This window comes from Rhizophagus irregularis, chromosome 20 (assembly GCF_026210795.1).
Source record: "Rhizophagus irregularis chromosome 20, complete sequence".
Lineage (NCBI taxonomy): Eukaryota > Fungi > Glomeromycota > Glomeromycetes > Glomerales > Glomeraceae > Rhizophagus > Rhizophagus irregularis.
In genome coordinates, this window is record NC_089448.1 from 1,034,952 (window position 1) to 1,179,130 (window position 144,179).

Below are 144,179 nucleotides of genomic sequence, written 5' to 3' on the forward strand. Positions count from 1 at the left end.
ACACCTTTAGGAGTTTCGTACACTTCAAGTCTTCGATCAAATTATGGTTAAAATGATTTGCCATATTTTTTATTAAGATATTTGTTCACATGAATAGCTTCAAATGATGCTACCGTTATTAATCAAATTCAATAGGGTAATTAATTTGGATTCGCACCTAGTTTCACTCCATTATTTTCCTCGTTCCTCGAAAAATTATGGAGATTTTTTGCCTACATTGGCCTATTTATTCATCTACGTAATTGATAATGTATGAGAATTGTAAAAAACGAATACAGAGCGTGGTTGAGCGGCAAGACGGTCATGGCGGAGCTCAACGTTCAATGCCTTTGGCACTGAATTCTCTTCGGTAGTAAAACAGAACGTTAATACATTGGTTTTCGGTTGTTATAGTAACATTCTTTAGTCAGCGAGGGGACAGTCTATTTCTAGTTCATAATCATCCCAGGTTCCGTCTCTATTCATATGATACACTTTTATCAACCTATTATTGTACAAATTTCTACTTTGTACCCTCTGGGTAGGTCATCTCAAAATAAAATTGAACCGGGTTCACAGTATCATGTAATCCGTAACTGTTGTTACAATAAAAAGTTCATGATAGTTAAATCCATGTATTCGAAACTATGAACTTCGAAATCAAAACTTTTTACTTCTTAATTTGCTCTTCGAGCAGTCTCCGACTGAAAAACATAAACATTCTCGGAATAAAAAGTTACCCTTCTTTGTAAAATAAAAACAGTCTTTTTGTCTACAGTAATAATTGCTTTGGTCGAACTCTTCACTTCATCTAAAATGAGCAGTCTAACAACAAATTAATTTGCGGTAACGAAGTGGTTCATATATGAAAGTAAACAATTAAGATACGATATATTGATCTAAAAATATCTTGTGAATAATGCCTTAAAACTTTATTTCGCATTGTAAAATTCTTGATAATGAAAATACAATCAGCAGTATACAGTACATATATCAATTAATGAACATAATTATCACATTGTTGTTGACATGCCACCTAACTATGCTATCGGTACACGTATTTTTTTAGGGGATGAATTTGACTTTCGACAATATGAATGGTGGTTTGATGAAGATCTAGTTGGTAATTGGGATGAGATTATGGTATTAATCGTGGATTTTACCCGTTCCTACGTAAAAAAATAAAAGATGGGATTAAACTGCGAAGTAACAGGTTTAAAGATTTATGAAGTAAAGTTCTTACCAATAATGAATATAGGGTCGATACTACGGTGATGATGTTCAAAAAATTCGCATTTTCAGTCGGGAGCAATACTTTCGATATTAGATTGCAACGGTATAGGCCATCATATGTCAAATCGGTGCTAAAAATTTTAATTTCACTCCCTATTGGTTTTACATCTGATTAGTTCGATAAACAAACACTAGCAAACCCATATAGTTATTCTTACCACAAATTAATATGCCATATGTTTCCAGACCAGCCACGTAACCGTAAACGTTAATAAGATAGTCTAAAGACCCTTTCATAAATTCTGCTAACTTTATAATGCGTTGATTTACAGCGATAGTGCAATGAGGTGGCTTTATCTCGCCAAATATGAGTTCCCTGTCTGCTTCTTCAATATTTACGAGAATCCGAAAGTCCGGCTTCCTACCATGGTTGTGACCATCTAATAAACGTCTCTCTTTAGAACTTTTGGATTCACCATTTGCCCTGTTTCAATAATAAGATGTGAGCATATATTTATATACTGTAGTTAACATTTATGGTGATCATAAAGAATCTTACCAAACTAATGAAAATTCGGCTTTATTAAAAATTTCCTCAAGTATTTGATGACAGTACCGATGGACAAACATATCTTCATCCATTTTTTTATTCTTATTGTAACTCACCGAGGATAAATAGGTAATGCTGCAGGGAAAAAATGAGTATCAATGATAAATTGGTGAAATAGGTTTATTAAACTAAGAACGTACAAATTCCTTGCAACTATCTGCACACAATCAAAAATGTCTTTGTCTTCGCTTGTTAATAATGTATTCCCTTTTACCCAATTATTACGCCACTTTGTATCAAGTTGTTCTTTGTCGCTCAAAAGCTAAAAAAGAAATAAACAATTAATGTGGTTACTGATTGCTAATAATGATTGCAAGGAAGGTACTTACCCTGTTGTATTCAATTATTACTAGGTCAGCGACGGTTGGCAACTCTTTCGGGACCAATAATCTCAGACGAGCCTCTTTCCATATCTTTTCGGAACACTTGACATATTCTGGTTTAAGTTCATTGCAATATATAATCGACGACAGGCACCTGTAAGTAATTACGGAGTAAGGATTATGGCAAATTTCTGTATTTTTTAGACGCACCCTACGGGTGGTTTCACTAGCCCAGTCCCCAACAGCATAAAAAACTTACAATATCATATCGATTTCTTTCGCATATGATAAAATTGGATTGGTTTTCAACTTTTCGATTGATTCCACTTGTAATTTACGAAAATCAGTAGAGATGTTGTACCCATCCTGTGTTATCCACTATATAAAAAAGAACGGGATTAGACTATACCAGGACAAAAATGCCACAAATCGATATTACAATACTTACATCATTCTTGGAGACATTATTTATGACAACATTATCAATCGCATGACTCCACGATAAAATGACCTTAGATAATACGGACTAAATTAACTATTGTTTATTTTGAAAGGCTGTACACCAAAACTTACACTAACCTTATATTTCGTTGAACCTTCCCCTGTTTGTGCTATAAAGGGATTATTGTCGTTCCCATGTGTCATCCCTACATCAGAATCGTTGTGGCCATTTGGCTTTGAGAGGAATGCAAATTAGAAACATAATACAGAAAGTAAAACAAAAACCGTCAAAATTCATGTCAGAATTTACCGAAAAGAGAGAACCGTCATCTCCCCTTTCCTCAGGAGAACTATGTGTTTCATCTTCTACATTTCTTTGTCGTACTGGAGTTTGACTTTCGCCATCTTCGATAGTAGTTTTGGCCTACGTTCAAGTTATTTTGTTTATAACAAATTTAAGGAGGACCTTTAATCTCAAATTGTTGGTTAAAAAATATCCTTACGGGCTTTTGTTTTTTTCCCCTTCTGATTGCTATCATTTCGTCAATGGGTTGTTTACCATTCTCATAGGAACGTTTATGTCCTTGAATAATATTCCCAGCTCCACCGATTTGTAAACTACCACGAGATAAATCACAAGATAAAAATACATTTTCAGCGTTTATCTCATTATTCTCCGCCGCATTATGTTGTTTCACTCTAGGTAAGGACTTCAACCAAAAATTATCGATGCGTCCCATCTTTTTGGAATCGACCTTATACAAAAAATATACCCAGTTAATGTATCAAGGATATCAAAAACTAAAAAAATAAGAGGACTAGTAGCTGACTAGCTGGACTACAGCGGAGACGAAGTCCATAACTATGTGAAGACGAAGTTCCATAGGTAGCTGTATCCAACAGCGGAGACGAAGTCCATAACCATGCAAAGGCGAAGTTCCATGGGTAGCTATAGTAGCGGAGACGAAGTCCATAACCATGCGAAGACGAAGTTCCATGGGTAGCTACTGCTAGCAAATAAGTGGACACATAAAATTACGGAGAACGCTAACCTGAAATTGTTTTTCGAGACGTATTGCATTATTCTTCTCTTCTTCTGTGCCTTTTTCTTTTATCTTCTGCAACTGTGTGTTAAATCTTCTTGTTACGCTCGCTTTATCTAAACCAAAGTTGCTTTTTTTCCAAAACTCGTGGTACTGAACCACGTCCCAGTTGTTGCACAGAGTATTTAGGAAATAATCGAAACCTGGTCCAGGTTCTTTAATTTCAGATAACATTTTATGGTGAGAGAGGTCAGTTTCAACTCATTCGCTCATTTTTTACTCCACATTTTTACACTCATCGGGAATACCAAACCACATCTTGTATTTCCATAGAGAGTAAAGTATAACAGATAACCCGATATGGTAAATGCGTTTGATGAACTTAAAAAATTTCTGATAATTATGTGTTGTCCACTAGTATTCTCCCAGTCCCACAGCAGGAAATATTGGAAACAACGAGATCGTGACCCAAGGTCACAGTTGTCTTATATCACAGTTATTTTCTTCTCCGCAGATTAGTCTACTGCTAAAGAACATATAGCAGCCAAGTATTTCTAGTGGCAGTAAAATACAGGACATAGCTAAAAGTAACAAAACTTAAACACATAACAAAGATGATTTCACAATATGGGAATACCAACAGCGAAGTTTTCCGTTTTTATTCTTCGACTTATGAGTTAATCCAGAATAGGTAAATCATAGCATGTTGTACAAGCCCGCAGTTTCACTAAATAATTCAGGGGATGTACTCCGTGTCATAAAATTTCACTGTAATACAGGCTGGATCTGTGAATTGTATTATTGGTCGACTATGTGATTCGCAGAATATGGATTACATCATTGTGTAATTTACGTGAAGATGAAAAAAAAATGCAGTAGAGTTCTATTACTAGCCCCTACTAAATTTGTCGTCAGCTAGCCATAGGTTTTTTCTTATAAATAGCTTGTAACTGATTTTTTCAAGGCAAATAGGTTGTATATATGTCCCGGCTTAGAGCATAATATGAGCGGTTAAAATTTTCATTGCGTGATCGCACAGATCCAGAATTTGATCTTTCAGCATTTCAATTCTTTCTCTTCGTTACCATCATTACCAACAATATCAATATACCTATTCGCAATTCGTAGACGAGTTTATACTAATGGACAAATGAAATGGCTGCAGTACATTATGAATTAATGTGTCATGATGCGAACAAAGCATTTCACAAACAACCTGCAGAAATAATTTTAAATAAGTAAGTAAGTAAGTACAGTATATCGTAACTCGTAAGACCAGCTACGACAGAGTTTATGGCAATATTCAGTTAACTTTGGCTACGAGGTATGTAATTAAAAAAATATGTATACATATATGAGTTATTTATTGCCTTGCTTACATTCCTGTTATTTGTCTGGTCGCTCAAACTTCATAATTTCATGGAATGGGCCATTTCTTCGAAAGGCTACGCCAAGGCCTCTTTGTCCCTCGTTCCTCGAAAAATCATGAAGATTTTTTTGTATTTATCTTTTCATGTAATCGTCTACATAATTGAATGACCGTCTTGCCGCTCAACCACGCCGTTAACAGAGGAGGTTCTAGGAACCTACGTTCATAGGGCAAGACGCTCAGGGGACACTGTAAGGACCAGTTAATTTCGGGACATGTTATAACAAGAAAGTTATTGTAACTCAGTCTACAAACGGGGATTCAAGAATGTGTCATGTCTATCACACCGAAGATCAAGTTACAAGTTGCAACATAGTAAAAAAAAGGGAGGTATAGCGATAGTTAATTACTAGGTAGGAGTTGGTCATTAAAATATTGGGAGGTTTTTGTGTCATATAAGAAAGAGCGGTTCCATTTTTTTTTCACATGTTGCCTTGGAATTTTAGAAAAAAGAGTTATCACAAAGTGTTCGACTGCAATCAAGATCACAAATAGGTACGTGTTTTGGTATACTTGCGGAGTTGGATTTGACAAATTAATCGTTGATGGCTGTCATCGAATGATGAAATGACAATATTAACATTGGTATTATCTTGGATTCATTTGTTGCCAATAGCTAGTTAGCATATGATCGTCGAATACCTGATTATGCCACTGTTCGAATTCTTGCTCTTGATGGTATAAGTTATTCTGAAATTTAATGCAACGCTAGTCATGGTGGGCACTAACGTGATGGAGACTTGTACCATAGAACTCTTAGGTTGTGAAGTAAATCTTTCTTTGAAAAAAGTAGAACGTTTGCCCACATTAAAATAACCAAGTGAAAACGCTAACTTGCCCAGACGTCATTGTTACTTTGTAATTACAAAAAAATTATATTTAGGATCTCGTGGAGTAATAGAATTGGAGGTCAATGTAGTTACGAAAGATATATGGACAAATTACTTCTCCTGCGTTGTTCTATTATAATTATGTAGTCAGAATATCGGATTACCAATAGGCAACGATAGAAAGCAATTTTGTCTTGTGATATCAAGTCCATGGAAATGATATATTAATCAAAGAATAGCAACTAGGACAAAAATCAGTAGCAGTGCAAAATATTTCATAGTTTCACGAACTATATTCCAAAGAAATACATGAGGAAGTAGCGACCACAGTTAACATTAACATATCGATGTAAAAAAGAAGATAACAACTGCTTACTTTATTTTTCATCTCGCACATAACATATTACCGTATTTAATTTTTTTACTTAGTCTTCCGCAGTATACATACTACCGCCGAAACTATGAAACGATTACATTACACTAATACACTTTAAGTATTACTCTTTCGGAATAGTTACTATTCCTAACGAGAATGATTTTTAAACTATTAATGCTGCTAGTTCGTATTAATGTGCATTGGTAAAGCTATTTTTATCTACGCCATTACCATGTGACACTCTGAACAATGATTAGAGTATCACGTGTTATCCGCAGGACTATTAATTGTTTTCTGTCGTTGACTACTAACTAGCAAATTGTCGAATGATTTCATCTCTGTTCTTAGAAACATTAAATTACTGTGATTTATCAACAAAGTGAACTACTTCCTCGACTAGACTTTTTCTGGGAATTTCTTGGCAAAAATGATCAACAAAATAATTTTATTAAATTTCGATTCACGTAATTCTTGGAATATTTAGTCAAGTATTCGATGATATAATTATATTGTATTTTTGTTGTCGCTCATTACCCTCTCCATCAACAATGTCATTTACAAAAAGTGGTGTTAATAATAACAGATAGTAGAATAATTGGATATCAGAGATTGTTTCGATTACTAAAAAAACAATTACCGTAATCCCGCTAATGTTTTTTCGGCAGACAACAGGAACAATGATTTACAGGGAAGAGAAGAAGAGAAGCGAATAACAAAAAAATATTTCTCTTTTGATGCACGTCATTTGTAAGAATCATCTTTTGGAAATGATCAACCATATTGCGCTATTTCTAGAATTTTCTAAATTATAACCTCATATCAATAATCAATCACAAGGCTCTAAAGATTAACATATGGATCAACAGTTCGAATAAAATATTTTTCTTTAATGGAGACCGCAATAAACTATTTAAATGAAAATACTAAGACTCAGTTAATTGATACGAAGGTACAGTTAAATGATACAGAGACTCGGGTGGCGCCTTCGAAATCACATAAAGTGGAACGGGAGTTAGGCATGGGTGAATGGTATGAAGCAAAATGCTTTATTCAAGAGAGACGAGTTCTTCAAAACTAGGGCCTTGAACTGGATGAAAGAGATAATCAAAAATTTTATGCGATAATTATAAGCGACAAAAGTAATAAAGTATTTCACGATTAATGAGAAAATTTAGAACAAGCAAAAACACATAAGTAGTTATATTTTTCTGTTTATATTCTAGCAATGAGAATAACTTTGCCTATTAAGGGAACACAGTGATACAAGCTTCGGTGGCTTAGAAATTGTGTATTTAACACGCTCAAAGCTAATACGTTCTTTATTAATGATGAGAAATCGTGGATACAAGATAACAAGACTAGAACATCTATTGCCCATTGCTCGCCAACTTTATTTTACCAGTATATTGCATTGGACAAAATCTATGATATCAATAGCATATGCATTAAGGGCAATGTAGGCAAAAAAATATTTATTATTTTTCTGGAATATAATTATTATGTACGTGACATACTATACTACCATTATGCTCTTTTTATACAAATACCATAAGGACGAATGTCACATTCATTTGGTGAAATCCAATACTCACCAACTCCTGTTATGTCCTTTGAAATCTTTCTTAGAGTTTTCGGGTTAACCCGATTCTGAAATACAAAAATATACCTTTCACCGTTCAACTCAAAACTACGTGAGTAGCTAGCTGCAACATCGATATCTGGTGTTGAGTATATTCCTTTGCCAAAGTTAAAGAGGAGTCCTTTAGAAAGCAGGTATCCGTCTGCTGCAATTGATTTTGCATTCTTATAGTCAGTTCCATGGTATGAGACCTGAAAGCAGATATAAGCAAATAAATTATATCCATCTTTTTAAGGTAACGTTTATAATTGAGAAATCTTAGCATTACATACTGCCCATTCGTTTTGTGGAATTTCGCCTATTTGAAAATCAACACCAAGCCAACCATTTCCTTCTGGATATTTGTTAATTACATTAAGGGCGATTCGATTCCAACCACAAGGCCTATTATAGATTTCACCACCACGTGTAAAATTTAGTCCATCATCCTTAATATTTGTTAAATCAAAGTCGAATTGTGGGCTGAGTAAACTATCTGGTAAAATAGTTTCATAAGGAGTGGGAGTTCTATCTGGCGGACCGCCTCCTCGTAGTCTGAGTACCACAAACAATGTAGAATCATTCATAATCCTATAATCGCTTAATCGCCTGTCATCCTCAAGTTGTTTGCCATCAAAAATTAATCGTTGTTGATCTGGAGGTATTCCTCCAGCATTATAAATTCTCAGTTTGAGTTGTTCAACTGTCTCTGAAAAATCCAGATGATCTATGACGATAAGTTCACCGGTAAGCGTTTTGATGCCCACTTTTGACGAAGATGTTTGAACAAATCCATATTCATATGGACACAACAAGCTCCTGTCAAATTTTTGACGGTTATATACTTTAATTTCATCGTTACTTTTATCGTAACAGAATGTGAATGGGAAATCACCAAAGGAAGTGAGGATAGCTCGAATCAATGTTTTACTATCAATATTCATTATAGAATCGTAAATGGGACTATTTCGTTATTAGCGACTTTTAAATAGTCAAGTAAATTCAGGGGTAAGTTTTTTTAGGTAGCTAACGTGCATGGACTTTGGGATGTTTATATTTATAATTTCAATGTTAACAAGGCGTGCAGACTACATATGTCATATATGATAAATCCTGATATGGGAAAATAATAAAGTCTATTATTAATACTACAAATTTTCAGTCCGATACATTTTCCGGATCTACAAATTTTGGACCAAAGGAACACAATGCACTCGTGGATGCATTGACCAATCCTGACAAAGGCGGATATTGAGGTTTATGAATTCTATTGTGGTGCAGTATTCCGAAAATGGAAAACTTGGGTGAACAGATAGAAACAAAATTCCTTATTATAATGGAGCCAAATAAAGAATAATTCCAAAAGGTAATACATGTTACTCATTTTTTATTACTTAATGCAAAAGATAAACGAAATTAGGCAAGTTATCGGAATTGCACATTAATTATTCCAGCATTTGGTGATACAATTTATTACGTTAAAATACTACTGTGGACTGTCTGTAGAACGTTTGAAGAAACAAAGGACCAGTCCCTGAACATCTACCCTATAGTCATTCTTCAAACTTCTTCTCAACCAGTTCAAAAAATATATTAGTCGTGGTCTATTAACGTAATCGATTGCTCGTCTATAATTTTGTTGATATGGATTGCATAACCTAACATACTGTGTGTGATTATCGTGCATTTTCAGTTGCAACATCATCGTAAATGCCTGGATGACATTCCAAAGGAATATTAAATAACTACTTAGAGCCAAAGTACATTATAATATCCCTTATTACATAAATATTACAAGACATCTTCGACTTTTTTGTATATTACGTAATATATAATCTAGCTCTTTGCATAGAAAAGAATGATACAGTACATATAATCCGGATAAATCAAACATCAGCCAGGTGATAACTAAATTGTTATCGCAAAAGATGTTGACATATATGGATTGAGATGATATCTATTGTTAGTGCTGTATCACATTCTATCGATTAAAATATCTGGTGATACATATTTCATTACGAAAAATTCACCACATACCATTTTTGCCTGAAGAGATGATCAATGGTATGATGATGCAATGCATAGTAGTGAAACTGGCTAAAGCAACTTGAATAAGCATAACCGATCACTGATTAGGGATTATGTCAACGAACAAGAAACTTACTGGAGCATGAGATCTGAATACGAATAATTGCCTTGCTTTCGGCTAAAAATTTCAACGACCAGAAGTCGCCAAAGTAACGTGATTTTGCCAAGAGATTTCCGAGACGGCCCGTCCCGGAAATTACAGAACGGAGTGAACTGAAAAAATTTCACTGGTGAGATACCTCTGAGGAGTGTGGCGTATTACCACGTGAATTGTTTGTGAACTGAGTTCACTGCTAGGAATTGGCATTTTCTGCTTTTTTACTCCAAAAGATTTTCTGAAACAGTAAGTTACCATTGAGCGTTGAATTTTCTGAAGGGGAAGTATAATAGGATACTCTACTTTGTAGAAACTATTCTTGACCAAAAGTCTCCAACACGCTAATATAAATCTACTTCTACATTATCGTCTAACGACCATCAGTACTATAGTGTTGGTATTCAATAAGGAAAGAATATTGATTTACTGAGTGAGCTTTTCCTTCAATTGTATCTTGACCTCAGTATTCGAAACTGTTGGAACTGAATTATTGACGAATCTATTGTGAAGTTTGAGGAAAAAAAGAAATAATCGTTATTTCGTAATCCATAAAGGAAGTAGAGAAATCTGGGAATCCAAACAGCCAAACTGTTTGCAGGAAAGCTATAACAACGAATAAGAGACCAACCGATTCCAACTTTTAACCCGTTGTATTTGATTTACTTTCGTAATGGAAATAACTTCTTTATTCCGGTTTAAATTCTTCCTGCTGTTTGTTTGAAAACTGGATTCTTATTTTTTTTCTACGTTCAAAACGATCACGAATTAAGTATCCGATTGTTTTATAGGATGATTATGATTACAGATTAATAACAAAAATATCACCTTTCTTCTACCTTTTCATATTCCGAAGGAAATACCCTCCACTTGTTTCTTTGTCATCTCCTACATCAGTAGTTACATCAACAATGTTATCTACAAAAAAATTCGGGTTGTTTTAAAACATGGTAACAATATTCAAATAATAGGACAATATATCGTCCAACTTACTGTTTTTCTTGCTCAATATCTAACTTAAACTAAATAATACCAATTCGCATTATTTTTTGGTCTTTCATTCAAGACATCAAAAGATTGGTCTAAATAATAAGCACAATATACTGAGTCCCGCTGTCCCGCTCACATGTTACAATAGATCAAACATCAAAGGCGGAAGAATTAATAATAAACTATTACCATAATACTAAAATGCGAATATATAATATTTCGATTACTAAAAAAGTATACTGCATGACCATTATGTAATTATATTTTGATTGTTCTCTCACTATACTCCTAATTTCGATTATTGTATGCTTGTTCTCGATCACATACATCCCGGCATCTATATTTTTTACTATTACAGTATCCTCTTCGTTTTGCATTACCATTTTTAAAGAATTATTTTCCGTTATAGATATCGTATCCGAATCATCTTATGTCGGATGAATTTTTTACTTTTCTCACACCAGAAGAGTATCCAAGTAGTCCATATATATTCCCGTTATTGACTCTTACAACTATTACATTTTTAACTATACTATTCTTGCTTATTCTTGGAATGTTCCGAACTACAGTATGATTATTGTGCACTACGTACAATACAGATCACGAAAACTGTGATTTCTTCTGTATTCTGTTTTGTCGTTGACACCCAAGCATTTACAAGCTATACAGGTTATTTAGTGAAGCTTCGAAAAGCTGCCATTTCGTACATTTAATATTTCACTAGTCTTTCTAAAGGAACACAATATTGCGCAGTTTATTCTATAATAGAATTCCAATATACGATGCCTATCCTAATTAAGTAATTTATTATATATTATGCCCTGTGGCTTATATGATCTGCACTACTATTCCTTATTTGTGATGGCCTTAGAACATGCTAGTAATTCTAGGAAAGTAAGGTAACCGTGACCTTCGGGTCACAGTCTCGTTATTTAGAAATTTTGTGCTGCATGGTCAATATTGTACTACGTGAGCATGCTTGCCGATGATAAATAAAATCTAGAACTGGAACTGATTGATTACCTGAGCCACATCGGATATCTTTACAAATCACACTAAAAATTCAAGAGGAAAACTCGTTATATTATTATACTTGAGGCCTGAAGAAAACGAACATGTACAGTGCCCGGAAAAAAGTCAGTAACCACGTAAAAAATTAGCAATTAGTTAGTGAAGTTCACCACTAAGTAAACTTTTTTTCATAATAAATAAATCGCCTTTCATAGATTAAGTAATATTGTGCGTCATAATGAATTACATTTATCCTAAAATTTTTAAGCTAATTAAATTCAAAATGAATTATATAGTGCAATTTTTATTTGAAAATTTTGTATTTTTATAATAAATTTTCAATTATAAATAACTGTTAAATTTTTTAGTCTTAATATGTTGTGATTAATTAAGAAAATTTGTTGGCCATGTTAAAAAACATGGGTCCTTAAAATTTCAGGTTAACTGGATTTATATTCATTAAGTTCGCTTTGTTTAAATGCAAAATTTCGTGATGAATCACGTGATTAAAGATCATTTCTATTTATTTATAGCTTGTTTGTCGATCATTTATTAAGTAAATTTATGTCTCAATTTTCCCCGTACATTTCAAACTTCTTATTGAAAGAATGTCAGCAAAATTTAAAAAAAATTTATAGATTTTAAGTGCAAGTTTTATAAAATAACAAAGATAATCAGTAACTAATTACATGATCGATTGTAAAATTTTGTAATTAAGTCAAGCAAACCTTAGTAAGTATGAATCCGATTAATCTTAAATTTTAAAGAACCATGTTTTTTAACATAACCAACAAGTTTGCTTATTCGATTAGAATACTTCAAGACCAAAAAATTTAATGATTAATTATAACCAGAAATTTTGTTAGAAACACTGAAATATATGGACAAAAATTGTAATAAATAACTCAATATAGATCAAATTAATACGAAATTTTCAGGATATATATAATTCATTATAATACACAGCTTTACTTATTTCATAAAGAGTAATTTTATTAGTATAAAAAAAAGTTTACTTAATAGTAAACTTTGTTAATTAATTGCTAATTTTTTAATTGCTTACTGACTTTTTTCTGGGCACTGTATGTATTTAGTGAAACTGAGCTACGCTCACTTCGTAGGCTTCGCCACTGCTTCGCCTATAATATATATTAGGTGACAAATATGATATTACGATTGGTCTATTGCTTTAGATGAAGAAAGTGACACGTTCCGCAAAAAAAAGAAATTACGAATTCCTAGTGATCTGAAAAAGTATACGGGACTGTTATTGAAAGTTCTCGAATACGAAATAGGTATTTGGGTGCTCTTTGGAGGGTTACGCCCTCTCTCATATAGTCATTTATTAACTGCATGTACATTTATCATTGTTGATTTTTGACACGAATCATGTTCCACATTATGTATGTACTTTTTTGTTTGAATATGCAAAGTTAATATTTATTTTTTATTTTTCTCTATTTTCAGACTTAATAATTATGAGTGATCTCCTACATCAATAACGGAAATTTATTGGTTAGTTGCGGGGTACATGGAACTTTATCAAAAGTGTTGGTATTCGTTAACTGAGGACACTTGTATGAATCTTCGGAGTTTAGGTGTAACCTCTAGAATAATTTCCAAGTTAGTTCAAATGCAAGCATATGAAAATACCAAAAAGAAGCGTTACTGAAAGAACAATTCCCATAGCTGCTCGCAACACATGTCATAGATACATGACCACGAATACTTTATCGTCATAGTGGCACAACTTCGATACTGCTACTAGGTCATCTTCATTTTTTCCTTCGCCTGCTAAGCTATTTGTGACGTGTCGTTATTTTCGTAGCTTAACGTTAAGATCGATAATCCGGGGGAATTGTTTCTCTAAGCATTCCTCTGTACCGATTTTATATGTATAAATACCTCTAGACTCTGCACTGTTTGACATTAAAAAAACCGCAAAAAAAAATAAAATCAAAATGAAATTCAACATTTTTTTGCTCCTTTTGGCCACCTTTCTTGCTGTTGGGTCGCCTCAGGAAATACAAATACATCCAGGCGAATATCTTATTCAAAACATTCATACCAATAAATATTGGGCAAAGCCAGATTTGGCTTTTGGCATTCCTCTACAAACCGAGGGTAATGTAGTATGGAAAATTTTTGCCGTTGGCAAAAATTTCTACATTAGACCCCTCTCTCATGTTCAGTTATCACTCGCATTATTAGTAAATGACAAACTTCTTAGACTCAGGGAAACTACTCCGAATCCACAGAATCTACAATGGATAATACATCCTTCCGGTAGCAATGTAGCTATTCAATCTGCTGCGGATTCAAAAAAGTATGTAAATACAGATGTCTATAATAAGATTGATTATCTTTCTCAAGGTTCTGATGCTGAACCGATGTGGAGATTAGTACATTATGCTCCTAAAAGGACCAAACTTCTATAAATTCTTTTAAATATTTTTTTACTATTGTCTATAACATGTAACTAAAGGTATACTTTGTACAAATTGTATAATTTTTTGTATCTGAAGTATACTGTATATATATTTTTTGTATCTTTTTGAAACTAGAGTTAGACAATTACTATAAATAAAGCAAGGTCATACATATTGCTTAAAAACATGGTTCTGTTTCATATTTGTCAATAATTTTTTGATATGAGATGTCTCACTATATTGCCAGAATGCGTAAATAACAATATAGTTTCTTCAATTTCGTAAAAATAGAATTCTATCTTCTGTGCCAAATTTTAGTGTGGGTATTACATGCATTGATTTACAAAGATAATTTGTCCGAAGTGAAATGAAGGACTTTAATTGTTTTGACAAGCGATAAAAAATTTCATAATAAGCTTGAGAGTTTCGCCCATCTCTGTTTTCTTTTTGTATTCCTTCATAATTTCTTCAGTATAACCCACTTTATTCACCTCTTCGAGGGTGAGCGTACCACCCAAAAAATAATGAAGAATCAGCTGCAGTAGTTTCGCCTATTAATCATACAGTCGTTTGTAGTGGACAAATATCAAATAGGCAGTTATACCAATAATAACAGAAAACTATGCATTATAACTTAGATCTGAACATAATATCGGAGCTATATATGAGCTGTATGTGGAAATAATTAAAGTAAGTTTTGCGTATCTGGTGTTTTTCATTTACTGCTCTCAGTTTCAAAAGAATGTTCATTTGCGTTTGATGTCACGATAGTAAAATGTTGTACCGCTCGAAGTCTATTGCTGTTTGTATCTGTTTCTGGTGGGTCGCTATTTTCAACTATTATTCCTCGCTTGTTCTTTCTTGAAGACAGTGAATATTATGTACTACATATTACAAAACTATTATTATTCGGTTTTTGTCATTAACAACTCTGTAGCCATAATCATTAGAACAATCTATAACGCCTATCCTAATTAAGTAATTTAATATCATCAGTGTAGCGTGGCAATTAAATATTTCAATTTTTATGCTTCGTTTTCTAGTGCACTAGTTGACCATTCCCACTGGTGGTATAAGTCATAACTCATAAAGGTATATATTTGCCTCTGTGGAATATCATGTGATAAATAGTATAGATAAACTATGCGGAAACTATAGATTTTTGTTTTGGATAGTAATTGAGAATAGTGCTTTCTAAGCATTTCCCAAGAATGTTTCTACCATTTCGCTTAATAATTTAGTCTGTATTTTTTTTTCTTTAAAAGCGGACTACAATTTTACTATAAACGCTCCATGTTATAAAAATTCTTTATAACGACTAAATATATTTTGGAATTTGTTATTCTATTATATGGCGAGCATGCATCTTTGACGAAGAAAATACCTAATGTGTTTTGGAATAATTCAGATATTTGATTGGGAGAATACTGGAAGAAACACTTGACCCTCAGTTCAGAGTTATTAGTAGATGATGCTGAGTGAACTAAATAAGAGACTATACTGTAGATATTTTTCTTTATGGAGCGGAGAAAAATTTCATGTCAATGATTCTAGCATTTCATACTAAAATACTATAAACAAAAAAAAACATTTCTTAATCTACTTCGTAGGCTCCGCCTAGATCATATTTATTTTTCAATAAAGTATGTCTTTTAACATAATTACATAACAATCGGACATTAGTTTTTCTTCATCGTCTATACTTGTATGATTCGTGATAACCTCCACAGAAATATCTAAACATAAGAGCCAGTGTTAGCTGTTAGTATTATTCAAAGGGTACATGCAAGTAAATAAACGTAATGGGATTTCAATACTTACTTCCATCACTAAGACTAAGGTCAGTAAGCTTTTTGATTTTTTCGACAAGTTTTTTCAATCGTCGGTTCTCCCGGTCTTTGATTATTAATTTAGAACATACAATAACGTGAAAGTGCTTTCTTCCAGGTTGTTCTTCCCAGTGCTTGCTAACAAGTTCTGTTACCTCGAGCTTTTCTAGAACATCAATTTTTACCTTTTTTACCTTCCATAGCTCCAAGTGATTGTGCTCGATATAAATGACATCATTAATTCTTCTCTCGATCTCTTTGAAAATAATCGTTCTGAGACAATTAATATTTGCAATTATGGGACCTTAATGGTAAATGACTCAGGATTTTCCTCTATTTCATGACAAAGATGACAAGTAAGCTCAATTTTGATCATAATGTTATATTTATTAAATGCTGTAATGATATTTTTTTCAAATAAACATTTTTCGTTAACAGATTCTTTACTATTCCAATACCATCTAACTTGACCACGAGTAAACTTGCACATAACTAATTTGCATAAATGTCCGCCATTCATTAAACATTCTTCCGCTCCACATTTTTTGGCATTTCCGTTGGGAATTTGAAGAGTTTGTCAACATCATGACCCTCATATGCACTAGAACTAGTGAATGAACATACGAAAAAAACGTAAATGCAAACCTCCATGTAATGGACATGATATAGTGAGAGTTTTAACAGTTAATAGTAGACAAATAAAAATTTATTCAATTCTTTGTTAATTAAGAATAACAAATATCGTTACATCAGTTATTGATTGATATAATAAAATGCGTCATATAATTGATAATTTATTGATGGCAGTGCACTATCCTTTTTGAATAAGTTTCAATATCTCATCTAGCTTTTGATTCATCCCATTAATTTCTGTTTTAAGCTCGTTAGTTTCTGATCTAAGTCCACTAATCTCTTCTATAACTTGTCCCATCTCTGAGCTTAATAGACGATGCGTTTCTAATTCTATACAATTTTGTATGCCATACTGCTTAGGTTGCCCTATTTTTCCATACATGGCATCAGTTCCAGCAGTTTCGAATGCTATAACCACCTCCGGTTTTATATGAACGTGTAAATGACCATGGCACTCTTTTGCCTGATAGTCTTTAGATTCTAGAGATTCCCATTTCCCAAAGTTGAACGCAAAAAGTTCAACAGGATTTTTGATCTGTTGCTTACAGATATTTTCTACCAAATATGTAGACATGAAGTATCCCAGCACCCAAATCCATAAATTCCTATCGATAACTAAATGCTTGTTCGTTTTATGATTGTTTGGTCTAGTATTCTTGTCATATGTATTGTATGTTCCGGGATGAGAACATATTAGAATTTCACGTACATCATCCTGTTGGAATACACATATCCAACTGTCTTTCCCATCTTCTCCAATGACTATACGTTCTTTCTCCACGTACCAGTTACAATACCGAGGGAAACGAACTTGCTGTGGAGCCATTCCAGCACAAAAAACAGGAGGCTCTTCATGGTTCGAGTTGTGGTTCTTACTAGGACGCTCTAATAAAAATTCGGGATAGTCATGTATAATACGTTCGGGACTCATCACGAATACACTTCAAATTCTCACCTTTAAGAGAGGGGGCTTTCCAGACATTTTTTTTATTACTCTCAGGTGGAGGAGGATACTTACAATCTGAGTGATGCCCGCAATAAATTTTAGAAGGTATAGAGTTCATAGTAGGCTGAATAGGAGCTGGCAGTTTGTATTTTCTCCGAACACTATTTACATAACTCCTTGCAGCCTTTAGTGTATTCGGCAAGTCACCGGACAAATTATATAACATATCAAACCATGTAACGGGGTCCAACTGCATGACATAATCCCATTCTTTTTGGTTATTATTCGGGAGTAACTCAATCCTGTAAGCAACCTGGAAATTACGATTTTCTTTTTTATCCATAAACTCCAGACACTTGTTACCCATCTTAATCAGTCCTTCGGCAAGTATAGTAGGTGGACCAAAAATATCACTGATCATTCCAATTTTTACTAGTGGACTTGACCACCAGCTTATTTCCCGATAAATACAATACCATTCATTGTGGACTTCGTATTCATCATTACACCCTAGTTCCTTTTCAGAAGACATTCTTCCACGTAATTGGTTATGGAAAAATAAAATATTATTAGTATTCGTTATTTTTAATTGGAAATATTTTCTTGTTCATGTTCTGACAGGATTTGATAAATAGAATACCACAAAAATATTTGTTCACAAAGCGAAGCGATACTCTCCAGGTATTTTCATTCCCAAAAATTCTCACGTAGTGGAAGAGCTCTGCTAAATAGAGAAATCATTTTCATACTTGTTATATTTGCCACACTAGTACTTATTGAGAAGTAATGCCGATAAAAATCAGCAATCCGGGATAAACATTCTCAGGAAAATAAAGTAATTACATTATTTTTTTTGTTGATCGATATGAGGCTAATGCAAGCGATTACACAAATTACGGATTAGCATTAATTACACATGCAATAATTTCGAAAAAAGATAAAAACGAAATTAGATCAGTTCCAACATTTGGAGACGTTAAAATATTGCGGACGATATTTATACTGTACATAGCATTGTATTTTATTATCACACCATCACACCTAAATCATGAAATGATATGCTACATATCCATTGTCCACTCATATTCTTCTCCGCAGTCGTCCACTCATATTCTTTCCACGTTATCCCATACGTCATTCCTTCCCCGTCGTCCACTCATATTCTTCCCACGTTATCTTCTACCTTGTGATAACAGCAGTCGATATCCATTTATACAATATCATGTGCCCTTTGGGTCTCCGGATCTATGACTGCGGTTAATTATTTTTCCCGTTTATTTATCTAACCCCTAGGTAGAACCATACATTCGTTATTAAAATAGCAACAATGAATTACGAAAAAAAATTCAAACTAGGGTATAAATCGATGTTTTATAAGGGACAAAGTAATAAAAATATCCAACGTGATTACAGGACACCTTAGGAATACGATATACCGTTTCAAGGCCACAAAAATAACATAACTAGTATCATATCCATTCCTAGAAAAAATTACTAGTGCTTCATTCGCTTTTCATGTTAATATTCCTAATAGTTAAAAGTCATGTGAAGAGACTGTGAGCTGAGTTCACCGATAAATCATGTTAATACGCTACATTCCTACATTCCTGTTGATATTAGAAACTTCAATCACGAAACGTTGGCTATACTAGTTGGTGAAACTGTTAAATGGTAAAGATACGAGAAACAAGTTCAATCACGCTTTAGCGCCTTACAGGGAAAATATTTCAAGATCACATGAGATGAGACCTTCAGGTATCGATATCATATGACCAATATATCGTAGCCTTCGAATTTCATGTTACCCTAACTTTATACGATAACATCACAGCCGGCTATTAGGAATACACTACAACACATTGCAAATATGACACTCGTTCACAAAAAAATACATATAGCGTAGTTTATTTTTTATTAATACCCGTTATAAAATGCCTGAAGGGGATTCTCAAAGGAATGTGTAGAATAAGTTCGGGACCTGGCCCATGATTTATATTATTCCAAAAATACAGTAAATACGTTAAAGGAAAATCGTTACTTAATAGGAGAATAGGGAGAAGTATCGACAATAATAAACTATCAGAATATTTACCTGAGAGATAATATGTTCTGTAAAAATTAATAGTTGCTTCATCGATGGAGAAAAATGGATTCTACTGATTTCCAACGCTACTTATTATCATTGTGGGTATTTTTTATGATATTATTATACTAACACCCTTAAGACCTCCTTATTTTTTTGTATACATTTTGCGTCTTACTGCGCAATTACGTTTTTTATTCATTCGTATATAACATGCTAGTCTCTACATACGAATTCTTTCCCCAGACTAATCTCAGATTCCAATTTTTCCACACATGATTAACGAAATTTCTCTTAACTGTCGATTTCTTAAGACCATCAATTTGTTACACTGTGATAAAAAACAATACCAAACATTTATAACTTATGTAACCTACCTTGTGAAATCTTCTTACTTGAAACATTGCTTTCAAATGTAATAGTTTCTTCTTTCCGAATCTCTATTTTGTCATCGTTATTTGTTGATCACACTAGTCGTCATACATCTTCCTTATAATAAGCGTACACCTTGGGTATAGTATGAGCTATTTTTCGCATTACGACATTAACTAAGAACTTCCTTATCAATAATCTCTTCAACTGTGATCGTATATGTGATAATAGTGTTCAGCTACTCTACTGATTAAGTCCCATAAAATTAATAATTACATAATATATGTGATCAGATAACATTTAAATAGTACTTTTGTACGAATAATCGCATTCCATGCACAAATATTTTTACTAATTATTCGTATATAATCATATGTTGAATTGCCCATCAGACATAGTATAATGCATTTCAATTATCCGATATCATCGATCAATTAACTAAATATAATAAAATGCATTAATTCGACAAATAATAGTAGACACATAAAATATGGGCGAAGCCTACGAAGTAAATACCTGGTGGTCAAATTGATATATCCTTCCCATATCATTGCACTCAAGTAGGGATAGTTAGTTATATTATACGGTGGTGATCAGTCGGAGACTGCTCGAAGAGCAAAATTATTTGGAATGACGAATGTGTGAAAAAGGCCATAATAGGCAGTTATTTATACGTTTTTTACGTATTTTGCCTCTTTCTTTTTCCAGTGGAACCCGAAGGAAAAAATATGCTCACCACTGTATATACCATATAGTCCCATCGATTACAAAAGTATTATCGTATCATCATTATATCTCTTGTCTGAATCTTTTTTCATTCATGTGGGTCACTAGTGTAGTTAAATAGCAAGCGGAATATTTTTTGTATTTTTGTTAATAACGTTTGCAAAGTAGAACAATATACAGATTATACAATAATAGGACCACATACTTGAAATACCAATAGCGCATGGTAGTTTATTATACGGTTGACATTTTAGTATATTCAACACTTTTACAGAGTAAACTTCATATCTACTAAGTGATGTACTATATGTTAGTACGAGATTAACAGAGAAAAAATAATGCTTGAAGGAATTAATTTACGTTTATCTGTTAGTAGTTCATTATTGGGTATGAATTATAGAAAAATCTTTTTGCATCGCTACTTGCTAAAATAAAAATGACAGCCTCATGTTTTGTCGGAAATTGCAAAGCTCCCCCTGTTACATACAGAGTCTGTTCTTGGTAATCGAAACTAAATGCAGTTCTACTTAAAGTGTTCTATTGTTTACGATTGCAGAGCACATAACAAAAAGTATTCGGTCCGCAACATTTTTATTTTTTGTATTGAAATAAAACTATCCGGAAATAGAAATGTTCAACGCAGTCGTTGCATGATTTACTTTGTTAGAATCTCGTACAAGCTTTTTGTGGAAAGAAATTAACCATAAATGATAAATTAGATGTCGTGTCGAGAATAAAATGGCACACTGTGTAACGAGAAATAAAGCTATTTTCCATAAAAGGAACCTATTAAATTATACTATATTGCTGATGAGCCTTATTAGGGGGTCGTCTAAAGCCGGGTTCGATCACGTGATTTATAGATCGGCGGACTGGTCCGGAAAGCCACGCAAATAAAATTGTGTAACGCTTTTTTTATTTTTATTTTTATTTCTATTTTTAATTTTTTTTTTATAGTTTTCTTTTATTTATATTATTAATTTTTTAAAATTTTTTTTTCGAAAGTAAAATTTTTTATTGCTATTTTAAAGGCTTTTTTTAAAGATTTTTTGGATCATATATACAATGATAAAAAAACTTTATTACGTTTTATCTTTCTATTGAACTTTAAATTGGAATATTTAAGACAGGTTCCAAACGATTTTTTAATTCACTAATAAATGCGCCGGTTTTTTTCTTATCGCCCCTTTCTTCAACCCTCCAATATATATCACGTATTCTTTCTGTTAACTCACTTACTGCTAGCCGTCTATTCTCCATTGCTTTTTCAGCTTCAGTCATTTTAAAAACTGGCACCTCCAAATCAACTAATTCACGATGTATATATATCTCAAACCCAGACTCATCAAACATTTGTTGAAATTTCTTCCATACATCGGGTATTAACAGCTTCATAGTACCATACATATTTTCGTGAAATATGTGACGGCAAGGTAACAAGTATCGATGGAAAAATAAACAGTTACAATTTAGAGATGTAAGTCCAGGCGCTGCTTTACCTTTTTCAATTCGTCCCTCAACAGCACAAAATTCATTAATGAGCATTTGTTGAACAGGGAACGGGAATTTATGAATTTCATCAAGAATCTCATCATCAATACCAATAGCCGAAATTTTTTTAGTGCGAAATTCATAAGCAACATGCTCTGAATCAGCACGTTTTTTTTTATCAAGTGCAACTATCTTTTGGCATGCACCTGATAAATATTATTGAAATTTTTGATCAGAATTTGTGAGAAACAAGTGAAACTCTTAATAAAAACAACATACCAATTAAACCATGTTGTGGAGAAGTTGTTCTTTTTAATTCACTGTGGTATGATTCTAGAGAATTTGTTGATGTAACCTGTAAAAGAAGAGGAGAATGTTGGCGTGCCCAGAGCGCCTACTGGTGTGTATTCTTTACATAGTTTCTCATAATATATTTCTTGATGGTTGAATTTGAACATTCATTTAATGCTTCTTGAACAATATTTTCACACCCAATCCTAGTCCTTTTGTGCATAGCATGAATCATTTTTTGTCTTATCTTTTTATCATAGATTTTATTCATCCAGACTCTCACGATATGCACTGTGCAAAAAAAGACTTCACACTCCTGCTCACCGTTTTTAAGTCCTGGAAAGGCCATCTTAATACTATTAGATTCTATATTACTCTGATCAGAGAGAAAATATCTTGGATTCCAACGACGTGCAAATCGCCTAATTATTTTTAAACCCTCTGCAACAGTATCACTGTTTTCATTACTTACAAAGAAGTGAGCCCCAACATCCCAACATCCATAATAATTACGAATATATAAGGTAAACAAACGACAATCATACTTATTAGTTTTGTGTGTAGAATCTATAAGGGTTAACCATCCGTGTTGCTCAAGATTTTTGATATGGTCTGGGTGTATAAAAACAAAACCGTAGGTGGATAAGTGAGGAATTTCATAATAATTGACCAAGTATTCTTCTTTTTCTAGAAAAGAAATAGCCTCTCGAATATCCAATTCTTGTTTAGGATTACCAATAAGATGTGCATCAAGAGATCCATGTATTTTATATTTTATGTTCGTAACCTCCTTCCTTCTTAACTCCTTTACACTTTCTCCTAAATCTAGCTTGTCAGTTGCATACTCCTTTACCGCACTAACAATTTCTGGTGGTCTATAATTCTTCACAGCTTCTTGTATAACTAAATCTCGAACAATTTGTGAACGCTTAAGCCTTTCGCTTTCTTCTAAAGCATGTGAATGGTCAGGTGAGTCTTGAAACCGTTCAATACGTACTTTTTGTTCAGAAATATAACGTTGAACCTTGATCTTTGCAGAACACATATTAGCCGGCCGAATTTTTGTTATACGACGTTTCTTACTTGAAACACCTTCTTTTCGGGTGCTTGATTTATTAGGTTTACTAAATCGACAGATAAAAACTTTCCATGAATCTCCATTAACATTATTTTTATAGCTAAACCTAGTCCATACATTTGACACGAGAGGCCACCACTCCTTATCAAATTCTTCTATTGAAAGTTCAAGTGGTTGATTAACATTGAAAAGAAGATGGCGTTTTTGATTAGGGGTTAAAGTTTCAGATATAGGTATGTTTATTTTATTAGAAGCAAATGGAGTCATTGAATATATAAATTGCGTGAATATTATTAAAAAAATTTGGAGAAAAGAAACCTAAATAAAAGAAAAAGAAACTTTAAAGAAAAATAATTCGAAGTTAAGCTATAAACTAAAATATTTTATAAAAATTTGTAAAAGGCGTGTTGTTTTGTTTTTATTTTTTTTTATTCCAAAGGAAAAAAAATAAAAATAAAAATAGAAATAAAAATAAAAATAAAAAAAGCGTTACACAATTTTATTTGCGTGGCTTTCCGGACCAGTCCGCCGATCTATAAATCACGTGATCGAACCCGGCTTTAGACGACCCCCTTATTAGGCAGTTAGTTATTTGTATTACATTTCTCATTACATATATTCCCTGTTTTGTTAATAAAAAAGATTATCGCAGTTTCATTATACGAAATAAGGCAGCTGTGACCTTGGTGTCACGGTCTCGTTGTTGGGAAAAAATAAGTTGCGCATAACACGTCAAACGACAAAAAGTTTAATCGACCACAAGGAAAAAAATTTTAATTGTTTTCGAAATGGATAAATTTCGTGGACCAGAGATGTATATTGCAATATGCGTAGATATACTTTTAGTTACAACCATTAGTTTATACATATTATCTATTTCGAGATTCTGAATTTCTGCGCATGGTTAACGAATTTTCTTCTTATCAAACTAGTTAAAATAATAGATATATTATAATTCGAACACTCGCAACAATCATATATTATTTCGTAAAAATATCTCACAAAGTATCTGTAAATGAACATATACCATTAAAATAGAAAGTGAATATGGAAAGAAACTATCAACTGTCTTTTCTGACTAGAAATATCAGACACATGAGAAAGTTCGCTTTTTTTCTGACCGTCTTGCCGCTCAACCACGCTCCAAAGGTCTTAGGAAATGCCTGAAGGGCATTGCGAAGCAATGTGTTCCTAATGGCTCTGCCCAAAATATTTTCTTCATGCATTATATCGTCAGACCTTGTCTTACAGATAATCGTATTGGCCCACCAAGATGTAGGCATGTAGTTATACAATAAGTAAAGGGAGATCAGAATAACACGTATTGTTACATTATACTTATTCCAGGTATGAAACACGCATTAAGTTTATTGATTAATATATGATACCGAGAGTTAATCATTTCATATTATTAGATTCTTACGCACTACAAAATTAGAAATGATAGGTATATTATGGTAACATACCGTATATTCTCTCCTAAACACTTCCTTTATACCACATCGTATCAGTTGTTCGATTTTTTTATTTGAACTAAAGTGACCTTTACTAAAGAATGGGAAACGAAACAGATAAATATCGCTCTTCAACGTCACAAAAACAACATAATTTATCGGTTGAGGAAGTATATAACAAAGAGGAGCTATTTACGAAATTGGTAGTTAAGGATCACAATGCAGACATGTATAGGGCTTTTCATTCACGTGAAGAGTTTTGGAAGTTCTACGATAATGTAACCGAACCTCTAAGATCCTTTTCCGAAGTAGTGTACGGAGACCTACCCCAATTCCCTAGGATACATGTAGAGTTTGGTTCTCTTAATAAGCTTCCTGGAACGAAAATAGTTAACTTGCTAAGGCAAATTCTTGATGGGATGCTAGTCGTGTTTCGCATTAGGTATAGTGGAATAACGAATGTACCTAAGTCTCCGAAAGATTTTGTCATCATGGATGAATACGGTCAGAATAGGCATGGTTACTGGACAAACGATTTTCACATACAAGCCACATCGTTTACATTTACAGACTACAAAGAGGCTAAGGAGTTCACTTACCATGTTCGTTCAAGTTTGCCTGTAGAGGTTGGACGATTTATTAGTCTACAATACAATGACCCTATTCAGCTAGTCCCCATATTTGGTTCTACGTGTCCTAAGGAATCCTTACACAAGAACATTTCTCGTTTTAGTCCATTCTTAGGAACAAACGTTGATATTCACAAGAACGAATTATTCGTTAAAAAGTTTCCGGACTTGGATTGCATTGTTCCTTCTACCCCAATAGCCGACAGGAACACAAAAAATATTTGCGACCAATCTACAAACAGTGTACGAAGTATTTCACCTAATACACATGAAAACACAAACATTAAAGATCCTCACAATGCAGTTAGTTACCATGAAAATGGCTTTGATCAACGAACTTCTTCATCTGTGGAGCAAGTATCACAAAACGAGACTCCTCGTGACGATGAGCAGCCAGAGAATACATATTCCAGCGAGACTCCAAGGGAAGGATCCATTACAACGTTGTCAACGAAAAAGAATCCGCCTTCGACTAATAAACAATACGCCACTGCGATAAACTGTTTGGTTATGTTTTTCTTTATTGTGAATAAGATCAAACCAGATGCCACACGACAAATGCAGGGTAGAACACGTGTCACTAAAGAAAAGAAGGAAAAGAGGCATATTTTACAGGGGCAACCGAATCAACTCCAACATAATAGAAGTGTAAAAAATGGAAAGGGTCTTGGTCGCTCCACTTCCCATAAAACCAAATGTTTTATAATTCGAGAGGAAGTCCTAGAAACTACGTTTCTAGTTTGGAAGGTCTCTTGGACTAATTTTCTTCATTCCTCAAAAAATCATGGAGATTCCTAATATACGTCTTGTTATTATTTCTACAGTAATATACTTGTATATGGATAGTAAAAAAAGGAATAAAAAAGCGTGGTTGAGCAGCAAGACGCTCAGATGGAGGATTCATAATAATCCATACATTCGGCCTGGAGATTGTCTACATAAAAACGAAATGACCAACTGGGAAACAATTATAGTTTCCATGATTGCACTTGATTGTGATGTTATTTGTATGCAGAGTACTAACAAAGCAAGATCATATGGATGCGTGCCTCACAAGGTCATAGCAATTACACCACCGTGCCAATCATATCAATTCAATCCTCCATGAAAAAAGATGCCAACAGATACATGAAATAAATTCTCTGTTTATGGGTGTAAAGTAACAATTGACACGAGTAACAAATGTTGGATCAATGAAATGGGGTGATATCGAGTATTCAAAAAATGGAGGAGAATCTTTTATGCAAAAAATAGGGGGTTTTTGTGTCTACAACGGAACAGAATATTTTTTTGTTTTACATATACTGGATAATCAATTACTACGTCTAACGTAGTTATACATTCTGAATGACGAATGTAATTGGAGTTAGTTATAGCGAATAATGGTAATACCAGTTAGATAAAATTATGCCCAAAATAATTACGAAAATATTTTGATATCAGATATGGTTATTTAGTGAACACAACAGAGAGTGGATGTGTTCTATCATCGAAGAAACAGTAGGACATACAGTAATATTCCTCGATTACAGGGGATGAAGTATTTAGTCCGTAGGACCTTCAAAGAAGTGAATAATCGAAAGGGAGCGACTAGTGATGTTTGATCGCAGAAGATAACGGAGGACAAAAAATAATTTGATCATAGACACGTGAAACGTCCTTTTGATATAGTTATTTGGAATTCGAACATTGTTTCTCCTTCCTACATAAGTATGTCCATAGTGTATATAATTGGATAGAAGTTATATGAAACAGGAATCCTGGTCTACTTCGTAAAGTACTGTACAACTAACTCCGATTATTGTTTCTTTCTAAGCACAGCCTCACTAAAAATAGTCACATCTGTTGAAGTAATAGTTACATATTTAGGTAACGTTAGTTATTTTTTTTACTATACTTGTTATTCCACGTTATTAGTTTTTACTTTTCTTTGCTTGGAGTATTGCGAAATGATGTATAAATCACATTTTAACGATTGATTATGTTTATAACAACTATTGTTCCATGTTTTTCCACAAAGGATTATATCGGATATCGTTTTGAATTTTGTATGACATATCATTGGTTAGTTTCTGATAGCGTATGAGTGTTCCAACATATAATAAAAAAATAATACATACAGAGGCATCATTTCTGATGTTACTGATGAAATGATTCGAAAGAAGAGTATATGTATTTCTGTATTCTCGACCTCGCTTATTTTTCATTAACCTAATATCAATTTCTGTGATTGAATAATAAACAAATTGTATACGAAATGTTCTTCTCAATTTACCCTGTAAGGCGCTAAAGCGTGAGGAACAAAGAATTTTGAAAGATAGATTCGCTTCACAAATATAGGTGACAAGAGTGTAACTGCACAAAGTCACGCTCAGATGGCAGGAACAACAAATGATCGTTATCGATAACAACATCAACATAACAAGTGACGATTGTTTAGTGGAACTGAACAGAACTAATTTATCATGATGACAACACTAAATAAATTAACTGTTATCATAAGAACTTCAATCTAATAAAATTACCTGGCGGGTACGAAGTGGAGGTTTTAAGATGTATTCTCCTGGTGGTCACAGTCTTCTTGTTTTATTACGTAATCGAAGGAAAATACTATATTACAATGCTTTGTGGTAATGAAATAATTGGTAGCAGATACTGAGGGCATGTATGGATCAACGAATCCCAAGTTAATAAGTATTGATATTGATGAGATTAAGTCGATTCGATAACATCACTATGTTGACTAGTATGAATGACCGGTGTAGTGCTACTATAAACTAATTTCAAGGACTTCCTGGGAAGGTCTAGATTCTGTTCTCAATGGCAAAGCCATTTCCTTTTCATTTTGTAATCCGAAGAGCTGGCCAATGGTACGATGATGCAATGCATTAGTAAACTGGCTGTTTTTTATACACCTTGTCTATTAATCATCTACATGAGCGTCTTGCCCTATGAACCTAGGTTCCTAGAACCTCCTCTGTTAACAGCGTGGTTGAGCGGCAAGACGGTCAGCTCAAAGGTCTTATGATATGTGTTCCTAATTGTATACGAATAGTAAAAAATGGTGATTGAAAACTAAGTCACATGGCGTAAAAACTATTGGTGTACTGGATAACGTTCCCTTGTCTAACTAATACTAGAAATCTTACAGAATAATACTTTGGGGTGATTATGACATAGTAACACGTGAACTGTTGTTCTCATGTTAATCAAAACGAGAATCATTAATATGTTTGTAACGCAATAAATTGTGGATTTAGTCCGAAGATCATACGCATTGTAAAAACAAAATAATTGCAGTTTTTTTTTGTAGACACGACTTAAAAAATATTCTACAGTTATTTATTAGTTAAGAGAAATATGATAATTATTCCCCTGCATTACAATATACATACGATTTATCATGTAACCTAATAATGCGGACAAATATTAACTGCTAATTCACAAGCCGAATATAAAATCTGCGTCCCATTTATTGGGCACCTCGGCCATATCTGATAGTCAGCCATATGTGTAAATATTTTCCGAATTTTTTGTAATACATTCGGTGTTTCATATCGGTATCCAAATAAACCCTAAAAAAGGAAAAACGATATCATAGTGAGTGGACAAGATTCCATGAATAGGTAAATTACGATTATGTCTAAGACTATTTTGGTAACTGTTATTCTAAGTTCGCATACAACTTTTGTGGAACTAACTATTTCTTCGAAATTAGGTAATACGATATACTTATCACTAAGGATTCGCTCCACGATCTATTGTCTTCAAAAGTAGATTGTCTTGCTGTGTGACTATTCATAATCGTCATAATTTGGAATGATAATTTCCCGTATACATCTTCTCAAATATTAGTCTAGTAGTTTTTTTCAGACAAAAAAAATTTATAACGTAATTGAACAAAGAAAAATCCTTAGTATGAAATCAAGCTGCGCAGCTGTTCCATTTGGAACTGATTTCTTCTCGTATGTGATGCTTCTTGTCATAGACGTTTTGACTGGTCACTCAAAGATGGGGCTTGCCACATCGGACTTGAGGAACTCAAGGCAGTATAATTGGCCAAGGTAGATGGGTATATCTCGCCTAGTTATTACTGTAAGGATCGGTCAATTTCGAGAACATCTAAATTACGGGACTAAAGGTAAGTTTAGTCATACAATTTTAATCATACAATTTTAGTCATACATTTTTAGTCATACATTTTTAGTTATTACATTTTAGTTGATCATTTTCGTTATACATTTTTAGTCATAGAATGTGTGTCCCGAAAAACCATAATTTGGCGATCCTATAACTGTTATACCGGTCACTTACAGTTTAGTATTTCTAAGTTATGGTCGGCCTCTTGGCAAAGGCGCCTTGTCGAGAAGCTAATGGGTAAATGGATTTTGCACCAGCTCATACCTAGGTATTTTTGTGAGAAACAGGAGGGTAATAATTTTTTTTTGTCTCCTGCGTTATTGATCGAATACGGTTTTTATAATAGTCCGGGATATCATTAGCCGAAAAAAATAATTTGTACCAGTGTTATCATATGACAAAATATAGTTACACCGTAATGAATATGTTAACTGTGACCCCTTGGGTCACGGTCTCTTTGTTCTGCTATTAGTTATTCATCACTAATCGCATTTGGGTTGATACATTGTCTCTTCTCTTTAATCACCGATGATCCATCAACAATAGAAAAAATCGAAAAACTGTATTATCGGCAAATTTCCAATGGACGTTATTCCTTTGCTGTAATGTCTTGCAACAATAATTTTCTCCATGATGATCCGGTAAAATACTTCTTCCTAAGATATAACCGCAACACTGATCACATGATACCCTTAACAAATGTTCAGAGTGTCATGTGCATTGATCCCGTGATATGTATATTCTATCCTAATCGAACATTCTTTTTCTCTTGTGTAACAACGATAAATTTCCACGATTACTGAGGTTAACGAAAAAATTGCCAACAAGCTACCTAACCTGTTCTCGAGAAACTTACTTCCTGAAAATTAATGTTTCGCATTTTGTCCAGTGATTACATAATCAAACATTACTTTACCGGGATAATTAACTCCAAAAGGGATCTGAATCATCGACACAAGTAATCACGTAAATGGTTTATATAGGATACAAACGAATAAACAAACATTATAACTAGATCATGAGCTGCCGCTTTACAAAATAAATATTTCTGCGGAGATAGGATCACGTTACATTCTATGCCATAGAAAAGAGTATCACATGATTCCTTCATAGGAAGGGTAGAACAAAATAGCACTGAATCCGCTACTACTAGTAACTCTATTGACTAGTTTACTGATTTGATGCTATAAGTGGGAAGCTTTGATCCTTTATTTGTCTTATTTTCATCTTGTGATATTTATATGAACATTGTAATACGATCACTCCGCCGAAGAACGTAAAAAATGTTGTATTAATCTGTCACGCAGCATTGGGTATCCATGGATTCGATTTTTTCTACATGTTATAGACAAAGTAACACTTAAGATTGAATGTAATCATTACCAATGTCAACAAATTACAATCTGTTTAATATCGATACGGTTAAATCAAATATTTACGCTCTTTGTAAGCATGTAATAAAAATTGCTCTTCACATAATAGTTAGTCCATTGTGGTTTATTAAAATAAATGTCAAATGAGCTTCTTGCTATATACATAATAAATTACATTTTCCGTGTTTCAGTTATCTATGAACACATGACATAGGACCCTTAGGGATCGATGTCATATGACAGTGGACAAAATTCACACGCCATATTTCTGTTCATTACCCACCTGTAATTGTGATCACGAAATACATAAAAAAAAATCGGTCAGTATCTATTGTTGGATGATATGAAAACATATGATGATAGCGAGATGTATTTTACCTTCTTAGTGTCACGTTGATTCATATCCTATGCATCTTTCCGAATATCTTGGATCAACGAATGGTTACATTTTTTTTTGCAGATGTATTTTAATGCGAACTTTATTCCAAGTAAGTTTTTTCTCTAGCCAAGGAAAGACACTAATATCAACAATATCATCCATAAACACGTATTTACATTATTTTGGGTGTAGCCCAGTCTCCGACCCTATGAACCCAGGTTCCTAGAACCTCCTTATTGAACTAGCGTGGTTGAGCGGCAAGACGGTCATATTATTGTCCATGTTCCGGTAAACCACACATTATAATAAATAATCGTTATTCAAATAAACTCCTTATACTACAAAAGAATTAAATGTTTCCACAGACTCGCATATTCCATCGAAAGTATAACGTTAAAAATAATTACCGTCTACGAAATGCCATTTCTCGTTTTTTCCTTCTTATTGTGACATTTCCACAGACTGAGTCCGCTGGTTGCTTTTTTAGACAAGACACCACACATTATAAGTCATATTCTTCACCAAAAGCAGCATTGGAAATAACTCCTAAATGCTTGATTGTGTAATCAATACGTCAAATTTTTTCTTCATCAGCTACTTTGAATTACAGATTTAGTGAAATTCCTTTTCCGATAACAGACAAGTTTTGACCATACGGATACATGAGTGGATGATAACTGAAATATATTCACAGCGAATCGCTCAATGGCCCTTCCCATATTGCTTAGTCTGAGTTCATAATACGGTGTAACAAGCTCGTCATCATCATCTATGTTATGAATTCCTTTTCATAAATAAGTAAAATACTTGTATTAGTTATGTTGTCTCAAAAGAATGCTGCGATCAAGATAATATACAAAAAAGTCTTACTTGGTGTAGATTCTGGTATGTCTGTTATTCACACATCTTCTGCGCATATTTTGAATACCCTTCTCAAGTCTTTTTATTTTGTACGAGGACAACGAACTTTTTTCTCTTTACATTTGTGATGTTCGCAAGAACTGTTGCAAGCCCCCCAACTCCACTCCATTTAGTTCAAAATCACTCGTGTATCTTGAGAAATCTTGACTTAGCTTGCGAATTAATTTCAAGTCATCTCGTCGAGTTGTAACTCTTCTTCTTTACGTAAAAAATCCATAGTAGTATTTTCTTAATCTTTTTCGCTAACGCAAGCATCTCAGTCAAACTTGTTGTGTGAACATAAAACGTTTTAGCTTAAACGAATAAAAACAAGTTGGAGTGAGATAAACGGGTTTGGAAGAAAAAAAGAATATCTGTAAAACGAAAGTTGTACAGACCTGATAATTGTTAATTCAAGTTGTAAGCAGCCATACCTTCGCATCATCACACATGAAGGGCTAATTGTTCAGAAAAGTAGTCACGTAATGGTAATTGATATACATTCTATATTTCGTGTAAGCTAAGCCACAAAGCATAGTTATCGCTTGCATACAAGTTATTAAAAGTGATTAAGTGAGAACCTGCACAAACCGAAGAGAATAAAATATGACTCTCTGGAACAGAATACATAACAGAAGACACTTAAAACTAGACGCCATACCAATAAGCTAGTACAATACTTACTGTAAATGTGGAATCATTTCATGTTTGCAATTTCAGGGCTCCATCAGAAACTATTCTATGAATAAATACTCTGATCCTATTTGTTAACTTTTCTATCTGTCGAACTCCGAAATTTTACTGAATCACCCATGGGATACTCCTGGTTCCAGTAACATCGCAAATCTATATAGTTTCCGTATACGTTAAGTTTCTAATAATAGTACGAGAATTACTCCAAGTAAATATTCTTATTATATATTGCATTCATCGAACACAGTACATATGTTCGCTTTGAGAGAAACATTGATTATAAAAACTGCTCGACTACCATGTGTTGGCTTATCACGAATGAAAAGTTTACCCGAAAAAAAATGTTAATATAAAAAGGCGAAATAGTTGTACATATGATACGTTACATAAATGATATTTTTATCTGTCCCACCACAAGTAATATTCGTATTTTTTGTACCACTGTATACAATAGAAATGTCTTATCAACTGATTATTTTTCTATTTTTCGAGTTGCTTCTTTCTCTGTAGTTAAAATCTCAGGACATTTGTTGTAAACATAACTCCCACGACCAAATAAAAGAGAAATATAGCATTATTTATTACCTAGTGTCGCAGTGGAAACTATTATTTATTCACTTTCAACTTTAGATTTCGTATAAAATAGTGCTAAAGAATATACACTTCATTTCTCTTGTTCTATATCAATACAAAAATACTGTTTGCTCTTATTTTTGGTTTAGAAATATCTCTCCACTCTCTTTCATATGAATAATACCTGACGTTCGAAAAACTTCAGTAACTTGGAACATCGGAGAGCTCAATCCTTGTAACTGCGCCATAACTGCGCCATAAAATCCAAATAAAAGGAAAACAGGGCGATATTTATACAAAATGGTTTTTTTTTTAACGCTACACGACAGACAAATTCCTTCTAACAAGAACACTCCACTGGAACATTCCTTGCATATTTGTATAATGTTACGCCAATACGCCGATTAGGAAGAGTATTATGCCGATAGGTTGAATAGATTATTAAGGGACAAGATAATTAACCAATACTACTCTCACGATCTCATTAACCGCAAGATTATTGGCTCTGGAGGATCTGCTTCTGTTTATGTTACAAATTGGAAGAATACGTCAACAATATATGCGATTAAAAAATATGTAGATAACAAAGAGGTAAATCACCAATAATATTCTTAATCATATTCTTAATCATATTCTTATTTATAAATCATTCATAGATTATTTTCTTTCTAGGCGTTTTTAACGATTAGGGCTAATTCTCATGAAAATATCATTCAATTTCGTGGAGTCACAAAATTAAAAGGTAGAGTAAAGTAACGATTACATGTGCCTAAATTTTAGTATTTTGTTAACGTGTTGTGACTTCTTAGGTGAAAAAAAATATTCGCTTGTTCTTGAATATGCAGATGGTGGAACATTAAAGGATTATTTAAGAAACAGTGTTATTGAATGGAAGAATCAATTAAGGCTTGCAAGAGAGATTGCAAGTGCGGTTTTATGGTTACATGATGAAAAGGGAATCATACATGGTGATCTTGTAAGTACATTCCCGTTGTTTAAAATTATATGGAGGAACTAGGCCATTAATTAACATATCTTTTTTTAGCACCCAAAAAATGTCTTAATACACAAAGGTACAATAAAATTAGCTGATTTTGGGTGTTCATATCTAAAAGAATCAGATGACAACACCAGAGCACATGGCGTGACACCTTATATGGACCCTAAATTTTTTGAGAATCCTTCGTATCGAATAACAGAAAAATCTGATATATACAGCTTAGGAGTATTATTCTGGGAGTTAACAAGTCGAAAATCGCCTTATAAATATAAGACAGGAGACGATTGTGCTCTTAGGTTCCATATCCTCCATGGTTTAAGAGAAGAACCTATACATAACACGAATGTTTTGTTTGTTAGATTATATCAAAGTAAGCATAAAATAGGGACAATGCTTTACCGCAACATTTTTTCACAATCTATTTTTACTTTGTTTTATTAGAATGCTGGGAACACGAACCAGATAATAGACCGAAAATCCACCAAGTAATTTCGGAACTTAATTCTATTAACCTTGAAAACAATAATGTATCAACTCCCGAAGAAAGCGAAGAAAGTGAAGAAAGCGGAAAAACGGAGGATTTATGCTTGTCAGATAGTGATTGAATATGCATTGTTACGAATTTAGATTATTTATATGCTACTTTTAGGGTTTTATTCTTTTTGTTTGTAATTTTTACACGAACATTTTATTTCTATAAACGAAAATATAGATAGATTTTTTTACGTAATACATAAAATTTTGATGCAATTTCCAACAAAGGGAAGTATAGTATTTCAAGTGGCACTCAACAACTTAGCCTATCCTTAGAATTACATGGCGTTCATTGTCTACTGGTGTAACTGGATAAGATCCATGTGAATTATCTAACAATTTTTTGGTTATGGAGTGTCATTCCCTTTATATCCTGCAAATAAGATCTGTATAAAACGTATGGTTCGCCTGTCTTGTATCCAATCCAATGATATATTCGAGTCTGGATGGGAATTACTACAAAAATTGTCGTAATTTATTACAAAAGTCTTCATCCAAAGCAGACTTCTAAAATGTTCGTTAATGAAGAGATCAGAGAACATCTTTCTGAAAAATGACAGAAGACTTGCTTCGAAAAAGCACGCAAGATTAGTAAATCAAATCGAAGTCGTCCACTAATATTTATCCCCGCAGTAAACAGAACCACGTGATACTCTGAACAATGTGTAGAGTGTCATGTGTTCTCCGCAGTAGATAACTATGGTATTGTCCAATGTATAAATATCATATGTGTAACAAGTTATGCGAAAATATTACCTATTTATGTAAATAAAAAACGAGTAAAATGCAACGTGTAACATTTTTGCATTGTGTCAGGGACTGTGGTAACGCAGTGGCCAGAATTACGTAAGATCAACTATTCTTCAACCGTCTGGCCAAAATAATGTCAGCTAACATTACGCCAAAAATCTAAAAATGGCCACTGCCGATTCTGTGAAAGTGTGAAACGCAGAAAATCATCTCCCTGCATTGTGCATTAAGGGTAGTCTGTTACGCAAATACTATCTTCTTATACCATCAGGTGCTATTTTCTTATACCACCTTATATTATGCGGTCAAGATCGACATGCATATGGTATAAGAACGATACATTTGCGTCTGTTACAGTTACCATTTTCCTTATTATGGAAGATTATCATTACACGGAATGCTAATAATAGTTTTGTTACTAACTGCAAACATCTCAACCAAAATTAGTGTTCCGGCTATTTTGAAGTTCTTTCACATGTTAATTTTTTGGAGTCATATACAGAACTTACAGTATTAATCTCTATATACGAGTTTGTTACCTTCGGATTCCAATTTTTCTACACATGGAACGAATTTTCTTTATTTATCCAATTCGATAGCGACATCTACACTGTTACGTAATAAGAAACTGGAACAAATTTCTCATAATCAAAATTTTGAAGAAGCGAAGTCTAGGAATCCTCTCAATAAAATGTCTACTGCATAAAAGGTTTACAATCCAACTCCATTCTTATGTAATTTTTTGTTTTCATTGGGTATCGAAAAAGCTATGGTGTTATTCTTGCATTACAAAAGGAATAAATATTACGTTTTATTTCCACTGACTGTTTGTGCCACTCAACGAGTGGGGTAACTATAACGTCATCATTGAAAAGTTTCACATGATTACAATTAACTGCATAACATCATATCAGTAATCCAGATTTTTTAGTTCTTCATGTAATGTCCCACCCATATATTCAGTGTTGGGCAATTGGACAATTGGACGTTTTGGACATTTGTCCAAAACCTGTCCAAAACTTGTCCAAACCCAAAACCTTTTTTTCATTGGACAGGTTTTGGACAGATCACATGACAAAAAATTTAATTTTGGCCAGAATTATGACTAATTTTGGCTAATTTTAATTCTAGTTCAATTATTAAATTACTTCAAAAATCTTTAAATATTAATTTTTAATATTATTTGATTTTACATTAATTTTTATCATTTAATTAATATTAAATATTTACTTTTTTAACATATTTTTATTTTATTTTTAGTTTCAGTTGATGAATATTAGGACTCTTGAGCAGTTTTAAACTGTCCAAAACTATGTCCAAAACTATGTTCAAAACTGGTTTTGGACAGTCCAAAATTGTCCAATTAAAAAAACCAATTGGACAAGTCCAAAACCCAACACTGCATATATTTACTATTGTTACCCTAAAAACTATTACGCATGCCTACTTTTATTTGATAGAGAAGTAGAACGGTTTATTTTCGAAGAAATTAAGCCGACTACAAATGGAATAGGTAACAATATCAACTGCGGAGAAGAATATTAGTGGACTACATGAGAGATTACGTCAACTTCCACGTATATTCTCTATTGCGCAGTAACACGTGATTTTACTGTGAAATATTAGTAAGAATATAAGGCATACACACGTAGTACAATAGTAATTTGCTCAACAACGAGACCGTGACCCATGGGTCACAGTTGTCTAGAATAGAAATTCCATAAAAGTGTGGTCATTACTTAAAAGTTATTTTATTTAGACTAACAAATAATAACTAGCTACTTGTAATGTATACTCGTAACGTTGTACATACTACAACATTAAAGAATTTAGATGCAGGGGTATTACACAGTCAGATAAATGCTATTCACAAGGAATATAACTTTTCCAACTCTCGTTAAATTATATTTCTTCCGTTGTCAATTGAGTTGGGCCATTTGTTGTAATTTACCTTCTACAGTACATTTCAAAAAAAAAGAACTGAAGTTCTAAACCTAGCTAATAACTTATTGTTTTAGCATCACTGTGTAAAGTATTACCTATCACTCCAGCTCAAGAAAACGGTAAAAAACATATATTCGTATTTATTCCTTTTATTTTAAGACAATACAAAAACATTTTTAAGGAGACATTTTTTGACAGGACAAGAAACTGCGCCACATTTAACGACAAGAAACTGCGCCACATTTAACATCAAGCCGTATTTATATCAAAATGGTTTTTTTTTACCCCAAGAAACTAATTTGCTAAACTTCCATATATGGGGGGGGTTAAAATTTTTGCTTTTACTATTATACGAATATATCTATACAACGCCAATGTGCATATATCTATACAAACGCCCAATTACCTCATTATAGTCACAAATCAAAGATTGTTATGGCAATAGAATAAAGGTGTTACTGGAAAACAAAGCGATTGGCTACTATGACTCTCAGCACCTTATTTGTTATGATGTTATCGGCTCTGGAGGATCCGCTTCTGTTTACGCCGCAAATTGGAAGAATACGTCAACAGTATATGCAATCAAAACGTTTGTCAGCAACGAAGAGGTGTGTTACTGATAACTGTTTTTTTATATAACTATAAATTATACAAAGCTTATTTCATTTCTAGGTTTATTTAACGCACTTGGCGGATGGACATCAGAATATTATTCGATTACATGGAGTTACGAACTTAGACAAAAAAGAATATTCACTTGTTCTTGAATGTGCAGACGGTGGAACACTAAAAGATCATTTAAGGAAGAATACTATTTATTGGAAGAATCAACTAAGGTTCGCAAAAGAAATCGCAAGTGCCGTTTTATGGTTACATGATGATAAGGGAATAGTACATGGGGATCTTGTAAGTACTGTATATTTGTAAATTTTATTCACCATAATGCGTAATTGACACTTTCTTTTTTTTAGCATTCCAATAATATCTTAATACATAAAGATACGATAAAATTAGCAGATTTTGGACTTTCATTTGAAAAAGGAAAGGATCGTAATAATACTGGAGTATATGGTGTAATACCGTAAGTTGCTCGATCAAAGACTTCCATACAAGCTAAACGAGAAATCTGATGTATATAGTATAGGAGTTTTATTCTGGGAGTTGAGTAGTTATAAATCACCTTTTAATGGACTCGATGATGACCATATTACGTTTAAAATACTTAATGGCGTGAGAGAAGAACCTGTTCCGAACACGAACGTTAAATTTATTGAACTTTATCAAAGTAAGTGTTAAGTTAGTTTCGGAATAGTGATTCCTTTGGCTTTGGTGTTATCTTTATTTTTCTTCTCGTTGTGATCTAATCTTAATCTATCTGAATAGAATGCTGGGAACAAGAACCGGATGAACGGCCAAATATTTCTCAAGTGAATTCAGTGCTTAATAGTATTGATTCTAAAAGTAATAATGTATCTATTGTCTCTGGAAGCGAAGAAAATGGGAATGATCACTCCTGTCAAATTAATTTAAGCAAGATTAGTCAATTATATTAGATTATTTCATATACCTTTTAGATTTTCGTTATCATAACTGTTGTCCTATTTAAATAGGATACCCATCATTTTTTTATCTTAAACTTTTTAGTTACTATAGAGACTATAGACAGCAAAATAAAAGATCGATTTCTATTAAGTAATACGTATTATGTATTTTCGTTGTGCAACATCAGTAGCCCTTTGTATATGACTAACAAACATCCTGAGCTAGTAGTTATTCGACAGAATACCGTTGAACGTTCGTGTGAACCACAAATGCCCGGATAAATCCTTTTGCAATAATTCCACGTAAGTCAAAGTTTCATATTTCTATTACAAATACTTACCCATGAGTGATCTGCTTAAAAAAGTTATTCGGTTTAAAACTAACACTGTTTAACGCTAATTTTCATAGGTGTGTTTTATTATTGCGAATAACAAGACGACGTAAGACAAATGAGTTCATGTGAATAGTTTTTCGAAGCCCTTTTAACTGCATAAGTAACCAATAACACAACTTACTATATAATAGTAGTGATACTGTATGAAAACGCCCTGGACATAATAAGTGCTCATTAAATAGTTCTTGACTTCCAATAATCTGTCTCATTTCTATCGATGCTCAATTGCTCATGACATAATCTACCGTAAGACTCGAGATATCATTATTAACACTTCAGCTTCCATCAACGAGCTAACAGAGAACGAAAAAATAAATATAACTGGTTTGTGTTACTTTATAATTGTGTATTTTTGAAAAAGCGATTTCGCAAATGTGTTCAATGTGTTCGAAACGATTCTTTTCGATTTATTAATATTATGATTACAAGTACGTCAACTTCACATGACACTCGGGACAAGTGTTAGAATATCACGTTACTAAATATTATATGGCATCATATGTAGTACAATTTGTCTATAAAAATGTTCGCTTCTTTAGCTTCTATTAAATCAGCGATCAGAGATATTACTTCTAAATTTTGTTTGTGTAGTCATAGAAAAATTAACCGCAGTTACTGATCTTATGATACTGTGAACTGAGTCACGTTTTATATTGTGGAATTCTATTTTTTAAATCAATAACGAAGTATCACTTAATTCTGTTTTCTATTAGTACTTCTGGTATTGGCAACCGTTTTTTTGCATTCTAATAACAAAATGGCGATATATTTCGTTAAAATAGCTATTAGATACAAATCAAACCAAAAAAATTACTTTTATTCATTTCTTATAAATACATAAGAGCGTTGTGCCTTTGAACGCTGTTGTGAACAATTGTTACATTAATTCCTATCTTTCCTATATCTGCTTATAACTTAGAACGTAACATCTACTATATAATAACTGTTTTTGTATGACCGCCAATATGATAAATTATTATGTTATATTTTTATGTTTTCGATTGCTGTTATGCAATAGTCTTGCTACTCAAACTTTAGTTCCTAAACCTCTACTCCTCGATTGCCATTCCTGCATATGATGACACCCAAGCTGTGAAACACAATATACACATAGGAAATACGAAAGTAGACGAATCCTCATTGATTACCATATAGTATTTGATAAGTCACAGTGAGATGAATACTATTTCATTAAAATATATAACGAATAAATTGTTGTCAAATTATTCTATTTCAAGTGTCCCAAAATAATTAGTAAAGTGAAAGTGTCTATGCTAAGTACTGTTAACTTATTCCAATTATCCGATATAAACATCACTCCCTCTTCTGTTATCAGTAGTATACGAATAAACCCATGATCCTTGTAAATTCACCCAACGACAAAGAGATATTCCGTTGTTGCCGTGAAAAAAAATAAATGTGATGTTTCTTACTGACACAAAAATCCCCTAATACTTAAATCGCCGTATTCCTCACAGTAAATAACTGTTGGCATATTCCTCCATTTTCAGTGTGTCAAATATCTCGTTAATAGACATTGCGTTTTTTTGAATTAACTCCTGTTTTAATTTACACAGACAATAAGTGTCCTTACTATACGTCCTGGGCTTTGCCCACGAAGTGAAATTAACCGATCCTTACAGTATCCCCCCATCGACACTGCCTTTTCTTCGAAAAGTCCGTTGTACACCAGTAATAGATACTAATGTCCATCTTTGAGCGACCAGTTAAAACATCTACGACAAGACATATACAGTATGTAGTACGACACTTCAATTATTAGAGACCGGTACTAACAAGTAAGCTCACAGTTGATACCTTGAAATAATATACAGACTACTTGTTACATATTTCTTGTTATTTTTTAATTGCATATTCTAATGATCACACAGTTGACCGAAAACCTGTTGCGATACCTGTAGCTGTAGGGCATAATCTTTGAAGTTTGAACTCTGCCAGCTTTTGATGTTATTACGTTAAATATCCTTTTCACTTATTTCGAAATATGCTTGTAGATTGCTGGTTTTCGTTGTACTAAAATACGCTTCCAAAAAGATGATATTACCAGTTATTTCAGTTATTTCTTATTTTGCCTATTTTCAGGGGGTGTCACTTAGTGCAACATTTATGGCTGGCAAATGTTATTCACTAATCACTAGTCCAAGAAAGTAATAATATGGTTATACGTGTAACACGCATTAAGGAGAATATGTGTTTCATTGCATACATGAATAGATATATAAACGGAACATCTAACTCCGAAATTGTATAAATAGGGTTGAACTGATAATTTTTTGACTTTTTGCTCGCTTCTATCATTATGGTCTATTAAAAAAACCATCAAAAACCTCTCGTCATTTGTTTTAATTCAATTCGTTTTTACAAATTATAACTTTTGAAAACTGCGCCACTAACTGTTATATCAGAAAAAGAAACTACGCCACTAATATCTACTAAAAAGGGAAAAAGGAAAAAGGATATATATCTGACATGGTTTTTTTTTTACTGCGCAACATAAATTTCTAATTTAGGAAATATAAACCAAGCCAGTGGGAAATGTGTTACGATGTTTTACCATAATGGGGGAAAAAGAAAAGCTTCAGCAATTATTAATACGAATTTAAATCCTGATTCCTCATTTAGGATAAGATCATAAGATTCAGGATACAAAATATGAAACCATCTGATATGATTACTAATTTTAAAAAATGACATCATAATAGTCTTATCTCGAAGTATTGGATAAAAACTATGATTCTCAAGACTTTATTATTTTGGGGACTATAAGTTCTGGAAATTTTGCTTCGGTCTTTGTCGCAGAATGGAAAAATACACCAGCAAAGTTTGCGATTAAAAAATTTAAGGAAACTTCTAAGGAAGAAGACATTATTAATGAAGTACGTTGCTGATATAATCTCCTTTATGTCTTTTTTTGACATCACAATTTATAATTATAATTCTCTATTTTGTTCTACTGTAGATTAAGATAATGAAACTGACTCCTCATCCGTTTATAATTCGATTTTATGGAGTTACTAAATTAAAAGGTAAGGATAATATTAAATTTAAGGTCGATGCCTTTGTTATTAAATTTTCGTTTACATATTTTTTTTATTCTAGGCGAAAATAAATGTTCGCTTGTACTTGAGTATGCAGACGGTGGAACACTAAGAGATTATTTAAGAAAAAATACTATTCCTTTTGAATGGAAGGTCCAACTAAAGTTGGCTAGAGAGATTACAAGTGCGGTTTTATGGTTACATGATGATAGGGGAATCATACACGGAGATCTTGTAAATACAATAATTATTTGTAATTCATCTAGTTCGCCACATTGTGCAATTAACGCATTCTTTTTTTAGCATCCCAATAATATCTTAGTACATCAAAATACGATCAAATTGGCAGATTTTGGCCGTTCATCTCTAAAAGGATCAGATTGTTACAATACTGAAGTATGGGGCGTAATACCTTATGTAGACCCTAAAGCATTTGACCGAAAAACTCCATATAAGATGAACGAGAAATCCGATATTTATAGCCTTGCAGTAATATTCTGGGAATTAACAAGTCGCTCATCGCCTTTTAATTATGAAACGATTAACGATCACACTTCTCTTATGTTAGACATTCTTAATGGACTACGAGAAGAACCTATCATAAACACGAATGCTAGATTTATTGAGCTTTATCGAAGTAAGTATGAAAGTAATTGCGGAGCAATGAATCCTTCGGAGCTAGTATAATTTTTATTCTTGTAAACTAATGTGATTTATTTGAATAGAATGTTGGGGACTTGAACCAGAAAAACGGCCAGACATTTACAAAGTAAATTCAGAACTAAATAGCATTGATTCCGAAAACAATAATACGTTTACTGTTCCTCATTCTAAAGAGGAGATATGCAAAAAAATAGAATATGAAGATTCTGACTTGTCAAATTGCAACAAAGATTGTGATCTTAATGCGATTATGACTTTTCATGAATCTTAGATATTTTCATATATCGTTTTGTTTTCCAATGTAGTTTATTCAATAGAGTATTATTTTACGGACATTATTTTACGGACATTATTTTGTATAGAGTAAAATAAAAAGCTAGATTTTTTATTACGTAATGCGCAAATCTAGGCCATGGCTACGAAGTAAAATTATCATGTTGAGTGTTAATATTTGTGTATTAGTTGTGTGAACAATAAATAAACAATCTTTTTTAGGAAGGTGCGATATCATACATAACTAAATCGTAATCCATAAAGAGTGCACAATGTTTTACACTCTATGGTATATAGTAGAAGTTGCGGTAGATATCTTTGCTCCATGACTTGATACGACACTGGATACGGATAATTATACTGCCTTGTTAAAATATTTCACTTCTATGAAACATGTAGTTTCTCTTCATTTAAACGAATTAACTCGAAGATATCTAACGTGTAAACACTATTAACATCCATATTTTCATGTTAAGACAATTTTTATTGCAACGATAAGTATACGTAATAAATGCACGTCTCTTCTACCAAAGAAAGAAAACAGAAGCAAACAAAACTCTCACCGGACTTATTTCTTATCAAGAACGATCCTGTCCTTTGCAGATCACCAGGGAATTGTTCTTTTAATAACGTTTTCGCCTGTTCTAAATTTTCTCATTAATCGTGAAATGCTTTATTACTTTTGTCTCTTATAATTATCGCATAATTTTTTTGATTATCTCTTTCATCCAGTTCAAGGCCCTAGTTTTGAAGAACTCGTCTCTCTTGAATAAAGCATTTTGCTTCATACCATTCGTTCCACTTTATGTGATTTCGAAGGTGCCACCCGAGTCTCTGTATCATTTAACTGTACCTTCGTATCAATTAACTGAGTCTTAGTATTTTCATTTAAATCGTTTATTGCGGTCTCCATTAAAGAAAAATATTTTATTCGACCATAACATGATGGTGATTGATTATTGATATGAGGTTATAATTTAGAAAATTCTAGAAATAGCGCAATATGGTTGATCATTTCCAAAAGACAAATGACATGCATCAAAAGAGAAATAATTTTAGCAAGTAGCGATGCAAAAAGATTTTTCTATAATTCATACCCAATAATGAACTACTAACAGATAAACGTAAATTAATTCCGTCAGCATTATTTTTTCTCTGTTAATCTCGTACGCTAACATATAGTACATCACTTAGTAGATATGAAGGTTACTCTGGAAAAGCGTTGAATATAAAAAATCTCATGGGCTGCATGATTATTTTTGCATAAAATTATCCATTCCGAGATAAGGGCATTGGCGTAAAATTTACATCCCTTGTACCCCTATGATATAGCGTGTTGCACAGCTTGTCTAATGAAATATACGACAATCCAGTATGTTATACCAAATCCTTCTCCTAGACGGTTACCGGAGAGATAATAGGACTCATCATTGGGGATCCTTTCCTTTCATATCTTCCATCACGATAATAATAACCTCTATCACGTTCACCATATTCATTATATCCATCATATCCATTATATTCATCATCATCCGAATCATCTAGCATCTCTTCTTCAGAATCATCGGAATCGGAGTCATCATCATTTACCTTAGCTTCCGTTTCCACAATTGATGACGTTTTGTTTTGCCTTTCTTTCTTTATTCTGGTCTCTTCCTCCTCGAAAGCTTTCATGATCATTCTATCAAAATCGTCGCTATCGTGGTCAGTCCCCTTGTCCCCATCTGCTAAAATGTCTACCGTATAATAAACTTCTATGCGCTATTGGTATTTCAAGTGAACAAAAAAAGATTCAAACAAGTGGCACAATGATATACGATAATATTTTCTGTAACCGATAGGACTAATATGATATATATAGTATAACTAACTATCCCTACTCTCGAGTGCAATGATGATACGAGAAGGATACATTAATTTGATCACAAGGTATTTATATTTTATGCATCCATAGTGTCTATGCTAAGATACTGCGATCATTACAGTAGTACTCTGCGTGATTTTAACTTATTCCAATTTCCGATATAAACATCACTCCCTCTTCTGTTATCCATAGTATACGAATAAACCCATGATCTTTGTAAATTCACTCAACGACAAAGAGTATATTCCGTTGTTGTCCTCTCTTTCCCGAATTGTCCTAAGACTTGGTGTGAAAAAAATAAATGTGATGTTTCTAATACTTAAATCGCCGTATTCCTCTCAGTAAATAACTATTGGAATATTCCCTCCATTTTCAGTGTATCAAATATCCCGTTCCAATTTATAGCATAGACATTACGTAATTTTTGAATTAACTGATCTCTCCCATAGACACTGCCTTTTCTTCGAAAAGTCCGTTGGTTGTTACACCAGTAATAGATACTAATGTCCATCTTTGAGCGACCAGTTAAAACATCTATGACAGAACATATACAGTATGTAATACGACACTTCAATTATTAGATTAACCAACAAGCCTACAGTTAATGTCTTGAGATGTCTTGAGATAGTGTACATACTGCCTGTTACGTACTTGTTATTTTTTAATTGCATACTATATTCAAATGACCACATAGTTGACAGCATGTGATAAATGTAAGATATTTTTTCGACTCTGTCGGCCTTTGATAGAGTTATATAAATATTAGATGACTGTTTCCTTGTTCTAAAATACACTTCCAAAAAAATATATAATCCGAAACGATAATATTACTAAAAATGAGTTCTGAATACATATTCTTTGAATACCTCTGACTTATTTTAATCTATATATAACAAAATCTTCGAAGTATTATGTCTAGAGAGGATTACTTTCATGTTCATGTTTTTTCTATATAAACTGTGACCTCACGGTTGCTTATTTTCATTGGGTTCCTGCCTCCCTGGGAAGCTAGTGAAACAATTATGGTATCACACAATACAATATCTCGAAAGGTGCCCATTTCTTGTTTCTGAATGTTATAACCTAGATGCTATACCTTAGAAACTTATGCAGTAAGTTAGAGGTTTATATTTCAGTTGACTGGTGTAGCATGGAGAAACAACAATGGTCACGATGTTATTTTACTCGATAATCAAGACAGGTTAATATTCAAACTATCGAAGCCGATATTTGTTGTATATGGTGAGAATATGGAAGGTAATATCATTGTATGCGATGATTAATGGGTAAGGCACAAAAGCCAGACTCGGCTCTTGATGTAGTCAAGTAGAGAGAAATAAAAACATTGCAGAAAAATCGGGCTAGATTTTTAGGACTTAGCATAAAATAATCATGTATCACGTGTATTTATTTTATTTGACAAATAAAAAAATTAAAGTGCGTATTACTTATATTACTTGTATATAATTTCTTTCATTGTAGCATAATATATTAAGAAAAATTATTTGATTTTGTTGTTTCCAATCTAAATTGGTCCCCCATTACGATGATTTCCCTACTTTCATATTTTTTCTTTTTACATACATACAGCATCATCACTGAAAACTACCAAGAATCGGTATATGTAATATTTTTATTTTTTATGCACATACTAGCTGTAAAATAGAACTTTATGTGGAAACTTTATTTGACTCGCACAAAAAATTATGTATCAATCGTACCAGTATCAATCAGATTTTGTACTTCTCGCCATCATTGCATTCGCCAACTTTTCTCCAAAAACTTGTTTTACGTTACGGTTATCAACAATGACTATGAGATTACCTTTTTTGTCATATCGAAAGATATTTGGCCTTTTTGATAAAGCTCTGTGTGGTAACTCAACTAAAATGTGAATGCATTTTCTGTTATAAGTCACATCTGCGATTTTATGGTGAAGTTCCACAAAACTAGCGGTTTTGGATTCTTTATAACCCTTGAGAGTTTTATCATAATCTAAATCGTAATTCAAATCATTCTGATCTGAATCATCATCATCATCATTATCATCAACAACGATAACCCTTTTCTGAGGTTTCTGATATTTTTTAGTAAGGCCAATTTCAACACATCCCTCCTCTCCATCGTTTTGATCATTTAGCTTCATTTTCTTATTCTGGGGTCTAGATTTTTTTTCATTATTGGACCTCTTCTTGTTTTTCTTTTCTTTTTTTTCTTCTTTTTTTTCTTCCATGTACTGGAACCCCAGGCACGCCTTGAAAGCTTGCTTTTTAACCTTGCTTGATGTAACATTTTCATCGTAGATAGCGGAACTCAACGATAACAATACCACGTTATTTGATTCATTTGATTTATCTACAAGACAGAGTACAAGATCAGAACCTGCATTTTGCGGCGGTTGGATAGCATGAGTATGGTACTTGGTTGTTTGGTATATGTCTTTAACATAAACATCCAGTGGAACAGCTTTTGATAGATTTGTTTCCGTTACAAACTGCATTCCAGGCGTGATCCATTCTGGAAACTTGAAATGTGGATCAAGATCATCGGTCCACTTTTTAAGTTCTTCAAGCACGTTACGACCGCATTTTTCAATAATTGCTGATGCAAAAGCACCATCAAGCTCATTACCAAATGACTGAGGGCTTCCAAGACGTTCTAAGATGTGACTAACATAAATATCTGTCAGAGTTGCATTGTTATCTAACATAAAATATTTTCCAATGGCCGTAATAAAGTAAGACTCTAATTCTAGATTGATTTTGATCGAAGTGAAGTCAATTTCTTCAGAATTAAGGGTAATGAAAGGTGGCGACTGAATAGGAAGAATCCCATGTCGAAGTAATTCAGCACCAGCCGATGTTGAATTAATAATTCCGCAACAAACAAGATCAACAATCGCCTTCCTTGGGTCGACCCCTCCGATTGCCAAAGTACTGACGGCATTGCGCAAATAGCTTATCATTGACATAGTTATTTTCTCGATCCATTTCTTACTAGTTTTAACCATTTCATCATCTTTATCTTTTAGCAATTCTGATCGGTAGGCTAGCATTTTTAAAAACGACGCACAGTTTCGGGGTCGTCCTTTGAGAATATTTCCTAAATAAAGAAGAGTTTCAGGACTAACCCCTTCCATATTGATTACAGTGTCGAGAACTTTGGTAACATCATCAGGTGAGAGATAAGGGAGTTTCAACACAAGATGCACTGCTCGAGATGGTTCTTTTCCAACACTAGTAACTAGGGATATTCCGCTTGACATATGCATATTAGTGCCAGAAATAAGGTGTGTAACTTCAAATTTGAAAGCGATCATGTGATGAGTATAGGCCTGCAAAAAATTCCATGGTTTGTTTGTTTCATTACTTCCAGTGTATTCTCCGTATTCAGGTCGGCAAAGACATTGCGCCTCATCTTGGATAAAGAGGATCCGTTCAATTTTAAGACATTGATTGATGAAATGTATAAGTATCGACAATTCTCTTGTGCTCAGTTCTGACAGGTTTTCGCAAATAAGGTTTATACTTTTCTTATCTAAACTATAAAGTTGTGCCAATAGCCAATCCTTTGGTGTTTTGATTTTTTGCTCTACATACATTTTGACTAGTATTAACATACGTGAGACGAAATCTATGTCGAGCTGGCGAAGTGCCCACTCCTGGAGTGTGGTATCATTGAAAGGTGGAGTTTTCGCTCTAACTGCACCGAGTAGATCAGAAAATTGATTATTATATTCTGAAAGAAAATTGGAACAGTCTATATGTACTGCCCAAAGTTCTGCAGCAATGGCAAATGTAGTTGACGTTTTCCCCCCTCCTGTGACTCCGGCAAGCACAATAATATCTTGTTCATACTTTTTAATTTTATTTCGCACCAATCTAACGGTCTCTAGAAATTGCGGTTCGTGGTATAGGGGATTCTTATAGGTCATTTCAGTATTCACTTCAAAAGGAGGGAGGCAAAGATCGATTCTATCACACGTCCTTTTAGTAACACCATAGGGTAGGGGTGTTTTGAAAATTGAAGGGCTCTGTTTCAGCTTGACGTATGGGTTGTTCGGAGTTTCGAATGAAAAGTCATGTGAACGATCCCAAATTACGGCGAGACTCTGAGCCAGTTTACGAAAAAAAGGTAAATCGACATCATCGACATGAGGAAAAGTCTTTCGTAAATCACCTAGAAACAAGAATAAACAGTAAAGAGAAGGTTTTCAAAAAATACAACTTATAAGACTGACAATGTTACAAACCAATTATAGCATCGATATTCTTCTCTGCGTAACCATATAGAAAGCAAATAACAATGAACGTGAGTAATATACGATATTATTAGCAAAAAACGTTGAGACACTTACCAGTAGCATAAACGGGGGCTACAAAGATATGAAAGATAATTAAAAAAAAAGAACATGATACAGTGCAAGGTTAAAAATTAAATAAAGGTATTTTTTTTTTCAACTGTAAATTTCGATTAAACATTGGGAACTTACCAGTGTTACCAGTGGGGGGAATAATGGCGATGACGTGAATGTTAGACACTTTAAAATTTTGATTATTATTATTTAATTCATCTTGAAAATATTCTTCAAACAGTTCTTCAGGTTCCATTTCTCGCCCATTAATATTGATAATGTCTTCTTCGGTATGAACATTTTTTTTGATCTCGCTTTTCTTGACATTAACTTTCCAGAGTTTCACTCCGCGCATGACAGAAACATCAACCTTATTCCTACTACAGATAAAATTCAAGATATTTCCAATCTTGAAAACGGTAAGATTAAATTTATTGTCACCAAGCATGGTATATCTTATGTCTTCTTCCTTGTAAATGTCAATTGTAAAAGTGTCGGAAGAACTCAGAACGTAACAGTTGAACGATATTCCCATTTCGATGATATTGCTAATAAGAGTGAACAAATAGATGTAAGTTAAAAAGAAATAAGTTGAAGTAAGTTAAAAAAAGTTGAAAGAGTTTTTTGGAGGTATATATACTTGTAAAAACCTCATCATGACTGATAAAATAGACTCGGTGGCTTGTTGTAAGTTTATCAGTAGCGAAAGAAATGAATCGCTTCTCATGAGTAATTATCACGAGTATTGATTAATTACTATTACCTAAATGTATATGGTAACGCAAGTGACATATTATGCAGGTGACAAATAGAGATCAGATCACAAGTCGGCAAGACGGCAAGTCGCTGAGATAAATATAAACAACGCGAACGCGGCGGTCACGTGTCCGGTGACGGTTAGGCATCACACCTTTCCGAGGTGGTGTGGTAAGATCATTCATTTTTCGGTTGTACAATTGACTAAAAAAAAATAAAGCGCAGTAACTCACTCAGTAACTCTAAACCGTTATATTATTTTCTCCAAGCCTGAACTCGTTGAAGTAAATATTTGCGAGAAAATTATTAACAACATTAAAGCCGAACGATATAATACGCAATTAAGGTATGAATATTTCAGCTGTGCAAACTAATGACCATTTTTTATATAGTTTTCTAAGGACCTTACTAATACATTACTAGATCACAGAACGCAAACAACATAAAATTCGGCAGGGTTAATGTTATGAAACGTTATTTACTTTCTGATACTGCATGTTTCGTGTAAGTTAACTGTCGACAATAACTAGACACGATATTGAGTCTCACTCAAAAAGTAGTATCATTATTTTATCAATTTTATAGTGTATTGTATTTTGTCAACAAATTTAAACTAGACTCATGGTTAAAAAAGTATCCTTGATGAGGATAAATGATAATATGATATAGAAAATCAAATATGCTAATTCATATGTTTCTTTCAACACAGAAAAATGCGTTCTGTCAACATCAATTGTCTAGTTCTGGGAAAGCCATTCAGAAACATAATCTCTATCAAAATTAAAGAAAACGAAACGATTGGCGAACTTAAAAGACGTATTAAAGCTGAAAAAGATTACTTCGACACTATCGGTGCAAGTGACCTCAGATTATGGCGTACAAATACCCGTATATGAAGCAATAATGCAATTCCTTGTTTTGATCTTTCCGATAGCAACGAAATATTGTCATATTTTGAGATCAAAGACATTTGGAAAGAAGATCCTCCCAAATCCAATCTCCACGTAGTTATTAAAATCGAAGGTTAGTGTTACTTTTTGCTTACATTAGTTTTCCATTACAATAAATAACAAAATACTTGCAACCAGTTGTCGCCCTCAACTGCATAATTTCTGGTTACCCTTCTGATACATACTATCCGATTGAAATCTCTGTAGAAAGAAATGTTGGTGAACTCAAGTCTATGATAAAAAAACGATGGAAACCTCTCTTTAGTCATATTGTTTCCAACGAACTAAAACTCATGGCTATAAACATCCCTCCTAATCAGGTTATTACATATGAAGAAGACAAGTGTGTCATGAAGAACTTAGACAAAATTAAGAGCGTTTTCGCTAATTCAATCTACAATTATAACCCTGATCATCTTCACGTAATGATAAGTTCAGATACCTGGAAGGAAGTACATTGTAAAGCCATTTATAAAAAAACTATATATGAGAAGCACGAGAACAATTCCAATGGAAGATCACTCACGCAACGGTAACATTAGTCAAATTGAAGGACAAGTTACGCAAGTATTTCTCAGAACTTCATAATATTGAAAAACAGTCTATTAAGCTTTATAGGGCACATGATGGAAACATCCAAGGGGAATTTATTCGAAGTGATTCCATGCTAGAGCGAATCATGTGGGGAAAGTTTTATAGAATCGATGTTAGTATAATCATCGAAGTTCAACATGAATAGCTACATCAAATATTAGATTGTGTAAACAATTCATATTTTTATATTTAAAGAACAGTTATATTTACGTACAAAAAATAGAGCCTCGCAATGATAGAATGATAAATAATTTCCACGAAGTCTTCTACTTTAACTCATCATCTCGGAATATTGTTTTTTTTAATGAAGGTTAACGTCGTTACGTAGAAAATGTAGATTACACTGTCTGTTATCTAGAGTACGCTCAGTGGACAAAGTGGACAATTAATTTTTGACCACGGATATCAACAACATATAAAAAGGATCCTTGGTGTACAAGAAACAACAGCTTTAATTCACGTAAGTACGCCACATGGGTACCTATAAGAGAATCAATCATCTTTTAATTTATTATCGTAACAAAAACTCAATGTATTCATTGCTTTATTCTAGTTAGAAAAAATAGAATGCACTTACAATCAGAAGACATAGACACAGAAAGTTAATTATATTTGTGGAAATTCTGCTACAAAAATTTTTACATGCAAATTCAGTCCCGAAAGATATGTGGTCAGAGGCGCAAGCCGAGTAGTTACCCTAATATTCTGATTTTTGCAACCGGTTCCTACGCAAGATATATTTTACATAGAATTTATATAGAATAGGTTTAATGGTGGTTCTGCAAAATATGATTATATATCGCATCAGACAATTGCATGCAATAAACTGTCCCGATTATTATTTATTTATTTTTATTGATAATTTCTTGGTATACAGTCTGGTATACATGGTCTAAGTAGAACAATACATAAATTTTGTCTACGTGAGGCATGAAGGGAGATAGCCAACTGTGACCCAAGATCATGGTTCGTAGTTGTGAACAGTGATAAACATTTAGCACTAGTGCAACTCACAAAAACAAATTCAGATAGTTCTGTGATATAGAATAATGTAAAATCGTTTATTAAGTTAATGATGTGTGTCCTTTGAGTAGCCTCTGACTGGTGCAAAGCATCGTTTCGAAGAAGTGAAGTACATTTCTTTCTATGATTGTACTGTATGATTCTGGGATGGGATAATGTATACGATATGTATACGATACAGAGTAACTTAAACTATCCTTTTGGAATTCTAAATATTCGACACATGGTTGACAATTTTTCTTCTATTTGTTCCAGTTTTGTATCTCTTGTAAAAATGCAATTCAGAGTTATGTAATATTTTTTTTGCCTGCAATTCACGAATGCTTTATTATCATTAAAAAAAACTTGGTTCTATTAAGAATACGAAATAATCAAACCGATATATGTCCAATGTGGTCAGTTTCTATTTTCCCCGTTTTCGATTACTAAAATATTATGTGGCCAAAGCCTCTTTGCATACTGTTTTCCTCTTAAAGTTATGATTCGTATATGAGATGTCATAATTATTGGGAAAATTGTCGGAAATAAACATATTCCGTGGGAAAACAAATATCCGAAAAAATAGTTTTCATTGTGGCACAGGTAATCAGTAATCGTTGATCGTTTCCAAAAAGCCGTTCCTTTGATTACAAATGAATGCCGCAGCACAAAAAATTGCCCAACAACGAGACTGTGACCTTAGGGTCACGGTTGTAAAACTGAGGCTAACGATTACACTGTGGCTTATGCCTTATGGTGCCTGTCACTCGTAGCAATTCAGTGAAACAGTGCAAGTCTCTGCGCTTGTTTTTTTCGATAAAAGATACACCCCGCAATAACTAATATATTTCCATTATCGATATAAAAATGATGTCACCATAATTATCCAATTCCGAATTCCATGAATATCGCCTTAACGGAGATTGTCATCATTATGAAAGCCACCACTTCGACTCAAAAATGTCCAAACACGATAACATGACATTCACTTATATTATTATCTAATGACCATTAGTACACAGTATAACAAGAAAAGAATATTGTTGAGTGTTCGAAACTGTTGGGACCAAATCCATTGTTATAGTTGAAGACAGAAAAAATAATTGTTAAATGTCCAGTGGCTTTGAAACTGTTATAACATAAATAGGATAACGTAAAATACCACCTCTTTGTCAATGGAGATAATTTTATATTTTCGTTTCTATTATGGTCCTCTCTTTCATCAACGATGTTGTCTTCATGTTACTTAAAACATAGTAATAATACCAAATATTATAATAAACTGCCGAGCTTATTGTCGTCTTCATTTTTACCTTTAACTCACATAACAATATTAATTACAACCATGAAAGAATAATTGTATGGCAAGTACTCTTCAAGCAGTCTCCACCTGATGTGAAATATCGTTGATAAAAAGTGTGTTCTGTATCTAGATAGTTTTCAATAGTATTATTGTCTAGAACACTAGTCCATCTTCTGAGGATATTTATTTTGGCCAAATAAACTATTTGATGAATCATCGTCCTAATATTGTGGACTGATCGTCTTGCTCTAGATTCCATCTACCCTCCTTTATAATTAGGAACACAGAGCGTGATTGAGCGACAAGACACTCAGTTCCTAGGGAGACTGCCCAAAAAGCACATGATTACTCTGACATTCTTATGTATTTTGATTACTAAAAAAATATATTGTATGACCATTTTCTGCATTCGAATATTTGTCATTGATATGTAATCGAATTATTAATCGCTTTCCCTTCAAAGAACTGTTCCAAGAATTCTTGGGAGTTACATAACATAACTATTACGGTTATCTACATAGATTTACTACATCAGAAATTTAGATCCATAAATCACGTAACTAATTGTTATTGATATTTGTAGTCGAATAATTGTATTTATTCTCTGATTGTATACCCCATTTCGATTTATCATATGCTCCTTGTTCTCGATCAAATATTTCAAAAAATGTTACAAAGAAACGAAAAATACTACACAATCCTGTTATCTTTATTTTTTTACTACCACCATCTTGCGTTTACATTACCACTTTGATGAACTTTCCTTTGACAACAAAAATATTATTTTCTGTTGTAGACATCATACTCGTATATTTTATGTACAATGTATTTTCCTCTCCCCATCATCTATTACTATTTCAATGATCATATATCTAGGTGGAGCCTACGAAGTAGATTCTTCTTGAAATGCTCAAGCAGTGTATGAGTATTACGCTCTACATATGACAAAACTATTAATAATATTTTCTTCTTTATTCGATTTTTTGTCATTGACGTCTATACCGGTTATTTAGTGAAACTGGCCAATGCAACTTCGCACATTTTGCTCTTTGAGCGTCTCCCTAAAAACCTAGGTTTCTAGAACTTCCTCTGCAAAGGTCTTAGGAGAATGTGTTCCTAAGGCTGATGTTTGATATGTTACAAAATTTTATACTAAGGAACGAAAAAAATTATTATAGTCACTAAATTCAATTACTAATTGGTGATAGAATTGGTGTGACCATAGTTGATCACTATGACGACGAATATGAATAATCATCAATTCATCATGCTTTGTGGCTTACATATGCGCGGATCTTAACTCTAACCCCAATTTTTAAGACGTAACCCCAAATGACGGTCATGTTAAATTGGATATGGTAACACTACATCAAACCATTTTATTGGTCGATCTAATCTGTAACACAAATTTCATGCAAAAAAAAAAATTCACGAAACTTTGTAAAATAATTACGCGGTTTAAAAAATTATTCCTAGCTTCTAATTTGCAAATGTCTGACACACAAGAAATTCATAATTACCCCTTTGACTCAATTATTAATTTTAAAAAATCAGGACATAGTTTTTCATATAAAATTATAAAAGAAGGAACGTATCCTAATAAATCTTTATTAGCGTACACTCTTCCTCCTAATAAATATCGAATCCCTGATGATTATATGGTAGAAACAACTTGGGGTAGAAGTAATAATCGATGTGTTGTTCAGTGTTTTATTAATTACATTGATAATAAACCAGTTTTTCAAATCTGGTTTGGAAAGTGTTTTGAACATGTAGTATCTTCAGTTAGAAGTGCGACGGATGTTACAAATTTATTTCATAAAGTTTGTACACTAAATTATTTTTTTTTAGTTTTTCTATTTTTTTCTATTTATAAATTAACTTTAAAATATTTATTTCAGGAATATACATCTTTAAAAAAAACAAAAACATTAGGAATTTATTTGTTTGGTCTTCATCTCAAAACATTAGAAATGGCAAGAGAAGGCAAGCGACGTGCACATATATTAAAACCAATTGACCAATGTGGAAATTCCACCCTTACAAAACGTGCTATGAGTATTGGAAAACATATATTAGCTGAATTCAACGAAAAAACACAGAAGCTATATAATTTGGAAGACATACCAGCATTGGAAAGTATATGTTATTCTGTTAATAAAAAACATACTTTTAATATCAGTTACGAGAATGAAGATAAAACTAAAAAAAAACAAAAACTTGAATCAATAGTTAGAGCATTAGATGAAGGCAATATTCCAAGAGATTCTTATAGACGTCTATGTGCTATAGAATATAACCTACCACGTGAAGGAGAAATATCTAAAGAACGTATAAATATAAATGAAATAATGGTCCAGCTCATACCAATAACAATAGTAGATATAAATACTAAAAGTCAAGTGGATGAATCCGAAGGAGTAGATATAGATGATGAATCTATAACACAAGAAGTAATTAATGCAGTTGGTAAAGGTGGCTATAGAAATATTAATAATATATTGTATTATTTGGTTCCTAACCTTGTTCAAAAAGGCATCTTGAATCCAGATCAGCCCATAATTAATCTTCGAATCTCTGGAGATGGGCGAAACATAGGAAGGAAAGTAAAACATGTAATCATCACAGTGGCTATTTTAGATGATAAAAATACTTCACACAAACCAGATCATCATTATACGACCATACTCTATCCTGGATGTGAAGATTACAACTCTCTATCAAATGCAATGACCCAATTCTGCCATGATCTAAGAAATTTAAAAGAAGGACTGGTAATTGATAATGTAAAGTGGAATTTTCAATTTTATTTTTCGTCTGACTGGAAGTTCTTAGCAATCTGTTTGGGTTTTAATAGCGCTCATAGTAAAAATTTCTGCCCTTGGTGTACAATTGATAAATCACAACAAGGAGATCTATCAAAAGAATGGAAGATTAATAAAGAAATAGATAAGTTAGTTGAACAAAATAATTACTATAAAGGACATATAAGAAAACCACTTTTTGATATGATACCTCTTAATCACTGGGTTCCTGATGAATTGCACATTATGCTTAGAATTACTGATCGTTTATGGAGTCTTGTGATAGCAGAATTAACAGAATATGGTTTGTTTCACAGGTCGAAGGGGCGTCATTGTCCAAAATTCAAAAAATGCAAATTCCCCATTTTCCTGGAAAATGGTGGGAAATTGTGGAAAATGCTGCATTACGCTGAGCAATTTTTTGGAATAGCATTGTTACAACATTGTCCGATTTAGCAAATCTTATGAAATTTTGGGAAAATGCTACATTATATCTCAAATGTAACATTTTTGTAACATTTCGTAACATTGTTATAACATTGTCATTAAAATCAAATTTTGCTTTTTTTTTGTTAAATGTTCCAATTTTCTTGCAAATGGTGCATTTTTATGAAAATTTCACATTTTACCTCAAATGTAATAACATTTAATAAAATTGTTATAACATTGTCAATTAAAATCAAATTTTGCTTTTTTTTTGTCAAATGTTCCAATTTTTTTGCAAATGGTGCATTTTTATGAAAATGCCACATTTTATCTTCAATGTGATATCATTGTAACAACATTTCATAAAATTGTTATAACATTGTCAATTAAATTCAAATTTTGTCAAATATTCCGATTTTCTTGCAAATGGTGTATTTTTTTATGAAAATTCTATATTTTCTGTCAAATGTTGCATATTTTCAGCAAATTTTACGTTTTTTTGGTCAAAATGTTTCATTTTCGTCAGAATGTTAAGATTTTACATTTTTTTTTGAAAATGCTCAGTAATATAGCATTACACTGGAAAATGTAGCATTTCACCAAATTACACTAAAAAGCATCACAATTATCTCATTTTTTGGAAAATTCCACATTACATTAAATTATACTAAAAAATGTAGCACTATACTAGATTATGCGGCATTGCACTAAAAAATACCACAATTACACTAGACAATGTAGCATTACACTAAAAAGTACCACAATTATCATATTTTTTAGAAAATTTCGTGTTATGCTGGAAAATGTAACATTATGCTAGAAAATTCAGAATTGCACTAAAAAATACCACAATTGCACTAGACAATGTAGCATTACACTAAAAAGTACCACAATTATCATTTTTTTTTTAAAAAATTTCGCGTTATACTGGAAAATGTAACATTATGCTAGAAAATGCGGAATTGCACTAAAAAACGCGGAATTGCACTAAAAAACGCGGAATTGCACTAAAAAACGCGGAATTGCACTAAAAAACACAAAAAAAATACTACAATTACATTGGATAACGTAGCATTACACTTAATTACATTAAAAATTGATGATAATTTTTATTTATTTAATTACGTACATTATTAAATTTATAATATTTATATTTTAAACGCATTATTTAACATTAAACACATTGTTAATATAACACGATGTGTTGTGATGTAATTTAATACTAAACCTTACTACTGAAGACTCCCTCTTTTTGTCACTATAAACAGGCGGAGGGAGCAGCAATGGCTCTCCCCCTATAGGTACTTTATGACCTCTACCTGTTTACAGAGGAGAGGCTTTTCGTAAAGTATTAGTTAATAGATATATATATATGTATATATAAGCATATATATACATCTATTTAAAATTATTAAAATAAAAAAAAAAATTCCGGGGCGGGGGAAAGCCCCTATTTATATAAAATTATATATCACGTGCGTCACGTGATATTACTTAATAATTACCGCAGCTTCAGCTGCGGTATAACGAAAAAAAAAATTAAGCTTTTTTTAGCAAAAGCTTAATTTTTTTTCTCACGTCCTCTTTCTTTCTTCCCTTTCCCCTTTCCCTTTCTCCTCCTCCCTTTTCGTTTCATTTCCCCCTTTTCTCCCCTCCATTTTCCCTTTCCCTTTCGTTCTCTTCCTCCCTTTTCGTTTCATTTCCCTTCCCTTCGCCCTTTTCCCCTCTCTTTCTCTCCCCTTCCCCTTTCCCTTCCCGGAAAATTCCAACGAAATGGTAAGTTTCGAAGCGTTCGCTTCGAAACTTTTAATATATTTTTTTAATTTCTTTTAGGAAACGTTTCTAACGCTTCCTATACTCTCTTTTTTTTTAGATCTCGATATTTGATTTCGGAAATTTAGGAAATTAAGGGTAAGTTTCGAAGCAGTTCGCTTCGAAACAGTGTTTTTTTTTTAATTTCTTTAGGAAATGTATCTAACGTTTCTTATTTTTTTTTTGTGTAGGTCCTTCGGCATGCTTCTTTGGGATTCGAAATGGTAAGTTTCGAAGCATATGCTTCGAAACTTTTTGAAAATTTTTAATTTCTTTAGGAAACTTTTCTAACGTTTCCTTTCTTTCTTTTTTTGTGTAGGTCTTTCGGTATTCGACTTCGGGAAGCAAGGAACCGAAAGGGTAAGTTTCGAAGCGTTTCGCTTCGAAACTTTTTAAAAAAAATTATTTTTTTTTTAATTTTTTGTAAGAAAACGTTTCTAACGTTTCCTATTTTTTTTTTGTAGAGATTTTTCGATATTTGACTTTGGAAGGCGAATCGGTAAGTTTCGAAGCGTGTTGTTGTACGCTTCGAAACTTTTAAGAAAAAAATTTTTTTCTTTTTTTTGTAAGGAAACGTTTCTAAGTTTCCTTTTTCTTTTTGTAGGAACGCCGGACGTTTGGATGATGAGTTCGAAACAAACCGGTGAGTTTCGCAACATTGTGTTGCGAAACTTTATTTTTATTTATTTCTTTTTAAGAAACGTTAACTAACGTTTCTTTATTTTACTTTTTGTAGGTTCCGGACGTTAGGATGATGGTAAGTTTCGCAATGTTACATTGCGAAACTTAATTTTTTTTTTTTTATTAAAAGAAACGTTAACTAACGTTTCTTTCCTTCTTTTGTAGGTTCCGGACGTTTGGATGAAACGACCCAGTGAGTTTCGCAACGAATCGTTGCGAAACTTAATTTATTGTTTTTTTTTAAAGAAACGATATTAAACGTTTCTTTCCTTTACTTTTTGTAGGAACGCCGGAACGAATTCACGAACCGGACTTTGGGTGGAAGGTAATAAAGGGAATTTTGTTTTTGTTTATATTTTTTTCTTTATTTCTTAACGAAACGTTAACTAACGTTTCAATTTTTTTTATAGATCACCTTAACATCCACTTCTGCCAAATTGGAACTAAAATGGTTAAGAAGTTCAAAAAGAAAGTGCTTGGCAAAGGTGAATGAATTAAAGAACCCATCCAAGTAATTGGAGGAGACAAAGGAAACTCCGGGCATTTGGTGGGGTGTTCTTTTATTATATAACGAAACATTATTTAAGTTTCGTTTATTTTTTGTTTTTTTATAGGTTAAAGGAATGAAAGGGAAAGGTGAGAACGAAAGGAAAGAGAAAGATGAGAACGAAAGGGAAAGGTGAAAAATGAAAGGGGAATGTGAAAAATGAAAGGGGAAGGTGAAAAATGTAAAGGAAAAGAGAAAACGAAAGAGAAGACGAAAGGGAAGGGTGAGAACGAAAGGGAAAGGGAAAACGAAAGGGAATATTTCGAAGGTATACTTCGAAATTTTTTTATTTTATTTTTCAACGAAGTGTTTATTAACGCTTCATTTTTTTTTTTTTTTAGGTTCGGCGGCCATTGGACAGACCGGAATTCAATATTTCGAAGGTATACTTCGAAATATTTTTTATTTTTATTTTTTTCAACGAAACGGTTATTAATGTTTCGTTTTTTTTTCTTTTTTAGGTTCAGCAGCTCATTGGACGTATGGAATTCAACATTTCGAAGGTATGTAACTTCGAAATGTTTCTTTAATTTAATTTTTTTCACGAAACATAAATTAATGTTTCGTTTTTTTTCTTTTTTAGGTTCAGCGGCTTATTGGACGTATGGAATTCAACATTTCGAAGGTATATAACTTCGAAATGTTTCTTTAATTTAATTTTTTTCATGAAACATAAATTAATGTTTCGTTTTTTTTCTTTTTTAGGTTCAGCGGCTTATTGGACGTATGGAATTCAACATTTCGAAGGTATATAACTTCGAAATGTTTCTTTAATTTATTTTTTTTTACGAAACGTATATTAATGTTTCATTTTTTTTCTTTTTTAGGTTTTCTATTTTGGCACTGGTGCGGATTATCCATAGATTATCGGATATCTGATAAATATAGATTATCGTTAAATAATAATAATTGTGCATTTATTAATAAATAAAATTATAATAGATTATAAATCAGTGTTTTAAATTGTCATGGCGTTTACACTAAATTGTTTAAAATTATTACTAAATTTCGCTCAATTGTCCGAAAATTTCACTCAATTATCTGAAATTATTGCAAAATTTCACTAAATTATCTTCGAAAATGTTGCATTTATATCGTTTACACTCAATTGTCCAAAATCGGTAAAACATTTTCACTCAATTGTCTGAAATTATCCTAAATTTCACTAAATTATTCAAAAATCTAGCTAACATTTACCAAAAAAATGCAAAATTCACCACAATTTTCCACAATTTGTATTACGTTTGCACAACATTGCTGAAAAATTCACCTAAATTTTCAACAATTTACATAATATTACTAAAAATACACTACAATTTACCACTATTTGCATTACGTTTGCATAACATTACTAAAAATTTAACTAAATTTACCACAATTTGCACTTCGTTTGCATAGCATTACTAAAAATTTAACTAAATTCACCACAATTTACATTACGTTTACATATAATTACTAAAAATTTAACTAAATTCACCACAATTTGCACTTCGTTTGCATAGCATTACTAAAAATTTAACTAAATTCACCACAATTTACATTACGTTTACATATAATTACTAAAAATTTAACTAAATTCACCACAATTTGCACTTTGTTTACATAACATTACTAAAAATTTAACTAAATTCACCACAATTTGCACTTCGTTTGCATAAAATTACTAAAAATTTGCCTAAAATTCACCACAATTTACATTACGTTTGCATAAAATTACTAAAAATTTAACTAAATTCACCACAATTTACACTTCGTTTGCATAACATTACTAAAAATTTGCCTAAAATTTCCCACAATTTAATGATAATTTACTGAAAAATTTCTCAACATTTGAATTAGGAATTCTGTAGGAATTCCGCCATTTTGACAAAATTTGCCAAATTGTAAGTCCTCCATTATCCCAAAATTGTAACACAATTTACCTCAATTTACCGGGATAATTCTCAATTTGCCAGAAAAATTCCAGGCAAATTTTGCGACAATGACATCTGTTCGACCTGTGTTTAATGATACTGCACGAAAGATAATTGTAGAGGAAATGAAAAGAATTAAAGTTAAGTTTCAATTCTGGCAAATTCAAGAATCTAAAACTTGGAGCTACACATCATTAATGGGAAATGATAAGATCAAAGTATTACAATTCTTTGATTTATCAAAAATTCTTTCAAGACAACGCGCTAATATGATACGAAATCTATGGAATAAATTTTATGAACTCTACATAAAAATGAAGGACCAAAAAACAAATGCTGAAGAATTTCAAAATGATGCAAAGAATTGGCTTACTTTATTCTTAACGCCATCTGAAGGTATTCCAAATACTCAAGGATTCAAAAAAGGTCTTTATAAACCTAATGATATGACACCTTACATTCATGTGTTAGTTCATCACGTTTCTGAATTTATGACAATTCATCAAAAATGGGGATTAAAGTCATTTTCATGTAGTGCAGTGGAAAAAAAAAATCATCAGCAAGTTTCTTATTTTTTTCGTAAAACAATGAAAGATGGAGGTAGAAAATCCAAGTCATCAGCAATTATTGAGATCTTAGAACATGAAAATCGATCTCTTTTTTACAATTACCATAATGTTTCCTTAAACTCTCAAAAACCTCATAAAATTCATATTAAAGCTGAAAATAATTAGAATGAAAATGCTTAATATACTTTGATACTGTTTTTTTCGTGTTCAAATAATCTATTTTATTCAATCATAGCCTGGCTATTGTAAAAATGAAAATAAATGTGACCTGCGTGAGTGAAATTACCATTAAAATCAGTATTTTTTTGTTTTTTCCATTCTACTACTAATTGACCACGTACGCATTTTGGTTTGCGTAATTTTTTAATTGTTTCATAAGTTAATGCAGCTGTAATAGGATTTTCGTCCCCATCTTCAATATTATTGTCATCATCACAAAGTACAACATAAGTACATTGCCGTTGATCGTAAAATTTAGTCTCCCAACCTTCCATCTCTAGAATATTTGCTAATATTTGATTTGATGAACCTCCACGAAATATACACTTGTAAATACCCTTTGTAGCAGAGTAGTAATGTATATAGTTTTTAAATACTGCATAAAACTGACTTTCAGTAGCGGGAATAGAAACTGTTTGTTTTCCTAATTGCCTATATCCTTTTGGTAATCTTTTGCGAATATAGTGAACTAAGATGGCTTTAAATTGGTGTACGGTATTATCAGGTAAAGCATCAATATCTGGACGTAAAGAGTTGTATTTTATAATAGTATTTAAATGTCTAGTCAATCCCCCCCTTTTTTTAAACAGTTTCCCGCATATATTACATTCAAATTTTGAATCATTAGTTGTTGGAGTTGTTATTTGAGTTGTTGTTGAAGGTGGAAGAGTACCGGTAGAAACTACAGCTTGATTCATATTACCATACCTAAAATATAAAAAAAAACACTATATTAATTAAAAATATTAAACACTGTTGTAAACTTTATTCAAATTAATACACGAAATTTACAAATAACAAAAATTTTACAAGCAAACTACTTTTGAATTACTAAATGTAGTTTAAATAAAGTTAAAAAATATTTTTTTGTATATAGAAATAGAATAGTACACTCAACATAATTTACCTTTGAAGGAGATTGGTTTCGTAGGGAGGAGATTGGTTTGACGCGATAGTTACTATTAAATTTTTTTTTTTAGGGTTTTTCGGTGAGAGAGTCTAACGCTTGACATATGATTGTTGTGAAACATTTATGATGGTCACATGCAATTTTAATAGTAATTTGGGGCCTTAATTTTGGTCCAATTCCGATAATAAGCCGATATGGTATTAGGTAATGATGTTAGAAGTGGTGATACATTATACTCGGCAAAGTGGCTTTTTATTGCATTTACTGCATTTGTTGATTCTTCTCCTGTTGCAAACAAAGTAAGTTTAGTATGTGGATCTAAAATTGTAGCTACTATAGTGGATGAATCTACCACTTCCCAATACTGTTTAATTTTTTCAAGGATTGATAATGCCACTTCACTCTGACTAAATCCTTCTTCTCCAATATAATCATCTAGATGTTGTTGAATTCCAAGAAATAAGAACCTAATATCTGAAATAGTGGGATAAAAGAAGGCTGAAAGTAGTACAGTTGCCTTTTCTAAAGGCTCAAGTAGGATTAAGGTATCCTATTTATTTGTAAGTGTTAGAATTATTACTTATCTGTTTTTTAAAAAATTTAACTTACTCTAATTTTCGTCCATCCTTCTGCATCTGGCATTAAATTTCCAATGCTTTGATCTGTTGCTGCTAATATTTCAATAGGATGCAATATTTTTTGAAACTTTACTATCATATAATATGTGCTATTCCACCGAGATTCAACATCTAGTTGTGATTTGTAATATTGCAAATTATCTATTGAACACAATTCTCGCAATCTATTGCATTTTTGAGGTGAATTTTTAATTTTTTTCATTATTTCACGTATTTTAACAATCTCATTATCAATAATTTTAATTCCTTGCTGTGCAGCTAAGTTTAAAATATGTGCAGAACATCTATAGTGGTGGAAAGATTGATTGTTAAGTTCATCTGCAAGTTCTGCTGCTATTGTTCTTCCACAAACTATCATTGCTGATTCATTATCAGTGGTTAGAGCTAATGTTTTTTCAAGAATATGAAATTTTCTTAAAATTGAAATAATTGCATCAGCAATGTTTATTCCAGTATGACGTGTAGTAAAAGACATAAGATCTAATAAAAAATTTCGCAAATTCCAATCATTGTCAATAAAATGAATTGTTAATCCAAGATATGCATCATTATTGAAAGTTGATGTCCATATATCTGCCGTGAAAGATATCTTTCCTGGAATATTATTTAAATCATATTGTATATTATCACGTTTTGCTTCAAAATAATCCATTGCTAAGTTTTTAATTCCATTTTTATTGGGAACTTGATATCGAGAATCAAAAGTATTGACCATTTGCCTAAAATACAAATTTTCAACTGATCGAAAGGGCTGTGCATCTCCAATTATCCATTCTACCACTGCATTATCACACTCACTTTTTTCTTTTTCTGGCCAAGAATCAACCCATTTAAAATTCAAAACACTTTGATTTGTTAATGTACTTTTAACGTTCTCTATCATTATTTTATGTGCAGAAGAAAGATGTCGTTTTAAAGTTTATCCTTTCCAAAAACTTTTTGACATTTGCAACAGACTGGTCTTCCTGGATATTGTGACATTTTATCATTAAAATATTTCCACGTTGGTGAAATATGACGAATTTGGGGCAAATTTTCTTTTTCAGAGTTATTTTCTTCTTCCTCACTTATTACAGGATCTTGTGGTGCGTCTTGATTATACTCAATATCTGAAGATGATTCATATTCATCATAATTAGCATCATCAAAATCATTATCTGACATTTTTATTGGAAAGGAAAAGTTAATGGTAAAAATGAAACAAAGACAGAAAATGGAACAAAGACAGAAAATAAATGTGGTTTATTTAATAGAACACAGGAATTTATTAAAACGCGATTGATCTACATTGATAATTAAATTAATCATATGATTACTGACTAGCTGTTAAATGATCATAACTTTAATTTATATTATTATTATTATAAAAACTAGTTTGGGACCGTCCTAATTAGATCCCAAAAATTAGGACTCAGTCTTAAAGTCCGGGACTTGAACTTTCCCCACCCTAACTATGAGTTCGCTTCCATAGTAGATAACTTGTGTTTACGCAGACTGTTAGAGAGCCGTTCTAAAAGTATGGTAAGGCTCACTTTTCTGTTCCCTAAAGATAAGAAATTCCATGAAGAACTAAAGGAAAAAGTGTTCAACGATTTTGGTTCAGAAGCAGAAGAGGCTGTCAAAATGATCAAATCTCTTATCATTTCCGATTTGTTGTGTACGAATGCGAACTTCTTGCAAAAAGAAGTAGGTAATATCCTCAATGTTCCATTTGTGGTTGAAAAAATAGAAGATTCTAAGGTTATCCTCGAAGGTAGTGTAGAACTTTCCCGCTAAGGATTTTAGACCATTGCCAGCAGACGCAAACCTTGCAGTTTGGTATGCAAACAAGGGGCATCCTCTTACTGAAGGAGAAGGTTACAAGAAACCAAGAAGAGTTAGGCAATGAACTTCTAAAAAAATGTGAGGATCCAACTATAATCCCACGAAGAGCATGCACAGAATAAATATCACGACTTCTATTAAACGAGAGTACGCTACTACTATTGATTATGCCAACAGCTTCTCCCAAAATAACCCATACCTTAATACTGTTGTCAGGCTCCTTACTTTTCTAAAAAATAACTACACTCCCAAGTACGAAAAGATTCTGCCTGTTATCGACTATGACCTATTGGTTACCTATTACTTACTGATGGAACCCTATAAGACCCGTAAGGAGTTTCTGATTGAGGACAATATCCTATTCGGTGATGGTAAGTGGAATGGAAGCAGGAACGCTAACAGCACTCTTTCAGATTTCAAGGCATTTTTCCAGGCGTTTGACCAGGTGTTTGACCAGAGTACTGCCGACATGAATTGTTTAGACCGATCAGAAGTCATATGTTTTCGTCCGAAATTCCTCCCTGTTATCACACATGAAAGGGATTCATACCGAATTAAATGATCCGTACTATGGCCTAAATATCCCAGACAAAGTGATTTCTTTTTACACCCAGTTAAGTAACAGCAATAGCATAGAGAATATAGGCCCTGTTTTCCCCGATTCTACTTATAAGGGATTAGCTGGTCTAAAGAAATTATGGCAGGATGAATTCCGTTTCTAGACCTATTCTGCCCATACATTTATCCTAAACGAAAAAAATACAAATGAAATGCCAAATGCGAAGTCTCAAGCATTTTACGAGATGGTATCCTGCATCCGGACTAACTGGCTTGAAAATAACTATGACAATGAACGTTTCATTACTAAAAAAAATACCTATGTTAGGAATGTTGCCCCAAACTTGGATTTACAGTTTCTTCTTACGTTTGTGTGCAGTTCAGACTTTCTGTATATTCCATGCCCTTCCTCTGTAATGCAATCCATAGCAGAGGGCAAAAAACCAGCTGACTTACACCAAACTGATTTATACGCTTTTACTCAAATAAAGTACTATTGATTTGTTTCTTGGACTGTCTGTGCCACAAATACTTGCCAATTACATATTTCTGCTGTCAGATGGTCGAGTTGGACTGATATGGCTTAATCTTGCAGTATAGTTCTTTCTACTGTATACCATTACTCTAACAATATACGATTCTATGGAGACATGCTTCAGATGACCACGCAGCGATGATATAGAATTACCATGAGACTATGCCAATAAATGGACAGCTCTATTCTTTGTCTATTGTTTCATGAACTGATTCACTCCTAAGGATATACCTATCAAAATTTTTTAGGGACTCTTAGCCTTTCTCCCCAATTCATTTCTCATTTGCAGTGGTTTACGCCTATTGAATGCAAACAAAATTTCCATTAAGCATTTCTATGTACTGGACTGTTTTTTGTACTATTGTGTTTATGCTTTTTCTATTCCAGAATTCCATACAGAGATGAAGTTCTTCTCAATGAATTCATTCGTTTTTGTTTAGTGCATACTCCAGTATAGACCCCATATTCGTTACGATGACAGGTTGAAAAGTATAGTTTATGGGATATGCAAATTGGTATCACCTTATTATGTTTTTTTCTTATCATGTCTAGGTGCAACTAAAGTTATACTTCTTTGTTTGTTTTTGTTGTTAAGCAATCTCTCTCTATGACAAGGTATTAGATTAACTGCGCATAGTGTTTGTATGCTTTGCCTTAGTTCTATTAACATGGATAAGCTTTCTTTTATTTTACTTAGTGTGGGCACTAATTTACATTTATTTGATAGTACATTTCTATGTTTTCCCTATTTCACTATATATTTGTATTTACCCTATTACAATAAAGAAATGAATACCTGCTGGACACTCCAAAGGAATAAAGATACTTGGAAAAAAATTCTTGGATAAAAATTATGTGCATCTGATGCTATTATTCTCATAGATTTTTTGTCAGAATTCTTCGGAATGAAATATCAACACTACCTTAACAATTGTATATGCATTATGCGGTTTCTTCAACTCAGCTCTACTCATTTGTAACATGTCAGACGTACACCGCATAAACGTTTGAAATAGTATTTCCAGAAATACATCTCTTCAAGTGGTTATCTTGATTGTGATGATTATATACATACCCTCTAAGTATGAAAACTAAGGAGTCACATACACTACAATATATATAATCAGTTGGTTTCAGGACATTGTATCCCATACATGGCCAGCCAAAATTGTTGAGCCTTTTACCCACTTGTTACACAGAATGATTTCATCATTAAAAAATATAAGCCAGTCTTTGACTAATCTAATACGTAAGCTATTACTCGTCACTTCCCCTAGAAACCTAGGTTCTACTTCATAGTTCATACCTGACTGTCTTGCTGCTCAACCACGTTCTTTAAAGGTCTTAGGAAATACTCCTATTGTAGAACTTCCTTTTAAAGGTTTTAGGAAATATGTTCTAAGTCTATAGACTAATTCTTATGGATATACTCGTGGAATATTATCACAATAGCAAAGCTGGGTTCGTAAAATGTCATCTGGTTTCAGGTATCTAATGTTTAGGCATGATTTCATACACATAATTTCATACTAAATGAATCAAGGAATATGGCGGTTTATTCGACAATGCGTGCAATAGAAACCTTTTTGTGCAATAACCATTAGTTAATTGGTGGTATTGTTTAGCTAAACTGTGATTTTTATATGACTTTCATTGTGTTAAAAAACTATCATAACACGCTAATATTTATATGGTAGAGTTAGTACGGGAAATTATCAATTAAAAAAAGAAAAATCACTAATATAAAATCAGTTGCTAGCAACATCCCGAAAGGGTCTGATTTCTTCTCGTATATTCATAGTCTCTTGTCATAGATGTTTTGCCTAGTCACTCAAAGATGGGGTTTTACCACATCGGACTTGAGGAACTCAAGGCAGTGATAGCTAATTGAGTACAATTACGGTTTTCTCCTCCCCTTCCTATAAAAAGTATTTATATTTAAAATATAATTAAAAACTTTTTAAAATATATTTAAAATATACTTAAAATATATTTAATTTAAAAATTGCGAAATACTTATAATATACTTAAAATGTATTTAAAATTATCTTAAAATATATTTCTAATATATTTAATTTTTGCCCAAATACTTAAAATATACTTGAATTATATTTAAATTAAAATTTAAGTATATTATAGATATATTTTTTTACATACTTAAAATATTCTTATAATATATTTCATAATATATTTTAAGTATATTTTAAGTATGTAAAAAATATACTTATTAGTCCAGAGCGTAGCGAAGGACTCTTTATATTCTATCCATGGTGGTATAAAAGGACCCCGAACAATATATATAAAGGTAGGTTTTGAGTTTGCTTAACCAACATATAAAAATTTTTCCTATGTGAGATTTATTATTGCTTATTTGATACCATAATTTTTAAATAGTCAGATATAATTATGCATAGCAGAGTATTAAATTATTAATAGTCAGATATATATTTGCGTAGCAGGATAGATTTTTTTAATATATATATATAATATAATATATATTTACATTTTTCACATTAAAAAAATTTAATAAAATATGTAAACAAAGTTATAAACATGTTCGTGTAAAAAAAATTTACTATTTTTAATACAAAGAATAAGTTAATTGTATACGTAATACAGGAATCATTTTTAGACGTGATTGTGTAACGTGTTTTTGATAAAACAAATACGCGTCCGCGTAACATTAAAATTATAAATCATATACGCGTCCGTGTAACAGTAAAAAAATATATATTAAAAATGAGAGCAAGAAAAATAAGTGTTTTTCTGTTTTTTTATAATTTTACACTATAATTTTTGTAATAATCAGTAAAAGTTATTTCATTTTTACTTAGAAAATTTTTTAAAAATATTTTTTTTGACAAATTTTACAGTAAATTTTAAAAATAAAAATTCCGCGTATTGGTGGCGTTACAAAAAACATGAATAAATCCATAAATATCTATTCAATCGTGATAAAAATTTATATGTAAGTAGATTCGAACCTGCTGAACAACTTTACTTAAGAAGGTTTTGGATGTTTCCTTTGACTAAAGTGCCTAAATTACGCTCTGAAGTCACAGAACAGATATACGAAATATTAATAAGAAACATTTATAAGTTTACAAAAAAATAATAATAGCTTTATCCATACTTTATTTCAAAAATTTTTGTTTTTTTAGTTTTTTTTATATACATATTTTATAAAAAAAATTATATATAAATATATATATGTCATAAAATAAATTGCTTAGCAGTGTAAAAAATTTATGGGTTAGATAAAAGTTTGCTTAGCAGACATGAAAAATATTTGCTTATTGACCTTAGTAAATTTTGAATTTTTTATCTGACCTATATATATATTGTTCAGGGTCCTGGTATAAAATATCCCGTTGTCCGTCCGCTTGTTCTTTGAGTCGACGTTTAATTGGTTCTTATATCACACAAAATTATCTTGATCGGTTAATTGAGCATGTGATTATCTACCTATATACTGATAAGCTACGGTTTACCGTTTCCCTAGTAATAATTTTATAATATACTTAAATTTTAATTTAAATATAATTTAAATATATTTTAAGTATATGGGCAAAAATTAAATATATTAGACATATATTTTAAGATAATTTTAAGTATATTTTAGATATATTAAAAATATATTATAAGTATTTTGCAATTTTTAAATTAAGTATATTTTAAATATATTTTAAGTATATTTTAAGTATAATACTTTTTATAGGGCCTGTGTTTTACGTGATTGTATTTTGACTGGCTATGCTGTAAGGGTTGGGCAATTTCAGGAAATTAAGTATATGTGAGACATAATCGCTTTTATACTTATTTTGTTACCCATTTTGTTTTCCGATTTATACTCATTTTGTTACCCATTTTGTTATTCGTTTTGATCCTCATTTGTTATCCGTTCAAGAAGTTGCAGGTCAACTACAGCATTTCTTAGAAAGTTGCTTGTGTTTGATGGCCAAAAAACTTGACAGTTAAAGATATCTTTTTCTTCTTTATCAATAACTGTTGCAAAAATACTACATTCAGCATCTTTATGTTGAAGAATTTCTAAAATATTTTTTGGAATGTTTAATTTAAAAGTATGATGAATTCTAGGTACAGATAAATGATAAGTATAATATTCAGTATTTGTATAAAGAATTTTTTTTCCAACCAGTAATAAAACTTGTTTATGTAAATCTTCAGATAAAGTTTGAAAAACATTAACTGGATCTTTAAATTTTATGCAACTCCAGTATTTAAAATCATTTAAACCAATCTGACTCACTATGTAATAACCGAAAAATACAATAAAATAGAATAAGTATAAATAATTAGCCGAAGGATAAATAATTAACCGATGGGTAAATAATTAGCCAATAAAATCATATTTATAGTTTAGTTTAGTGTAATGAGATAATCATATGATAATAGATCTTCAAATTTTATTAGAAATATTAGAAATATTAGAAATATTTTTCTTAAAAATGTATAAATACAAGTGGATTTCAATAGGAAATTCCAGAGTTCAATTTTTGGAAAAAAAAAAAAATTTTTAGTTTGTCCTTAATAATAAACTAACATATTCTTTTAGCCTTTTTCTTATGAGTAAAAAGTGTCACATTAATTATTTTTTTTTTTAATGGTTTATTAATGTTTTGTAACTAATTTTTATTCTTAAACTAAGCATAGATATTATTTGAACTCAACACGTCGGTGGCAATATACAATATTTTATTTTAATATCCTATGGGCGGCGTGTTACAACTAAAGTTGCTAGAACCAAATTGTTTTCCTCCAAATAATTTAAAACTTTTATATTTAGAAGAATTATTCTTATTTAAAGAATTTGAACTCTTTGCTTCAATTTTAGAATTTAAAGCCTGACCACCTATATTTGTAGTGTAATCACTAGTATTTTCTTCAGAATTTTCACTTGCAATAAAATAAGCTCTTCCACCCAAAATAACTTCTTTTGAAATAAATTGACCAAAATCATTTATGATATCTTTAAATTTTCTAGGATCTTTAGAATTTATAACATCCTTTACTGCTTCAATAAACTCTGTAGTTGGTTCTAATTTAAATTTTAAAGACCTTTTTTTATATTCAATAATATTATATGTTAGACTGGTTACAACATTGGAATTTTTGACATTTGAATTTTTGAATGATACTCCCGATTTTGCAAAATTTGGTATATCAATATCAGCAATTAAAAGGAAATCATTTTTTTTAATTTTATTTTCTTCCAAATCAATATGAACTATGCTATTTTCATACCCATTATTGATTTCATTCATTTCACAATCCACTATTATGAATGCTCTCTTATTAGCTTTTTCTAAAGTTTTAGTACACCCATATTCTAGTTTGATCTTATCTTTCAAAAACTTCCAATTAGGTTCTGGTTCTGATTTTAAATATAATAACATACTTTTTTTGTTTATAATTTTTTCTAAAGTTATATTTTCTTCATCTTTTTTTGCTATTACAGCTAAACTAGGACCCCGGAAAATACTTATATAGGTAAGGTCCCAAAAATATTTTTTATTAGTAGCTCTAAGCATAGGTTTTTACTATGATCACTAAGCATTGTTGATATCTAACCTTAAAAATTATATAAAAATAAGCAAATCAATCTTCTAACCTAATTAAATTTTTATTATAACACATATAATTTATAAAATATATTTATTAATTTAATATATTTTATTAAATCCAATTTTAAATATGATCAATACATTGTGAAGCTAAACTAAACATAATATACAAGTAGATTAATAATATTCAATTAATAAAGTTAATAAACAGTAAAAGAAAAATTCAAAATTAATACTATTACAAAAAATGTAAATTTCTCCATAAGTATTATACTTACACCCATAAAAATTAATATGTAAGTAGTTTCGACCTTGCTGAACAATTCTCAATTAATTTAGAAAGTCAATTTCATTTGGCCAAAGTGGTATAACGCTCTGAAGTTGTAAACGGAGAAATGAAAAATTTGAAAGTTAGTACCATTATAAAAAATGCACTTTTCTCCATAAGTATTATACCCACCCTCATGAAAATTAATAAATAAGTAGTTTCGACCTTGCTGAACAACTTTCAATTAATTTAGAAAGTCGATTTCATTTGACTAAAGTGGTGTAATTACGCTCTGAAGTTGTAGACGAAAAAGTGAAAAATTTAAAAGTTATTACCGTTATAAAAATATGCTTTTCTATATAAATATCATACTTAGCCTTATGAGAATTAAAATACAAGTAGATTTAACTTGCTGAACAACCTTATTTAAGCATAAAAATAACCAAAGTGGTGAGTAGTGAAATTATATTTTAAAGTAAAACATATTTACAGTAATTTTATTTAACAAAATAAATAGTATCTTTTTAATTTTTATTAAACTCAGTGTATTATTTTTAATATAAAATTACTATATTATACATGTTGAAAGATAATTAATAAAACATTGAAAAAAAAAACTGAAATTTCATCAAAAAAAATTTTTGTTTATATATTTATATAAAATTGTGAAATGTAGTACAAAATCAACACTCACCGTTAGTGAAAATAAAATAAAAATTAATTATAAATTCAATATATAATATTTTAAAAAGTTCTATAAATATGAAAAATAAGCAACTAAAAACTCTTAGTATTTTAAAATAGGAAAAATTTATTTATCACCCCCGTTATTTCACGGCCCTCGTTTATATCACATGATAATCATGTGATAAAATATATTTTAATTTTTATGTCCGTGATGTATATAAATCATAACTGCCTAACCCTAACACAGGTCAAAAAGTGAAAAATTAGGCATCAATCAGTCACCAATCGGTCACCAATCAGGTATCAATCAGCTACCTGATTGGTGATCGATTGGTGCCTGATTTTTCACTTTTTGACCTGTGTAAACTAACCCTAAGTCTCGTACCAAATGTCAATTATCAAACAACTTTAAAATTTTAATAGGTTTTTTATTGCTTTGTTGCTTTGTTGTTGCAAATATATATTAAATTACTACATAGATCCTAACCTCCTAACCCTAAACTAACCTTAAGTCTCGCGCTCAACGCAAATTATATATTAAATTACTATAGATCCTAACCACCTAACCCTAAACTAACCCTAAGTCTCACATTCAACGCAATTATTATTTAACGCAACTATTAAACAACTTTAAATTTTAGCACGTAAGAATATATAAATCTTCTATTTACTTCTTACATGTTCTTGCATTATGTCCTATTTCTTTACATTTACTACATACATATTCCTTTTTATTGGCGTTTTCTTTACCTAAAATATTACCACTGCTTTTTCCAGAAATTTCTATACTAGATTTTAATCTTTTGTTAGCAGGACGACCTTTTGCAATATGTTCTAATGGTTCATTAATCTCATCTGTTGCATATACTCTTCCATTAGCTTCAAAAACAATTTTGCCATTAATTTCTGCACTTCTTACATTTTTATTTACTACATTATCAATTGTTCTCAATCTCCTATTTGATTCTTGCATCTCACGATTTTTTTTTCTTTTTTCAATAAATTTATTTAAAAAATCTTTTAATTCATCATCCCCATCTTTTATTGCTAATTGAGAAGCCTTTCTTGAAAGTCCTGTTAAAATAGCATACTCATTTTTTTTAAAAGCTTGTCTTTGAATACTAGGTGATTGATAGCGTTGATTAAAAATATTTGTTTGTGTAAAGTCAATATCAATTAGCTGATCTCTATCTGATTTATTAACATTATGCACATTATTACGTTCATTACCAAGTGTAACAACTGGTGAATTATTAATTTTCATCAAATCTGATTGTAAATGTTCCTTATACCATCTTTTTGGAATCATATTAATATGAAATTTTGCAACATTATTACTTTAAAATAATGGTGGCAAATTACTCCACTATTAGCTAATAATAAACAGGTACATGCATACCAGCCATTTTTTAAGATTACTACATATTGACAAGAAGTTGGTGAACAAGCCAATAATGATTCAACTTTCCAAATTTCATGTATATCATCAATATTAAATTCTTGTAAAAGATTTTTAAGAAAGATTTTTTTATCTTCATACTTATCTTCAATAAATATGGCAATCGTTGATTCATCTCCATTGTTAATTAATTCTGGATTAATTTGATTCTCTAAATCCAATTCGTCTTGACAATGTAATAATTCAAAAATATCATTGTCCCCAATTAGCTTTGCATGATAAGTTGAAGCTTCACAAATTTGTTTTTGATGTTCTGCACATAAGGAAGAGGATAACCATTCGTTTAATAGTGTATTAACTTCCCAAAATACACTTGTAACCATTAGAGGTTGAAAATAATGTGTTTTTGAATGCTTAAACGTCAAAAATCTAAATAAGCAATGTTAGAATTATTATACTAAAATTAAACAATATATACCAAACTAACTATACACTTTTACCTACCTTTTATTCATATTTTCGGTCTCAAGCCTTTCAATTATTTTATGAAATGTATTTGTAAGAGACATGCTAGCTTCTATTTCTCTGTGTAATATTCCATTGAGACCTTCTATACGCGTATATACCTGCTGTAAAAAATTTAAGGGTGTAACAAGATGCCCAAGATTCTTTACATTTATAAAGAGTATTTTGAAGATAGTTTTCAGTTTGACAGTAAGTATTCTTTAAATTATTCCAATTAACTTCAAACATTTCTTCAGATAAAGAATTTCGTGCTTTATAAAATTCACTAACAAACTTTAAATAATCCTTTCCCAATATACCTTTTAATTTACGAGGTAAATTTTGATGAATATGAAATATACAATGTATATGATGGGTGTTTGGTAATTCTTGCTGGATAGCACTAATCATCGCTGGATCTGCGTCAGTAATTATTACACCTGGTTCAATAGAAGTTCATTTTAGGCATTGTAAAATCCAAAGATATGTCTCTAGGGTTTCATCTTGTACAAATGCTTATGCAATCAGTCATGTTTTATTATCACAGTCTACAATAACAAATAAAGATAATGGCCACTTATAGTGATTTGTAAGTGCTGTATTATCATGTAAAACAACATCATTATATCGACTATAAAGCATTTGTTAATCGGAAGTCATCCAGAAAATTCCATTTAAACGAGATATGAAAGGATCAACTTGAGGTATTACTATAAATGAAGGACCATTTTTTTGCATTATAAATAATTCGTTTAAAAGTGTAGCCCCATCATTTCCTGAATTACCAAATTCTCTCTTGATTTTTTGGATATAGTTTAATAAATCTTGTGACAACATAAATTGATTAGGAAATTTTAGTTTTAATAATGATCTAATAGTAGGTAAATCCATAACATCACATTTAACATAGTGTTCAATATCAGACTTAATATCTTCTGAAAGACCACAAAATTGAGGAGCAAATAAAGTATTATCAGGCAATAATTCATGATTATGCGTATTGACAAACTTTGTAATCTTTACATAGTTAACATTTAAAGGCTGAAAAAGGTTAATATGCCAAGAGCATTTTGTTTTCTTTGATCCTTTATTTCTAATCATAATTTTGTTGTTATCTCTAATTCTACCTGAATATTCACAATCAATACATCTTGATCTAATACTGTCATCATTGTTTTTTTCAACCCTTTTTTTCCTAACAGAAAATCCGTTAAACCGTCCAAATTCAATACAATAATGAATAGCTATTTTAAAATTTGGAAAATTCATTCCTTCATCTAAGGTAGGATATGACTGAAGGTGTGAAATAGCTTCACCATACTGAATTAAATTAGTGCCTTCAATGTCAAGTGGAGCTGTACATAAAAATATAAAAAATGTAATTAATCTTTGTTATGTGGATTTTAGTAATAAAAGTAAGATACTTACGTAAAGAAGATACTTGATTAAAGGGTGGCTGTGTATTATCTAATGGTAAACTCATTGTAATCGATGGATAATTTGATATATTATTAAACAAATGTGTTTCAGATGTGGTTGTATTAAAACTTTCAAAAGAGGGCTCCATTATAATTTATAATTTAGGAGAAAGAGGAAAGTTAAAAAAAAGTTTCGTGAGAAAAAGTTTATTTGATTAGTAATAAATCGATGTGATAATCATATAAATGTGATAAATCACAAGATGATCAGGTGATAACATGTAACCCGTGATGGATTTCACATAAGTGATGTATATATTTTTTCTTTAAAATAATACCAAAAATATGCAATTTAATTATCTTACATAGTATAAAATTTTCTCAAAATTAAGCATTATAAAATTCTTACATCATAAAATTTTTCTATGTTGGCTAAGCACCTTGGTACCTCACATATATAAGTATTTTCCGGGGTCCTGCTAAACTATTATCGTTGATCATCATAGCAAATGAAAATGTATCGTTCATTTTGACTTCACTATTTTTTTCAAGTTTTTCACGAATTTTTGATAAGCCAGTTTTAAGATTTAAATTGACTAATACAAGTTTTGATGGTATTTGAATTGTTATGTTGATGTCATCTTGTACATTGGTGGAATCCATACTATATTGATATCTTATTATTGTTATTATTAACACGTGATATTAATATGTTTATGTGTCATGTGAAATCGGATTATGCATAACAAGATTACAAGAACAATTATAACAATTATCTTTATTAATAAAAATTATTATTAAATTTTTTTTTTATCAACCTGGTAGGTTAAAGTAAGTTGATTTGAGAACAGGTAAATTTGGTGAAAAACGAATGAGAAAATAAATAAATATTTGATACGTAAATTTTAATGAACAATCAAAATTTCAAAGAAAAAAAAAACTTTGTTGAGATTAATAAAAAAAATTTATGAAAATTGACTAACTTTAAAGGATAAAAAAAGTCGCCACTTTAGACGATTTTACTACTTTCGATAGATGTGTTGTGTTGATTTTATGCACTACACAAAATTCCAATAGTTATAATGAAATAAAAAAAAATAATTATTTACTTAAGAAAAATTTTAATTCGAGGGCAAAATGAAAATATTTTAAGTTCCTTCTAATTTCTATTTAAAAATTATTGATAGATGATATCAAAAAATTCAAAGGAAAAAAAAAAAGAAATTGCTTATATATTTTATGTGTACCTACCATATACACATCATAAAAATAAAAAGGGTCTGGTTCATTTCACCGACAATCATTTCGCCGACAAACGTTTCACCGACAAATATTTCACCGATAGGGTTATCTCACCAACAAACGTTTCACCGACAAATATTTCACCGACAAAGCTATTTTGAGAAATTTTATTTTATAAACATTTCAAATGGATTCGTATTGTGTTTTATTGGGTACCATTTTATTGTATATTTTTTACATTTCCCTTGTAATTTAGTATAATTGCTGTTACCTATTACATTAATACATTTAATACATTTATTTAAAACAATTAAAATCAAGCTAAAATGATAAATTATGTGCTATTCCCTAAGGAAATCAATAACTTCTCTATTATCCCAGTCATTATAAACTATTTGAATTTAAATTTCTCATTCCCGATCCTTTTTCTTTTGTAAAGGGCATGGGACTCCTCGCAAAATTGACTCGATATTATTTTCAACTTGATTTTGTTCATACTGTATTTCTTTTATTATTTTGAAGATACTTATATGTGCATGACCCACCAATGTATTCCATCTCCTATGCCATGCTTCGACGACGTTTTGGGTTCTAGGAAAAGTGTATTCAATATTGTCTGTGACCGACCAGATTGAGGGTGGGAATAATGGATTAGAGCGGATTATATTCCCACTTCTTGTTGTTTGTCATATCCTACTACAGATGTAATAGATTTCGAATTATTTCATGATGCTATTGGCTTCTTCTGGCATGATGGCTCTTAGTTTATCAAATGCTAAAGGTATATTTTTATAAGGTAAAAAAGCCAGAGGTAAAAAAGCCAGAGCAGGAATGTGGCGAATGAGTAAACTGAAAGTTTTGTCAGTTCCATACTGAACTGTAAGGCCAAGTTCTTGCACTTTGCGATAAATATTCTGCGATAAATGAAAGTGTCAACCTTTATTTTGAACTCCTTGGAATTCAGCACGTATGGCATTAATCGCAGCAATTTCAAAATCGGTTATAATAAACTGAGGCTGTAGATTAACATCATGTTCATAGCCAGAACCCCGGAAAATGCTTATATATGTAAGGTACCAAGGTGCTTAGCCAACATAGAAAAATTTTATGATATAAGAATTTTATAATGCTTAATTTATTTTAAGAAAATTTTATACTATGTAAGATAATTAAATTTCATATTTTTGGTATTATTTTAAAATATTAAGAGTTTCTAGTTGCTTATTTTTCATATTTATAGAACTTTTTAAATTATTATATATTGAATTTATAATTAATTTTTATTTATTTTCACTAACGGTAAGTGTTAATTTTGTACTACATTTCACGATTTTATATAAATACATAAACAAAAATTTTTTTTGATGGAATTTCAGTTTTTTTTTTCAATGTTTTATTAATTATCTTTCAATAGTATCTTTTTAATTTTTATTAAACTCAGTGTATTATTTTTAATATAAAATTACTATATTATACATGTTTATTTTGTTAAATAAAATTACTGTAAATATGTTTTACTTTAAAATATAATTTCACTACTTACCACTTTGGTTATATCAAATTATCTTTTATGCTTAAGTAAGGTTATTCAGCAAGTTAAATCTACTTGTATTTTAATTTTCATAAGGCTAAGTATGATATTTATATAGAAAAGCATATTTTTTTTAATGGTAATAACTTTTAAATTTTTCACTTTTTCGTTTATAACTTCAGAGCGTAATTACACCACTTCAGTCAAATGAAATCGACTTTCTAAATTAATTGAAAGTTGTTCAGCAAGGTCGAAACTACTTATATATTAATTTTTATGAGTGTGGGTATAATACTTATGTAGAAAAGTGCATTTTTCATAACGGTACTAACTTCTGAATTTTTCATTTATCCGTTTACAACTTCAGAGCGTAATTACACCCCTTTGGTCAAATGAAATCGACTTTCTAAATTAATAATTGAAAATTGTTCAGCAAGGTCGAAACTACCTACATATTAATTTTTATGGGTGTAAGTATAATACTTATGGAGAAATTTACATTTTTTATTTGTAATAGTATTAATTTCGAATTTTTCTCTTACTATTTATTAACTTTATTAATTGAATATTATTAATCTACTTGTATATTATGTTTAGTTTAGCTTCACAACATATTTAAAATTGGATTTAATAAAATATATTAATTAATAAATATATTTTATAAATTATATGTGTTATAATAAAAATTTAATTAGGTTAGAAGATTGATTTGCTTATTTTTATATAATTTTTAAGGTTAGATATCAACAATGCTTAGCGATCATAGTAAAAACCTGTGCTTAGAGCTACTAATAAAAAATATTTTTGGGACCTTACCTATATAAGTATTTTCCGGGGTCCTTCATAACCGAAGTCAATTAATTCTTGAAATAAAGCTCTGTAAGCTACTTCAGATTTGTTTGACATTAATAAAGCATATACCAACGGCATTATTTGTGAATTTTCATTGCTTCCAATACTTCCATGTATTGTATACAATTGTCTAAAAATTGTTGGAACTGTTTTGAAAGTTCCATCTGCAAGCCAAAAGTTTGATTGTGCTAAATATTTAATATTAGAAGTAGTAGTAAAAATCAATACTTTTTCTTCGCCTACGGTTAAATCCTTAATTAAGAAATCTGAACTTTTTTAGCCTTTTCAATATCCTGGCACCTTTGTAATCCATAGAAACAGGTTTAATCTGTTGTCTATAGACTGGTAGTTTACGAACTGGCTTAGATGCTTGTAATTGTTTAAATTGCGCCTGGAAATTCTTGGTAAGTTCCTCGGCCTGCGCCTTGAGCAATTCTTATAATCATTCTTGAGTAATAACGTCTGTTGACCTTTGTATTACAGCGACTTCATGTGGAGTCATGAGATGAGTATAGCCAGTCAATTCATTCCTCTTTTTTAGCTTTTTCAATATCCTGGCACCTTTATAATCCATAGAACATTTAGCCCTTTCATCGCTCAAGATCACTCAATCTATCGATTAATATATTAAGAGGTGCAGCCCACCTGAACCTAAAAAATAAAGAAAAGAATGAACCATTTAAGGTTTTTCGCATATTTTCGGGTATGATAAGTTGATCTAATAATTGCGGTTCTGTTGGATAATCAATGTGTCAAATTCGTTTAACCGTCTGACGAAGAGCATCACATGATGGAAGATACGGGTAGACATCTTGTGAAGTGCCAGCTACAATAGATTGGATAACCTGTACGGGATTGTCATTTGATTGTTGAGACCTCTCTTTTAATAATTTGATAGCTTTTATAACTTTAACTTGGTTGGCTTCAGCGGCATGATTATGGTCAGTAGCTTTTACAAGATGAATCTGATCTTCAGTTAAAATTGTTGTTGCTCATCCTTTGCAGTTTAACATATCTCGCTTTTCACAATACCAATAGTACATATAATTTCTGTTTTTGTCTTTGACCATAATAAAGCCATGAACATTAATTTTATGTTTATTACGAATAGAAGGAATAATCTCGCAAATATCCATTTCTTTAATGAAAGAAGAAAATTTAGTGAGAATAAAAAAAATGGTTAATTTTATATTATACTTCCTAATAACAATAATAATTTTTCTTGATATTCTCACGGATGATTTTATTTAAAAAGATGGATAAAAAGTTTATCAATATTGGATAAAAGTCTACGGTAATAAAAAATTGTGGCTATGTACATATTAATAATTACCAAATAAAGATAATATTAAAAAGTTTCCTTTGTTCGGGTTATTAATAGTAGCTTTTTTGTATTAAATCTAACAAAGAAACACATGTTACTAACAAAAAAAAATTTCCCCTATTTCATACAAAAGTTATAAAGATATATGTAAATATTTATAAAATTTTATATTTAATTTTATATATACAGTATTTTGCGTTATTAACAAAAAGAAAAAAAAAATTATATATATATGTCGGTGAAACATTTGTCAGTGAAATAACCTGTCGGTGAAATATTTGTCGGTGAAACGTTTGTCGGTGAAATGATTGTCGGTGAAGTAATTGTCGGTGAGTTAAACGTGACCCAATAAAAATTAATGCAGACCACGGTTAAATAGTAATACTAATATTATGATGACCTAAATTGGGTAATCCTATTTGCCATGCGATTTTTTATATCGGATCAGAAGAAATAATATTTTTGTGGCTTATATAGTTTGGAAAATTCAGAAACGTTTGAAACTATTCATTTAAACCATTTTAAAATGCCTAACACAAATGATGATGTGTGAAATCATGTGATTAATAGTATTCCATGACGTAATTCTATATGGCGCAGCTGTTCAGATTTAATTTGAGAACAAAATGAAAATATTTTAAATTTCTTTTATTTTCTATTTCAAAAATTATTGATAGATGTTATCAAAAGATTTTTTTTAGAAAAACAAGATTGATTGCGAAATATTGATGTGTACTCATTTAGATTTCATATATCCCCATAAAAAAATTCATCCGTTATTTCTGTAAAAACTCTGTAAAAATGAGCCTTTCACAGATCCATTCACAGAAAATGTAAATAATTCGATAAATTCTGTGATATAAAGCCTTTTACGGAAAAAATGTGGAATATAAAAAATGGATTGACTTTTTTTACAGTATACAACATAGTAGAATCATAAAATAGAAATTAATGCAGACTGCGGTTTAATAGTGATACCAATATTATGCATCTACATTATGTAACAGTCAGTGACCTAAATTGGGAAAATAATTTTATATTTGATCGGAAGAAATAATATTTTTGTGGCTTATATAGTTTGGAAAATTCTGAAATGTTTGAAACTATTTGTTTAAACCATTTTAAGTTGTACATAAAATGCCAGACACAAATGACAATAAGCAAAATCATGTGATTAAATAGTTACATAATTATTACATGAAAATCCACGTAATTCTATATGGCACAGCTGTTCAAATTTAATTTGAAGACAAAATGAATATATTTTAAGTTTCTTTTATTTTCCCTTTCAAAAATTATTGATAGATGTTATCAAAAAATTTGAAGGATTTTTTTTAGAAAAACAAGATTGATTGTGAAATATGATGTGTACTCATTTAGATTTCACATGTACAACATAGTAGTATCATAAAATAGAAATTAATGCAGACCATGATTAATAGTGATACCAATATTATGCATCTACATTATGTAACGGTCAGTGACCTAAATTGGGAAATTATTTTATATTTGATCGGAAGAAATAATATTTTTGTGGCTTATATAGTTTGGAAAATTCCGAAACGTTTGAAACTATTTGTTTAAACCATTTTAAGTTGTACATAAAATGCCAGACACAAATGACAATAAGCGAAATTATGTGATTAAATAGTTATATAATTATTACATGAAAATCCACGTAATTCTAATATGGCATAGCTATTCAAATTTAATTTGAGGACAAAATGAAAATATTTTAAGTTTCTTTTATTTTCCCTTTCAAAAATTATTGATAGGTGTTATCAAAAAATTTGAAGGATTTTTTTTAGAAAAATAAGATTGATTGCGAAATATTGATGTGTACTCATTTAGATTTCATATATCCCCATAAAAAAATTTATCCGTTATTTCTGTAAAAACTCTGTAAAAATGAGCCTTTCACGGATCCATTCACGGAAAATGTAAATAATTCGATAAATTCTGTGATATAAGGTTATTAATTCCAGAAGTATGAGCCTTTTATGGAAAAGATGGAATATAAAAAATGGATTGACTTTTTTACAGAGTATACAATATAGTAACATCATAAAATAGAAATTAATGCAGATCGCGGTTAATATTCATGAATACTTGATTTACTTGATTTTAATTTGAGAGCAAAATGAAAATATTTTAAGTTTCTTTTATTTTTTATTTCAAAAATTATTGATAGATAAATTTAAAAATTCGAAGGATTTTTCTTTTTAAAAAAAAAGATTGATTACTTATAGTTTATGAAATATGATGTGTACCAATTTTAGATACAACATAATAGCATAAAATAGAAATTAATGCATTCTGCGCCACTGTGGTTAATAGTGATACCGGCTAAAGTCACCTGAATAAGGAAAAACTGGGTATAAATTAGTCATTATATGATGGTCAGTGACCTAAATTGGGAAATTCCTATTTCCATGCGAAAAAAAAAGATTTTGGCAATTGAAAGAGAAAAATACGTTTGTGGCTTATATATTTTTAATACAAGAGACATGGTCCAAACATTTTAAGCTATGATGAGCAAGATCATGTGATTAAATAGGAATTTAATGAAAATCCTCGTAATGCTATATGGCGCAGCTGCTCCTCTGATAGTACATTTACGTGCCGCTGCCATATATAAATTTATTTATTTGAATAATATACATTGATTTGTATGAATTTAATCTTAGCCAGAATGAAAAGTATTTATCAATAGAGGAGCAACCTTAATGTATACTGAGTAACTGACGTACCGTATCATCTGTTCGTATTTTCTAAAAAGGAAATTTTAAAAAATATCAGCGGATTTGTTTCATCACATATCAGCCGAACATAGTAAATTAATTAGAGAAGGTTTTCTCATTTCTATAATAAATTGTTTTTTTGAAACAAAATTTATTTTTATTTGTTGTAGCAAATGACATGTGATGAAACAAATCCGCCGATATGTGATATTAAATTAGGCGAATGCAAAAATTTCATTTCATATATAGAATAGACTTGATTGTTGTGTTAATTTTGCTGTTTATACTCTAATTTCACAATTTCTAATATAATTTCGAGTGCTTTTTCAATATTAGCACCTTTATTGTCTTATCAATAAGTCTAATTTCCTCCTACTTCTGATTATGAACATTGCATTGGTGTTTGTGATAACTTTAAATTTTCTATAAATAAATAGCCGTCCTAAATTATGCAGTACCAGGCCTTTTTAATAAACAAAAAGAATGTAATCAATCGATAGAATATCCAAAATATGTTATAGTTGTCAAATAACAGATAAAAGAATCAATGAAACTGATTCCCTATAAGAAATATGTATACGGAAAGGATACGTTTTGTATACATTTTATGTACATTTCTATAGTTTCCGTATACAAATTCCGTATATTTAATAAGCAATTCATTTTTGAACATTTTTTAAAAAAACTAATGTATACGGAAAAAATTAATTATACAGAATGTATACGGAATTTTTAAACTTAATATTTTTAGAAAATAATTTTACAAAAATCTCGTATCATAACACGAGATCACGTGATTGTTTATTGTTTTGTTATGATACGTTTTTTGTTTTTTATATAAACCCTTACTTTGATGAGTTTGATCTTTCTGTCTTTCCCTTCCTTCTCTTTTCTCTTGTCTTATTTTTGTTATTTTTTCTAAATTTTTCTTCTTTTTTCATCACACCCCTTTTAAAAAAAAATTTTTTTTCGTACCTCACTTTAAAATTTTTTTTTTTATCACTCTCCTTTAAAAAAAAATTTTTTTTCGTCACTCCCTTAAAAAAAAAATTTTTTTTTGATTTTATTCTTTTATTCCCACTATTCCCACACTTCTTTTTTTTTAAAAAAATTTTCTTCTTTCTATTTCTATTTCCTCTTTATAAAAATTTTTTATTTTTCTAACTTTGACGTCCTTCCTTTAAAAAAAAAATTTTTTTTTTAACTTTCCTAACTTCGTTACTCTCTTTTTAAAAAAATATTTTTTTTTGATTTATTCTTTATTCCCTTTCTTTTTTATTTATATACTCTATATCCCTTTTTTTATTTCATAGGCCAGCAGATTTTTTTTTGTGAGAAGATTCAGTTTCTTTTTTCTTTTTTGTAGATCAGTTTGGGAGTCCTTTCCTTTTTGTAGGATTGTTTAGGATTTTTTTTCTTTTTTTAGATCAGTTCAAATTTTCTTTTTTTTTTTTGTAAGTTGGGTTCAGATTCTTTTCATTTATGTAGGTCAGAAATTCTGGAGTTCTCTTTCTTTTTTGTAGGAATGCTGACCTTTGGTGACTTGGACGATTGCAGATACTATATGAAGGGGGGTTTTGTTTCCAATTAAGTTAGACGTTCTTATGTTTCTTTTTTTTAGGTTGTTTGACTCCAAATGAACCTGAACTTATAGATAATTTTGGTTGCAATAGGTGGTTTTAATAAGGAGGGAATTTTCATAATGTATTTGTATTTTGTTTATTTTTTATTTTTTATTTAATTTAATAAAGTAAAATTAGATTTATGTAAATATATTATAATAAACTGTAATACAAATAGTAAATTCAGTGACCAAATCGTATAAATTTCGTGATAAAATCAGTGATCAAATCATGTAAATTCCATATGAATTCAGTGCAAATTCCGTATCCAAACCATATTTTTAGTGATACAGAATTGTGCATTTTTCCGTATCCTATTATGATACATTATTTCTAAGGAAAAAAAATCGTATAAAAACTTTATAAAAAACGTATCCCGATTTTTTTATAGGGATTCATGATACTCGTCAGCATGTTAGTTTTATTCTTTGATACGTTCTCATTTTTTAACACTTTAAGTAATAAAATTACTTTTAATAAATCCTTCATCGTATTTCCGTTATATGGATACGACAAATTCAAATTAATCTAATTTTTATTTTTGTGTTTGATATGTAAAAGAATTGGTACAATAATAAAAATTAGAGTTAAAAATTATTTAATAATTATAATTATAAAATACTTTTTGTTAAATAAAAATTAACTGAATATTAAACGTCATTTTTCGTCACCTTTGATTTACATAAACTTTCAAGATACACACAACTCATTATGTCACACAAATTTAATTAGTATTATTTATTTCATGAGGAGTTAGGAACAATAGGGTTTTTTCCCAAAGTGAAAAAATCCCTAATGTTCTCCTTCCCGTGAAATAAATGAGTAATCCATTGGAGCGTGCCACTCATTAAATATTAACTATTTTAAACTTAACTATTTTACTGTAAACTAAAATTAGTAATTTTGCGGCTATCTATATAATGCTGGGAAATAAGTAAATGAAGATTCCCGGTCATTTATAAACTCAGCTATTAATCACTCGCAATTTTTAAAATTAGTATGGTGATTATGAGTGACACTTAGTAGAAAAAAAAATGTACCAAAAGTCACATGATTTGCAGATTGTTGATGAAAATTATATTAATTCCAGCGGGAATTATGACGTTAATTCTGGCCGAAATTAAGATCATTAATTAAAGTGGTGTTCATTATGCATCAAAATTGATCTATCTTCGATTGGCATATTTTAGAAATAAAGATAACCAGAATTAACCAGAATTTAAGAATATTTCTTTTTTTTTACTCATTATGATTGTATTTTTCAGTGAATAAAATAAAAGTTTCATTAGTTCTAGTAATGCCGATCGCTGTGATTCTCTTTTTAATTAAAAGAATTTATTTTGCGTAATGCATCCTCTTCATTTACTGTAACTTTGTTCGGCCGTCTTTTTACTTGATGAACTTTTCAACCCTCCTTCTTGAATGGATTATACATTTTTATTTTTTTTAAAAAAAATACCTATTTACAAAAAGTATATCAAGTTTAACTCTGCAATCTTTTTAAAACCTATCAATCCTCAATATACTTTTTTCTGCTTGAAAAACTCATCTTGGAGGCATAGAGCTTAATGCTTTCTTTCGAAAAATATCAAATTGCGTTGGAGGTGCAGCTCAGCTTCTGTTCATGAAACCATTTGGTATAAAGATGTTGAAAAACTTGAGGACATCGTTAATCGTGATGATCCATTTGTCTGGATAATGTAATTTTCCTTCTTGAAGTATGGTATGACAAAAACCAGAAATTGTTATTTCAGAAAGGATATGAAAAATTGGGTTCGAGCATCCATTCGATTTCCTATAATTAGTAACTTATACAGGGTTTAGTACAAAACACACACTTTACATCATAGCGTCTGAACTTAGTGAATTTATTAATTGTGGGCGCAGTATTGTATTTAGTTTAAGTGTAAATTTTTTTTTAGTATTTTTACTTACTGCAGTCCAGATTCCAGAACTATCATCAATATCATCAACAGTGATTTGATTCCGCTGAAATCTTTTTTTTGGAACCAATAAACTATTCTAATTTTGCCAGTTCAGTTCCATAAGTTATAGGCTTAAAATCGGAGGATTTGGTAAGGCTTTGTTTTTCATGCTTCAGGCACCAAAAATTATGTGTATTTTATCCTTTTAACTTATACGGGATGTACGTATATCAGAAAAATGAAGTATTGTTATAAACTTATAATGTATGTACTATGTAAGTGCATTATATAGCAAGAGACCAAATTAAATTTTTTATTAAGCAATAACATTATGGATTGTTAGCAATAAATTTCAATTATCCAATTATACAAAGAAAATAAATAAAGAATGGATTAAAACTTTTTGTGTACTACATTATAAATTTGAAAAATAAGGATGAGTACGAGCAAGTGCGAGCTATATCGATATGTAATTTATGCAGTTCAGTCCTGTAATTGGCATGATTTTTAGGTTCTTGATTTTTCGTGTTACTTCATTTAAAGAGAAGGATAATTTCAAAGATAACTTTAAAAAATTTCTCACCAAATATAATGGAAATTACAAAAAGTAATTTAAAATAAAAATCAGAGATAGACTTTTGTTCTAATGTAGAAGCTAATGAATAACAAACATAGAAAATTGTATAGAATAGCCAGATCAGATAATAGTAACCTCTTCCAAAAGTTTTCCACTTAAAAGCTATAATTGCCACCAATTATAAAAACGAAATAAGGAGATGTTTATTATTCAAAAGATTTTTACTTATCCATATCGATATAGCATTCATAATGACATCTAATAACTTTGATTTGATTGATCAGCTAATAAAAAATTAGAAATCCACTTTCACCCTTGACTTCTACTTAAATTTAATGAACTTTAAATAATTCAACATGAAAACGTAATTCTTTTCATCTTGATATTTCTTTGTTAATTTTTTTGTTCATTTCTCCACTTACAGACTGAAAAATATTTTCAGCCAATTCAGCCAATTTTGTTGCAATGTTTTTAAAATTATTGGTAAAATTGTTAAACTTTTCTTGGACTTGAATTGACACTTTGCTAACAACTGCTGACGTTGTACAAAACCATCAACATAGAAAAATGTGACTCACAAAATCTTACCAATTTTTTGGATTGAGAATTTAATATATCGAATTTTATATTCTACTTTATCATTTAAGAACATGCCATTTCTCATTATTGTCTTTAAGAAATCTCCATTTCTCGTTATTAAGGTTCAATTTTCGTCAAGCAGTCCAGGCTTGACATTTATTTCCTCAAGGTCTCGATTTTTTTCATTTATTGAAACAGGTGGCATCATTTAAGGTTACTGTAAATTTCATTACAACACTGTGAAATTTCTGTTCGTTTTCCAATTCTTTTTCTTGAAAGGGAGATGCTTTGATTCGAATAACGTATTTGCACACTTCCAACAGTTTCACAATGGTAACTAACACTTCAAGGAATTTTACAAGATTGAGAAACGTGTTATAATAATAATCTAAGGATATACTGACTTGTTAATATGTCAACAAAGAAACGGTGTAGAAACACTTTCTTACCTAAATCTTGTGATACCATCGGCAAATGCAGCGAAAGATGGAGATTCGATGTTATTTTATCTCTACCGTGGTGATTCTCAATGAGTTTAACTATTTCAATGAGACTTCTATGGGCTTGGTTGTTGCAAATGTTTTCCGTCCATATTTTTAAAAAAATGTCTTGAAATCTTTGCACATCATTATCTTATGTCATTATTACAAGTTCTGCGCATTTCAGGTGATCCGATTTTGATGATCACATGTTGTACCGTCAAAAAGACGTTTTACCATCACAAGCTACAAAAATAATCCTTTATTAAATGTAATACATCCCGAGTTCCATAATAAAATATAGTAAAATTAACTAATCCTAATTCTAAAATCTTAAAAATCAAACTGCAATAATTTACCTTATTAATAACCCAATAAACCATTAATCAAAAATAATTAATGTGGCACTTTTTCATCATAAGAAAAAGGCAAAAAGAATCGACCAATCGAATAATTGTGTAGTGGATCTAATTAATTCATTTCTAAATTACTTGAATTTAAGGTATATTTATACCTTTTGAAGTGATACTAAATTCTAAATAAACTCCCATTAAAATATAAATAAAGACAAAATAATCCCTTAATATGATAAACCATATAAATGATTCGTTCAAGACCAATAACACGAATACGTAGATCTTTTCTAATAATAAAAATAATATGATAAATCACATTACTAATCCAATCCCTTATTATAAAATAATCATCCAATAAAATCATAAAGAATAGTTTTACGTCATTACGGACCACCTTAATCCCCTAATACATCGGAGGCGCAAGCGAACACCTCGATTTCGGATAAGACGAGTTTCCTGAATAATGTAACCGAAGTTTTCAAGACAGAAAAATCTTGCCTGAGAATGCGTCCTCGAAAACCGTTCCGATCAAAGTCATATGACATCGAAAACCACTAATGGTACGTAGACTAATACATCTTCGAAATCTGAGATAAGCGTCTCGTCTAAAAGTAAATGTGCCTACTGCATCGTTTATTATCAAAAATAAATCGGATATGAATTCTTTCTTCATTTGCAGCAAAAATTCAAAGCGCATAAGGAGAATTAGAAGAATGACTGAATGAGTGAAGGGTATTACGTTATACTTTAACGTTAATGTTACGACCTATTTCACAGTGACAATCATACCTGAAAATAATTTTTTGTAACTCATACAATAAAACTTTAAATTTCGATCTTAGATTCGCAATTCGGTGATATTTCAACCCCCCTACCCTGTTGTCTTTGCTTTTTTTCCTAACAAATAAGGTTATCTTAAAGAATAATAAATATGCTATTCTTCAAAAATTTCAAGCTAACGTCAGCAAATTTGCAAATATTTCTTAAAAATATGTTTTATTAGTTAAAAACTATTCCTTCTGTTATCTTCTTTGTTATCTACTTATAATTTACTTATCATAATATATATAAAAGTATAATAGTCGAACGGTACAGTACATAAAATGTATAATACAATATCGAAAAGTAACAAGAACTAGATAGATAGAAAAAGGTTGTAAAAGATCAGTTCTTTTTCTTTACGGTTAAATGAAATTGAGATCTAAAAATTTTTTATACGTTTATTCATCATACCTAAATACTTGGGATACTTGGGTAAGCTTTGATCCGGTTAAAATTAACCGGTTCAAACCGGGTTAATTCTGGTTAAGATCTTATCGATTGGTTAAATTAACGGTTAATTTAACTGGTTAAATTAACCGTTAAAAATATATTTCCAAACAATCCAAATGGAGGATCGAATAATTAGAAATTACTCCTTAGAATGTTATTATCGATTATCGAATATTCAAGTTTCACAAAGTAATTAATAATAACTGGTTAATTGACTTGTTAAGACTTGGTCAATAGTTATTTAACCGGTTAAAAATTTTTTTTTTTTTAATTAAGTCAATATAAATAAACAAATAAATGAATGAATACGAATATATATACCAGCGGGTTTTGAAATACTAATTATATATAGTTAAATACTAGCTCATATTAATATCATCATTATATCTTTGTTTATTTATTTTTTTTTATGTATAACTTCTTTATTATTTTCTAAAGAAAATAATCTTCGGTTAATATTTTTCTTGTGCAACGGTTAAATCTCCTAGTAAGTACCAGTATTTGTTATATTTTAAATGCTATAGTTTTGAAAATTCGGAACATCTATCAATAGCTAAAATTTTTTTTTGTGTTGTAACGAAAAAAATCTTAAATTTAATATTTTTTGAAGTATATTATTAAATTAAGGTAATAAAATATTGCAAAAAATTACAATTTTGAAAAATTTGTAAGAAAAAAAAATTATCATTTCAGCAATCTATTAGGTGGTAAATTCACCAGAACAATCAGTCGAAATAATTTAAAAGATCAGAAATGAACGATTATCTTTTTCTTTTTTTCTTTAACGGGTGGCTTGTGTCATACATGCGTCAAAAAAGGAATTTTAACAATGTATCATGTCGTCATCAATGAAAGTAATAATTTCTATTCTCTTAAAGGAAATTTACTACTAATTTTGAGTAAAATATACTTTCATATCTAATTCACTTAATCATGTGATCACCATCCTGTCCAATCAAAAACCTTTTTTTTAGATCCGCGTATGGTTAGAATTGTGTACTTGTATGACCATCCAATGCTAATCTCGATTAGATTGCTGTAGTTATTAGGTGAAAATTATACATTCAAAAAATTCAAACAATAATAATTACACGACATTGTAACTTTTTGTTAAAATGTTTGGCTGTGATAATTTCATATTCAGCCTTCATTGAGCCAATCTTGGCTATATATCATTCAAAAATTATTCCTTTCATAAATACAAATTTTGCAATGAGAAAAATAGCCAAAATTTCGTGTTCGGCCTTTGTATAATAATCACATTAGGAATTATTAAAAGGTTATAACTAGTTTATTATATTAGCCTAAATAAGGAAAAATTTGTTTGATATTAATTTCGTTAACCGCCGAAAGTTATTAATTATCACAAAAATAAATTAAGATTTCTACGAATGGTAATTGTCAAAGAATTTTCGGATATTATTTACGTATGTAATTTTCTTAACCCGAGGCTGTGAAAGATAAAATAAAATCACGGTTAAAATAACTTAATTCTTTACATTCTAATTTTCAATGTTTATTTATCATAGGATAATTTACACCGATTACTTCATAATTTGTGTTTTAGTATACGAAACAATAATAAATTATTGTATTACTTTATATGGAAAAGCTAATATTGTATGATGTTCAACCGAAATTGTGAATTATGATGGAATATTCGATGAGGAGAAAAATATTTTCTTTTTGTTGTATCACGACATAACTTTTCTTGGACGAATTTCTTTGTTGATGTTAATTTACAATAATAAAATTTTGGTTCCCTAATTAGTAAATACAATTAAGTCCTATTAACATAAAAAAGTATTTCTCCACCTTTTTCCCCTCAAATAGTATGATCGAAACAAACATTTTAATAATAATATTTTTTGTTTATTTTCCAAAATATTCGGCAATTTTTATTAATTAACTAAAAAAAAGTTATGTACAATGATGAATGTAAAAAGAGAAAGGGAACTAGAACTCCGCTTGAATACTATGACATACTCGGATTTATTATTCCCGCAATATTAAATCCAAATATGATAAATGATCCTTCAATATTATTTTTAAAGTATAAAAACGACGCTTGTTTCATTTGTGTTTTCGCAATTGAACAATAAATGATTTTTAATTTTTTAAGTAAATCATTTATTCATCATGAACAACAGCAATGAATTATACGTCATTTCTTGTACCTCCAACAAGAAAAAATCATCACTGAAAAAGAAAAAACCTAAGAATATTTTTTTTCTATACCGGGACGAAATGATGCATCTTAGGCCACATAGAATGCCAATGTGTGATTATAATAGGATAATTAGAGATAAGTGGAATGAATTACCGGATAAGGAAAAAAACCGGTATAGACTAATTTATGAAATTAATCGTGATGTGACCGAGGACGTTGAACAGACGTCAAGTCAAACGAAGGAAGTACAAAACAGCTGTGCAGCTTGTGGCATATCTATCGAAAACTCTGAGATATGCAATACATGTGTAGAACAACTATATCAGTTTGATTCAATGAATAGCTACGATCACTGTATGCTATGCAGCTCATTTAGTGGAAACTCGAGGATTTGTATCGTGTGTTATGAACAGTTTAATACACATCGGTTTGATAATTCATTCTTCGATAATGGAGAAATTCCTACATATTATGGTCCTAATTACGATACCAATTACCCATCTGAAGGTATTTTGGGTTTAACTGATAGAGATTATATAGATTATGATAATTATATCATGTTTGAAGAATGAAGACTGAACGGAAGTCTAAGTCACATGATTTTAATATCATGTGACGCTTATATCAACTTTTTGGTTTTTTTTACGGCATTTAGGCATTTAAATAATTTTTTCCTATTCTATTTATTTCGTTTTTTAATCGATAATTTTAATGTTTTTTTCTTCGTTTATTTTATTTATTTAAGTTTCTTCGATCGAACTTAGATTTTTTTTATTATCCTTCGTCGTTCGTGGCAAATCTGAATATTATTGTACTTTATTAATAAAGTTATTTTACGAACAATTATAAAACCGAAATAATAATTTTAACTAAAGATTTTCTAAATTTATATCTAATTTGTGTGATCTGCAGAAATTTCTTAGAATCGTTATACAAAACTTTTGTTACAAAAATAATTTTATAGTAGACGTTAGATAGTACCACAGCGTTAGAAGAAATGTTGACAGGTAAAGGGGATATGATTTATCATACAGTATATTCAATCTATGTACTTTTCTTTATGAGCTCAATAGTGTTGCTAATAGAAAAAAAAACTGTTTAAAAAACCTTCCAAAATCTGTAGAGAAAAAAAAAAGACAGAGATGATCATCATACATATAGTATGGATTGAATAATAGAGTTTATGTACGGGTACTTACTACGTAAAACAATTAATGCTGACCGGGGCTGAAAAACGATTCAGATTAGGCCAATATCTTGCAGATCTCCGACCTCAACTTTTTTTTTCGAACCATTTTGCTCATATTCGGCACGTTACACCATTTATTGCCGGATATCCGGCAATAAATGACGTAACATGGCGAAAATGATGATAGTTGCACATATTGAATACATATATAAAATTTGATCCAACATCATGTGCATTGAAGACTCCATATTTATGTACATACAACTTGCACCTTTAATAATAATTTCACGGGAAATCAACCATACATTATAATATATAATAATATTTCATGTATAGAATTACCATGAAAAAAAGTCCTAAAAAACTCACATTGGCATATGACAGATTAGTATGTTTCTAAATAAAATTAATCAATTTATCGTTTATATACTAACAACGTAAATTAAGGTTAAAAATCATTAATTATGTAATACAACAATTTTAAACATATAACATTTTATTTATTTATGAAAAGATACGTAAATATTTTGCTGTATTAATTTTTCTAAAAATGAGAAATATAGCGTGTATCAGACAGAAAAGGGCATCCTTAAATGTACCCGGGTATAGGCCAAAATCGAATTGATCGAAACTAATTAGCAATTATTCGGGAAAATTACTTGGCATCCTCACATTTTATAACAGTTGCACGCAGGTTGGAAATTGTACTCAGTGCAATTTAATACGTACTGTACTTTATAGTGGTGTATATATACTCATATAAGGTATTGAGTAAAATATGACAGTACGCTAACGCAACTTGGTACGTACGTGTGTTTTTTTTTTGTTCGTACGTACTAGTACAAAAAAATTGATTAGCTGTAAATGTACGTACGAACAAAAAAAACACACGTACGTACCAAGTTGCGTTAGCGTACTGTCATATTTTACTCAATACCTTATATTGGTTAATGTCACGAGGTAACGTCCAATGTAAATATCGTACGGCTAACGCAGATCATGTTTACATAGAACTAAACTCTTTCTTTTACTCTTGCTGCTAGAAATTAATTCATGGATAGTGGAAATTTAGTTGATTGATCTATATTGAAATTTTACTATGAATATTGTAGATATCTCAAGTAAATATTTATCGTTTCAATATTGTACATTTGTACGTAAATAAACTATTGATATTTGATATTGTATGATGATTAACTATTGATGAAATATAAATGGTAGGTACAGTATATAAAGAATTAAGTGACGACGAAATCAATTGACCGACATATACGTTATGAACAAGTACCGTACAGAGAGATGGGATTAGCAACGATGAGCGAATGTAGATAAGAAATTAGTTTACATAGCTATATTTAACGAGGTTATCAAAGTGATCAATCAACATGTATCTAGAAAAGGATATAAATATTGCTTGGAAATTTTTAAAAACACACAAAACTCCAAGAAAATTAACGAAACAACAAGCATCGTTGGTACCCTTATTTATTATCTTGTCGTCCCTGTACTCTTTTATTATTTCCATCACCACATCAGGCGTGGCATAATTTTTTAGCAAAGTTAATTTGACTACTGGGGTTGTCTCTTCATTCGGCTCATTTGAAGAAAGTCCTTCCTATACCTTATATTGTCTCTACCACTAATTTTTCATCTACTAAAGGAGGAATGACAACAATTAACGAAAACAATTAAAGGAGTGGCTGAAACCAATGCGCAGTTCGCATCAAGATTATCAAAATTGTCCAAGCAAGATCAAGCTGGATTTTTCTAATTTTTTTTCTGTGGGACGAAAACGTGCCACGTGAACAAAGTATTTGCCTTTATCATGGGGATTAGATTAGTTAATTTAGTTATCTATAGAAAATTATATCGTCTCTTCACGTATTCTTTTCATGTCGCTCAACTATTTATTTCTAGTAGTTTAGTATATATTTATCATAGTACGCCCATAATTGATATAGGATTAGTAGATAGTGTATACTCGTATACTACTATGTAATATGTATTTCGAATTTATTTTTTATATTTATACATATAAATAATAAAAGAAATGCGCGTTACTAACAAATAAAAACTATTGATGAAAATATCGATCGAACAAATTGATAATATTACGTATTAATTTTATAAAAGTTATTATACTATTTATTATAATACAAAAAAAAACCTTTTCACAGAAACAACGAAATTGTACTAATGTACGAAATATGGCCATTGTACTAAAATTTACTAAGTACAGTAATACGGTGTACGAGCTTCTTCAGCAGTTTAGGGTCATGGTGGACCTAAACCAACTACAGTCAAACCTTTATATAACGATATGTCGGGACTCATAAGAAAAAATTTAAAAAATATCGTTATATCAAATTATACCGATATTTATATGTCCTCACATATAGTGGGAATGTAAAATTTTATCGGTATATCAAGTTTTTAATAATGTATCGGTATATCGAATATCGGTATATCGAGTTCTGACTGTAATACTATAAAGCTGCGCCTCCAAACTATTTTAATACTAACTAAATTTTGTCCTTGCAACAGTTAACATCGCACGGTAATTCGTGGTTGTTACGTGACTTCGAATCTCACAACTATTTCATGAATTTCGTAATTCTGGCCAGCATTATAAATTAGACCAGAGTTATAGCATTAAAATCCAAATCACTTATACTGAAAATAAATAATATGGATTTAAGAAGATAATTATGAATCACGCCCAAAGCAATTTTTTTGAACTGTAGAAATTCCTAATTTCATCACATAAATTCAATTGCCATTTCAATAATAAGATATGATAATACTTTTTGAATAACTGGACCTGTTGTTTCATCTTGATGAACGTTTCTTATATTTTTATTGTAATTTAATTTTTGAATCACACATTTTCGTTTTGAAAAACAGATATTTTGTATAAATTAGCTAAGGCCATTTCTTCACACTGAACTTTGAACCATAACATTAATTTTATATTATATCGTGATCACTTTCTAATGGCTAAATCGTTTTATAGTCAACAAAAATGATTGGCGTTCATCACACTAACATATTATATCATAATTCTATGGTGCGACGTGATTGATCGGTAACTATGATATCAAAGGCGCAGTGCTATAGTGCTGTAATGAGTCATTGTATATACAAAATATATTATCACGTAAATCATGACTTCATGGGTATTTATTTACCAAATTTTGTTGGACGAATTTAGATATATGTTGATAAGCCACAATTTAGATATCTAGATTTTTCACTGATCTATATATGATCATGATTATAGGTAGATAGTGTCCTATGACTCATTAATAAAAGCTGGTATTTTACCAATTGTTTTTGTTATGAATTGATTGCTGAGAGAGGCAGTACTTTGTAAAACCTTTTAATTTACCCTATATTTTATTTTTCGCTTATCACCAATCGATGGTAACACATGCGTCTATTCCAGTTAAGAAACATGTAACTGCATTTTCCATGTTATTCCAAATACTATAATTAAAAGAATTTTTTATTTTAAATTAATCATCTTCAGAAATCACTACTGGTTTGATAGTGTTATTGTACAGTAAATTCCAATATGGGAGTAAATCATATGACTATGCATTATAATCCAACAATTATACATTATTAGTCATCATTAAGCTTAACTAATATTACTAGTTTTAGGTTAAATAACTATAAATTAATTGATATAATAGATGTGACTCATACATGATCTAAATTTTTTTTAATAAGTTACTATTAGTCACTATGTATTCAAAAGGTTTTTTAAAAAATATATATACCCTTAAATTTTTCTTTGAGAAATTTCAAAATCTTTTTCAAATATTACAAATATTGTTACAAAATCAAATTTTCTTTCCAAATATTATATTTTTCCCAATATCCCAGTTGCAAATCCCTATTTTGGAAAAAATGGCGGTATATAAATATATGTTATAATTATAAATAAAATATAATACAATAATGATTAACCTATTTAATTACATTTAGCTTGGTGTAGACGAAAATTAAGAAATGAACTTACCAGTTTAGGTTGGACATCACAAATATTATTCCAAGATCAAAATCAAATTTTTAAATTTTTTATAATTCAAAATGTCATACCAAATGTGCTCAAGCTTCAATACTCCTTTTCCAATACTTGCCATTATTCATAACTTACCTGTACATTCTTTTTGCTCTTTTATTGATATCTACAAATCTACTTAATTATACACTCATTTTAATCCTTGTTTTGATAAAATCTATCATTAAAATATTCTTTTTCCTATCCTTGAACCTCTTTCTCTTAAATCTCTCTCTTCTCCTCCAACCATTTCATCCATCAAATCTACTATCAAATTTCTCTCTTTTTAAAATTTTCTTATTTCAAAACTTTCATTATTATTACAATATTCTCCTGAAGATTTGATATCATAAATCCTTTTGTCAAAGAACTTATAAATAAAAAAGTCATACTTGTTCAGGCATCTCCCTTTGCTGGAAAAACAGCAATAACCCAAATTTTGGAGCACTCATTGGTTAATGCGCCAGAATACTCACATTATAGGGTAATCTGAATTTCATTGATTTGGAGAGGCTATGTCAATTCTTCTTTTATTTCTTGATTCTCTTCATTATTTTCTTGATTTTCTTTATGAATTGACTCATTCTATAATATTATTTCTTTTATCTTTTTAAACTAATTTTAAAGAGAACTCAAGAAAGATTAGTACATTCTCATCATATTTATTATTTGGAGTTGGATAAATTTAATAAACATGGTAGTGATTGGGATAATTTACATGTTAGAATTACAAATAAAATATGTACTTTTCCTATTCCCAAACCATCATGTTATTCTATTAAATTTTTTCAGTGTAAATTCTTCACTTTCTTTTTACAAATGTAAAATTGATTTGATAGTTTATTTAAAAAATACCCTTAAAAATTCCCAATAATTTAGACATTGTTAAATTAAATAATTTTATATTATATAGCTAGGTCCATTGCTTACCAAATATAGCATGGAGATATAATGATCTTTACCCTTTGGTCAACTTGGGAATACTTGGCCATTCTTAGATAGATAATTTTTACAAGGGGATTATTTGCATCACCCATGAAGCATAGCACCATGCTAATTGGTGTCAGAGAGATCCTTTGTTTTGTAAAAATTTACCCTTTCTTGATCATTTGATCCATCTCATGTGATTTCATTCTTCACATGTGATACCCTTTATTTTATTCCTTTGTTGAGTTCTTTCAACAATTATCCATCACTGTTGGTTCCACAATTTTGTGTTCAAGTTCAATTCTTGGAGGTGATTTTCTTATTAATTAGTTTTATATCTTTTTTTCAGTTTTCTATAGTGTCTTCCTGTTTGTATCTTGTGGTGATCATTTGTTTTGTAATAATCAGAGAAATGAATTACTGGAATTTCTCACATATAGTCAGTACCATTCAGTATTTTTTGCATAAATAATTTTATTTTCATTCAATAGAGATAAAGTACTCCAGTTTCTCATGTTCTGGACCTGAAAACTAAAAGAAAGTATATGGAAACATTAGCAAACATTTCTTATTAATATTTTTTTTTTGTTTCTTAACAGCATATTACAGAATTTACGATTCTAGCATTTCCAGTGTAATCTAAAAAAAAAATGGGAAATGTTTAATAGTGAACATTTCTAATTAATAAAAATAATGAAAGTTTCATACAGATATTGTGAAACTAATTCACTCAAAAGTCCAAAACCTACAAAAAGATAAAATACAAAAGGAAAAAAATATTAGTTTATATTTCTTTAAATAAAAGTTAGAAAATAAAGTTTTAAAGTTACAAAACTTACCAGCACTTATGATTCTATATGAAATTGGAAGAAACCTACAAAAAAATTAAAGAAATATTAATCAGTCAATACTTCCTTTAAAAAAAAAAAAAAGTTTTGAGATTTTACTCACCTTTTTTAACTTTTTTTCCCACATTCTGTAAAGTATAAGTTAATAATGTATACGACATAGCAATGAATTTACAAAGTAGCAATTTCACAAGACGACAGTTTCCCATTATAGCAATATTGACATTTTCAATTCGAAACTTCATGTATAAAAAGTTTCTAAAAAATAAGTTTCAAAAGTTCGAAGTTTACTATAGTGCTAAAAAAAAATTATAAAAGTTTGAAACTTTATATATAAAAAAAAAATTAAAAAAAATAAGTTTCAAAAATTTGAAACTTTATCATACTTCTAAAGTTTAAAAAATTGAAACTTTATATATAAAAAATTTTAAATAAATAAGTTTTGAAGGTTAAAAATTACAAAAAGTTTCTCAAAACTTTTATATAAAAAAGCTTTGAAAGTTTGTTTGAAACTTATCAAAAAAATGATTTTTGAAAAACAGTTAATATTATGATATCATGAATATCGTGTAATACACGTGATTGGTACGTGAGGGCAATCATTTTATTTGCATTTTTTCGCTGATTTCTGTTCTGGTGATAATGGTAGATGGAGATGACTGAAAAGTTTGAATGGTCAAAATGTCAGATTTTCTTTAATTACACGATTTTTCATATAATTCTAAAAAAGGATATACCCGGTAGTTAAAATTTTTGAAACATTAAGGAAAATATTAAAACTAAATAATGCGATACATCCAAAGTAACAAAAAAACCTGGTAATCCTACAAACTCATGTTTTATAATGTAAAAGGAAAACTCTTCTATGAGGGTGATACAAATGACTTCAATTATTACATGGCAAACCTACAGATTTATTTCAACCGAAAAATTTTTATTTATTGCAAAATGGCCTGGTGCTATTATTTTATTAATTTTTTCATAATAACTTGATTGAATTTATCATAAAAAAAAGTATCAAATTTTATTTGTAATTCTTATATTTATGTATACTCATTTATTAAAAATAATAAAGGGTTTTATGTAATTTACTATGATATAGTAATATATTTGTTATATTTTTAATGACAAATGTATGGCTATGATTTCGTTATTAATTTACCATAAAAAATTTTCCCTTTATATAATTCTTTTTCTTGTGACAGTAGCAGATAAGAAGTTATAAATACATTTTGTATGGTAGTAATTATAAAGAAAACCTGTGAATGCAAAAATGTGAATTCATAATTTTGTACAATGAAACTAATAAGTAATATTTATTTATTGATTTTTCACGGCTGTGCAGTGAAAATTGTGATATTCCTGTGACCGAGAATAACTGGTCTATGTGACTATATCATGCCTGTCATAGTTCGACCAATCAACCATAATACCTTTTAATATACCTTTTTAAACTGACAATAATAGACTTATTTTCTAATATTGATAAATTATTTTATCATAAATATTATCCGTGAGAATATCAAGAAAAAAACAATCATCATTATGACCGTGGAATAAATTATTAACTATTGTGTAATATATTTGTATCTGTATATTTGTTTTATCCATACTCATTATTTCAAAGGGTTTATGAACATACTTATGTTTTAAAATTTGTTTATTTTCGAAGAATATTGTAAAACAGCGTAAACAAATTTTTTGTTGCACAATGAAAATGATGAAATTCGTAAAGATGATCATGAGCGGTTTTATTGATATATTGATTTTTTTTTGTATTGTACTTTTTTTGTATTGTACTCCATGATGGGAATTATATTAATATTATATATTTATTACCTCATTTCTCTATTTAAAAGATTATATACTTCAATTAACTACAAAAACTAATACAAAACCGTATTGACATTTTTTTTTTCACTTAAAATAATTTTTTTTTCCTTCTGTTAATATTGATATCGATTTTGACAATTACAAATGTGAGAACTTCATTGAATTATGAGTAGAAAAACATTACCCTTATCAATACATATTTCCTCCAAAAAAAGGTTTTATATATTTCAATTACTTGACATATTTTTTTTCTTACCCCTTAATCCCTTAAAAATTTTTTTTTCTTGTCGATACAAAATCATACAATATAACTATATTTCCTTTGAAAATAAATTTTATTATTTCAATTAAATATAAAGACAAATAAAAAATTATATTACATTTTTTTTACCCATCATCCCTTAAAAATATTTTCTCTTACTAATACAAAGTTGACTATTTATATGACCACTTTCAATAATGGAAAAAGATTTTTATAATAAAATGTGCATAGTTGGAAGTTTAAAATTTGTTATTGATGAAGCAAACAGAACTGAAATATGGCTTCCAATGATTAGATTTTCTTGTATTCTAACAACTATACTTGCAATAGAACTATATTTGCAAGAGACAAAGAAGTGAGCTGAAATATTCCACCAAATAGTTTTACTATTTGCATTTCTAATAACTTAAAAAAAGGATTTATAGAAGTAGGATGATATTTGGTGTACTGCTCCATTAAGTTTGAGACTAGATTTAAAAAACTCCTAAATCATAATCAATAAACAATATTAAAATCTTTTAAATCTTTTGAGAGTAATGAATCAATTAATGTTTATGATAATATTTTAATAAATTAGAAGCAAGAATATGACTAAGTCAGATACAAACAAAAGTGCTCAAATATCAATTGGATAACTTCTGACACACCCTCTCATCCTAATCGTTGCTGTAGAACATCCAGGACTTCAACAATAGCACTGAATGATCGGAAGAATATACTTGAGCAATGGAGGTCACAAAATTTTGATTAATTTCAGGCCATAACAGAAATTTAAGATTTCTTATTATTAATAATTATTTAACATTTCAAAAATTATTAACAACTCTTCAAACAAATTATTTGGTTCTTTTAAAACTTAACACAATTTTACATTCCATCAACTTTAACATACAGAATTTTACATTTCACTTAATACATAAAATTTACATTTAATGCATTAACCATGAAAACAAGGTTATATGAAAACAAGGTCATGTCTTCGTAGAAGAAGAAAGTGTGTCAAAAATTTATCCAAGAAGTATCTCAGTGTATGAGAATTATTAGTTTTTGAAATCATTTCTAATTTCATGTTCTCAATTTTCAAGAGGAGAATATATCTCCGAGTCCAGACCTCCCTCGTGCTAAGAATTTTCTCTCGACTGATGAGATCGATCGTTTAATGGGCATGGCAAAAAGTGCTATTCATGAAGGAAAGAAATAGTTTAATCACATTTATGCATGAAACAAGGTTATATAAACAAGGTTATATCTTCTGCATCAATAAATTTGGAACCAACTTTATCAATTTATTATTTCATTATGAAATGATATGGAGTTTTAAGTGTTGCATCTAATATTCCTGAAGAAACCATATCGGTCATTAATATTACGTCCAAAATCAGTACACTGATTATTCTCAGAAGAAAAAATTTAAAGAAATTTGTTCCAGTGCTATTATTAATGTTGGCAAGGATTCAATAATCTGACAGTGAAAGGAAACAGATTCAATAATGTATAAAGTAAAGAATCAAAGTTTTATCTCAAAAATGAAATCATTCAAAACTGGAAAAAATGAAAAGAATTTTATCTAATGCACAATCTGATAGTAAAGGAAACAGTTTCAATACAGAAGAAGTAATATGCAGTGCTAAAACAGAAAGTTGCATTCAAACTTGTCTTAAGAAGCATTTTAGAGATTAAACAGTAAAAAGTAGTTGTATATGAATTATTAGTTTTGAAATTATTATCTAGTAGTTTTCATAGTTTAAACCAAATTTATTTATTTATTTATTTTTTGTGTATAATTATTAAAATATATGAACAAAATTTTTACAATTTTTCAATGTTTTAAAATTGTAATCAACTTTTTTATTTTATTAATATTCAGTTAAGCATAATTCATAAAATTTTATAATACTTTTATAATTTGTAAGTAATTTATAGATTAGTAATGGGTACTTAACTTTATATTTACATTATTTTTGATGCTCATCATAATTTTACTTTTCTCTTTATGTGATATCAAAAATCTAGAGACAAAATTTTATACAATAGGTTTGTAACCAAAATTTTTAGTTTATTTAAAAGTAACGTAAGATATATATTACACAATAAAATTCGATAAACCGGATGTGATCATGAACCAATAAATTTTAAGTTACGTGATGCGGTAAATCTTAATTTTGGCCAGAATTATAAAAATCTTAATTCTGGCTGAAGTTATATGTTACTTATATATTCAATATAAATATTTTATATTTATTTTCATGACCTCTATGACTTAAAACTAAGATGAAAAAAATAAAAATATAGTGTATATTAGTTTTATTAGCATGAAAATTTTTTATAGATTGTGTTATTCATGACTCCCCGTGAAATAACTATTACTTAGACTAACGTCCAGTGATGGGAAAGAATGGGAAAGGTATAAATAAACTATAAAAACACGTGAACATGAAAATCACTGGCGACCAATTAGTAAACATGAGATAAACATGAATATTACATAATAAATGTCATAGCCCTTAACTTGATTTAGAAATTTCGAACTTAATGAAATTCTAATTATTTAATTATTTTAATGTTATCAGCTCTTGAGAATGTATATAAAGAGTTTTAATTTATTTATTTTAATTTACACATTGGAAATGGTTTTACATGCTTATATTCTTTTGATAATTTATATTTATATTTAATAGCTGGATAAGTTACAAAAAAAAAACTTGTAAATATTTACTACTCTAGACTTAATGTTTAAAAATAAAATAAGAAAAAAGAAATATATATTAAAAAAAAATAAGAATTAATTAAATCTCAAACTAAAAACTTGTAAACATTTTACTATAGCCTTAATGTTTAAATAAATCTAAAAAGAATGAAACAAAGAAAGAATATCACTTAAAAAACAGATTTTTTTAAAAAACGCAAATAATTAATTAATTTTCATCTGTTTTAATATCTAAATAGTTAAATAAAAATAAAATTAATTTTATATAAATAATTGGCAAGATTACTTTTTTTTTATTACATACCTGACGAATTCATATCTTTAATCATACAATCATTCGCTCGAACCATGACTTACTAGCATTTTACTTTCAAGAATCTCATTCAATTTTTTACTAGTAAAATTAAATAAGCGACTTGTATAATATGCTTGTGGATGAGATTCAATAGTAATGTTGTTATGCCCAATTGGTGCATTTATAAATTCCATAACATTGCCATTTTAATTCTTCATCAATATCTTTAATTTTCGTTCCATAAGGAAGAAAAATACATTTTTCAACAATATTTAAAACTTTTTAGAAGATGGCCTTTTTAATGGATTTTCATCCCAACATTTTTCCATCAAATCTACGTAACATTGTGAATAATTTTAGGACGTTCACCTTTACAGATACTTAAGCTAAGTTGAATATCATGTTCTCTATTATTAAATGGTGGTACTCCTGGTACTCCAGATGTAAATTCCCACATAATCATAGAAAAACTGTAAACATCACTAGTTGCAGTATAAGGTTTGCCTCTTAAAACTTCAGGTGCTATAAATGGCATAACACTGTAAATATCATATTTTTTTAAAAATGATTTTGCAGTTTAATCACTAATATAGACTTTATCCTTTTTACTTTCTTCGTCTTTTTCATCTTTTTCGAAATATTATAAAATTTTACATTTAAAAATATACTATAAAATTTATTTAATAAATACATGTTCAGTTTATACACATGATATTTTACTAATATAAATAATATAAAGATAAAAAACAATTAAAAAATAAATAAAAAAAAATAAATTATTCAAATTACAAACTAAGAATCTTGAAGAAAATTTCACCAAGTCATAGTGTTTAAATAATTTATGATAAGAAACAAAATCAGATATAATAATGTTATCTAATTCAATTTATATAATTATTCTGTATCTAAATATCTAAAATAAAGAAAAAAAAAATATTTCGTTTAATTTGGTAATTTAAGTGGTAATTTTTAAACATTTTAAAAAATAATTCTTACTTTCAGGAAGTTCCAATTCATCTTGTTCTTCTGAATGAAGATTTGGATTGTTATGTGCTTCATATTCATCTATCAAATATAAATTAAAATTTAAAATTAAAAAAAATATTACAGAATAATTATTTTAAGAATTTAGATAATTGTTTTATCGTACCATTATCATTAATATGAAGTTTTTTTATTCGCTTTCGCATTGATTCAACTTTGTAATCCTCTAAATAATAAATCATGTTTAATATTATAATAAAAATTAATATATCTTAAATTATTTTACTTACCATTTTTTGAGCTTCTTTTAAATATATTGGATAAATTTTTGCTGCTATCTAAATAATCTTAAATATAAGTTATACATTCATTTGACTATTTTAAAATAAATATAATATTTAATTACCTTCAAATATGGTACCTATTTTTGAAGTACTATTTTTCTTACTACTTGATTTATTAAAATCGTCAACTAAAAAAAAGCAAAATAAGTCAATAAACAACACTTCATTATATTTTGACATATATAAAATATAAATGCAATTGCACTTACCATTATTAGGAATATAAAAATCATATGATTTATTACTATGAAATGCTATAAAAAAAATTAACCATTATTACCATTAATTTTTATAAATTAAAATTATATATTTTATCTAATTTGTACCTTCTTGTTCTTCTATTATTATTTGAATAAAAAAAATAAACATTATTAATTAAATATATTAATACACTTTTTAAGAAATTAAACAAAAAGGTTAATAAATCAATAAATACCTTCTGTCGCATTTCTTGGTTCAGGAAGATTATCAAATTGATGAAGTTTACTTGTAAACAGTTTGCTACTACTAGTACAATTTTCTATTTCAAAATTATTATTTTCTTCTGGTTGAGTTAATGATTCATTTGATTTACCTTGATAAAATAAATTAATTTCGCTTATTTTATTCCGAAATGTATAAATATCAAGTCTTTTTGATGGAACAGCATTCCAACATTGTTTCATTAAATTTTTATATTCTAAAGGAGTTCCTGGTACAATTTTTGGTCTCATACCATTAACAATATTCATTGCAAGATCATAATCATGTTCATAATTAATAAATGGTGGTTGTCCTGACGAAACTTCCCACATAAGCATTGCAATACTATAAATATCAGATTTAAAAGTCTGTTCTTTTCCAATAATAACCTCAGGTGCTATATAAGGAAGAATTCCATATATACTTTTTAATGGTTTATTTGCAGGTCCACAAAATCCAAGATCGCTGATTTCAAATTTTTGACTTCTTTGAGCAAAAAGTATATTTCCAGAATGCAAATCTCTATGAATTGCATTTTCTTCATGAATCCTTCTAAGTGCAAGAGTTATATTAGCAATAATTTGAATTCTTTCTTTCCATGTAAGTTGATTATGATTTTGTTGTAAATATTTTCTTAAATCTATATCATATTTATTCATTACAAGCATATAATCTCCATTTGATGGATTTTGTGTTAATCCATAACATTGGACAATTTCATTACATTTATTGCTTATATTTAAATGTGATTTAGCCTATAAAATAAACCATTAAAAAATTTTAAACAAAATATTTATTTGTTAACTTTTTTAATATCTAAATTACAAACCTCTTCAATCCAACTTTGGTTTGCATTTTCAACATTTTCTAATCTTTTAAGTATTACAATTTGACTTCCAAATCTTTTTAATTGTTGCCTTTCAGAATCCCATTCAATAAAATTCCCATCAATCCAGACTGCTGTATAAATTTCTGAAAATCCACCTTTTGTTAGATATTCAATATTTTGTAGATTATTATATGGAATCCATTCTGGTATTAGGCTTGGTTTAATTGTTTTCATTTGACATTCTTGTATTAAATTATCAATAATAACATTTCCAGATGTCCAATTTGAAAAATTTTCTTTTAAATAATTTCGAACACAATTTTCACAATATGTTGTAGCTAAACATTCTTGGTTACAATTTTCACAAATTCTTTTTGTTCCTTCATTTAAAAGAAGTTTGTTATAATCATAATTTATAGTTATTATTCCTATTGCTTCAGATTTTTCATTTTCCGTAAGTGATTCATCATCAAGAATTGTTTGTTTACTAAATTCATAAGCTTTGTGTGCACTACTGCGAACATTTGAATCCATTAATGCATATGATCTGACAATCGCATTATTAATTAATTTATTTTTACCAAATGACATAATGAAATATGTTATGAGGCTTTAGATTTTTTTTTTAAATAAAAAAAAAGAAGAAACCGGCGGTTTAACTCCGTAATTATACATATTAAAATAGTAATATGTAACCAAATTGGATGTTACAGTACATAAAGCAACATTGTACTACCTAAATAAGGATCATCTTACCGCACCACTATGCTTATGGTAACACAGGTGACATATTATGCAGGTGACAAATAGAGATCGAGACTACAAAAAAAATTTCAAGTCGCTGAGATAAATATAAACAACGCGAACGCGGCACGTGACGGTTAGGCATCACACCTTTCCGAGGTGGTGTGGTAAGATTTACCCCTAAATTTATGCAAATCAATGTATATGCACAAAAGAAAGAAAAAAAAATAGATTATCCTACTACCTTTATATGAATTACTGCTTCGATAGTTTAAAATCCATTTTTTTAAAAATTTCTTTCTTTATTGAAGATCATCAAGCTATGCAAATTCTACACTTTTCAACGATGAAGACGTAAAAAAAAGAATAATAAAGCACTACATACGTTACGTACTAATATAAATTTCCAATGTTTTTGTTTTATAATTTTAAAAACTATAAGTATTACAAATACATCCAGAAAAAGTTCCGCAGTCACAAATCAAAATCTTCCTATTATATTTCCGTACTTATCATTCTTGATCTAAGGATCTGCAAGGTGGAGTGTACAACATATGTCACCGTTCCACTATCTATTTAATCAATCATAACAACTTTCTTATTTATGGTCGCACAGGTAAGTATCATCTTTACTTCGCCACCCGCAACTGTCTCCAAGGGTTCCAAAGGTTGAAAGTTTCTCCTCATCAAAACTTTAAGATCATATAACCATCATCTTTACCACATAAAAAGCATTGTCGTTAGGATTGGTCGCCGTAAGTTGTAACTGGATGTAAACGTTATGACGTTTTACCGTAAAGTTGCAACTTTGTCGTAATTAATATGTGTCACGTGACTCGAATAATTAACTAAGTGATCGACAATTAAATATCCATTTTGAGAATTGATGTAACCTTAGGTAGCTCATTTCACGATTTTATTGGAGGACAAAATTTCGTTTTTTGGAATCTCAATTAATACGTTCATAATTTTTTTTTCTTTTGTTGCTATCTTTACAATACAATAATTTTTAACTTTAGTTTCCGTTCTTCTTCCCTCTTTCTATTTAATGATATTTTCTTGGCCGTTTCTTAGAATAACTAGATTTAACTTGAAGTTCATCAATTGCTATTTTTTCTTGAATTGTTAGATCAGATTTATCAACTATAGAAGAAATTAATACAATTAACAAATAAAATAAACAGAAAAAAAAATTACAAACTAGTTGGATGATATATTTAGCATGAATAAAAAATTCAGTAGTAAGTAAAAAATTATTATTATTTTTGTAAAAAAAAAAATAACCTACCGCTCATGAATACTTCCGCCGTCTGTGACTTCGTTTTAATTTATTTCCCATTTAATAATTCATTTGAATGAAAAACATATAAATTGATTATTAAATGATCCTCCTATATAATTTATTTAATATTAAAAAAAAAGGTGTTAAATTCCTACTAATGTATTTCGTACTTTCCTTGGTGTAAGCAACGCTTCTAATTTCACCATCATCATCATTATCTTTTTTTGAAAAAGATAGAATGAGAATACTTTTTTCTGAAAGGTGGCACTTTGAAATATTTAAATTCAATAAAGTTATATAACGTAATATTAGCCTTATTTTCAACAATATGAAAATTTTTTTTATAAAAAACTGTTAAAGGAATTAGGTACGAGTATTATAGGATAAACAAACTCCTAATTTCTAAAGTTAGTAAATTAAAGCCTGTATAACATTTCGTCAATATTTAATTAGTTTATCTTACAATTACACAAATGAAACATACAGTGATTGACAATGGTAAATAAATATAAAAAACTAGTCGTATACCGTATACATATTGAAATTTCTTTTCACCGATAAAACTAGGTAACGGGATCCGTTGTAATGTCCGAAGCACTCGTTTAAAATCACGCGTCAGGCGCGCCGAAAATCTGATAATCTGATCACGTGATAATAATCAACAATACATCTTATTGGTTAAGGAATAACAGCAGAAATTCCTGACGATAATATTAGTTGATGGCACGAAGAATCATCTAAATTTCGGCTACTATTCAACATGAAAATAATAAATGATAAATATTATTTAATGTTTTATTTCTATTAAAATTAGTGTTCTTATGACAGGAGTAGTAATGTTTTTATGCACATTAAATACGAACATTTTAAAACTTATTGAATTGGAGTTTTCTGGTTATTAATGAGAGACCAAGAAACCGAGAAATAAATAAACAAAAGTTTTCGGTCATAATATAATTATGATTGACTATAAATGGTAAATAATTATGTATAATTATGTGTAATTATGAAAGTCATGAACCGTTTTAACCGATGATCACCCTTATAATCCATTGTACGGTAACTGATGCTCCATCATATAACATTTTATCATTACATCTTCATGATTTAAAATATTGCCATCATGAAAATCACAATGAATAAGATTTTGTTTATGTATTTCATTAAAACCAGTAATAATTTCATGTAAAACATATGTAACTTTTGTTTCCAACCATTTTCATTATGTTTGTTAAATTTCCTCTCAAATTACCTTTGTTTGCATAATCCATTACTACCATATAATTCAGAATATCTGGATTTTTCGTAAATCCATAAAAATTGATAATATCATAAAATTTTGAACGTTTTAAAGATTATTTTATACATGCATAAAATAGAGCAAATCTCAAAGTTTCTTAAGTAAAATTTCAAATCATTTGGTTAAGAATTAAAGGATTTAACTATGTAGGACACTCTTGATGGTTCAACTCATTCTTACCTGAATTAATTAATGGTGATTCTCTTATTTTAATCATATTTTTTTTGGGTAATTTTGATGTTGATTTCCTTGATGAAGGAATGATAAACTACGTTATAGATGGTTCTTTAGTAAAGGAAATTATAATAATCAATTTAAGGCCGCTCCAACAAATAGTTTCGTTTAACATCACATGGCACAAGAAAATTAATGGGGGAGATCATAATAAAATTTTAAACATACAAAAAATTTTACAATCATGTGACTAATAAATCTAATTGACAAATAATATTTAATACAAAGTTGTTTGCTTAATTCCAATTTTTTGGCAAAAATGAGGGGGATTGATGTTAAACGAAATTATTGGAGCGGCCTAAGGAATAAACGCAAAAAGATATTAATTATTTGTTTTTATTTTATTTTATGTTATTTTTTTCCATATAGGTCGAAACCAAAATCATTCATTTATAGTATATATTTTTTTACGGAGAATAGTTTACAGTATATGACATTCAAATTTTCACTTTCATTACATGAATTATATTATATAATTTTTTCTCATTTATTTTAACGAGTTTTCCTCGTTTAACGAAAAGATTCAAAAGAATGCAATAGCCAATGTTACTATTCTAGCGAAAGATAATTTTCTTCGGATCTTTCCATATTAATGATTAAATATTTGCTTAAAAAAATGGTTTAGCGAAATTTGTCTTAATTATATGTTCTCTCATTTTCATCAGTTTATGACTCCGTCTTTATCATTTTTAATAAATTTTTTACTAGTTCAAGAGATCAAGTGATCAAGTGATCCTTTGTTTTTTTTAAAAAATTTGTAGTCATCGTTACAAGCAGGGTTGGGAAATTTGTATGTACTAGGTAAAATTTGTCCCTGTACTTGTACTGTACTGTACTAAATTTTATATTAATTATTATATGTACTAACTGTACTAAACTGTACTAAACTGTACTAACTGTACTAATTTCCCAACCCTGGTTACAAGGAAGATCTTACATTTGTGGCTTAGTATTATTCTTATTATTTAATGTATCAGCGTATCTTTTGTGATCGTATCACAAAGCAACTTCGATCTAGGTCAAAATATGGATGGGATCGATTTGGTTCAAAAATCAGCGGTTTGTACATTGGATAATTTAAGAATACAGTATATTTACTTTTTTATTTGAGGACGGGAACGATAAAATTAAATCAATCGAATGAACGACATGCATTTGATACTAACGAATATAATTTTTTCTAGATCATACATTGCCGCAGTTTAATTTATTAATAATCGGATCATGCCTAAAATATTCATAATAGAGGATGTTTGTATAAATAATTTTTTTATTACATTATTAATGGAATATCTCTGGAATCAAAACTAATTGTAAAATTGGGCTGACGGAAAGAATAGTATTAGATTTTATCTGACGAAATTATTATTCATTCAATATATTAATAATGTATTACGAGCATTATTAATTTTTGTGGCGTAACATGACTGCGTCATCACGTTTGTAAAGTATAAATTAATCATTTTTAGTAGTTCATTTTTAAAAACCATTCTTTTTCAAGTTTTTTGAAACGTAAAAATACTCCGTGTTGCACTTGATGACTTAATTAGGAAATAATCAACCGTTACTTTGCTTAAGTAAAAAAATTCAGGTTAATCAAAACTATAAATTTTCAAATTTTATAACGTTCACATGATGATCATCCGACATCTCATCATACAGGAATCCCATCACTAATTGTGATACAAATAATAATATTTTTTCCCTAAACAAAAAAAAAAAAAATTTCTTTTTCATAATTCTTTACTAAAAAGAAAATCATGATGATTTTTACAAAATTTTTAAAGAAAATTTTAGAATTTTTAGATAATGATATGGTAACACTTCATTCATGTTTATTAGTAAATGAAGAATGGAGTAAAATAGCGGTAGAAATATTATGGAAAGATATTTATAAAATTCAAGCAAGTGCGGAAGAATTATATGGAATTGAATTAGAAGATGAATCTGATCAAAATATATTATCTACATTATATTCATGTTTATCAAAAGAATCTAAGGAACTTTTAATTCAAAATAATATTATAATTGAATCACCTACATTAAAATCACCAAAATATGATTATCCAAGTTATTGTAAATATCTTGATGCTGGTTATATTAATCAATTAATTATTATACATCTTGGTGAAGAAAGTAAAATTTATGAAAGAACTTTATTAAAACAAGAAATTTATCAATTGTTTATTGAAAAAAGTTCGTCACTTCTTTACCTTCATTTTCATGATCCTCATGTTCCATTTCCTTATTTTTCTGGTATATCAAATTCTATCAATCACCTTCGTGAATTTTCTTGTGATACAAGCATTCCTCCTTCAATATATTGTAGAATGGCTCAATTATGTAGAAATATTAATAAATTATTAATTAAATGGGTTAAAGAAGATAATGAAGGTTTGGCAAAATTAATTCAATTACAAAATAATTTATATGATATTGGTTTTGAATGTGAAGATCAAGATAATTTGGAAGAAAAAATTGATCCTTTTATATGTACAATTATTGGTAATGCTTTGGAATCAATTTCAAATTCTTTATCCCATCTTTATATTAAAAATTCTTTATTTTGTATTCCTTTATCATCTATTTCAAATTTAACAAATTTAACTTCTATAGATTTAAATTTAGAAGAATTATTTCCAATTGATGCTTTGGAATCTTTATGTAATATTCATTTTCCAAATTTATCAAAATTATTAATTGGTGAAAATATTCCTCCTTTAGTATTAATAGCTAATTTTATTAAAACAAATGGTAGTTCTTTAAAAGAAATTTTATTTTATAATGGTTTTTATAATGGTGATTTGGATGAATGTACTATATTAAATCAAATGATAAGTAGAACTTGTTCAAAACTTGAAACTTTGATGACTTTTTGTTATGATGATCAATTTCAAGATATAATTGAAATTTTAATTTGTTGTGATAATTTAATTAATTTAATTTTAAGAAATTCTTCTGATGAAAATATTGATGCTACCCCTTTATTTACTACTTTATTAGCTAATTCTTCTCATCATAAACTTTCTAAATTTTGTGTTGATAGTAAAATTCATTTTACTCCTGATATTTTAAATTCTTTTTTAGATATGATTGATGATAAAAAAAATATTAATTCTATAATATTTTATATTTATAAATCTGGTGGTATTAAATATGTTGGTTATGATGGAATTACAAATAATCATTTACTTATTCTTGAAAGTGTTGGTGGTTGTATTTTAGATGATGATGATATTATTAATGATTTTTCTACTGTACCAAAATTTAGGGTTCCTTATAGGTATTCATTAGAATAATTTTTTCTTTAGTATAGTAATATTATATTAATAAATCTATATTATAATAAATATTGATATTCTCCTTTAAATATGTAAATGAAACAACGAAAAGCACATATTGACCTTAAACTTCTTAATACTTAAAGATCACTTCGTGATGCGAGCAACTCATCATCGCTTTTAAGTTCTTGAAGTTCATCATCACGAATACATACCTTCCATAGCTTTAAGTCATCGGCATCAATACCAGCAAAGGCATTACGTTTTTTCTCTTTAATAACATCCTGAGATGATATTTCAATCTGTATTATTATTGATAAATCTTATTCGTGATAGAAAATATAAAGGAACATACGAAAAAAGTTACATAATTTATTGAATTAAAAAGTGAATGAATTGATCTATGGCTATGTGAATTTATCAAGTCACTTTTACCTGATAACTGACGCTAAAGGAAGAGGAAAGAGAAGAGAGGGGGAAAGAATAAAAGAAAGGGAAACAGGTAATGACTATATAATGAGTATAATCCATGGGAGCTGAATTATTGCGTAATAGCTTAGAGGCGACTTAAAAAAAGTTTTAGTGTCGACATATTTATATGCAAACCGACGCAAAAAAAAAATTAGCTCATGCGGATAAAGTCACTCATGACTAATTGTATTTACTCTCAATAACGCTAAAAAAAATTTATATTAAACTATGGAAAAGTTTAATAGTTTCGTAATGGACGGAAAATATCCAAAAGGGTTGCAGTGCATCCATATAGTGATTGTTAAATATGATTTTTTAATTTCTTTAGTTTGAATAGTCACGGCTTTCGTTCATTGATAAAAGGGTGGGTTACCAGGTACGTAATACACTTTCAACTTACCAACTTGCGAGGTCAAGAGTTATAGCTATCGTGCTCCTCCAAAACTTTTTAACATACTGCACAAGTTGTCTTTCAACGGATATAATAACTTTAGCTACGTACACTTCACGTAGTTTAACAGAAATAACACCATTCTCGTATATGTCATTGTTGATGTTGAATTATCTACAAGAAGAATTGACACTAAAATTGATACAGTTTATTATCAATTTTTATTAAAATTATCTTTAGTACTCGGAAATAATTGGGGACATTTTTAAATTTTTTTAAATTTTTTAAAATAAAAATGAAAAAGTAATCAAAAGCAAAATAGTAAAAAGCTCTTTTCTTAATCTTTTAATATCTTTATTATATTTTTTTATACTTTGAATAACTTCATCGATTTTTTTTTGGTTTCCGCTAGTTCAGTTTTTAATACAAGCAAATGAAAGAAGTTCAATACACTATTCTTTCTAATTGAATTTAGAGAATTAGAGTTGGAGAAAGGATTAATCCTTTTTAGTCTTTTTTGCTGAAACGTCATCAGAAATGAATTTCGAGATGTTCGACACGGTACAACCAACAAGTACAAATAGAATCTTTTTTTCACTTTTTGCAAACCTATAGTCAAGGTTTTCGCTTCTTCTTTTATCCATATCTTGCAAAATAGAGTAAAAAAAATTAACACTGTGGCGCATCAGTACGTTTCGAAGCAGTTTCTAAATAAACAAATAAAAAATGATGAATATTATAAAAACAAAATAAACAAAATAAAAACTAGAGGCATACAGTCAGAACTCAGGAGTATTGCAGGCTGATCTATTTCTGGAACGTACGTATCTTCTGGACTTAATCAAATGATACAGTAATTACTTTAAAAAAAAGCTTTTATACCAGGTTTCACAAGAAGGAGTTCATCTGTGTCATCACACCAGATTAAATATTCCCGGGTGGTAAATCAATTTTAACAGCTATAAAGGTTTCTTGTTAGAATCCAACGCAAAGTAAGAGAATGTATGGTATACTCTATCTAACGTACCTTTGATGCAACTTATTTACGGCAACATGAAACTTATTTAATTGATTTGCGGTTTTAGGTGTTGCAGGTGGAGAGATGACAACATTAATATGTCTTTTGGGTGTGTCAGTTCAATAATCTCTGATACTTCGTGATGCGAGCAACTCATCATCGTTAATTTCTTGAAGTTCAAGTTTATCATCACGAATACATACCTTCCATAGCTTTAAGTCATCGGAATTCAATACTAGCAAAGGCATTACGTTTTTATACGAAAAAAAAGTTACATTATTTATTGAATTAAAAAAGTGAATGAATTGATCTATGGCTATGTAAATCTATCCATTTTGTTGACTTAAAACATGATAACTAACTCTAAGGTGCAGCGACATTAATCAGGACCTTTAGGGAAGGAAAGGAGAGAAAGGGAAAGGATGAGAGAAAAGGAAAAGGAAAGGTGTAGGTGAAGGAAGAGGAAAGAGAAGAGAGGGGGAAAGAATAAGAGAAAGGGAAACAGGTAATGATCATATAATCCATGGAAGCTGAAGTATTGCGTAATTGCTTAAAAAAAAAGTTTTAGTGGCGAGAAGATTTTAAAAAAAATCAATAGTATTGGGACATATTTATATTTACACACACCGACGTAAAAAAAAATTAGCTCATGCGGATAAAAGTTACTAATGAGTAATTGTATTTACTCTCAATAACGCTAAAAAAAACTGGAAATTTATATAAAACCATGGAAAAATTTAATAGTTTCGTAATGAACGGAAAATTATCCAAAAGAGTTGCTGTACATCTAAATAGTGATTGTTAAATTTGAATAGTCATGACTTTCATTCATTGATAAACGGGTTACCAGGTACGTGAAATGTTGTGTAACCTTTAATGAATAAAATATAGTCGCGGTCGACGCAGATCTAAAAAAAATTTTTCTTCCGTTAAAAATGTCTTTAAAATATTTACCCAATCGAATCTTATTTCAAAATAATAAATTGTTTAACATTAACTTATTTTCGTCCATTTTTAGACAACAATACCATAAAATTAATATAAGAAAAAGATATTTAGCAACGGTATCATCATCTACATCATCAGATTTATTAGAAAATATTTATGATATTGTAATAGTTGGAGGTGGTATATCGGGAAGTGCTTTAGCATGTGCTTTAGCATCATCTTCAAAAATAACTGGATCACAAAAACGTGTCGCAATAATTGAATCTAGTGATACATCGAACATTAAAGGATGGAAACCTATAAAAGGAGAATTTTCTAATCGTGTTAGTTCGTTAACGCCACGGTCTGTTGAATTTTTTAAAGGTATATTTAATTTAATTTATTATTTATTATTTACTTTTTATTTTATTTTTATTTCTATTTTTATTTTTCCTTTAAGAATTAATACTATCAATATTTCGAATATTAGGTATAGGAGTATGGCAAAATATTGAAGAAGAAAGAATAAAACCATTTAAGGATATGCAAGTATGGGATGGAATAAGTGATGCAAGAATTAAATTTAACAACGAGAATACTGGAATTGGACCATTAGCATGGATATTGGAAAATTATAATATTCATCATGCAATACTTAGAACACTTGATCAATATAAAGAGGATAGTGATGTCGATTTTCTTGATAATACAAAAGTACAAAAAATTTCTTTTGATAAAGAAAATAAGGATGAACCATTTGATTTATCAGATTGGCCTTGTGTTGAATTAAGTAATGGAAAAAAATTGAAAACTAGATTATTGGTAAAGTTACAATTATTTATGCAGTTTCTGAAAATTTATTTTTTTGATATTGTATTATTAAGATTTTCTATCTAATAAAATCATTTTAGGTTGGAGCTGATGGAATTAATTCACCTGTAAGATCTTTTGCCAATATTGATTCATTGGGTTGGGATTATAATTCGCACGCGGTCGTGGCTACTTTACATGTTGATTCAAACGTTGAAAATAAAACTGCATGGCAAAGATTTTTACCAACCGGTCCGATCGCTATGTTACCGGTAAATTATATTATACTTTAAACTGTGTAATATTGATATTTTTAAATTTTTAACGAAAAAAAAAAAATTTTAATAGCTCCAAAATGGATATTCTTCGATGGTGTGGTCAACAACCCCAAATCTTGCAAACAAAATTAGATCAATGTCATCAAATGATTTTGTGCACTTAGTTAATGCAGCATTTCAATTGCGTATGGCAGATTTAGAATATTTTTATTCACAATTAGGAGATGGAGAATCAGTAGATTTTCAAAATGAATTTGAATGGAGAAAAGATGTTCAATCAAAGAATTCTAATTATAAAGAAGAATTTCCTCCTATAGTTTTAGGTGTGCAAGAAAAGACTCGTGCCGGATTTCCATTAAGAATGAGAAATGCCGAAAGTTATATTAAAGAAAGAATTGTGCTTGTTGGGTAAGAATATATATATGTGTGTGTGTCAGAACATTAAAAAAAAAAAAGATTCTAATTTTGATTTATTTTATATTACATTTTTGTTAAAAAATAGAGATGCAGCTCATACGATACATCCATTAGCTGGACAGGGACTTAATCAAGGATTGGCAGATGTACAATGCTTATTAAAAGTTATTGAACAAGGAATTATCAACGGACAAGACATAGGTATTGTATTTTAAATATCTTATTCAAATAATATTGTGATCCTTGTGTCGTCAATAATATTGATTTTATTTTTTTTTAATACTGTACGTAGGAGATATAAATCTATTAAGAGAATATTCATCAGAAAGATATTTTGCCAATATTATGATGCTTGGAGTTGTAGATAAATTACATAAATTATTTGGTACAAGCTTAACACCTATTGTATTAGCTAGATCATTTGGATTAAAAGTTTTAGATAATTTTGATCCGATAAAAGTAAGTTAATAAAAATTTCATTTAATTTATTATTACAACAATAATATTTATTAACTTATAAACAAATTTAAATCTAATTTTAAATTATTTTTTTTTTTTTTTTTTTTTTTTAGGCGGAAATCATGAAATTTGCTATGGGAGCCGAATGAAATAATAATATAATAATCATTTTTGTAAATATTTAATATTGAAGTAGATTTAAGTATTTTTCTTTTGGATAAAAAATTTTTGTACGAAAGGTTTTCACAAGTATTTTGTAAATTATATTTATTGATTTCAAGGAGTAATATTTAGGCGCATCTATATAGAACAATTAATTTTTCAAAATTTAAAATAATGAAAATTATGATAATGGCATAAAAATTTACTTATAAATACCGTAATAAATTTATTTTTATTTTTTTTATTTTTAAATCTCGGAGTAAAAACAGTGCCAGTAAATAGTAATGATAAATACCGTAATAAATAAACCCCACCCTCTATGAGTATCTATTATTCGCTTCGACTTTAAAAAAGGCCTTTCAAGGTCCATTATTGACATATGACTTTTAGATAACCTATATGTGTATCTATTGTCTGATTGGACCTTGTATAGCTATTGAGTGTTCTGGGACACATGTGTACCTAAAATTAATAAAATTAATAATATCAATATTATTATAAAATTCTCGAATGATAAAATTTTTTTACAAACCTTCCAATATTAATTTTTTTGAAGACCGTAATCAAATTTCATATATCAGCGTAAAAACTATTTTGATGGTCTTCTATACAAATCAAGGATCCACTGGATACCCCGATGGGTAGATTCGTAGCGAATAATTTTTTTTTATTAAAATTAAATATTAAAATTTTGGCAATTCATTTCAAAACTCATTTTATTACTTTACTGATACACTACTCCACTTTAGTTTAGATGTTCTTCCCTCGAATGACACTTGAATTATGTTGAAAGGTAACAAATTTAGATACTCTTATATCCATAACGCTAAAGTCGCTCGATTTTAAATAGTTATTACAATATATAACTAATAACCGTGATTATTAATCCAATTTACTTAATAAGAAAAATACTTTATTATAAAAAAAAAACTAATAACCGTGATAAAATCGTAAGTTGCCTGCCTCCCATGATACTATAAATTCCTGTACGAAAAAATTGGGCATAATAATTACGTCTGGAACTCTCGTCTAAAAACAATACATATTTTTTTTTTAAAAAAAAAAAATTAGTAACGCATTTTATTAATTATTTAAATCTTTAATTCATAATTTTTTTAAAATAGAGGTATGAATCTATCTATAACAATGCTATAGACTAAATTATGTAATCTATACTATTCCGTTTTCTAACTAATAACTAGTTTTCATAAACCCGTGCCAAGTCGCCCCAATAGACCTATTATCAATAATGCAATTCATCATTTTACTATTTTAATAAATTTTTACCGTTTCTTTTTCTAATTATTTCATTATTATCTCCTTTTTTTGTTTTTTTGTTTTCATTATTCACCCGCTCTAGTATATCATTCCTGCTTCTTTTATCTACTTTGCCAATTCCTTCTTCTTTTCTAAATTGATTACCTTCTCGCACCTTTTCTCCAAATTTGTTTTTCAATTCCTCGTAACAATAGACCCATAAGCTGAAAATCACCTTTCTTTCATCCTTATCATTAGTGATTTTGTTAAATCTATTATTGTACACACCTCTTAATAATTCCCACTCTCTTGTTTTACCCAATAAAATTAATGATTGATCAAATAATATACTCGAGAACGCAATATTTATATTTCGCACCATTGCTGCTTGATCTATATCGCCCTTTTCTAACATCTTTTTTTCGTAAGATACCATTGCGCTCAAAATTACCTAAATTCAATAGCTTCACATATCCAAATATGATCCCAATCCTCGACTTCTTTTTCGCAACGTATACATATATCGTTATCGATCATATTTGCGTAAGTCGGTAGTGCCTTCAGAAGATTTTTAATTTTGTAAGCACGTTCATAAGAATTATGATCGCTTGTTTGTCGTTTAGAGTACTTATTTAAATTGCTAACAAAATATAATGACTTATTCCAATCTAATTCATAAGTAAAATAAATCTTCAATTAGTTCACTATTTAAAAATTCATTCTTGTATTTAACCATAGCTTTTAATTTAGCTCAATCTCTAAACTCTCCAGTTATCAATGACTTGTTCCAATACAAATTAAATTCGTTTATTAACAAACCATCCATCATGATAGAACAATTAGGAAGTCTTTCTATTGTTGAATTATTCATTGATTTCATATAGTTCGTTAATTGAGCACTGACTATGTTAGCTTTTGTATATTCAAACTGATATTCATTTTTTCCAACCGCAATACTTATACTGTTTCTTTTGTTAGCTCTAATTAAAATAGGTTGCAAGTTCACACAGCCTGTTTGTACGATCATCTCGGCAGTATTTAAAATCTTGTATTTATTGATTTTTCAAATCGAAGATTTCGTTACAAACAGATTAATGGACACACCCGCACTAATTTTACGTGAAAATATAATTTTCATCATACTAAATGAAAAAAGATTGAAAATCCATATTACTATATGTATATATATAAAAAAAGATACAGTAAAAAATGAGAAAAAGTAAAAAGTGAAATATAAATATAAACAGAATTATCGATATATGTAATTACCATAGTAAAGAACAAAAAAGGTTTAGGAAATCTGAACATGACGACGGATGGTTATGAAATACGATAGCTCTGATCCATTTTCCTTGAATAAGACGTACAGTACTACCAAATTCTCACATAAAGATCGTAAAATTAACTTAGAATTCTAGTTTTTTTGTCCATTTCTATATTTCCTCCTACATTTGCTCCGATAAAATCACATAATATACTATCATTCACTAGATCATTAATCATTTGTTGCATATGTTACTACTTAATATGTTAATATTGAATTGGGATTTACCTTTATCCAAAGTTTAATTAAAATGTTACATGGTTACCGTTGGCAGCTTCTGTTCTTCTGAGGAAGACGTGTAATTGTACTTTTCAAGGTTATTCGAACTGATCTTCGTAATCTTTGAGATCTTCCATCATTAAATTTTCTGTTTCCACATGAAAGATACCAGTTTATTAAACATACACCGTACATTTAATTCAAATGAAACATAACATCCCACACAAGTAAATATCCTCTCTGTTTTTCGTATTTAATTCTCCTTAAATCCACTTAGCTCGTTCTGTTTGGTTGATACACGCTCTCATAGAATTCCTCGGCTCTTTTATTTCTTTTTCGATAGTGAATGGCGTGGTTTGAAGTTTGCTCAATTCTTTTTTCAGATGCTATGATAGTAAAAAAAAAATGATAAATAATTGATATAAAATGTATGGAGGTAAAATTTACGATATATAAAAATGAGCAAATAATCAGTCACACATACCATGTTATTTAATTTAATACGAGTCCGCACTTTTGCATAATAAACTACTGTTTACCATTCGATTAAAAAAGAAATCACATGTGCTCATAGTAAGAGGTAATTTCTAATCGACGCCGGACAGTTTATATAACCAATAATTCTTTTGTCCAAAATAACGATAATTTCCTCACATCTTCTTTCATTGATTTAACCACATTACTTGTAGCTCCATTCGAAATTATTTCTCATTCTTTTTACCATCAATTGAATTTTCTAAATTTTTTGTTTCTTTTTTCATGTATCTTAACAAGTTCCATTTGAATAACATCGTTCTCAAGCATCTCCTTCAATTTGATCAGATAGTGATGTCATTGTGACATAAATTTTAAGCAATGGATTTTTATGATAACTTGAATAAAAAGTTAAAGCCAATATATTTATTTAAAACTTTGGCAATTTCTATTTGTACACGGGATGTTTAAACATAGTAGATTAAAAACGGCATTCAAAACCTCCTTTAATGCCTTAAGTAAACTTGCAGAGCAGGTGAAAATACATATATTTATCTGTAATATAATAAGAATAAAAAGTAAAAGAGTATAATGTCGGTAGCATTCAATTTCAAATTAAAAAACAAAAAATTAGTCTATTAAAAATTATATTTATATGACCTGTGTACAAACACCCCGTGTAAACTTAGAAATTTTCTAAAACTTTTTATATACATATTTCTTACATAATAATAATTTTTTTTTATATTGAAAAAAAATATTACTGAGAACTCAATTTTGTTATACTAAATATATTGGGCGTTTTCTATCAATTGATCATTTAAGAAATTTCCACTTTTTCCACTTGGCGTTTTTCTATTAAGATCAGTCATCCCGCCCCGCTTCTAAAAATAGATTTTATTTGTCACCAATATCACACCCTTCACGTTTCCATAATCCATAATTATCTGAGGACTAAAATCCCATTTGTCACACCCTTAGTCATCACTGTGTTGTTTCCACGGTCACGGGTTGGGACTTGTTGGGACGTGTTTGATTAGTAAAATCTATTTTTAGAAGCGGGGCGGGATGACTACTCTTCTATCAATTGATCATTTTAAGGAATCTTCGATAAGCCACTGCATGTGATTAATTTATTTGATCGCCGTTTGTTAAAAATGGAATTAATGAGACGAATTGGTTAAATGTAAATATTTATTGCATTTATTGTATTGTAGTGATAAAATAATTTGTAATTTACTGAGGAAAGTTCACGATGCGATTGATGTTTATCCTGGACGGACGAGATAAGGCCGTTGTCGGACCGATTCCCACATAACCTTTTCCCGACAACAGTTTCCGACAACCTGAGTGGACATTTCCCCGAAAAGCTATTATCCCGACATGGAAAATCAAATTATTAAAAATGTAACTTTGGGTTGAGTATATAGTATCTAACAATAAAATAACACATTATCGTTAGCCGAAAAACGGAGCCGAATTCCTGATTGTCGATCATCCGGACCCAGTTTATCGCATAGGAACATTAAAAGTCAATAAAATTATTGTTACGACGCGTAGTCTACTTCATAATTGATTTTGATCACATGTTTTATTGGTTGGTGTAACCCGATCAGACGTGTACCAGCAAAACTGTTGGTCCATTGATCGATCAATCAATCAATTCTGAAGTAGACTAGTGAGAAATATTGATGGCCAATAAAATTAGATGTATCACGTGATTAATTTCGAACGAAAAAAAAAAGAAATAAAGTATAATTTTAAAATTTAATAACTATGTTTCCTATGATTCAATTTAAATAATTGTTAATATTCTGAAAGAACAAACAAAGCTTATCCTAATACTTTAAAATTATCTTAATCTGACATGGCTATACATAGTTATAACCATTTAAATAATTATAATACTAATTAAAACATAAATTATGTGAAATATATAGTTTATTCAATAAAACTTAAACCTATTAAAATATAAACGAAAAAATACTTAATTAGCATTTATTTAACTTTATATAATTAATTAAAAAGTAATATTTTTGTTCGAAAGTATAACTTTTAAGACAACTTTTTGCATAAAAAGAAAAAGAAAATCGAAGGAAATCTGTAAAAACTTCATAACTTGAAAACCAACTCTTACCTGGTAAATATCATACTTATAACCTTGCAAGTGTATAGTTTGTCATAAAAGTTTATAAAATCATGGGAAATATGCAAGAAATAAATTTAACAAAAAACTTTTATTAGAAGTAATTGAAAAAAAATCGAGGAAATCGGGAAATCAAATTAGTTACACAATTAGGGGGTCGAAAACGGCGATAAATCGCAGAAAATCCCATGGAATTCCACGACGATCTGGGTCCGGATCACGTTGCTGCGGTTAATTATTTTTCGGCTAACTACACCATAAATCGCAAATATTTAAATTTTAATTAGTTTTGTCATTTATATAAATATAAATTAAGATTTCGTTAATGTTAATTTCATTATAATATTTCAAATTAATAAACTTGACGATATTCCTAAACTGTAAATAATTTATAATAAATTTCATGAAATTAATTTATTTATTATATAAAAAAAATCATTTTTATTTTTATTTTTTCGCAGTAAAATCAAGTATTTTTATAAATCATTTTCGTAATTTGATTTCGAGAAATTGTCATGTCGAGGCAATATCATGTCGGGAAAAGTTCTTTTCGAGATTCAGAAATTTGTCTTGTCGAAAATTGCTGTTGGGAAAAGATTATGTCGGGAAAATAAATGTCGGGAAATCATTCCGTAACCGATAAGACAACCGTGTATTTACAATGTTAGATAGATTAGTTAGTTTACTTTATGTAATTAGCCTTATTACTATTGCATCATAAAATAGGAAATCAAAGAAAAAAAAAAATGATATAATCACAGTAAAAATTAATGACATACTTACAATTTATTGTACTTAACCGGAACAATGAACTTCTGTTAATAATACTACTACCTTCATCCTTTGTGATGATTCATTATTCCCTGGAGAAATAGAAGGAAATACTTGGAAAATATATACTTTTGGGACGAAAACCGTTCAAGCAATTTACAGTACCATTAACAACTATAAATTTCGTCAATATCCCCAAAAAACATCCCTTTCTTTCTATAAAAATAAATTGTGAAAAGAAAGCAAATTAAATAACAAATATAAAATTTTATTTAATTTAATTTTTTTTACGAAACTTTAACCTACCTGCTTTAATGTTATTTATTCGTTTCATCGAGTATAATATATTCTTTGATTTTAATGACGATCTTAGATTTTTTTACACCTCACAATAAATTTATTTATTCGAATTTCGAAAATTTTTTTTGTATTAATTTCATTTGACTTACGAATTATAGAAATTTCCAAGAAATATCCGTGCGAAATACTGCACGACGTTCTTTATTATTGATACTGACTTGACAATCCTCAATAAAAACAATATGATAAATGAATAATGTGTTAATCATTTTATTATTCTTCTTAGCCTAATGAACAATCATTTTACCGTTTTTATGGTCTTTAATGTAAACAATGTGAAAAAGAGCTGTTACACAACCCAAGGTGAATACAGTATAATAGGAAGAGAACTATCCTTATACCTTTTTTTTAATATTCTTACTTTTTTACATGGATTAATCATAATTTTTGATTATTAAACCAAAACTCTCAATTAAGTTAACTTACAGTATTTCATAAGTCATGAGCTTCCTTCCTTCATATATAAGCGAATGCAATTATTAAACTGTTTAGATAGCCAAAGAAAATATCGGATTTAGCAAAATTTAATTATTAACTTTATTTACCTGATTATAAAAACGAAGAAGACTAAATATTTTTAAACGACATCTTTTTTAAAGAATAATATATGTAATTTGTATTTATAACAATCGTATGAAATATTCATTCTCTCTTGAATATTTTTGTGGTAATTGAATAATTGTAAGAAGCAAACAAGTGCAAGTTTTACGATTGTTTCGTTTTAAATGAATATTCATCGGGACGAAAGCGTGTGAAAAATCCAAAATTTAATTGCTTAATATAAGGTTTATAATTATAAGTATATATAGTTTGGCTAATAATAGTTAAATTTACGCCGAAATAATTAAAAAAGTAAAAATGCGTTTATAAATTATAATAGTGCTACGTTTAGTACTATTATGAACGCAACTTAATGGAACTTAATTTCACTTTATATGATTAAAAAATATAGCTATCTATATAATTTTTTTGCTCTGGTTAATAATCCTTATTCTCATTTTTTAAATAAAGAGAACTTTTAATGTCAACAAAACTTCGTTGAATCAGTAATTATTATCTAATTATTTAAGCAAATATTTTGATCAACGGACCTCATTGTTTTTTGCATTTTAAATTTAACCAAAAATGAGCAAAATTCTGCATATCTGCATAAATAATTTCATTCGTTTAAAAAAAATAATTTCATTCAAAGTAATATACTGTATCTAATTTCATATGTTCGGAATTTAATTAGAAATTATTTAATTAAAACTTAATTATTATTTATTTATTTATTTTTTTTAACTATAAAAGTCTTTATAGAATTTACGAATAATACACGAAATACGTAATTCACATTATCTTTGCAGATGTACAGTATATAATCCGGGATAGAATAAGCCCGGTGACATTGGTTGCATTTTCTTTATTAATTGAACCATAAATCGCTAACTTTATTATTAATTGAACTATAAATCGCTAACTTTATTATTAATTGAACTATAAATCGCTAACTTTATTATTAATTGAACTATAAATCGCTAACTTTATTATGTAATTGTATCAATAATTTCATCATATGTAACGTACTCTTATTGTTACGCTCGTTAATATTCGACATATTGTGACAATTGATGATATTATTTGTATTGTTTGCGTTCTTTATTTTTATTGCATGAAAAAAAAGGTAAGAATATTCCGTGACGCCAAAATTATCTGTTTTTATCCGGCTTATAATAATGCAACATTTTTCTTTTGAGCATGAACTTTTTTTTTCACTAAAATTCTTTCCTTTCATTATCGCTATATTTGGTTACATATATATTACTTCTGTAATTAAATGAAAGGATTTAATAGGAAAAAAAAACATAATTAAACCAATATGGTGTATTGTATGTTAGTACCTTGAGCGATGGGGAAATTCGTTGTTTTCTCTTAATATGAAAGAAAAAAAAATTATATTCAGCAATTATAATCGTATGTAATGAAAGTGATGGAAATTCCCTTTCTTATAAAGTTACATTTAGAATCACGTACGAGAATTCGACGGCATATAATAATCATACTCCGCAAGAAAGTTATATAAATGAATGCTTCCTGGGCTTCAGATTAATAAAATAAAAAACAAATAATTAAAGTCTACTTTTCACATTTGTTCTTTAAATTGATTATTATAATATTCTTTGCTAAAAAAACCATGATCAATAATCTATACGTGGTCCATCATTCCTTTCTTTCTCCAAAGAAATCAACAACTAAAAGAAAGAAAAGATCTGCGAACTGTTTTCTTCTATTTCGTCAAGAAATGATGAAAGAAAGGCCATACAAGATGAAGATGTCAAATTACAGTAAACGAGTATCTGAAATGTGGCAAAATTTATCTGAAGATGAAAAAATTGAATGGAAGAGACGATATGAACTTAATCGAGAGTCTGTGGAGTCGAACGAACCATAATTTATTATCATTATTTCGAATTTTTAATCGAGAGATTCAGAAAACCAATTATAATCACGGATGGATGTCTTGGATTTTAATGGAAATAAAATCATTTTTTTTTGTTTAAGTTTAAAATATTTAAGTTTATTAATAAGTATGTTTTTAATTATGCATATTTATAAAAAAGAATAATTTTATAACTACTTATTAACTATAAGTAATATATTTCATATGATTATGTATGATAAATGACGAAGTTAAGTTAACAAACACAACAGTATGCAATTATAAGTTTAACAAGGCTTGTAATTAAACCAATTCATTAAGTAAATATGTACGTACAAGTATCAGTTAACTAATAAAATACGTCACTTTTTTTCGTTTTAAGTAATATTAGATACACCCTGCAAACTAAAGATTATTAAATATATCGCGTCATATGTCTTTTGCATTTGTTTAAGCCAACATCCCACTTAAATAAGCTAGTCCCAATTTGATATATATATATTATATATATATAGAATTAAAATAAATTTCTGGAATAAACCCCACGGGATCAAATGAGCTATATTTTAATTCGGGCAAATCTGTAAATCAAATTCATATAATGCAGGCCCGAATTATAATACGTTGATCAATCCGTATATCATTTTACGTTAGATACGTCGTACGCGAAATATTGCGCACATGATTTCCGATGTTGCATGAACGATTTACGTATGTTTGTGTACATGTCGATTTCTAATGTTGTATGCCGATATACGTCGATATACAACCGCGTATGATATTATTATATTTGATCATAATTACATATGTAGTATTAGTATAGTTATTTTTATTATTGTTTATATCATTTTATATTATTTATTTTCAGTATTTGTATTGTTTATATGTATACGATTTTATTAAGAGACATTGTAGGATAATTAGGTCATTTGTGTTCTATTAAAAAGTGGCTTACAATAAGAATTATCACTATTGTAATTACATTGATATATTACGATGAAACATTAATAATCAGATATCAATAGGATATCAATAAATTAGATTTCGTCTTGATGTCAGAAAAAGAGATGGAGAAATAGATATAAATATGCCTTCTGCCAACTCATCGATAGAATAGGTCATATTAAGATATACGAAGTTATATTGAGTCATATTAAGTTATATTACCCTAAGAAATATACCTCTATCACTTTTTATCGTTTTGTTGTAAATTCATAACCCTACGTTTATTCAATAAAATCGTTATACTTCGGTTAACTTTAACTTGTTATATATTAGGCCACACAAATTCAATTTTTCGGTTCACGTAACATTGAAATTTAAAATCGACCCGGGGACCCGGGGTTTATTGTTTATTAGTAAAAAAAGTTTATATATAAAATCGTGACATTTGATTGGTTGACTTTTAAAAGGGAGGAATTTATTTTCGCTCTAGAAGTTCTCAGCCGCGTGATAAACTTACCCGCCAATAAAATTACGTTCTGATCACATGATAAATTTTTTATATATAAACTTTTTTTTATTGAAATTTGAAAAAGTGACCCGGCCGGGTGAAGTGAACCGAAAATGTGGCCTTATTATAAGATTCATCTTATGATCGTCGTGTGCTATTATTAATCGTATTTTGTAGTTGTTTACCTTGCCGATTCTTAACGAACAATACCGGAATACCAGAATAGGTAGTATTGAGTAAGAATCCCGTTGGTAATTGTGTGATTATACGATTTGATACCTCTAGCTATACGACTCTTATTTGCCGATATATTCGGTAACAACGTAAACGCTTTATTTTTTTTATAGGGTGATCAATACGGCCTATTTGGTGCTTTTTGTCCTCTTCAATAGAGAGCGACTTGTAGCAAGCCTCGACACGAGGTTGGTCTGTAGATTAGTCTTGGACAGTGTGATTTACTTTAAATTCATCATGTATCACTTTTTATTTTATAATTAGTATATAGAATTTAATAACATTTAATAAACAACGTGCGGCTTCAATTTGAAGCCTTTTTACCGTAAAAAAAAACAATGATATTATAACAAAAATAAACAATTTAAAACTACTTATTAAATTTATTAAATTAAAATAATAAGATAATATTTGCCGTTAAAATTGTATGTCATTCAATATTGAAATCAAAGGGCTTTATTAACAATCTAGTACTATGACATATAATAATGAAATAAATCCTAATGTTAATTTCGCGACTTTAAACCAGCAGGAGTACGTGCAATATTCAATTTATTCAGTGATTTCCAATTATTTATTGCTGAAGATAGTTTAAAGCGAAAAAACTACTGGTTTATTATGAAAAAAACTTAAAAATAAGTAACTTGCTTAAAATTATTTGTATTTATTTTTGTTACATTGGTCATAATATCCATAATATACTATAAAAATAATTAATCATGCTCACCAGTAAAAACGATGTTTAACGGAAAGGAGACCCAAAAAACAACTGAACCGCGAATGGATCATTTGTGATTTGCAAAGGTAATCGACTTAATGTATTAATAATAAACGCATTTCTATATTTTCTATTAACGATTCTACGTCTTCGTCGTTTATGAACAATACGATTGAAATTAATAGAAGTAACGTAATTTAAATTCCTAGGGCTCTTTAACGTCATCTTAAATAATTAAATAATGAATATGATGATAAGGGTTGACGTGAATGTTGAAAAGAATGAAAGAACGAAAGAAAAATTTATTTGGTCATATTTATATTGATACTTGTGTAACACTGTAATAAATATGCCTAGACTTTCTCCTCAAATAAAAAAAAAAATTCTTCGAAAGAAAATTCCTCGTGCATATTTTTGCCACCAAACATGATTAGCTTTCTATAATAAATATTATTCAGTACAGCCTCTTTTTTAGTAAAATAAAATGAACCAAATAACAAGTCTAAAAAAATGCAGGAATAGTTAGCATATGAAATTCCTTTTTGTATTGTAATTTTTTTTTTTATTTACTGCGAAAAGATATTACAGTATTTGCACTTTTGGGCGTTATAAAATTATCCAATAAAAATTTATTTGTATCATAAACACATTATTTGCATGTAACAAAAATTTATTGTTGTTTGAAAAGATAAAATATAGTGATTTCCAAAAAAAAGATCCCTGATCTTGTAAATAATCATTACATACGAATATAGTATGAAATAAATGTCTCTTAAAAATGATAAAGAAGAGACATAAACTACTATATCAGACATGAAAATTTTTAGAAATATTTACGATCTCGTGATTACTATATTGTTTTGAAATTGTAAAAGTGCCAAGCATTTAATAATCGTCCGATTTTGTCCGATTATTTATCCTAAAAGTAAAATTACGAAAATTATGAATTTTTTTTAGGTTTAGAATTACGATAATAATAGTAAAAAGAAATAGTTTACCATGTCACAATCCTTACGAATTGGGTTGATCAAAAGTTACAATAAATTAATCATGTCAGATCTGCATAAAAAATTATTATTATTATTTATTTACAAAAGTCTTTATAACATTTACGAATGCACAAAGTACGTAATTCACATGATCATTTTGGCAGATAATCTGTGATAGAATGCATTTTCTTATTAATTGAACTATAAAGAACTCGCTAACTTTATTATGTAATTGTATTAATAATTTCATCATATGTACGTACTCAATATGTCGGATATTAACGAGCGTAACAATAAAAAACAATTAAATGGTTTTATTCATTAGTATTGTTTGCGTTCTCTATTCTTATTGCATAAAAAAGAAATCATGCTCAAAGCAAGTCTCATTATTACAAGCAAGAAAATTTGGCGTCCCGAAAAATATTAACCTTACTAAAACTCTTTCATCGCCTCTATATTTGGATATACAAAATGTTTTAAATGAATATTCGTCGAGAAGAGAGCGTGTAAAAAATCTAAAATCTAATTGCTTAATATAAGGTTTATAATTATAAGTATCTATAGTTTAGCTAATAATAGTTAAATTTACGCCGAGATAATTAAAAAAGTAAAAATGCGTTTATAAATTATAATAGTGCTACGTTTAGCACTATTATGAACGCAGCTTAATGGAACTTAATTCACTATATATGATTTAATATCAACAAAATTTTGTTGAATCAGTAATTATATTCATCAACGGGCTCATTGTTTTTTGCATTTTAAATTTAACCGAATTGAGCAAAGATCAGCATATCTGATAATTTCATTCGTTTAAAAAAAATAATTTCATTCAAAGTAATATAACTGTACCTAATTTCATATGTTCGGAATTTAATTAGAAATTATTTAATTAAAACTTAATTATTATTTATTTATTTTTTTTTAACTATAAAAGTTCTTTATAGAATTTACGAATACACGAAATACGTAATTCACATCATCTTTGCAGATGTATGTACAGTATATAATCCGGGATAGAATAGCGACAGACCTCTGTATTCAACGACCCAATAGTATTAGCTATTGCATTTTTATTTCGTTAACTAAACTAATAAAGGACTCAGTATATAAATGATATACTGTATTAATTGAAGGATTTTATTTGTATTGTTTGCGTTCTTTATTTTTATTACACAAAAAAAAAAATTTATGCTCAAAGAAAGTCGAATTATTATAAGCAAGATAAAAGCAGCAAATTTCGGAGTCACGAAAAATATTAACCTTTTTCATTAATAAACTTTTTACTTTCATCGCCTCTATATTTGGATATACAAAACATTTTCGTCATTAAATAAAATAACTACAAAATGAATATTGTTAATAGCAGAGGATATTTTACTCGTGATAATGATTTAAATTTAATTTATTTGCGACTGATGTGGGCAAATACAGATGCAAAATGTTTCATTTAAAGATCTAGACCCATATTAGTATATTTTTTTGTTTTTTTTTTAGACGTTTATGTAAATATTAACCGTTAAAAGAAATGATTAAACTAATATATACCGTATTGTACATTACGCTTGTATTTATCGAACCAATAAAAAACAATAAGATAAAAAGAATGAAAATATCATAAAGTAAGAAGCCTCATTATCTTGTAGTGGTGTTGGAAGTACCATTCTGAATTTCACTAGGATGGTTCGGTCACTTTGGCTAATTTTATAAGATTGTAATTTGTAAGTTTGTGTAACGTATTGCCCACCAAAACGAAATCCTTACGTAATGAACGCCGATCATTGTCGTTAATATCGTATGACTTATCTCCAGAATATTATTTGCTGTTTAAGTTCATTACGATCACGTGAAGTGGCTTATCGAATATTCAATCAATCAAACTTTATTTTCCCATAACTCATTAAGCAATTAGGTTCGTTCACAGCGCTCGTTGAACATTCATCAATTCAATAGTGTTCCGAAGGGGTCGAGTCGGGTCGGGTTTTGAGGTGTATTCGAACTTGACCCGAGTGTAAAAGTAACGACTCGGATTCGACTTGACCTGATTATAGTCTGACTCGGATAACTCGGGTTCGACTCGTCAAGTTGTATTTAATATAAAAGAAAATTGAAATTTTTAGTAAAAAGATTCGGGTCGCCGGGTCAAAGTAAAGGTATAACCCAACTCGACGGGTCGGGTCGAGTTACGGGTCAGACCTCAACCGACCCCTAAATAGAGTCGGGTCAATAACCCGGGCCCTTTTGGAACACTAATCAATTGCATACAATTATCAATTACCACAGCAATATTTAAAGAGAATGACTATGATCTTAAAAATATAAAACCAAATATATATATTTTTAAAGATATTTGTCGTTTAAAAATATTTAAATCTTCAGGTAAATAAAGATAATGATTAATTACAAAATCTCGATATTTTCTTTGGTTATCAGATAATTTAATAATCTTGTTTTCTATTTCACACAGTTCATCCTTCTTATTTAAGCGAATGCAATAATTAAGTGGAGGCTTTGTTTTAGTAATCAAAATAATAATTAATCGTATAAAGGTAAGAATATTAAAAAAAAGGTATCAACCTTATTAATATCGCTTAAAATGTTTCTATTATTATAATAAAGAAATATATTTTCCTCGTCAAATGCTTATTATGATCGTGTAACAAATTATGTTCCATTGTTTTATAATAAAAGTATTCTAAAATTAGCCAAAATGGTTATTTGATAGAAAAGATTTTTTTGCATACACAATTGAAATGATGTGATATTATTCCTTCATATTGTTTTGCTAAAGATTGTCAAAGCGACATCTCATTGGTAAAGTAATTATATAATCAAGATTGCGGAAAAAAAATATTCGCACGGTTGGGAAATTTCTATAATATGTATATTAAAATAGCAGTGAAACAGGTAGGTAAAAAAAATAAATAAACAAACAAACAAATATATATTGTTTCTATCCTATAACTTTTCTTTTTGTTTTTATATATAACATCGTGAAATATAATCTACACGCAGTTCATTCTCTTTCTTTCTGTAAAAAAAAAATAAGTTAATCCTTATTTCTATTCCATGTTTTTTTCGGTAAGGGGGGTAAGGGGGGATATTGACGGGATTTATAGTCTCAGATGGCCGAGTAATGTATTTCATGTAACAGATTCATGGAACTTGGATAAAACATTATTATTTTATTTTTAATGCTTGAGAACGACTTCAATAAAACTTATAGAACTTGTTAGGACATAAAAAAAAGAACTACAAATTTTGGAAAATTCGATTGATGGTAAAAAAATGAGAAATAATTTCAGATGGAGTTACAAGTAATGTGGTTGAATCAATGAAAGAGAGATATGAGGAAGTTATCGTTATTGGGTAAAAGGTTTGTTAGTTATATAAATTGTTCGGCGATTCCGTAAGTAGTAGAATGTCCTGTAAAAAAAGTAGATACGTTTTTTATACTGAAAGATATGTTTTATATACGTTTAGATACGTCTAGATACGTTTTAAGATACGGAAAAATGCACAATTCCGTTTGTAGAATTTTTAATATTCCATTTAAGGTATTTAATTTTTTAATGGCCCAATCTAAAATCTTTATTTAATAAAGTTCATTTTTAAAAATCTAATTTTAATGAGAAATTTTTTTATTAACTATGAATATAGATTTTTGTTTGAGAAAACTAATGTGAGAGTAATTGATGCATTCAGAAAAATTTACAAACCAGCTGGAACACGCTTCTGGTTCCGCGTCACGTTTATATTTTCCCCACGCTTCTGGTTCTGCGTAGGGATTGGAATCGATTCCCATTATTAGAATCGATTCTAAAATCGATTAATCGCGATTAATCGTTTCGCAAATACCGATTTTTTTTTATACTATTATAATAGGTGTGTTTAAACACATATCACGTGATTACAAAATACAGTGATCGACGAACAAATTTCCTTTTTTGGAAATTTGTACAACCTTGTGCGATAGCAACTTGAATTTTATTGGGAGATAAAATTTCCTTTTAGGAAGTTTGTGTTCCGTCACGTGATTCGCGGGCGGAATTATGAATTTGGCCAAATTAACTATTATGAACAAATAATAATTTACGGTCAAATTAAACGAAACTGCGCCACAATAAGTAGATTCGATAGTAAAGACAAAAATCAACAATAAGTGTTTTAATTGCATGATTCAGATAATATATTTTTTTCGTGATATGTATAACTATTAATTCGTTGTTTGTTTAATTTTGTTTGAAGAAATTTTTATTGTCTCAAGGTGGTTTATATTAAGAAAATTTTTTCTATAATAACAAATATTTCATGATTACATTTTTTATATTTGTACAAGAGTATTTTTGCCACGATTTTTTACATTGCGCCCATTGCGCCACAATCGGAACGAACGGTGCCACTTTGAATTAATAATGTGGAAATAGATGATTTCTAAATATCGTGTGTATGATTGTAAATATGCCACATTTTTACATAATGGATTATGTTTTAGCATAATTGGCATCATACTATTATCTTTACCATCTGTTTTCATTCACAGTGGAAATGGCTCGGACAATCACATTATCACGTGATTTGTCAAACATATATCGATCCTATTAAAAATATTAAATCGCGTGATGCAATTTTTTTTGCTATTATTATACACATATATAATATACGGTAATATAACTTTCCTTTATTTTAAAATAAACGGGATAAATTAATAAAATTTTGGAATACACAATATTGTTTAATATGATTTAAATGATTGAAAAAGACAGATGATGAATCTTTATCATTTAAGTCATTTTCCGAACACTGCTTCAGACATTACTAAAAATATTGAATATAAAAATTGAGAATAACGAAAAATTTTTAAAAATTTCATTTAATAATATAGTAGCATACGAGATTCTAAGTATAGTATACAATATAAAGAATTTTTTTTTTGAGATTTCAGATGACAATAAACTCGTCTATCTATTTTAACACGAACTTGAATATCAGAATTCAGAAATATTGTTGAAACGAATTCATATTTTTTTCCTAAATTTATTTTTTTTTTTACTTGTAAAATTTCATTATTATTTTCTAGAATTTTGAAGAAAAAAGAGTTAATATTACTTTATTCATCTCCTAGATAAGGTTTTTATTAAATGATAATATTAAATCTCCATCAGACAATAACTGAAAAATTGAAATGCTTTTGTTGTTGTCGACGTTAAGTGTTATGGTGGTGTTGCATTGTGATTTAACGTTATGAGTATTTATCGTGGTTAATTTTAATGTTAGCAAATTTGTAGAGATCATTCACAGTTTGAAAATTTCGTTTCAAGGCTTCTAAAGACGAAGCGAACCAACTTGTATCATCTAAATATCCAACTAGAGTCGTATTAAAAGGAATAGGGGTGTTTTATTCTTCGTTGTATATATTGTTGTATTTTTTGATAGAAATATTAAGATGTTGTGATGAACATCGGGTCATACGTATAGTATATAATCCATAGAATCGGACTTATGACTTCGCATCGATTCCTTGTAGTATAATGTACACTATATGGATTAAACGCATCAAATTTTTTATTTTTAATATAACGACAGAACAGAAGTTAAACGCGTGTCAAATGGTGATCTCATAAGATCGATATATGTTATGTTTAACAAATCACAAGATGATGTGACTAAACATTGTGGCTAAGAAGTGATGTAATTTAAAATTAAAACATAATCATCTTTACAAATTTGATACCATACAACTATACACACGATTTTTTTTCAAAAAAAAATTCATATATTTCCACATTATTAATTCAAAGTGTTCCGATTTTGATGCTATAAATAAAACGTCGCTTTTACTTCGCCTCGTTAACAAAACAACAATTTTACGATGTTTGCGGTTCAAAATAATTATTGATATCAAAATCTCGCATTCTCACATTATTAATTAAAATGGCTTTGCTCTTGAATTGTAAATTTTAGCATGACGCAATATAGAAAAACGTGGCAAAAATACTCTTGCGAGCCTTTCATTCAAACAATTAACACATATTGATATGGGCGGACTAAAATTACCGTCAAAATAATCGACATTCCGATCATCAAGTGAACTAAGTGAGCTCTTATACAAACACTTTGAGAAAGAGGAGAGAAATTTCTACAAATTAAAATTAATCAATCATGCAATTTAAATACTTATTATACTTATTATTTATTGATTTTTGTCTTTACTATTGCTTCAGCGGGTACTAATAAACAATTTCTTTAAAATTTTTTTCTTTTTCTTTTTTTGTTAATTTTAATATTAATTATTATAGCATCTTTTAAGAAAGCTTTTGGAGAGATCGATAAACGTGACGTAAACACAGAATTAAACGTGACGCAGACCCAACCGTTTTCCAACAAATAACGTATAATCATATTTCTTAGTTTTAGAAAAGCTTAATTTTTAAAGTCCAAAATGTTAAATGTTTCATATACTGACGTAGATCAATTTATATAATAAAACAAGTAAACAAGTAAACATTAAAAAATGAGCTTTAAATATTAACGAATAGTAAAACTTTATTATGATTAGAAGTTTTGAAATGAAAAATTATTAACAAATGAAAATATTCTTGTTATTCATTAAAAATATATTAATTTTGTGAAAAAATTTGTCAAATATAATAAATTCAAATCATTCAAAAAAAAAAAAAATTCCTTTCATAACTGTTGTTTATTTCTAATGAAAAAAAGATCTAGGATGATTATGACCTTTGATAAAGAAAAAAGATTTTAGATAATTATTTATTATTAAAAAAACATTAGGCTTGCAAAATCCAATTTTATGCGGATGACGCCGGCCTACATTATCGGCTCATTAAACTTATACATCACAACATTACAACTTAAATTATTGGGATTTTCAGGCTGGACACTATCGATTTTGCAACGAAGTATGGACTTTCATCTGGGAAATCCTTTTAATAATATATTTGTAAAATGATGATAATTATTGAAAAAAATAAAAAAATATTATTCCAATTGATATCAACAAATTAGATGTTTATTTTTTCTTTAACTAATTTTGATATAGTAAAAAAAAAAAGGGAATTCCTGAGCTAGACCAATCTCAACAAATGTATAAATTATTATCTATTATTAAAATTTACCTTTATAATAATAACCATCTTCAGTATAAAAGTTATTTAATCTTTGAACATCTTAAGAGAATTAAGAGCGGTTTACATTTATGGGAACAATTTAGTAAGTAGTACATGTTCATAAATGAAAAAAGTCTTCATCTTGAAGATTTAACCGATGTAAATAATATATTTTGCATATTTAAGAATTTTAACCTTTTAAAATATAAAACGTAAAAGTTATTTTCAAAAGTCAATTTTGACAATATACATTATAAAATTTATTAACAGTTAATGATTAATGATATTATAGCCGTTTGCAAAAAGGTGTAGTCAGTGGTTTTTATTACATGTAAGTATAAAGGAAATCGGGAAATCAAAAAATTAAACTTTATAAGCCAAAATAAAATCAAACTCAAATTTCTTAAATTATATCCAAAAATAATAGCTGATACACAATATACTAAACTTAAGTAAACAAGGAACCTGCTTTGGGTGCCGAATGTGTTTATACTGTGGAATTGACTTACAACAAAAAAAATGTAAATGTATAATAACCAAGCCACCAAATCATGTCGAAGATATATTATACGTTGTTTTAAATCCTCACTATAAACTGGAGGCATACTAAATAATTTGTTTATAAAAGCCGTTAAATTTCATTTAAAATGATCGAAAATCTTTAATATTATGAAGTTTATTCAATGATAAGTTTGAAAAAAGAGGGAAATCTGGGAAATCTTGTGAATTTCCCATGATATTATGATCGACGCCTAACTACACAATTTTGCAAACGGCTATAAAACGAATTCTTTTAATAATATTTTAATTCATTATTGAATCACAATACGATAAACGTGGCGCAGATCCTCCGTTTTGAGAGGTCAATATGATCATTTAAGATTTACCATTTGATTTCAATAAGATCAGATGTACAAATATTTCTGATTTTTATTCGGATATACTCCGTTTCACCCGTTTACCAATTAAATTTTTTGGATTACATTAGTTAGTGAAAGGCTTTATTAACAGCTTAGTACTATGACATATAATAAAAAAAAAGAATGAAATAAATCCTAAGATTAATTCGGAAATGACGACTTTAAACCAGTAGGAGTACGTGTAATATTCAGGAATTTATTCAATGATTTCCAATTATTTTATTGCTGAAGATAGTTTAAAGCGAGAAAACCAAATTTAAATATAAGTAACTTGCTTAAATTAATTGTATTATTTTTGTTACGTTAGCCATGTACTAATAACCTAATCATGATACTTACCAATAAAAACGATGTTTAACGGAAAGAAGACCCAAAAAACAACTGAACCGCGAATGGATCATTCGTAATTTGCAAAGGTAATCGACTTAATGTATTTATATTAAACGCATTTCTATATTTTCTATTAACGATTCTACGTCTTCGTCGTTTATGAATAGCACGATTGAAATTATCAGAAGGAACATGATACTTTAACGTCATCTTAAATAATAAATAAAAGTTGAAGCGAAAGTTATAAAGATGAAAGAACGAAAGAAAAATTTATTAGTTATATATATTGATATTCGTGTAACACTGTAATATTAATTTCAAAAAATATATAAATAAATTCTTCGGAAGAAATTTCTCGTGCATATTTTTATAGTCAGTATTCTATACTAATTAAATATTGTTCAGTATAGTCTCTTTTCTTGGCAAAATAAAAGGAGCCAAATCACAAGTCTAAAAAGTGAGTTTTATTTCTAGGAATAGTGCATATGAAATCTCTTTGTATTGGATAATTTTTTTTTTTACTGCAAAAGATATTACGATATTTGTATTTTTTAAGTTATCAAATATAAAACATATCATTCACATGTATACAAAAGTTTTATTGCTTTAAAAAAAAATGTAGAGATTGATAGAATTTCTAAAAAAAAAAGATCCTTTGATCTCTTGATTTTGTAAATATTTGTCCAAATATTTGATCATTGTTTTTTTGTATTAACCAAAATGAGCAAAGCTCTGCATATCCGCACATTCGTTTAAAAAAAAATAATTTCATTCAAGGTAATATACTGACTGTATCTAATTTCATATGTTCAGAATTTAATTAGAATTATTTAATTAAATCTTTATTATTATTTATTATTTAACTATAAAAGTCTTTATGGAATTGATGAAATACGCATGATCGTATAATCCGTGATAGAATCTCGACAGACCATTGTATTCAACGACCCTATAGTATTAGCTATTGCATTTTTTTTTTTCGTTAACTAAACTAATAAAGGACTACGTGTATAAATAATATATTAATTGGATGTATTATTTGCGTTCTCTATTCTTATTACACAAAAAAGAAATCATGTTCAAAGAAAGTCTCATTAGGAATTTCGGAGTCACGAAAAATATTCCTTTTTTATTAAAAAACTTTTTACTTTCATCGCCTCTATATTTGGATATATAAAAAACATTTCGTCATTAAAAAAGGGGGATTTTATAACTACAAAGTGAACATTGTACTAGCAGTGAAGTTTTTCATTATTACCTGTGATAATGATGAATTTATTTGTGATTATAAAGACTGATTTTGGCAATACAAATGTAAGGTGTTTTATTTAAAAAACTAGACCTATATTAGTGTATTTTTTTTTTTTTTTTTGAGACGTTTAACCAATGTAAATACGACATATAAATCATGATCTACGTTAAACGTTAAAAAATGAATAGGCGTTTTTTGTGTTACCTTGAGCGCGATGAGGAAAACCTCGTTGTTTCCTATTAAAATGAAAGAAAAAGGAATTATATACAATAATTATAATCATATATAATGAAAAGTAATGGAACTCCCTTTCTTATAGAATTACATTCAGAATCACATTCAAAAAAATTTTGACGGCATATGATAATTTATTTTCCGAAAGTAGTAGCAGTAGTGAATGATTTTAGTTTCGACTTATAAAAAAAAAAATAAGATAAAAAATAAAAAATAAACATACTTGTGTTTGTTCTTTATTATAGTTTACTTTACTAAACTGAGATGGGTCGAAAACATCCCAAGGGAAAAGATCTGCTAATTGTTTATCAAGAAATGATGGAGTCATACAGATGATGATGTAGAATTGTAAATAAACAAGTATCTGAAATATGGCAAGATCTACCTGAAGATCAA

At 29.6% G+C, this 144,179-nt stretch overlaps 30 protein-coding genes across 30 annotated transcripts; 15 read left to right on the forward strand and 15 right to left on the reverse strand.

Annotated features, from left to right (window-relative positions):
• Positions 1-2,797: 2,797 nt before the first annotated feature.
• On the reverse strand, positions 2,798-3,863 carry OCT59_012859 (uncharacterized protein; the record flags this gene model as incomplete). Its single annotated transcript, XM_066140416.1, has 4 exons — positions 2,798-3,010; positions 3,090-3,341; positions 3,417-3,535; positions 3,626-3,863. The coding sequence occupies 4 exons, from the start codon at positions 3,861-3,863 to the stop codon at positions 2,798-2,800; spliced, it is 822 nt and encodes a 273-aa protein (XP_066001300.1).
• Positions 3,864-7,788: 3,925 nt separating this feature from the next.
• OCT59_012860 (uncharacterized protein) lies at positions 7,789-8,826 on the reverse strand (the record flags this gene model as incomplete). The annotated part of the gene is made up of 2 exons (XM_066140417.1): positions 7,789-8,094; positions 8,176-8,826. 2 exons carry the CDS (start codon positions 8,824-8,826, stop codon positions 7,789-7,791), a joined length of 957 nt encoding a protein of 318 aa, XP_066001301.1.
• Positions 8,827-10,752: 1,926 nt separating this feature from the next.
• Positions 10,753-11,437, reverse strand: OCT59_012861 (uncharacterized protein; the record flags this gene model as incomplete). The annotated part of the gene is made up of 5 exons (XM_066140418.1): positions 10,753-10,810; positions 10,904-10,982; positions 11,058-11,076; positions 11,244-11,250; positions 11,382-11,437. 5 exons carry the CDS (start codon positions 11,435-11,437, stop codon positions 10,753-10,755), a joined length of 219 nt encoding a protein of 72 aa, XP_066001302.1.
• Positions 11,438-14,026: 2,589 nt separating this feature from the next.
• On the forward strand, positions 14,027-14,503 carry OCT59_012862 (uncharacterized protein; the record flags this gene model as incomplete). The annotated part of the gene is made up of 1 exon (XM_025332471.1): positions 14,027-14,503. The coding sequence occupies one exon, from the start codon at positions 14,027-14,029 to the stop codon at positions 14,501-14,503; it is 477 nt and encodes a 158-aa protein (XP_025171528.1).
• A 2,631-nt stretch (positions 14,504-17,134) lies between these two features.
• Positions 17,135-18,434, reverse strand: OCT59_012863 (uncharacterized protein; the record flags this gene model as incomplete). The annotated part of the gene is made up of 2 exons (XM_025327390.2): positions 17,135-17,841; positions 17,912-18,434. The coding sequence occupies 2 exons, from the start codon at positions 18,432-18,434 to the stop codon at positions 17,135-17,137; spliced, it is 1,230 nt and encodes a 409-aa protein (XP_025171527.2).
• Positions 18,435-25,498: 7,064 nt separating this feature from the next.
• Positions 25,499-27,134, forward strand: OCT59_012864 (uncharacterized protein; the record flags this gene model as incomplete). The annotated part of the gene is made up of 2 exons (XM_025327389.2): positions 25,499-26,696; positions 27,001-27,134. The coding sequence occupies 2 exons, from the start codon at positions 25,499-25,501 to the stop codon at positions 27,132-27,134; spliced, it is 1,332 nt and encodes a 443-aa protein (XP_025171526.2).
• Positions 27,135-34,384: 7,250 nt separating this feature from the next.
• Positions 34,385-35,842, forward strand: OCT59_012865 (uncharacterized protein; the record flags this gene model as incomplete). Its single annotated transcript, XM_066140420.1, has 6 exons — positions 34,385-34,387; positions 34,493-34,675; positions 34,757-34,826; positions 34,894-35,060; positions 35,130-35,454; positions 35,526-35,842. The coding sequence occupies 6 exons, from the start codon at positions 34,385-34,387 to the stop codon at positions 35,687-35,689; spliced, it is 912 nt and encodes a 303-aa protein (XP_066001303.1). The 3' UTR covers positions 35,690-35,842.
• Positions 35,843-38,155: 2,313 nt separating this feature from the next.
• On the forward strand, positions 38,156-40,008 carry OCT59_012866 (uncharacterized protein; the record flags this gene model as incomplete). The annotated part of the gene is made up of 8 exons (XM_066140421.1): positions 38,156-38,219; positions 38,387-38,431; positions 38,511-38,568; positions 38,758-38,920; positions 38,985-39,218; positions 39,284-39,393; positions 39,452-39,597; positions 39,696-40,008. The coding sequence occupies 8 exons, from the start codon at positions 38,156-38,158 to the stop codon at positions 39,863-39,865; spliced, it is 990 nt and encodes a 329-aa protein (XP_066001304.1). The 3' UTR covers positions 39,866-40,008.
• A 2,730-nt stretch (positions 40,009-42,738) lies between these two features.
• OCT59_012867 (uncharacterized protein) lies at positions 42,739-44,481 on the forward strand (the record flags this gene model as incomplete). The annotated part of the gene is made up of 6 exons (XM_066140422.1): positions 42,739-42,741; positions 42,972-43,145; positions 43,229-43,295; positions 43,369-43,541; positions 43,611-43,944; positions 44,033-44,481. The coding sequence occupies 6 exons, from the start codon at positions 42,739-42,741 to the stop codon at positions 44,239-44,241; spliced, it is 960 nt and encodes a 319-aa protein (XP_066001305.1). The 3' UTR covers positions 44,242-44,481.
• Positions 44,482-45,638: 1,157 nt separating this feature from the next.
• OCT59_012868 (uncharacterized protein) lies at positions 45,639-45,923 on the reverse strand (the record flags this gene model as incomplete). Its single annotated transcript, XM_066140423.1, has 1 exon — positions 45,639-45,923. One exon carries the CDS (start codon positions 45,921-45,923, stop codon positions 45,639-45,641), a length of 285 nt encoding a protein of 94 aa, XP_066001306.1.
• Positions 45,924-47,485: 1,562 nt separating this feature from the next.
• Positions 47,486-50,909, reverse strand: OCT59_012869 (uncharacterized protein; the record flags this gene model as incomplete). Its single annotated transcript, XM_066140424.1, has 4 exons — positions 47,486-50,286; positions 50,360-50,383; positions 50,465-50,482; positions 50,600-50,909. The coding sequence occupies 4 exons, from the start codon at positions 50,907-50,909 to the stop codon at positions 47,834-47,836; spliced, it is 2,805 nt and encodes a 934-aa protein (XP_066001307.1). The 3' UTR covers positions 47,486-47,833.
• Positions 50,910-51,186: 277 nt separating this feature from the next.
• Positions 51,187-53,353, forward strand: OCT59_012870 (uncharacterized protein; the record flags this gene model as incomplete). Its single annotated transcript, XM_066140425.1, has 10 exons — positions 51,187-51,190; positions 51,363-51,388; positions 51,487-51,563; positions 51,641-51,721; positions 51,927-52,105; positions 52,184-52,240; positions 52,306-52,699; positions 52,786-52,873; positions 53,120-53,221; positions 53,315-53,353. The coding sequence occupies 10 exons, from the start codon at positions 51,187-51,189 to the stop codon at positions 53,351-53,353; spliced, it is 1,047 nt and encodes a 348-aa protein (XP_066001308.1).
• A 3,203-nt stretch (positions 53,354-56,556) lies between these two features.
• OCT59_012871 (uncharacterized protein) lies at positions 56,557-58,326 on the forward strand (the record flags this gene model as incomplete). Its single annotated transcript, XM_025332470.2, has 2 exons — positions 56,557-56,889; positions 56,968-58,326. The coding sequence occupies 2 exons, from the start codon at positions 56,557-56,559 to the stop codon at positions 58,324-58,326; spliced, it is 1,692 nt and encodes a 563-aa protein (XP_025171520.2).
• Positions 58,327-60,862: 2,536 nt separating this feature from the next.
• OCT59_012872 (uncharacterized protein) lies at positions 60,863-61,472 on the forward strand (the record flags this gene model as incomplete). The annotated part of the gene is made up of 5 exons (XM_066140426.1): positions 60,863-60,865; positions 60,955-60,982; positions 61,074-61,114; positions 61,200-61,274; positions 61,404-61,472. 5 exons carry the CDS (start codon positions 60,863-60,865, stop codon positions 61,470-61,472), a joined length of 216 nt encoding a protein of 71 aa, XP_066001309.1.
• Positions 61,473-61,495: 23 nt separating this feature from the next.
• On the forward strand, positions 61,496-62,267 carry OCT59_012873 (uncharacterized protein; the record flags this gene model as incomplete). The annotated part of the gene is made up of 6 exons (XM_066140427.1): positions 61,496-61,604; positions 61,678-61,719; positions 61,798-61,839; positions 61,920-61,961; positions 62,042-62,083; positions 62,164-62,267. 6 exons carry the CDS (start codon positions 61,496-61,498, stop codon positions 62,265-62,267), a joined length of 381 nt encoding a protein of 126 aa, XP_066001310.1.
• A 1,050-nt stretch (positions 62,268-63,317) lies between these two features.
• OCT59_012874 (uncharacterized protein) lies at positions 63,318-63,983 on the forward strand (the record flags this gene model as incomplete). Its single annotated transcript, XM_025322415.2, has 1 exon — positions 63,318-63,983. One exon carries the CDS (start codon positions 63,318-63,320, stop codon positions 63,981-63,983), a length of 666 nt encoding a protein of 221 aa, XP_025166331.2.
• A 2,514-nt stretch (positions 63,984-66,497) lies between these two features.
• On the reverse strand, positions 66,498-66,749 carry OCT59_012875 (uncharacterized protein; the record flags this gene model as incomplete). Its single annotated transcript, XM_066140428.1, has 1 exon — positions 66,498-66,749. One exon carries the CDS (start codon positions 66,747-66,749, stop codon positions 66,498-66,500), a length of 252 nt encoding a protein of 83 aa, XP_066001311.1.
• A 354-nt stretch (positions 66,750-67,103) lies between these two features.
• Positions 67,104-67,361, forward strand: OCT59_012876 (uncharacterized protein; the record flags this gene model as incomplete). The annotated part of the gene is made up of 1 exon (XM_066140429.1): positions 67,104-67,361. One exon carries the CDS (start codon positions 67,104-67,106, stop codon positions 67,359-67,361), a length of 258 nt encoding a protein of 85 aa, XP_066001312.1.
• Positions 67,362-72,373: 5,012 nt separating this feature from the next.
• Positions 72,374-73,919, reverse strand: OCT59_012877 (uncharacterized protein; the record flags this gene model as incomplete). The annotated part of the gene is made up of 2 exons (XM_066140430.1): positions 72,374-72,771; positions 73,250-73,919. The coding sequence occupies 2 exons, from the start codon at positions 73,917-73,919 to the stop codon at positions 72,374-72,376; spliced, it is 1,068 nt and encodes a 355-aa protein (XP_066001313.1).
• A 1,790-nt stretch (positions 73,920-75,709) lies between these two features.
• Positions 75,710-77,194, reverse strand: OCT59_012878 (uncharacterized protein; the record flags this gene model as incomplete). The annotated part of the gene is made up of 2 exons (XM_066140431.1): positions 75,710-76,337; positions 77,049-77,194. The coding sequence occupies 2 exons, from the start codon at positions 77,192-77,194 to the stop codon at positions 75,710-75,712; spliced, it is 774 nt and encodes a 257-aa protein (XP_066001314.1).
• A 1,601-nt stretch (positions 77,195-78,795) lies between these two features.
• OCT59_012879 (uncharacterized protein) lies at positions 78,796-79,026 on the reverse strand (the record flags this gene model as incomplete). Its single annotated transcript, XM_066140432.1, has 1 exon — positions 78,796-79,026. The coding sequence occupies one exon, from the start codon at positions 79,024-79,026 to the stop codon at positions 78,796-78,798; it is 231 nt and encodes a 76-aa protein (XP_066001315.1).
• A 3,714-nt stretch (positions 79,027-82,740) lies between these two features.
• OCT59_012880 (uncharacterized protein) lies at positions 82,741-83,075 on the reverse strand (the record flags this gene model as incomplete). The annotated part of the gene is made up of 2 exons (XM_066140433.1): positions 82,741-82,937; positions 83,021-83,075. The coding sequence occupies 2 exons, from the start codon at positions 83,073-83,075 to the stop codon at positions 82,741-82,743; spliced, it is 252 nt and encodes an 83-aa protein (XP_066001316.1).
• Positions 83,076-95,110: 12,035 nt separating this feature from the next.
• On the forward strand, positions 95,111-95,605 carry OCT59_012881 (uncharacterized protein; the record flags this gene model as incomplete). Its single annotated transcript, XM_025316418.2, has 1 exon — positions 95,111-95,605. The coding sequence occupies one exon, from the start codon at positions 95,111-95,113 to the stop codon at positions 95,603-95,605; it is 495 nt and encodes a 164-aa protein (XP_025180569.2).
• A 12,207-nt stretch (positions 95,606-107,812) lies between these two features.
• Positions 107,813-109,288, reverse strand: OCT59_012882 (uncharacterized protein; the record flags this gene model as incomplete). Its single annotated transcript, XM_066140434.1, has 9 exons — positions 107,813-108,073; positions 108,157-108,225; positions 108,311-108,370; positions 108,435-108,482; positions 108,551-108,616; positions 108,698-108,742; positions 108,815-108,826; positions 108,925-109,062; positions 109,204-109,288. 9 exons carry the CDS (start codon positions 109,286-109,288, stop codon positions 108,066-108,068), a joined length of 531 nt encoding a protein of 176 aa, XP_066001317.1. The 3' UTR covers positions 107,813-108,065.
• A 5,811-nt stretch (positions 109,289-115,099) lies between these two features.
• On the forward strand, positions 115,100-116,638 carry OCT59_012883 (uncharacterized protein; the record flags this gene model as incomplete). Its single annotated transcript, XM_025325576.1, has 1 exon — positions 115,100-116,638. One exon carries the CDS (start codon positions 115,100-115,102, stop codon positions 116,636-116,638), a length of 1,539 nt encoding a protein of 512 aa, XP_025180567.1.
• Positions 116,639-119,435: 2,797 nt separating this feature from the next.
• Positions 119,436-121,540, forward strand: OCT59_012884 (uncharacterized protein; the record flags this gene model as incomplete). Its single annotated transcript, XM_025325575.1, has 7 exons — positions 119,436-119,811; positions 119,918-120,249; positions 120,339-120,509; positions 120,586-120,923; positions 121,018-121,133; positions 121,225-121,391; positions 121,505-121,540. 7 exons carry the CDS (start codon positions 119,436-119,438, stop codon positions 121,538-121,540), a joined length of 1,536 nt encoding a protein of 511 aa, XP_025180566.1.
• Positions 121,541-122,608: 1,068 nt separating this feature from the next.
• Positions 122,609-123,225, reverse strand: OCT59_012885 (uncharacterized protein; the record flags this gene model as incomplete). The annotated part of the gene is made up of 1 exon (XM_066140435.1): positions 122,609-123,225. One exon carries the CDS (start codon positions 123,223-123,225, stop codon positions 122,821-122,823), a length of 405 nt encoding a protein of 134 aa, XP_066001318.1. The 3' UTR covers positions 122,609-122,820.
• A 32-nt stretch (positions 123,226-123,257) lies between these two features.
• Positions 123,258-123,837, reverse strand: OCT59_012886 (uncharacterized protein; the record flags this gene model as incomplete). The annotated part of the gene is made up of 2 exons (XM_025310626.2): positions 123,258-123,478; positions 123,630-123,837. 2 exons carry the CDS (start codon positions 123,835-123,837, stop codon positions 123,258-123,260), a joined length of 429 nt encoding a protein of 142 aa, XP_025180565.2.
• A 3,522-nt stretch (positions 123,838-127,359) lies between these two features.
• OCT59_012887 (uncharacterized protein) lies at positions 127,360-128,547 on the reverse strand (the record flags this gene model as incomplete). Its single annotated transcript, XM_066140436.1, has 5 exons — positions 127,360-127,556; positions 127,757-127,960; positions 128,051-128,112; positions 128,194-128,271; positions 128,531-128,547. 4 exons carry the CDS (start codon positions 128,545-128,547, stop codon positions 127,830-127,832), a joined length of 288 nt encoding a protein of 95 aa, XP_066001319.1. The 3' UTR covers positions 127,360-127,556; positions 127,757-127,829.
• A 1,651-nt stretch (positions 128,548-130,198) lies between these two features.
• On the forward strand, positions 130,199-130,903 carry OCT59_012888 (uncharacterized protein). The gene has a single exon (XM_025316417.2). The coding sequence runs from the start codon at positions 130,281-130,283 to the stop codon at positions 130,536-130,538; it is 258 nt and encodes an 85-aa protein (XP_025180564.1). The 5' UTR covers positions 130,199-130,280; the 3' UTR covers positions 130,539-130,903.
• The last annotated feature ends 13,276 nt before the right edge of the window (positions 130,904-144,179 follow it).

Bases quoted from the DNA above. Each gene is read 5' to 3' on its own strand.
- OCT59_012888 (XM_025316417.2), top strand. From the start codon at position 130,281: ATGATCAATAATCTATACGTGGTCCATCATTCCTTTCTTTCTCCAAAG.